The sequence below is a fragment of the Hyperoodon ampullatus genome, assembly GCF_949752795.1.
Source record: "Hyperoodon ampullatus genome assembly, chromosome: 4".
Taxonomy (NCBI): Eukaryota; Metazoa; Chordata; class Mammalia; order Artiodactyla; family Ziphiidae; genus Hyperoodon; species Hyperoodon ampullatus.
In genome coordinates this window covers 32294344-32431453 of record NC_136917.1, presented here as the reverse complement: position 1 = coordinate 32431453, position 137110 = coordinate 32294344, and the positions used below count along the sequence as shown (strand labels likewise).

The window sequence follows — 137110 nt, the reverse complement described above, 5'->3', positions numbered from 1 at the left end:
GATTAAAATATACACACTACTTTACATAAAATAGATAACTAACAAGGACCTACTGTATAGCACAGGAAACTATATTCAATGTCTTGTAATAACCTATAATGAAAAGGAATCTAATAGATAAAGTATAGATAGATATAGATATAGCTATATAACTGAATCACTTTGCTGTACACCTTAAACTAACACAACATTGTAAATCAACTATATTTCAATAAATTTTTTTTTGGCCGCACTGCATGGCATGTGGGATCTTATTTCCCCGACCAGGGATCTAACCCTCATCCCCTGCATTGGGAGCACAGAGTCTTAACAACTGGACCACCAGGGAAGTCCCTCAATAAAAATTTTAAAAACTAAAAATAAAAAGTAAAAACAATACTACTAAACACCTAACAAACAAACCAACAAAAAAAACCCACAAATTTATCCTGAGCATTTACTGTCTGCCAAGCTCTATGCTGGGCACAGGGCTATAGAAAGAGGACAAATACCATGGGTCTCCTCTTGGGGTCCTGGAGGTAGGATAAAGGAGATACATGTTGAATTCATTACACAAATAATTACATGGTTATGATTGCAATAAGGGTCACATAGGAAAATGCAAGCTTACAATAGCAGGAAGTAACTTAGTTTGGGGGCTGTGATCCAGGAGGACGTCTGAGGAAGCCACATTTAAGTTGGGCTCTGTATTAGTCCAAATAGGTCGTTTCCCTGCAATAGCAAACAAGACCAAAGTCCAATGGTTTAACACAACCAAAGTTTATTCCCCCCTCATGTTACTCATCCTACATGAACTGGCAGAGGCTCAGCTCTACACAGTCATGAAGGGGTCCAAGCTGACCAGGTACATACCATCTTGTGGCTGTACCATCAGGAACTCACTGCCTCAGTTGCCACAAAGGGACAAGAGAGAGACTGGAGAAGCTTGTGTGGGCTTATTTTTTATTTATTTATTTATTTATTTATTTATTTTGGGGCTGCGTTGGGTCTTCGTTGCTATGCATGGGCTTTCTCCAGTTGCGGCGAGTGGGGTCTACTCTTCGTTGCGGTGCGTGGGATTCTCATTGCGGTGGCTGCTCTTGTTGCAGAGCATGGGCTCTAGGCACTGGGGCTTTAGTAGTTGTGGCACACAAGCTCAGTAGTTGTGGCTCTCAGGCTCTAGAGTGCAGGCTCAGTAGTTGTGGTGCACGGGCTTAGTTGCTCTGTGGCATGTAGGAGCTTCCTGGACCAGGGATCAAACCCGTGTCCCCTGCATTGGCAGGCGGATTCTTAACCACTATGCCACCAGGGAAGTCCTTGTGTGGGCTTTTTGATGCCTCCTCAGAATTGACAGACATGCAGAAGTGATGTATGTCATTGCATACATCTCATATTTCAATGGCCAAAATTAGTCAAGAGAGTCACCTAATTGAAGTAGTTTTTCATTCAATAGATAGTGATCCCCAGAAATGTTTATCATAGCATCTAAAGGATGAGTGAGAATTAGTCAGAAAAAGAGAGGAAGGAAGGAAGTGCCTTCCTGGTAGAACAGCACATTCAAAGACATGGGAAACAAAGAGACAATGGGGGCTTCCTCGGTGGTGCAATGGTTAAGAATCTGCTTGCCAGTGTAGGGGACACGGGTTCGATCCCTGGTCCAGGAAGATCTCACATGCCATGGAGCAACTAAGCCCATGCGCCATAACTACTGAGCCTGCGTGCCACAACTGCTGAAGCCCCCGTGCCCAGAGGCCATGCTCTGCAACAAGGGAAGCCACTGCAATGAGAAGCCCGTGCACCACAACGAAGAGCAGCCCCCGCTTGCCACAATGAGAGAAATCCTGCATGCAGCAACGAAGACCCAACGAAGTCAAAAATAAATAAATAAAATAAATAAATCTATTAAAAAAAAAGAGAGAGCCTCCCTGTCCCGCTCCTGCTGAGAACCTGCCTTTGCTTCCTGCCCTCAGGTGTGTGAGAGGAGCATGTTTCTTTCCAATAAATACCAATACATCAAAAAAAAAAAAAAGAGAGAGAGAGAGAGAGAGACAATGCGGATATGGATTCAAAATTCTGACAGAAAAGGATTTTCAATCCAGACCACTATTTCCAGCCAAAATATTGATCAAGTGTGAGGAGCAAGTAAACACATTTCAAAACATGGAAGAACTCAGAAATGTTATCTTTGATGCTCTTACATTCTCAGAAATTTACTGCAGGATGCACTCCACAAAAACAGAGGGGTAAACAGAAAAAAAGAAGACATGAGACTGAGGAAACAGGGATTCCAGCTTAGGAAAGAGATGAAGAGAATTCCTGGGATGGCGGCAGGAGGAATACGCAGGAGGAGAACAGAATGCTACCTATAAATTATCTGATGAATTTTATCATTTGGAAAGTTGAATTGAGATAAATTGCCAGAACTTCTAAGAAAGACAACTAAGGAAAAAAAGAAGGTAATTAACTCCAGGTGCAGAAATTATACATCATAATAATTACATTTCTTAACTGTATCCTTCAAAAGGAAATTAAATTACATTTTCATAAAATCAATAAAAAGAATGTGAGCCACCAAGACACCAGGTGAATGCATGTCTCATATTCAGTTGATGACTCAGTGGCACCACCTGATGGCTGGGAGGCATCTCAAACTCAACTGGCCCTAAACTGAACTCCCTGAATTTAACTTCTGCCCTTTCTGTTGTTCCATGCCCTTCCCATCTCAGATGCATGAAAAGCAACCCACCAAAGTTTGAGGACTCCTAATGGCCCACGTGAAGATGCTCAGACCAATTTTGGGTTGACTCCGCCCACATTCTCCAACCAGACCAATCAGAGCAGTCCACTCCCCAGACCAGGAGATTAGTTTGGTTATGACATGTGATCCTAGCTGGGCCAATGAAATTCAGTACTAGGACTTCTGGTGGAACCCTGGGGTGACTGGATATCTTTTTCCAAGTTGCTACTGAGTGGGAATAATGGATCTGTAGTGCCAGGAAGAATCTCTGCCACCCAAAGGGGAGCTTGATGAGATGAAAGCCCAGCTGAGCCAAGAGACAGAGTTAGATTCCTGGTGACACTGGAGCTTCTTGATCCAGGTATGCCTGAATTTAACCCAACTCCTAGATCCCTAGATTTTCAGCTACGGGAGTCAATTCATTCCTAACAACTGCCCCCACGCCAGTTTGAGTTGTTTTTAAGTTGGACTTAATTTTTTTTTTCTGGAACTTTCAACTAAACAAATCCAGATTAATACAGCCCCTACTCAATGCCAGGCATTGCACTAAACAGTTGACATGACCAGTCTCATTGAACCGTATGAGAGGGGAAGAATTGTGATTCCCATTTAACTGATGAGGAAACTGAGGCTCACAGATGTCAATCCATCTACCCAAGGTCATCAGAGCCAGAATTCCAACCCACGTCTCTCTGACCCCAAATCCTGCTTCTCTGACCATGAGGAAGAGTTGCCAGATTTGGACATTTAGAGACAAGAGGTATGGTATTGTAGGGGGTGGGGAGCAGGGCAAGAGCCAGTGGCAACGGCCTGGGCTGCATGAGCTTTCTTTCTTTTTTTTATTATTTGTTTTAATTGAAGTATAGTTTATTTACAATGTTGTGTTTGTTTCAGATATACAGAAAAGTGATTCAGGTATACATGCATATATATCTTTTCTTTCCAGATTCTTTTCTCTTATAGGTTATTACAAAATATTGAGTATAGTTCCCTGTGCTATATAGTAGGTCCTTGTTGGTTATTTATTCTACATATAGTAGTGTGTATATGTTTATCCCAAACTCCTAATTTATCCCTTCTCCCCTCTGCTTGAGCTTTCTTCAAAGTGCTCCAAGGAGTTACGGGAGGGTCATGAATGGGGAAGGACAGGAGGAAGGATGCACTGCAGTGTGGGCATTGGGATCAATAAAAATAATAACAGGGGCTTCCCTGGTGGCGCAGTGGTTGAGAGTCTGCCTGCCGATGCAGGGGACACGGGTTCGTGCCCTGGTCCGGGAAGATCCCACATGCCGCGGAGCGGCTGGGCCTGTGAGCCATGGCCACTGAGCCTGTGCGTCCGGGGCCTGTGCTCTGCAACGGGAGAAGCCACAACAGTGAGAGGCCCGCGTACCGCAAAAATAATAATAAGAAGAAGAACAAAAAGTAATAACTAGCAAACCACAATGAGATGCCACTTCACACCCACCAGGATGACTGTAATAAAAAAGGACGGAAGGGACTTCACTGGTGGCACAGTGGTTAAGAATCCTCCTGCAGGGGACACGAGTTTGATCCCTGGTCCGGGAAGATCCCACATGCCGCGGAGCAACTAAGCCCGAGCACCACAACTACTGAGCCCGTGCGCCACAACTACTGAAGCCCGCGTGCCTATAGCCTGTGCTGCACAAGAAAAGAAGCCACCGCAATGAGAAGCCTGGGCACAGCAACAAAGAGGAGCTCTCGCTCCCCACAACTAGAGAAAAGCCCGCGCGCAGTAACAAAGACCCAACACAGCCAAAAATAAATAAACAAACAAACAAACAAACAAACAAATAAATAAATAGATAATAAAATAAAATTTAAAAAGGACGGAAAATAACAAGTGTTAGCAGAATGTGGGGAAATCAGAACCCCTATATATTGCTGGTGGGAATGTAAAACAGGGCAATCACTTTGGAAAAGTTTGGCAGTTCCTCAAGATGTTCAGCATAGAATTACCACATGACACCACAATTCCACTCCTAGATATATTCCCAATAGAAATGAAAATATATGTCCACATAAAAAACCTGTACACAGGGACTTCCCTGGTGGTGCTGTGGATAAGACTCCATGCTCCCAGTGCAGGGGGCCCAGGTTCGATCCCTGATCAGGGAACTAGATAGCACATGCATGCCACAACTAAGGAGCCCGCCTGCTGCAACTAAGACCCGGTGCAACCAAAAAACAAAACAACAACAACAACAAACCTGTACACAAATGTTCATAGCATTTTTCAAGGTAGCCAAAAATAAGAGAAGAAGAAGAATAGAAACAAGCCAAGTATCTAAGAATTCCTTGATGGTCCAGTGGTTAGGACTTCGTGCTTTCACTGCAGGGGCCTGGGTTCGAGCCCTGGTCAGGAACTAAGATCCTGCATGCTGCACGGCATGGCCAAAAAAAAAAAAAAAAAAGTCTGATATTTATCAGGTGGTTAGCTCTGGGCCGAGCAATGTGTTAACTCTTTACACCAATGATTGCCTTCATACTCCCAAGATCACTGTGAGAATGAAAAAGACTTTCATGACTTCATTTTACAGATGAGTAGACTGAGGTCAGAGAGGTTAAGTAAGTCACACAGCAAGATGGTGAACAGATACCACAGGCCTGATATTTGAGGTCCACCAGATCTGCCCTTGCCCCACCCCCAGCTTCACCTCCCACTCCTGCTCTTTCCTCCCGCTAAGCCATAACTCTGCCCTACTGACCTGATTTCTGTTTCTTTTACCCACACATTCTTTTCAGCCTCCACACTTTTGCATGTGCTGATTCAATCCCTCTGCCCAGTTGTTCTTTCCCCTCTCCTCCCTACCTAGTCTGTGAAATGAATGTCTAAGTGTGAGGGGGAAGAGAGAGAGAGAGGAAGAGAGAGGAGGATCTGACTCCAAGTTTCCAAACCTCACTTGGAAGTGAGGGATGCAGGGAGGGGGGCATCAAGAGGGCTGCTTGGTGGGAAAGATCAGGGCCTGCCTCCTCTGCCTTCTGAGGACTTGGTCTGCCAACCATGTCTACAGCTTTTGGAGCCCTTGGCCGGGGTTTAACCCAAGCTGTATCTGGGGACATCTGTGCAGGAAGATGAGGTCAGATTTTCCCCTGGGCAGTTCACCAGGCCCGGAGTGAGCAGGGGAGAAAAGCATGGCTCTGCCCAATTTCTGCCCAGCACCTGGGGACAAGGTGATTCCCCCCACCCCCACCAAGCCCCTCACCCTCCCAACTCAAAGCCTCTTCTCAGAGCCTTTTAGAATTTTTAATAAGTACATTAATACAATAGTATTATTCAGTCATAAAAAGAAATGAAGTCCTGCTGCCTGCTACAACGTGGAAGAACCTCAAAACATTATGCTAAGTGAAAGAAGTCTGGTGCAAAAGGCCACATATTGTATGATTCCATTTATATGAAGTATCCAGAATAGAGAAATCCACAGAGACAGAGTGCAGATCAGCGGTTGCCTCGGGCTGGGGGATGGGGATGGGGAACAACTGTTTAATGGGTGTGGGGTTTCCTTTTGGGGTGATGAAAATGTTTTGAAACTAGATAGAGGTGGTGGTTGAATAACATTGTGAATGTCCTCAATGCTACTGAATTGTTCCTTTAAGAGGATTAATTTTATATTACGTGACTATCACCTCCATTTTTTTTTTTTTTGGCTGCACTGCGCAGCCTGCAGGATCTCAGTTCCCTAATCAGGGATTGAACCCAGGCCACTGCAGTGAAAGCGCTGAGTCCGGACTTTCCTGGTGGCATGGTGGTTAAGATCCGCCTACCACTGCAGGGGAAACGGGTTCAAGCCCTAATCCAGGAAGATGCCACATGCCTCGGTGCAACTAAGCCCATGCGCCACAACTACTGAGCCTGCGCTCTAGAGCCCACGAGCCACAACTACTGAGCCCACGTGCCACAACTACAGAAACCCGCGTACCTAGAGCCCGTGCTCTGTGACAAGAGAAGCCACTGCAATGAAGAGTAGCCCCCGCTGGCCGCGACTAGAGAAAGCCCACACACAGCAATGAAGACCCAACGCAGCCAAAAATAAATAAATAAACTTGTTAAAAAAAACAAAAAGAAAGTTCTGAGTCCTAACCACTAGACCACCAGGGAACTCCCTCAATTAAAAAAAAAAAAAAAAAAAGGAAGTACAGTAAGCTAGGCCTTTGCTCATGCTGATTCCTCTTCCAGGAACACCCTTCCCTCTGCCTTCATGTTATTCTGACCTCAGCTCACTTCACCTCCACAAAGAGGCCTTGCCTGCTCTTGGATCTAAAATGGTCCCCAGGACTTCCCTGGTGGCACAGTGGTTAAGAATCCGCCTGCCAATGCAGGGGACACAGGATCGATCCCTGGTCCGGGAAGATCCCACATGCCGTGGAGCAACTAAGCCCATGTGCCACAAATACTGAGCCTGTGCTCTAGGGCCCGTGAGCCACAACTACTGAGCCTGCGTGCTGCAACTACTGAAGCCTGAGCGCCTAGAGCCTGTGTTCTGCAACAAGAGAAGCCACTGCAAGGAGAAGCTCGCACACCACAACGAAGAGTAGCTCCCGCTCGCCGCAACTAGAGAAAGCCCGCGCACAGCAACGAAGACCCAATGCAGCCAAAAATCAATCTATAAATAAATAAAATATTAAAATTAATTAATTAATTAATTAAAACATAAAAAAATAAAAAATAATAAAATGGTCCCCATTCCGGGAATTCCCTGGCGGTCCAGTGCACACTTTCACTGCCAAGGGTGCAGGTTCAATCCCTGGTTGGGGCCCACAAGCTGCGCGGCCAAAAAAAAAAAAAAAATTCCCCATTCACTCCTGTAACACAACATTATATTTTATTTGTTTATAGCACGTCACTATGTGGAATTCTCTTAATAACTTGTGTATGATTTTTTTTGTCCCCCACAAAAATGTGAGCGTCTTATGGCCAGAGGACCATGGTGTTTCCATTTTCAGATGAGGAAATGGAGGCTCAGGGAAGTTTAGAAACTGAAAGTCGCCCTGCCACCTGTCTCCTCTAAAATCCATGCTCCTGGCACTGCAGCCAGGGATTTCAAGCTCAGATACTGTGAGAGGCCAGGCTGGCAATAGAAATGTCCAAAGCCTCCTGGTGGCGTGGCCTGGGAGCATATGTATTCTCGAGGACCTCTCAGGCTGTAAAATTACCTTTTTTAAAAACAATTTAATTTAATTTAATTTAATTAATTTTTTTGGCTGTGTTGGGTCTTCTTGCTGCCTGCAGGCTTTCTGTAGTTGCAGAGAGCAGGGGGCTACTCTTCGTTGTGGTGCGTGGGCTTCTCATTACGGTGACTTCTCTTGTTGCAGAGCACGGGCTCTAGGCACGGGGGCTTCAGTAGTTGTGGTGCACGGGCTTAGTTGCTCCGCGGCATGTGGGATCTTCCTGGACCAGGGAACAAACCTGTGTCCCCTGCATAGGCAGGCGGATTCTTAACCACTGCGCCACCAGGCAAGTCCCTGATTTTTATTTTATATTGGAATATAGTTGGTTTACAATGTGGTGTTAGTTTCAGGTGTACAGCAAAGTGAATCAGTAATACATATACATATATCTACTCTTTTTCAGATTCTTTTCCCATATAGGTTATTACAGAATATTGAGTAGAGTTCCCTGTGCTATACAGTAGGTCCTTGTTGATTATCTATTTTATATAGAGTAGTGTGTTAATCCCAAACTCCTAGTTTATCCCTCCCCCCCTTTTTTTTTGATTAATAAACTCTATTATTATTATTTTTTTTTGCGGTACGCGGGCCTCTCCTGTCGCGGAGCACAGGCTCCGGATGCGCAGGCTCAGCGGCCATGGCTCACGGGCCCAGCCGCTTCGCGGCACGTGGGATCCTCCCGGACCGGGGCACGAACCCGTGTCCCCTGCATCGGCAGGCGGACTCTCAACCACTGCGCCACCAGGGAAACCCTGCTTCCAAGTTTTGACAATTATGGATAAAGCTGCTAGTAACATCCATGTGCAGGTTTTTGTGTGGACAACACTCTTCTTTAGAAGCAAGTCTCAAAGTCCAAGTCTCGAAGTTCCTTCCCTCAAGGAGGGGGGAACTTAGCTCTCCCCCTTAGAGGGAGTTTCCAAGAATTTTTGGACAAAGATTAAGACCACATAGGTGATTAATAAATATTTGGGAGGAGAAACTTTGAGGCTATGTGAATGTCGTCTTTCTCTTTAAAGCTTTACCCATTAATTTTCTCATTAATCAGTGGATTCTACCTGCAACAATTATCACAGTGGTATTCTAACAGTGATTTTCTATTTTCATCATTCATTATACTGTTTTTTTTTTTTTTTTTTTTTGGCTGCATCATGCAGCTTGTGGGATCTTAGTTCCCTGACCAGGGATCGAACTCGTTCCCCCTGCAGTAGAAGTGCAGAGTCCTAACCACTGGACTGCCAGGGAATTCCCTCATTATACTTTTATTAATTGGAATTCTTCTGTCAGGAAGATTTGTTCCTTCTCCCTCATTTTAAAATAGATTCAATCATGTATTTAAATCGGTATGGATTTGTGGACATTTATTTTATTCTTTGGGTTATAATCCAATTCTATCACTATTTATTTTGTTCAAATTGTTCCAGCTTTGGCCAGTGGGAGTTATTTCAGCCTGGCTCTGGTGTCTTTTTGGCTTTTTTTTTTTTTTTAAGCACTCTGTCTAGAAGATGCTCCAGGGTCCTTGTGCAGTTTCTCTGCCTCAGCCCTAGAAGTAGTCATTTCTCCAAGAAGCCCTGGTTCCTCATACTGGAAAATGGTATTTAGAAACCAAGATCTGGGTGCTGAGTGTACTCATTGCTACTGGGGTGCCATTGCTCTGAGCCCTCGGCAGACAGAGCTGGGAACTGTGTGTGTACTAACCCGTGTGTACACTCACATCCATATTTACTTTCATATCTAACTGTTAAAATAAACACTTCATAATGATAACCCCATACGGCACCACACTGCTTATTTGTAACTTCATTCTCCAACAGTATGAAAACTGGTTGTCAGTATCTACAACATATGTACTTATTTGTTCAGTGCTAGTACACAGCAGTTCCAAAATTAACCCATACCCCTGTGAGAAACAAATATACCGACCAGACTAGTGTTTTTGTACAGTTCAGACAGATGTTTGAACGGGAAACCTTTGAGCCAAGCAAACAAATCTTGAGCTTGTGAGCCAGAGTTGGCCCTTCGACCTCCAGTTTGAGACATTCCCCCACCATCCCCCACCCCCACCCCTCCAAAACCATGAATGCTCTGGTCTCTGGCTGTGGGAAAGTTGTCAGTTCACACCTCCCTGCAGCCACATTCATGCCTCAGGACTGGTCAGAGGGAGATGGAGAGGGGGGGAATGGGAAGTCCTGCTGCAGCCCTCTGACTCTGGATGGGTGGAGGTGTGAGGGTACTGTGGGAGGCATTTTGCTCTTTCAGAGATGAGGATACAGCTCAGTGAGAGTGGGCACAGATTGGGTGGGGCAGCCTCTATGGCTGAGGGCCCTGGCAGCAGAACCTGCCAGGCGGGTGTGCCGGCCCAGGCATGCATCAGCTGGAGGGCTGTGGCAGAAGCACAGAGACCAGGGGTGCCCTTCCCCTGGGAAAGAGACCAGGCATGGCTGGGGAGCAGGGGGTGGGGGCAGGTTGGGGTGGTAGTGGTGCCTGGGGTTGATGGGGCCTGAGCTGAACCCCTTCCTAATTCCTCCTCTGGGATACAGTGGTGACCAGTAGCACCTGAGCTAACATTTACTGAACTCTCACCTGTGTCTCACAGCTCTGTTCCACTCCTTCCTCCTCAACAGCATCCCTCGGAGTGGGAACTGTCATTATCCATTTTACAAAAGAGGCCATCAAGGCTCAGAGTGGGTGTCACTTGCCCAGAGTCCTAGATTACAAAGTAGCTGAGCCCAGCTCCACACTCCAAGCTCTTAACCTTTACTCAGTAACTGGGCAGAGGGACAGACAGGGTCCCTGGCTTCCTGGAGCTGGGAGTCTAGGGCAGAGACCCACAGTATGCCAGATGAATAAGTAAACATTCAAGGTAATTTCAGATGGTGCCAACTGCCATGTGAGCTTGGGGAGGAGGGGGACGCAGCAGGGAAGGCCTCTCTGAGGAGGTGACCGGCTGGAAGGGCTGGAGGAAGGATGTTCCAGGCAGGCTGATCCCCAAGTGCCAAGGTCTTGAAGTGTGCGAGGAACGGGGGGGAAGTCAGTGGGGCTGGAAGGGAGTATGACAGAGGAATAGCAGAGATGTAGGGAGGAAAGACTGTGCAAGGCCTTGTGGGTTTTGAAGGTCTTGTAGTTAGGGTTTGGACTTTGAGCCACATATGGAGCCATGGGAGGGTCTAGAGCAGGAGAGGGCTGTGATCTTGTGGGATCTTGTGTACGAGGTGGCATGAGTTGGGGGTGCTGGGCCTGAGACCCATGGCAGGAAGAGCCCCCCTCCACCCTGCGGGGCCTGTGGGAGGTGAGATTGCCGCCTGAGAGGTGAGAAGCAGCCACTTTCCCACCCTGGGGTGTGGCTTCCCCTTTGCAGAAGGGGGTCATTTATGGAGCACATGATGTGTGCCAGGCATGGCCCCGCCACGTCTGGGGAATCTTCAGGGCTCATCCCAGCGGGCTTGGTCGCGGGAGGCTGTGGAGCTCTGGCCCCCTTCGCGGGCCCCACTGGCTGCACTGTCCCTGTGTGTGACCTGTCGGGGCAAGCAGGAGTGGTTGTATTTGGAGCCACAGGGATTCCCTAAGAGGCTACACGGGGATGCGACCCGGCCTGGGTGTCCCACGCGGTCCCTCCCCTGGGGGCACCCCTCCAATCCATCCCCAACCTCTGGCTCATGGTCCCTGGGACGCCCTCACCCCACCCGTGACCGGCAAAGCCTGAGGCAGCCGGTGCAAAGGGCACAGTCCTGGTGAAGGTCGTGGCAGCCAGGCCCAGCCCCCCTTCCCGGCTGTGGCCTCCGGTAGGAGAGAGCTTCCCAGCCTGGAGGCTCCTGGGAACTTGGGGGTGTGGGCTACTGGGCCAGCTGGGACTGGCCCGTCGGAGGAGCGGAGGCCTGGGAGAGACGTGGGAGAGGCACAAATAGAGAAAGGCGGAGAAGCGACTGAGAGAGACACACACAGAGACGGGGAGAAACAGAGACGGAGAGACCCTGAGAGAACAGAAGAGAGACACAGAGAGAAAGTGAGGGAGACAGCCATTCATTCATTCACTCACTCAGCGGCTGCTTACTGGGCACAGGCTGTGTCCAGGCAGTGCCCACGACAGAACGCAAATTCCTACCCCTGTGGGGCTGACTGGTGGGGACACAGTCCAGAAACATGACAACCGAGTAAATCACGTTGTCGGGAGTGATAAGGGTGAGAGAGACGGGGTGGGGGAAGCGGGAGAACCAGGGAGACTTACGAGCCAGATCTCCTTATCTGGGGAGGAAAAGGTTCCCACCAGTATCTTGACCGCGCCTGCCCCTCCCCCACTCGTCCCAGACGGGGGGTGGGAGCGGGGAAATGGGGTGGGGCCTGAGCCCGGAGGCCGACGGGACCTATCTGCTGGGGGGAGGGGATTGAGGCTACCGCTGCCGAAGACCCCTCCTAACCCGGGTTGCCGGGGTCCCTCCGCCGGCGGGACGTCCTTGGGGTGCAGCCCAGGAGGTTCAGTTGGAAGGTAGGTGGAATATAGTGAGGGACCAGTGCCCAGAGGACAGAGAGGGCCCCTTTACTTCGGTGGGGCGTGGGTGGGCGGGGGGAGAGGCTGAAGAACCCTCCCCTTCTCATGTCTCCGGGTCCTCCCACCGCGACGGAGCGTCCCTGGGAGAGCAGCCCAGGCCCGGAGGGGGCAGCTGAGGGCTCTCCTGTGCCAGTCGCCACCAGGGCGCGTTCCGGTGCCTCGGCGGGTGGCACAGGCTGGCAGACACGGGCTGGGAGCCCGGGCCCCAAGGGGAGGGGGCAACTGCTTGCGACCGCCGGCTCTCGGCCTTGCGGGCCCGCCCCCTCGCCTGTCGGCTCCAGCCCCGCCCCCCCGCCTGTCAGCTCCAGCCCCGCCCCCCGAACAGAGGCAGCTCACTCAGCTCCAGGCAGCTCGACTGCTGAGCGCACAACACCTGGGCGCAGGGGTGAGTGTACAGCACTGGGTCCTTGCGCGCGCGGAGCTCGGCCTGGCCCAGAGGGTGTTGCCCTTGTCACTACCCTTGTCCCCTTGCTTGGGTTCCTCGGCCTTTCCCGAAGGCCTCTCGGGAGGGGAAAACCGGCGACTTCAGGACTGGATGCGGGACCCGGGATGGGGATGTGTGTGGGGCGCCCGGAATCCCCTGGCCTCGCTCCCTCCCAGCCACGCCACTGCAAGTTTCACTACCTCACTCCTGCCTCCAGGCAAGACGAGGCGAGGCGGGCGGTGCACAGGGTATGAGCCTCTGTGCAGTGTTCCCAGCAGAGCGAATGTAACCTGTATCTGCGTGTATTTGATGCCCCCTTCCCCCCCGCGTGGCTGAGTCCGTGACTCCCTGTGAATCTGTATTTGCGCCTGGTTCCCTGTGTGCAGCTGAAGCTGTCTGGGGTGCATTTGTTTCTGCCATGTCCAACTAAGTCCGTTCCCCTCCCTAGGCCTTGGTTTTCTCATCTGTTAAGTGGGACTCCCGTGATTGTGTAACTGTTTCTGCGTAGATGTGTTTGTGTGGGAGCGTGAAAACCTTTGTGCCTGCTTCTATGCGAGGTACTTTGTTTGAGCCTCAGCTTCCGCGTCTGTAAATTGGGGACGAGGGGATTATAGCGTGCAGTCACAGCTGGGAGGTATTATTATACTTTAATGACATATATGCCCTTCTGCAAGAGTCTGTGAGATGTGGATCCTGTCTGCTGCCCTCAGGCTCTGCCTCTGCAAAATGCGTGGATAGGCTCAGCTTTCTCCCTGGGGTTTTGTGGCAGATGAAGGGGGGGGGGGTTCAGGAAAAAGCCCTGTGTGCAGCGAGGTGTGCAGATTGTGGGGCTCTGGGTTCCAGGCTGGGTGTGGGTGGAGTTTGTGAAATTGTGGCCTGTGAGACTAGGCATAAGATCCCGTCTGCGTGTGGCAGAATTTGTATATCTTTGCCTGTGTCTCTCTGTCCATGTGTGAATGTGCATTCGTGTTTCCCTGTTGGGGTGTAACTGCGCATTTTGCCCTAGTTTGTGACTATCTGTGCATATGTCCTTGTCGGTGTGTCACTGTATTTGTGTGTCCCTTTCTGTGTGTGGCTATTTCTGTCTGTTTATGATTAATATGCCTCTGGACATCCCTGCTTGTGTGTGAATTATTAGTGCACCTTTCCTGTGGGACTTGTGTTACCCTGTCCCCTTGTGATGTTATTTGTGTGTCTTTGTGTCGGCCTGTCTCCATGGACACGCCCCTGCCATCCCAAACTCCCTCTGGGCCCCGGAGTGCCTGTGGGGTAGGGAGTAGGGGGTTAGGGCCCCCTTCGCAGGTGAGGCCCCGCCCCCCCCCGCCTCCGCAGGCCGCGGGGATGGTGCACGCCAGGTCTGACATTGCACCCAACCTCTCTGCAGTCTTGGGGCGGGCAGCCCATGGAGCCGGGGCTGCTGCGGCCAGCGCCAGTGAGCGAGGTTATCGTCCTGCATTACAACTACACCGGGAAGCTCCGCGGTGCGCGCTACCAGCCCGGCGCGGGGCTGCGCGCCGACGCCGTCGTGTGCCTGGCCGTGTGCGCGCTCATCGTACTCGAGAACTTGGCCGTGCTGATCGTGCTCGGACGCCACCCGCGCTTCCATGCGCCCATGTTCCTGCTCCTGGGTAGCCTCACGCTGTCCGACCTGCTGGCGGGAGCCGCCTATGCAGCCAACATCCTGTTGTCGGGGCCTCTCACGCTGCGCCTGTCGCCCGCGCTCTGGTTCGCTCGTGAGGGTGGCGTCTTCGTGGCGCTCGCCGCGTCCGTGCTGAGCCTCTTGGCCATCGCGCTCGAGCGCCTCCTCACCATGGAGCGCCGGGGACCCGCTCCCGCCGCCCGTCGGGGGCGCACGCTGGCGCTGGCGGCCGCGGCCTGGGGCGTGTCGCTGCTCCTCGGGCTACTGCCCGCGCTCGGCTGGAATTGTCTCGGCCGTCTGGACGCCTGCTCCACGGTCCTGCCGCTCTACGCCAAGGCCTACGTGCTCTTCTGCGTGCTCGCCTTTGTTGGCATCCTGGCTGCCATCTGCGCACTCTACGCGCGGATCTACTGCCAAGTGCGCTCCAAAGCGCGGCGCCTGGGGGCCCACCCCGGGGCTGGCGAGGGTGCCTCGACCCGCGCACGCCGCAGGCCGCGCTCGTTGGCGCTGTTGCGCACGCTCAGCGTGGTGCTCCTGGCCTTCGTGGCTTGTTGGGGGCCACTCTTCCTGCTGCTCTTGCTGGACGTGGCGTGCCCGGCGCGCGCCTGCCCTGTGCTCCTGCAGGCGGACCCCTTCCTGGGCCTGGCCATGGCCAACTCGCTTCTGAACCCCATCATCTACACGTTCACCAACCGCGACATGCGCCAAGCGCTCCTGCGCCTCCTCTGCTGCGGCCGCCGCTGGTGCAGCCTAGGCCCGGTTGCCTCCCAGCCGTCGGGGAGCCCCCCTGGGGTTTCGGGTGGCCTGCAGCGCTGGCTGCCTCCTGGCCTGGATGGCAGCTCCAGCCACTCCGAGCGCTCGTCACCCCAGCGGGACGGGCTGGACACCAGCGGCTCGAAAGGGAGCCCTGGCGCGCTCACAGCCGCCTGGACCCTGGTACCCCCTCCAGCCGCAGACTGACGCCCTTTGGTCCGCCACTGGCCTCCCTAAGAGCTCTTTCGCAGACTTTCTTGCTAAATAAAGGAATTTATAGGAAAAGCAGCTGAAGATGGTGGAGGCAGAAAAGACGCAGGAGAATGTATTTTATTGACCCTAAACCCCACGGCAATGAACAAAACAGACAAAAATCCCTTCCCTTGTGGGATTGATGTTCTGGTGGCGGACATAGACAATAACGGAATGAAGAGGTATGGAGATAATTCCAGTGACAATACAGTGATGCGATGGTGGTCAGGGGATGCCTCTCTGCAGAGGTGGTGACATGTGACGTGAGATGGACTGTCCTGGGAACTTCTGAAGGAAGATCATTTCAGGGTGGGGCTGCAAAGGCCCTGAGCCTAGAATATGCCTGTGTGTTCTCTGAAAAGCACACATGTCAATGTGGCTGGAGCGGAGGATGGCGAGGGAGAGTGGGAGGAAACAAAGGCAGGGAAATAATGGGACAGATGGGGCAGGGACTTATGAGCCCAGGAGAGGACTTTCTTTTGCTCTGAGTGAAGTGGGATTCATGGAGGGTTCTAGGCAGAGGAGGGACTTAATCTGGCTCACGTGTTTACAGATGCCTCTGGTCTCTGTGGAGGGTGAAGCTAGGAGAACAAGGTGATGGTGACTGCGCTGGCCTAGGGGAGTGATGATAAGGAATCAGACCGTGTGGATTCTCCATGGATTTGGGAGGTATTGGACAGAATTCTGGAGGAAATTGGGTGTGGGGGAGAAAGGAGTCAAGGACAGCTCTTCACTCTAGAGGAGAGACCAAAGACAGGGCACCCTAAAATTTGACTCTAGGAGACTCAGCCAATTCCTATCTGAAACAAGATTTCTTTGAATGTGGCGTCAGATCCTTCATAAAGAATAAAAATACAATCGAATAATAAAAGTGATTACAGTTTATTGTGCCTGGATAGTCGCCCCATAGTGCTAGGCCCAGGACAGGCCTTTCTCTCATCCTTACTGCAACCTTTCAAGGTAGGTTTCCTCACCCCCATTTGACAGATGAGGAAACTCCAAGAACAAAGTACCTTGTCCCAGTGTCTGAGCCAGGATACAAGACCAGGTGGTCAGGCTCCAAGGTCCGAGAAGGCGCAGGCTTGATGTCTGGCCCCTCTGGAGGGGTCTGTTAAAGCCAAGCAGACACTCCCTCCTTCAAGGGTCTGCATTTTCGGCCAGGGGCGATCCTAGGGCCCCGTTTGTGCCCATAAAAGGCTCCAGGAGCGGAGGCCGCGTCTCCCAGCTGTCCCTGGCCCGCAGGTGTCCCCAGGCGTATTCCTAACCTCTGTGCGGAGGGGCTGGCGGGAGAGGGGCGGGGTGGGTGTGGGGAAAGGACTGGGGGCTTCGGGCTCAGATTGCGGCACGTCACCTGCCGGGAAACAGAGGAACTGCAGGCAGCCGTAAAGATCGCAGTGTGTTTTGGGGCGTGGCGGGGGGGGGCTGACCCCTGCAGACAGTACGCACGGGGAAACAACCTACTTCCTGGAACACAAACACACTCAAACCTGGGGTCGCATCCCAGGGCACTTCGAGAACTGGACCCAATCTCCCACTTGGCCTGGTTCCCCTATCCCCAGGCTCCTGTTATCTTCCGGGGCAACCTGAGACACCCCACCCCATTGTTCAGTTGTGTGATGGTGTGATGGCAGACGAGTTATTCACTTGTTCACATCTTACAAAATTCAAAAAGCACCAGTTACTCCTCCTGGATGCATACACTATTGGGAAACTTCCAGAGATATTCTGTGGATAAATGAGCTGAAATGTAAATACACCTTCTCTCGTTTTACACTTTAGCACCGCTCTCCACCTTGCTTTGATCACTTAATAGTATATCCTGGAAATTGTTGCACATCTAGATTTTGTACTGTGTCAATTGGCTCTGGCTGCCATAACAAATACCATAGTCTAGGTGGCTTAAACAGCCAAAATTTATTTCTCACAGTTCTGGAGGTTGGAAGTCCAAGATCAAGGTGTCAGCATGGTTGGGTTCTGGTGAGAGCTCTCTTCCTGGCTTGTAGACAGCTGCCTTCTGGCCGTGTCCTCACATGGTACAGAAAGAGAGCAAGCTCTCTGGTATCTCCTCTGATAAGGGCACTCATGCCGTCATGAGGGCCCCACCCTCATGTCCTCATCTAAACCTAATTACCTTCCTAAATCCCCATCTCCAAATACCATCACCTTGGGGGTTAGGGCTTCAAAATATGATGATGCGGGGGGGGCACAATGCAGGCCATAGTACTTTTTTCTTTTTTTCCACATTAAGAAAAATCGAGGTAAACATGTCTTGCTTCTTTTCACTGGCTGCATGGTATTTCACAGCATAGACATACCACCACTTATTATACCAGGGCCCTAGGGAGGGACACGTGTTGAGTCCAACACCTTGCCTTTATACACAGTGTGGCAATAAACATCTGTGTACATACATCCTCCTGCACCTGTGCCAGTGTAGCTTGGATAAATTTCTACACGTGGCACTGCTGGGTCACAGGGCTTGTAGATGTTATTTTGAGATACCGGAGGTTTCTTTCGGCCTGTGGAGGAGGGTGCGGGTTTCCCCGCAGTCTCAGTCTCTCCCCGTACAGTATTTGCCGGCTATGCTATTGCGCCCCCTCTGGAGCTACCCAGAACTTTAGCTTCACGCAACTGGAATGGGAGAAGGGGGGGAGGAACCCCACTCCAGCCTCGGACACCGGATTAATCCCAGACCCTGAGCAGGGAGGCTGAATCTTCCAGGTTCACCCCGGACGCGGGTGGAATCCTTTCTTAGACCAACATCTGTTCAGCCTAGTGTTTCATATAGGTGGACTCTTTTTTAAAAACTTAAATACATTTACTTAAAAACTAACTTCATATCACAAACAGCATAAGTGGCAAATCAGTATCACTTGCCATGCAAAATAACAATCCATATTTATTGGGCCCTAGCGTTCTCCTTTAGTTCTCCCGATAACCTAGCAGGTATTAACATTTTACAGGGAGGAAACTGAAGCATGGAGAGGTTAAATTATGAGCCCACCAGCACAGAGCTAGAGAGCGGTAGAGCCGTTGTTCGAATGCCCGCCCGCGAGCTCCACGCGCCTCCAGACTGGAGATAAAAAATAAAGACAATGCAAATCCAAGTAGGTAGACAATTCTGGCTGGATCCTGCGGCCGCCTTAATGTGAGGCCTGCACTGTGTGGAGTTAAAGGGAGGACAGGTCGTGGAGAGCAGACCTGCGCTGACACGACGAAACCCGGCGGATGGAAGGGGCTGCGAAGGAGGGACGGGCCGGGTGTGCGCCCTCGCCCGACGCCCCATTCCTCGCTCAGGGGCACCTGCGGGAAGGGCGGGGAATCGCGACTCCTTCCCCGCTGAGCCCTCTCCCTGCCTCCTTCCCGGGCGTCCCGAGGCTGCCCCCCATTCGATGGCCGCAATCCCGCAGGCCCCGCCGCCCCAAAGCCTAGGCCCCCCATACGGCGGAAGCGCCCGCGGGACCCTGACAGTGAAGGTTAGGCGGGAGCCGTGCCCGACCGGGCCACGGCCCCTCGGGCTTCCCGGAAGCTAGGTGCGCGGGTGGCACCACCGTCCCCGGAGCCACCGCCGCACGCTGGCATCCCCACCCCGCGGCGAGAGTAGCGGAGGCTACGCAGAGACGCAGGTGAGCGCGCCGGCGGCGGCAGCGGCGGGGAGGGGTGCCCACTGATCCCTGGTGGCGGGGAAGCGCTGGGCCTCGAACCTGGGGCTCTGATTCTCCGCGGCTCCGACCCCGCGGCGGGGTGCGCTGCGGTCCTTGGCCCCGCCGCAATGACCTGCGCTGTGGTCGCCGCGCTGGGGCTGCGCAACAGGGCGACAGCTAGCGTGGGCGGGTGAGGGGGGGAGCGGCCCCGCCGCGGGAGGCCTGGGACCGCGGGGACTTTTATTCTGACACGGCCGGCGCCCGGCTCTGCTTAGTCATGGTGACCTGCGCGCGTTCCGCGCCTCCCCCCTGCGCACTGCGATGGAGGCGCCCGGGCCTGGGCGACGGAGGCGGAGCCCGAGCGCGGCCATGGCGGGGTGAGTGGGGCGGCCTGCGCCCGGGCTGAGGGCGCCACGGGCCGTCAGCACCCTGCGGCCGTGTCCGGGGGCCGGAGAACCGGGAGATGCGGGACCGGTCTCGGGGTTCCCGCGGCTCCGCTGAGGGCCAGGAGGGCGCGGCTCGAGTCCTGTCCTTTTGTTGGACGGCGCGACTCGCGGGGTGGCCCGGGAGCGACGCAAGCCGAGCGAGAGGCCCAGGGAGCGCCGCTCGGACGGAGGCCCGGGGACCCCGGGGCGTTGGGGGGCTTGGTCTGCGCCTTGGGGCTGGCAGTGGAGAGGCCGCGGCGGGGTCACTTCCTCCCTTCTCCAGGCCTTGGCGGCTCAGGCGGAACATGCGCAGTCCCCCACTTACCGCTTCTTGGGGGGAAGTGCCCGGTGCCCAGGGGTCACCGTTGACCCATTGGCCAAAGACCGAGAGGCAGGCCTGGGTCTCGGCCGGGGAGAGGCGGCCAAGCGGCATCCAGGGCCCAGTGGAGGAGGGTGCTCTGGCAGGGACAGTGGAGTGGGCAGTCAGCCAGCCACAGCTTACTGAACCCTGCGGGGTGCTAGGCCCCAGGCAGGATGCAGGGTAGGCACATGAGAGGGTGGGCATAACCCTGACCTACACAGGTCTACCTGCCCTCTGAAGCCTGGGGCTCAGGGCCAGAGGGACAGGCCATCCTTCAACAAGCAAGCAAAGGAGCTCCTTTCCATTCCTGACAAGTGCTGTGATGGAAATAAAACAGGGAGGAGGTGACTCTGAGTCGAGCCCAGAGAAAGATAAGATGAAGAACCCAGGGAGCCTCTTGCAGATCCCCTCCCCCACCACTCCCCGCAGGACTTTTCAGAACATAACTCATGCCCTGGCCCTCCAGACTCCACAGGGTTCACCAAAAGCCTCTCTTCACTAGTCAGTCTCTCTCATTACACTCCTCCCTGATTCTCTAGATTGTCTCTCATCATTCTGCATCTGAGCCTTTGCACTTGCTGTTCCCTCTGCCTGGAAAACTAACTCCCACCCCCAGCTTCTTCATACGTTCACCCTTCTGGTCTCAGCTCCAACAGAGGCCTGGACTACTTGACTTAAAAAAAACTGCCCGCATATCACACTGTCCCAATGCTGTTGTCATTTTCTTCATAACCCCAGTTTCTGCTCCAGTCTTGCTTATTTTACTTATGACCCTTCCCTCCCCAGTGTCAGCTCCAGCAGGGCACAGTGCATGTCTGTCTTGGTCACTGCTGTGTCCCCGGTGCCTAGAACAGTGCCTGGCACACAATAGGTGGTCAATAAATGTTGGTGAGGTGAATGAAGGAATGAGTTGGACATGTCCTAGGAAGGGAGGGGCCACCAGAGAGCTGGAACAGAATGAGCAAAGGGAAGAGGTGGACAGGAGCTGACTCTGAAGGGCTTTGCAAGCCATTGAAGAGTTTGGTTTTATTCTTCATGCCACAGGGAGTTGTAGGGGGATTCTGAGCAGGGGAGGGACACCATCTGACCTATGATTTAGGATGGACCCTTGGGCTGGTGAGGCCATGGGGCAGGTAGGGAGTGCAAATGCACACTGCTTCACCTGTGCTTAGGAAGGAAAACTGGTCTAGGAGTTACTTTATCTTAGAAAAGAAGGCCTGGCCCCAGGCCCTCCCCCCAGCCCTGTGCTCTCCCTCCTCCAGGCCCCTGAGTGCCAGTGGTGGTGTTGTCCCTTGTCACCTGGAACCCCATGCAGCTGGAACCCGGGCCTAGTGGGGCTGGGGCCCACACCCAATTCCTGCCCCTGAGGTCACAGCGCCCTGAGGGGGCAGGGGACACGGTGATGTACGCCTCCACCGAGTGCAAGGCCGAGGTGACGCCCTCCCAGCACGGCAACCGCACCTTTAGCTACACCCTGGAGGATCACACCAAGCAGGCCTTCGGCATCATGAACGAACTGCGGCTCAGCCAGCAGCTGTGTGATGTCACACTGCAGGTCAAGTACCAGGACGCACCAGCCGCCCAGTTCATGGCCCACAAGGTGGTGCTGGCCTCATCCAGCCCCGTCTTCAAGGCCATGTTCACCAATGGGCTGCGGGAGCAGGGCATGGAGGTGGTGTCCATTGAGGGCATCCACCCCAAGGTCATGGAGCGCCTCATTGAGTTCGCCTACACGGCCTCCATCTCCATGGGCGAGAAGTGTGTGCTCCATGTCATGAATGGTGCCGTCATGTACCAGATTGACAGCGTGGTCCGCGCCTGCAGCGACTTCCTGGTGCAGCAGCTGGATCCCAGCAACGCCATTGGCATCGCCAACTTCGCCGAGCAGATCGGCTGTACCGAGCTGCACCAGCGTGCCCGAGAGTACATCTACATGCACTTTGGGGAGGTGAGCAAGGGGCGGGGACATGGAGCCAGGGCTTGGGAGCAGCATCAGAAGGACCAGGGAACAGACAGGTGGTCATCACTGTCTCCCCTTAATATGTGAAGGGTCAAGGCAAGGAGCTGGAGAAAAATGGGGTTCTGGTTTCCTAGTCTACATATTTGGGGCAACTCTGGGAAACAGCGAGGAAAGTGAGGTCTTCATGGGTTTCTGGGCCCCCTGGTCTCTCTGGGGTCAAAGGTGGGGATAGGGTGCAGTGAATATGTTGGCAGTTCCACCCTGGTGTGCTGAGCAGGGCCTGACCTTTCAGTCAGTCAGCCAGTATTTTGAACACCCATGACATGCTGTTGACTGCAAGTATGACCCTTACACATGTTTTCTTTCATCCACGGAGTGTTGTCCTTGCACTATTCTTTGTTTCATTTTCATTTTTAAGTGGAGGAAGTTGTGAATAGAGAAAATAAGTGCTTGTTGAGCACTTGCTGTGGGCCAGCCCCTGTTCTGAGTGATTTTCATCCTTTAAATCACTGAATCTTCCCAGCTCTCCTAGGAGGAGGTATGCTTTGGAGTGCCTTCTTGGAAGTTTTCAAAGCCATCCTCCAGTGGCTGGGACCAGCTGGGGTGGACACTACCCTGATCCCCACTCCTCTTCTTCTCTACCACCTTGGGGGTTGTCCACATGCTCCAAGAAGCTCTGGCATTAGTCCTAAGGCCTGTGGCTTCCAGGAGGGCGGTCCAAAAGCAAGGCTCTCCCACTGACCTGCACAGCATTGGTTTCAAGGGATTGCATGGGCTTGGGGGTACCAGAAAATTGGGAACCCGCTTATGTGGGGTGACTGAAATTATTTATATAGACCAGTGCCTGGCAAGAAGTATTTACCCTAGGAGTAGCCCTGCTATGAGATAGCTACTAATTTAATCCCCTTTTTATGGAGGAAGGAAACCAAGACCAGGAATGTTTCAGGTCTTTGCCCAAAGTCACACAGTTAGAAAGTAGTGGGGCGAAGTTGCAACTCAGGCTGTTTTCTTCAAGCCTGAGCTTTTTTTTCTTTCTAGAATATCCTATTGCTATTGCCTTTGTAGTCTGTCTGTTATTTTGAAAAGTAATTTCCTTAAAAGAAAAGGGTAACGTTCTTATAGTTCAAATACAAAATCATACAGAAACGTACATGGTACATTGTGTCCTTGCCCATTTACCTGAGTACTTATGTACTACACGCTTGGCTCATGTAATGTAACTCATTTGATCCTCACAAACTGTGAGGTTCATACTATTCAAAGCCCCATTTCACACCTGAGGAAGCTGAGGTCGTCAGAGGCAGGTTGAGTGACTTGTCCAAGGTCATAGCACTGTTGAAGGGCGGGCTGTGGGGGTGGGGAGGTGGAGAGAGACATGTAAGTCAGCCCATCACACAAATGCCCTCTGCAGGTGGCCAAGCAAGAGGAGTTCTTCAACCTGTCCCACTGCCAGCTGGTGACCCTCATCAGCCGGGACGATCTGAACGTGCGCTGCGAGTCCGAGGTCTTCCACGCCTGCATCAACTGGGTCAAGTACGACTGCGAGCAGCGGCGCTTCTACGTGCAGGCGCTGCTGCGGGCTGTGCGCTGCCACTCGCTCACACCCCACTTCCTGCAGATGCAGCTGCAGAAGTGCGAGATCCTGCAGTCGGACTCCCGCTGCAAGGACTACCTGGTGAAGATTTTCCAGGAGCTCACCCTGCACAAGCCCACACAGGTGATGCCCTGCCGGGCGCCCAAGGTGGGCCGGCTCATCTACACGGCTGGCGGTTACTTCCGCCAGTCACTCAGCTACTTGGAGGCCTACAACCCCAGTGACGGCTCCTGGCTCCGGTTGGCGGACCTGCAGGTGCCAAGGAGCGGGCTGGCGGGCTGTGTGGTAGGCGGGCTGCTGTATGCCGTGGGTGGCCGGAACAACTCCCCCGACGGCAACACCGACTCCAGCGCCCTGGACTGCTACAACCCCATGACCAACCAGTGGTCGCCCTGCGCCTCCATGAGCGTACCTCGAAACCGAATCGGGGTTGGGGTCATCGATGGGCACATCTATGCTGTCGGTGGCTCCCATGGCTGTATCCACCACAACAGTGTGGAGAGGTGAGTGGCAGCGTCTGGAGGGTGGGCTCCAAGGGTTCCACTGCTGACACGTCCCAAGCCATTGGGATCTGGGGGTGCCCCCTGTTGTTGAGTGGTTTTCTCTGTGCCTTGCCTCCAGGGAGTGGAAGCCTCAAGGTGAAGCTAAACTCCTGGGAGATTTATGGTCGTGACCTTGGATGATGTGTCTGGGCCTGGTAACTGTTTACAGGGCCACCACAAATGCACACAGCAACTTTATGCAGCTTTGGAAAAAGTTCCATCAGTTTGAAATTGTTGTAATGTGCTAATTTTGTTAAAACATGACACCTCACTGCCATCTGTCCACAGATTGTTGTAATAAACATATGTATGAGGCCTGTTACATGGTAGGTCCCCCCTAAGATGTGGTGCCCTTGTGCAATACACAGTCTGCACAACTATGCGTGGTGACCCTGTGTTTAGAGGCCAAGTATTTTGGGCTTTTGACTCTCCTATAGCCTAGTCCTCTGCCTTCTTGTTTTCCAGAGGTGTGAGCCAGAATACAGTTCTCACCTGGAACTTGTTAAAACAAGACTCCCCGGCCCACGACAGGGGATGCTGGAGATCTGGCATTGGTGGATTTGGAGTGAGGCTGGGGAGTAGGAATTTTAAACAAACACCCCAGAGGCTTCTAATGTACACGGTCTGTGAATAGGGTGATGAGATGATGCATCACCCTCAGCAGGCCACTTTCGAGAAAAAAAGGAGCCCTATGAATTATTCCAGGAGCACAGGCCTGAACTGGAAGTGCCTGGGCCAACTGGGACATATGGTTACTCCATCTTTGAGCATCATACTTTGAGAAGAACCATGCCAGAGGGTAGCCTAGTTGTTAGGACTGGGGTTCTGGGTGTCCAAGAGAGCTGGATCAAACCCCAGGTCTGCCACTTCCTGGGTGACCCTGGGTATGCCGTCTCACCTCTCTGTGCCTCTGTCTTGTCATCTGTGAGGTGGGGGACGATAGCGAGGACTCCTTTCCCCACCAGGCTGTGTGGGGCTTTGGTGAGATAACACATAACACTCAGCACAGGCAGTATGATGGAGCCATTGGGGTCCAACAGATGTGCATGTGACCTTGAGCAGATGGTGGCTGTGAACCTCAGTTTCCTCATCTGGAAAATGGACCTACTGATAACTTGTGTTTTGGGGAATCCTTGTGAGAATTAAAGAGTTCAAGTGCCTAAAGACGTAGCAGAATATCAGTGGGGGTTAGTGTTCCAGGTCAGCTGTGGTTGCTGTTGTCATTGTTATTATGTCGTTGCAGGTATGAGCCAGAGCGGGATGAGTGGCACTTGGTGGCCCCAATGCTGACACGAAGGATCGGGGTGGGAGTGGCTGTCCTCAACCGTCTACTCTACGCGGTCGGGGGCTTTGACGGGACGAACCGTCTTAACTCAGCCGAGTGTTACTACCCAGAGAGAAACGAGTGGCGAATGATCACACCCATGAACACCATCCGAAGTGGGGCAGGTGCGCAGGGGCTGCGGGGAGGGGAGCGAAGAACACCCTCCCACCCCTGGGCGTGAAACTCGGCCAGGCCTCCTGTTTCAGCCTTAAACCCCGTGGCACACACCGGAGAGCTAGATTCTGATAGAGTCCATGCTCTTCTCTCCCGGCTTTGTTTCTAAAGGGTTACTCGGGAAAGGGGAGAAGGGGGAGGAGAGGGTCCCCCCGCCCAAGAAGGTGGTGGCTGGGGCCCGCAAGGCCAGGCCCCAGAGTCACCCTCTCTGCGTGGTACCACTTAGGAGTTTGCGTCCTGCACAACTGCATCTATGCTGCGGGGGGCTACGATGGTCAGGACCAGCTGAACAGCGTGGAACGCTACGACGTGGAGACAGAAACGTGGACTTTTGTAGCCCCCATGAAGCATCGGCGAAGCGCTCTGGGAATTACTGTGCACCAGGGAAGAATCTATGTTCTCGGTGAGGCCCTGGGGGTGGGGGCCTGGGTGGAGAAGCCTACCTAACCCCATCTTTTAGGGGCAGGCTCCAATCCTGGCAGGAAGGCATCTTGTGGTTTCTCCTCCTCTTTTTCCCCCTGCCCTCGGAGGGAGCAACCATCCCTTCTGCTCTCCCTGCAGGAGGCTACGACGGCCACACGTTCTTGGACAGCGTGGAGTGTTACGACCCAGACACGGACACCTGGAGCGAGGTGACCTGCATGACATCTGGCCGGAGTGGAGTTGGTGTCGCTGTCACCATGGAACCCTGCCGGAAGCAGATTGACCAGCAGAACTGTACCTGTTGAGCCACTTTTGTTTCTTGGGCAAAAAAATGTTCCAATCCAGAGTACTGTCGTCTTTGTACAAAAACAGGGACAAAAGAAAAGGCTACAGGGCTTCCCTGGTGGCGCAGTGGTTGAGAGTCCGCCTGCCGATGCAGGGGAGACGGGTTCGTGCCCCGGTCTGGGAGGATCCCACATGCCGCGGAGCGGCTGGGCCCGTGAGCCATGGCCGCTGGGCCTGTGCGTCCGGAGCCTGTGCTCCGCAGCGGGAGAGGCCACAGCAGTGAGAGGCCCACATACCACAAAAAAAAAAAAAAAAAAAAAAAAAAAAAAAAAAAAAAAGAAAAGGCTACAGAGCAAATGCTTGTCCTCCAGGATGGGAGGCTGGGATGCCTCAGTGTTAAAATGACAACTCGAAAGAAAAGGCCAGAATGGGAACCCCTGAGCCCATCAGAGTAGTCCCAGGAATGTCCAAGAGAGCCTGCCCGGGAGGTGGGTGGGGGAAGGGCGGGCCCCCCGGGGAGAGGCCCCTACACCTGCTACCCCGAGACCAGGCCTGGGTCCCACACCAGCAGCCACCACCTCCCTTTGGGATGAAAGCAGGTGCCGAGGACAGGCTGGTTTTTGTTCCCTGCATCTTCATGATTGGTTCTTGGAGGCCTGGGAAGAAGCCAACTGAGGCCTCAGGGGCTGAGGCCCCTCCAGAGGTGTGGACCCCGGGGATGGGCCTGTACATAGAAACCATTGGGTATCGCTGCCCTGGACAGTCATTTTGTTGATAAGTAACCCTGTAACTTTCCATTGAAAATAAAGAACAAACTAACTAGTGTCTTCCACCCGGGCTCTCAGCTGGAGGTCTTGAACCAGTGGGACAGGAAGGACTCTTCTCCTGAAATGCACTCAAGTCTTTGATTTAGGGCTTGGATTTGAAACCAGTTTGTTATCTCGGCCCGTTGAATTTTGATACGTAGGTTATCTTTCTCCCCATGGGCAAGCCACACAGGGCTCACTTTGTCTGTCACTTTTAGCTGCTTTGCAGACAGTGACCCAACTCCTTGACTCATCTCCTAGGGCTCCCTGAGGTTAACTGCACATGCGAACAGTTTATATTTTAAGGCAGACTATCCCCAGCACACCTTCCAAATTCCGTGAAAGTTCATCCGTCATCTTTATACACTTCAATAATGTAGACTGAGCCTTTTATTGTATTTAGGTGCCTGGGACAAAGGGGTTCTTGAGAATTTTCTTAGGCAAAGGGTTCAACAGCCGGGTTCCTTCTGAACTATATGTGTGCATGGAGTATGTGGTCTGGATCTTTTCTTCTGCGAGTCAACTCTGTTCGTGCTGGGGGTGTGGAGAAAAGAAGAATGAAGTATGGTCTCAACTATTGGGGATTTCACAGGTACTTCCAAACAGCTTAGAGGAAACATTTGATTCCTTCCCTGCCACGAGCAACAAGAGAAGCCACCACAATGAGAAGCCCGCGCACCGCAATGAAGAGTAGCCCCCGCTCGCAGCAGCTAGAGAGAGCCCGCACGCAGCAATGAAGACCTAACACAGCCAAAAATAAATTTATTAAAAAATACTAATATCAATAAAAATAATATATTTTTTAAAAAGTATCCAGTTGGGGAGAAAACAATTTTTATATTAGGTCTCTCTGTTCATGAACTTGGTATATCTATTTAGTGAAGACTTTGCTGTCCTTCAGGAAAGCTTTATAATTTCTCCACAAAGGGCTTGCAGTGGGTTTTACGGGAGTTTTATAGGCCTTGCTGCTCTTGTCAATGAGATCTTTACTCACTGATCCTTTTAAATTGATATTTCTGTTATGGGGAAGTTGTTGATATAGATGTATTGATCTTCTGCCAGCTGCTTTCTAGTATCTTTTTTTTTTAGCAGATAGTCATCTACAAATACTGATATTTATTTGTCATCTTTCCAATAGTTCTACAACTCATTTCTTTTCCTTGTCTTACAGCATTAGCTAAGACATTCTATACAATTTTGATTAGTAATGGTAATAGTGGGCATAGTTGTCTTCTAACTCTAAGGTGACTGCTTCTAATGTTCCACCATTAATTCTGATACTTGCCAAAACATTTTCTGTAATCTGTGCCTTAAGTTTTGCTGGAAACTTTATCGAGTTCAGGAAGCTCCCTCCTATACCTAGTTTGCTACATCTTTTTTTTTTTTTTTTGCGGTACGTGGGCCTCTCCCTGTTGTGGCCTCTCCCATTGCGGAGCACAGGCTCCGGACGCGCAGGCTCAGCAGCCATGGCTCACGGGCCCAGCCGCTTCGCGCACATGTGGGATCCTTCCGGACCGGGGTACGAACCCGTGTCCCCTGCATCGGCAGGCAGACTCTCAACCACTGCGCCAACAGGGAAGCCCTGCTACATCTTTTTTAAAATCATAAATGGGTGTTGAATTTTCTAGATGTCTCTCATTCAATAGGTGGGTGCCAAGAAACTGCATTTCTAACAAGTTCCCAGTTGATGCTGAAGCTGCTCGTCCAGGGACCACATTTGGAGACATTGGCATAGAACAAGAATAATGGGTTAAAGGCAAATTCTGAGAAACAACATTTAAGGAGAAGAAGGAAGTAAGAGAAGGCCCGATAGAAGCACAACAGCAGTAGAAAATTATGAGAAAAACTAAGAAATGTACAGTGTCACAGAAGCCAAGTGGTGAAAAATTTGAGCACAAAAAGTTTAAAAGAATCACACTATTAAATACAAAGTGGTTCAGAAAGAGACCTTCAAATGCTCACTGGATTTGGCGATTGGAAAGTAAGCTTACTAAGAACGATTTCGGTAGAATTGTGAGGGTAAAGCAATAGATTCTGCAAATGTTTATTGAGTGCCTCTTTAGAACAGGCACTGTTGCCGAGGATTTAACACTGAATCAGTGAAGGATGCTGAAAGAAGGAATATCTCTTTTGAGACATTTGGGTGAGAAGAGGCAAAGAAAGTACGCATGACAGCTAGAGAGGAACGAAGGGTTCAGGGAGGGTTTGGGGTTTTGCTTTTAAGATTCAGAAGACAAAGCATGTTTATAAGCTAAGAGGAAGTTCCCGTATAGAAAGAGAAAACAAGGGGCCTCCCTGGTGGCGCAGTGGTTGAGAGTCCGCCTGCCGATGCAGGGGATACGGGTTCGTGCCCCGGTCTGGGAGGATCCCATATGCCGCGGAGCGGCTGGGCCCGTGAGCCATGGCTGCTGAGCCTGCGCGTCCGGAGCCTGTGCTCCGCAACGGGAGAGGCCACAACAGTGAGAGGCCCGCGTACCACAAAAAAAAAAAAAAAAAAAAAAAAGAAAGAGAAAACAAGGATGAAGGTGAAAGGATGAACTCATAGTGATGATGAGCAAGTAACTTCCCACTCTTAATTAACTGGACAAGTCTAAGGTAACTTTCAGCTCTGTGAAGGCCACTGTAGTTCTGGATGCTAGAGTATCTTGCTTTGTGCAATACAAAATACCTTCAATTCAAGGACTATCTTCTCCCTTGGGAGTGTATTTTTTTTTTTTTTTGCGGTACGCGGGCCTCTCACTGCTGTGGCCTCTCCCGTTGCGGAGCACAGGCTCCGGACGTGCAGGCTCAGCGGCCACGGCTCACGGGTCCAGCCGCTCCGTGGCATGTGGGATCTTCCCGGACCGGGGCACGAACCCGTGTCCCCTGCATCGGCAGGCAGACTCTCAACCACTGCGCCACCAGGGAAGCCCGGGATCCTGGTTTTAAAATATAAATGTTAGTGGGAATATACAGTATTGCAGAAAATAGAATTTAAGAAAATTAAATTTAAAAGAAAAAAGAATAGGGAAAAAAGACTAGTTTTGAGATCCATATCTGTCACTTACTAGGTGCAAATCCTCTCTGGGCCTCATTTTCCTCCTCTGTAAAGTGGGGAATAGTAACAGTATCTAGCACCTGGCACACAGTAAGAATACAATAAATGTAGTATTATTGACTAGGAACGAGATAAGTACTAGAAACCTGAAATGCTAACATTAATTTGAATTATTGAGGTTTTCAAAGTCAGAATGATAATGATAACATTTTATTACCTCAGAGCACTAAACCTGCATTACTTAAAATTCCTCACTGGCTCTCATTACCTGTGAAAAAATCAGTGGTTTCACCAACCCACCTGTCTTATTTTATGATGGTTTTGTAGCTCCCCAAGACCCTCAGGGTTGATGCAGGAAGTGTGGCCTAAAAGGAGTGCAGCACCCTCTTGTGGGCCTTTGGGTAAAAAACGGAACTATTTCCAGAGAAGAAAAGGAGCAAGATTGGAGAAGCCCCAGAATGTAGAATGCCCTGGTTTTGGCTTGTTCCTATTTTTTAAAAAATCAGCATTCTTCAAAACTTCTGGAAAAATTATATTTTTATAAATAAACAAGGACTCTCCCTCCTGTGAGCACCAGCACCAAATCCACACCTCAGCATTGTAACTTTGATTTTATTACACCAAATTTTAAGCCGGACACCCAGGAACACTTTTCAGACTACACATCCCAGGATCCCCTGGGATTTATTCAGTTGATTTAGACAACATTTGTGGGAAATTCGAAACTGCAGCCCGATGCTGACGTCAGCTACCTCTTTGCCTTCACTTGCCCTCAGCTTCAGGGTCAGGAAAGATTAATAGCATTAGCCAAGGAGTTGGTGTTTCTTTCTTAAGTCTCAGCTATCGCAGGTGGATTCTCTTTCATTTCTAGCCCATGTCTCTCCCTTACTGATCATATATAACCGTCTCTGACCATCTCCCAGTTCCTCAGGATTCACCAAGTCAAGAGATGAGGCGGGAACAACAAATATTTCAGTGCCTACCATATTCCAGACCCTGTGTAGATACAACTGGGAGCAGGAGACATGGTTTCTGCCCTCCTGTAGCCTATGGTCAAGGGCGGTGAGGGGTGGACAGTTATTTGTATTTTAATAATGTACAACCAGAAACCCTGAGAAGTGCTCTAGGAAAAAGTAGCTTGCAGAAGTCATAAACAATGTATTTTTTGCCTTGTATTCATAATTATTCTTCTATTCTTCGTCTTGTTCACCATTTTATTTACTGGCACACAACAGGAGCTTCACCCATATTTGAATGTTGAGTAGATGAATTCTTGGTCACAATGGATGTATGATAAACATTTGTGAGATTAAATGGAATTGGTGAGGGCATGCAGATGCTTCTCCAACGGTGTGGATTTTGCCAGCTCTGTGCAAGAGTAGAGCTACTTAGCCTGTTACGATTTTAGTTCAACCCAAGAAGCCCTTTTGACCTTTCTTTACCTGTTATCATCAGATACCTTGGAACGTCATGGAACAGAGTAATCCCTCTTTCAGGTAACAGCCTGCATATATCCTGTTGCTGAATAAGTACCTACTGGTGATGTCAGGAGCTGTGAGAAGCACTTGATAAATATTTTAAGGCAGCTTTAGATCCTTCCTCCAGCTCCCATTTTAGGAGAAACAGCCCCAGTTCCTTAAACAATTTCTCATGTGACATGGTGAGTTCCTTTATCAGCTAGTTTCACTCCCCCGCCCCCAAACATTTTGAGGGTGATTTGAGTCTTGCCTTCTCCCTCTCCCCAGCTGGGGATAGAAAAGCGCAGGAGGGGGGCTTTGGGACTTCTCATGTACGGGGACCACCGAAGCCCTTGCCGGGGTCCTTCTCGAATTGCAAGGCAGGAAGAGATTACCCTCAGAGAGAAGGGGGATGATGGGTCCTTTCAGGGTGTGGGGATGGCAATGACGACAAACCCTCAGAAAGGGAGGGGACAATGCCAGACCCCTTCTCGGGAAGGAGGAGCAATACGGGGACCCTTGAGGAAGGGGGGGAGTATGACCCTGGGGGTCCCCTTCGGAAAGGATGACATAGGAGGGGACCCCTCAAGAAGAGGGGGTGACGCCAGGGTCGGTCTCCCTCAGGAAGGATAATGCTGGGGCCCCATCAGCAAGGGGCCTGACACCAGGTTCCCTAAAGAAGTGGGAACGACTCTGGCGTCGCTCTCAGAAAGAAGAGACGCTACTAGGGCTCACTTTAGGAGGGCGAGAGGATGCTGGAGTCCCCCTCAGTACGGCAGGAATGACGCTAGGGTACTCTCAGGAAAGGGGGATGACGCCGGGGTCTCCCTAAGAAAATGGGAACAGCGCTGGGGTCTCTCTCAGGAAGGGAGTGACGCCAGGTACCCTCACCCGCCTCAGGGTTCGTCGCACCTGCCTCGGTCCAAGCTCCTCGGCTCCCTCGGTCATCCGGTTCGAAAAGCGAAGCGGCCGCGCCTCTCATTGGCTGCTTTATTGGCTAATGACAGCTACGACAGCCAGTCGTAGCTCGGGGAAGAAAATCTCCCGCGCGACTTTGGCACGCCTTCTTCCCAGTCTACGCGCCGCGCACCTTCCTGTCTGCTGTAGTTCCTCAGATCCACTCTGGGGGGTGCACGGGGGTTCGAACGCCTAGTCCTAACTCCTTCCTCGCCTGTGACCCATTTTATAGAACAGTACCTACTTAGCAGGGCTGTTACGAGAGCTAAGTGCAATAATTTATGTAAAAGAGTGCCTGGCACATGGTAATCGCCTGGCAAACCTGAACTGTTATTATTTGCATTTTACAGCGATGGAAACTGAAGCACAGCATGAGTAAGTAATCTACTCAAACTAACTCAGTCATTAACTGGCAGAGTCCCGACCAGAATACAGAGTCTGTGTGCTTATCTACTATGCTTCTGTGGCTCCCAGATAACAAATACTGGCTATGTCTTTCCTCTGATTATGAAATAACTTCCCCGTGATTATGAAAGTAATACATGTTCATTGCAAAAATTCAGAAAACATCCAAGACTACAGAACAGAAAACACCAGTGTCTTTTAATCCATTCACTGGAGACTGTAAATATTTTGATGAACAAGCTGCTTTTTCTATGCAGATATGTAGGATGGTATAAAGCAGAACATTTTTAAAAATTTTATTTTTATTTATTTATTTATTTTTGGCTGCATTGGGTCTTAATTTCTGCGCAGGGCCTTTCTCTAGTTGCTGTGAGTGGGGGCTTGTTGCAGAGCATGGGCTCTAGGCGCGTGGGCTTCAGTAGTTGTGGCCAGTGGGCTCTAGAGTGCAGGCTCAGTAGTTGTGGCGCTTGAGCTTAGTTGCTCCTTGGCATGTGGGAAATTCCCCGACCAGGGCTTGAACCTGTGTCCCCTGCATTGGCAGATGGATTCTTAACCACTGCGCCACCAGGGAAGCCCATGCAAAACATTTTGAAGCCTGCTCTTCTCATTGTGAACATCTTGTCATTTCAATAAATACAGACCCACCTCATTGTTTTTATTTTTATTTATTTATATTTATTATATTTTATTTTTAAATTATTATTTATTTTATCTATTTATTTTGGACTGTGTTGGGTCTTTGTTGCTGCACACGGGCTTTCTCTAGTTGCAGCGAGTGGGGGCTACTCTTCGTTGTGGTGCGCAGGCTTCTCATTGCGGTGGCTTCTCTTCTTGTGGAGCATGGGCTCTAGGCGTGTAGGCTTCAGTAGTTGTGGCACAAGGGCTCAGTAGTTGTGGCTCACGGGCTCTAGAGCGCAGGCTCAGTAGTTGTGGCACATGGGCTTAGTTGCTCTGCGGCATGTGGGATCTTCCCGGGCCAGGGATCGAACCTGTGTCCCATGCGTTGGTAAGCAGATTCTTAACCACTGTGCCACCAGGGAAGTCCCACCTCATTGTTTTTAATAAGTGCATATTACTCCATCATACAGGAAGCATAATTTCATGACTACCTAGTGTTGGACATCTGGGTTCTTAACAATTCTTCACTATTCCGACCAGCACTAGAATGGGCATTTGGTACCTGCAACTTTAGGTTTTCATCCAACTGGTTCTTCTTTCTTTGCAAACTTTTTTATTGGAGTAAAATTGCTTTACAATGTTGTGTTAGTTTCTGCTGTACAATGAAGCGAATCAGCTGTGTATATATCTATATCCCCTCCCTCTTGGATCTCCCTCCCTCCCCCCATCCCATTCATCTAGGTCATCACAGAGCACTAAGCTGAGCTCCCTGTGCTATACAGCAGGTTCCTACTAGCTATTTTACTCCTGGTAGTGTATTTATGTCAAACCTAATCTCCCAATTCGTCCCACCCTTCCCTTCCCCCAATGTGTCCACATGTCAGTTCTCTATGTCTATGTTGCTATTCCTGCCCTACAAATAGGTTCATCTGTACCATTTTTCTAGATGCCATATATATGCGTTAAAATACAATATTTTTCTCTTTCTGGCTTACTTCAGTCAGTATGACAGACTCTAAGTCCATCCACATCTCTACAAATGACCCAATTTCGTTCCTTTCTATGGCTGAGTAATATTCCATTGTATATACGTACCACATCTTCTTTATTCATCTATCGTTGGACTTTTAAAAAAAATTTATTTAATTAATTTATTTTTGGCTGTGTTGGGTCTTCATTGTGGTGCACTGGCTTCTCATTGCAGTGGCTTCTCTTGTTGTGGAGCACGGGCTCTAGGCGTGTGGGCTTCAGTAGTTGTGGCACGCAAGCTCAGTAATTGTGGCACACAGGCTTAGTTGCTCCACGGCATGTGGGATCTTCCCGGACTAGGGCTCGAACCCATGTCGCCTGCATTGGCAGGCGGATTCTTAACACCTGGGCCACCAGGGAAGTCCCTGGATATTTAAAAAATAAATTTATTTATTTGTTTTTATTTTTGGCTGTGTTGGGTCTTCGTTGTGGTGCACGGGCTCCTCATTGTTGTGGCTTCTCTTGTTGCAGAGCACGGGCTCTAGGCCCGCAGGCTTCAGTAGTTGTGGTGCGCGGGCTCTAAAGCGCAGGCTCAGTAGTTGTGGTGCATGGGCTTCATTGCTCTGCGTCATGTGGGATCTTCCTGGGCCAGGGCTCGAACCTGTGTCCCCTGCATTGGCAGGAGGATTCTTAACCACTGCGCCACCAGGGAAGCCCCGCTGGACATTTAGTTTGTTTCCATGTCCTGGCTATTGTAAACAGTGCTGCAATGAGCATTGGGGTGCACGTGTCTTTTTGAATTATGGTTTTCTCAGGGTATATGCCCAGTATTGGGATTGCTTGGTCATATGGTAGTTCTATTTTTAGTTTTTTAAGGAACCTCCATACTGTTCTCCATAGTGGCTGTATCAATTTACATTCTCACCAACAGTGTAAAAGGGTTCCCTTTTCTCCACACCCTTTCCAGCATATGTTGTTCGCAGATGTTTTGATAATGGCCATTCTGACTGGTGTGAGGCGATACCTCACTGTAGTTTTGATTTGCAAAAATATGGAATGCTTCACGAATTTGCGTGTCATCCTTGTGCAGGGGCCATGCTAATCTTCTCTGTATGGTTCCAATTTTAGCATATGTGCTGCCGAAGTGAGCAACTACTGGTTCTTTAGGATAAATATTTTTAAAAGTGCAACGTCTGTGTCAAAATGCATGCACGGTTATGTTTTTGATAAATATTGCCAGACCACTCCTGGAAAGCTGTATGTGCTCATTTCTACCAGCACTAACGAGCTATGAAAGTGCTTTGCCCACCCTGGATGGTCCATCTTTTCATTATTTGCCAATAGGTGAATAAAAGAAAACTGTCTTCTCTTCATTTTACTTCCATATATTTTTATGCTGAGAAAGAGGGAGAAATATTACCCACATCTCAGGATTTTGTGCATGTGAACTAAAATAGCGATAATAATATAAAAGTACCAGGCAGCTATCATTGTCAAACAGGCATTGGGTGAAGTGAGATCCCTGCCTTATTTCCCTGAATTTTCTCAACACTGTGAGATCACTTCTCAGCCTTAGTTTCCTCATCTGCAAAATGATAGTACATATCTCAAGAACATCTGGAAAGTTGATAAAATAATCTGAGTAATGGGTTTAGCATAGGGCAGAGCCCTCTAAAGGCTGGGCGAGGTGGAGCCATTTGCCCCAGACCCCTGCAGCCTGCAAGTGGCTGATGTCAACTTCAAAGAATGAACTGACTCCACCCCTTCCCAGGGCCCCCTGTCCTGTTCAGATTACAGGGCTTCTCTGCCCCTGGCCACCTTTCCCTGAGGAAAGATGAACTCCCCAACAGGAGAATTTTAAAGAGCCAGCTGACAGTCACATGCCACCTCTATCCTTTGACCCACATTCTCAGACTGTCACCAAGTCCCAACTCAGGAGGCATGTGGGACATCACTCCTACCCTTTTACACTTGGGAAAACTGAGGCCCAGAGCAAGAAGGCTCACCCAGAGCCACCCACCTAACCCCTGCAGGCTGGGATTGATACTGTCGCCTCCTGACCCCCAGCCCGACACCCTTTCCCCGACTCTGCTTCCCTTTGAAACACCCTCGGGAAAACAACTGTGTCTCCTCGTTGCTTCTTGCGCAAAATTCAGATTCCCTGGAAACTTCTACCTAGTTTTTCAGCTTTGCTCCTCCCCCCTGGGTCCAGGCTGGCCCCTGCTCCTCTGGCCCAGGATATCTACTATGAATCTTTAAGCCAAAGTCAAGCAGGAGAAACTTTGTATACATTAAACCCTCTACATTAACTCTCTCGCTTAAGTGCCAATACTGCACAGTCAGATATAGTAGCCATTGGTTAAACGTGGCTACTTAATATAAAGGAAAAGTAAAACTCTAGTTCAATTGCACTAGCCACATTTCAGGTGCTTAATAGCCACGTATGGCTAGTGGCTACCTTATTGGATAGCATAGACATAGAACATCCTCATCATCACAGAAAGTTTCACTGGACACCCCTCTCTAGTCTGGAACTTTTGTTAACCGCATTTTATAAATGAAACAATTGCAGGTCAGAGAGATCACGCCCAAGGTCACACAGCTAGAACTGGGATCCAAACCAGTCCTTGGTCACTAGAGACAAACAGCATCGTAGGTGGGTCGGCCTATCCTCAGATCCAGGGAAGCTGCCATCTTTCTTTTTTTTTTCAGTATTTTTTATTTGGCTTGGTCGGGTCTTAGTTGTGATGTGCAGGTTCTTTGTTGCGGCACGCGGGCTCTCTAGTTATGGCTCTCGGGCCCTAAAGCACGCGGGCTTAGTCGTCTCGTAGCATGTGGGATCTTAGTTCCCCCGACCAGGGATCGAACCCGCATCCCCTGCATTGGAAGGCAGATTCTTAACCACTGGACCACCAGCGAAGTCCCAAGCTGCCATCATTTTGTTTCAGAAGACACATGCTGTGAATATATACTGGTCCCACTGTGCTTAACCACTTAAGGACTGTGTGTGTACAGTGTGTATCTCTGTTTATTACACACCAGAGGCAGCCCGTATTCTAATCTGAAAATCTGCATCACAAACACTTCCTCCATCTTTATCTCTATTCACAAGGGAAGTTTTGCTCATTAGCATAATGAATGGCAGAAAAGTTTTATTGGTGAAATCGGGGCTTGTTAATTAGGCTGATAAAGGTTGGAAAAATGGGCTCCCAGGGGTGGAGTTAACAGTATTCAATTATGTGGATTGGTTAAAATATCTGAGACTCACTAGCTCCCCGATCTTGTATGAACTCGTGGGAAAAACAGAGCTGAAATCCCAAGCTGGTCCTGTGTGAACATGGAGGATTCAGCTTGCCTGATATACATCGTAAGGTTCACAGGCTTTAGGATAGTCAAGTTTGTTTGTTTGTTTGTTTTGGTTTTGTTTTAATGCAGCCTCGAGGGCTGCAACACTCTCTTGGCCAGAATTCATGGAACTTACAGATGTAAATTCTCTTGCGCTAATAAATCAAGTTTAATGTCTGCAGGGCAGAATTTGATCCAAGAGCTTTTATCATGACCTGGCAACCAGATGTTGGAGGCGGGGGCCAGTCAGGTTTCCAAGAATGACTTCGTGGTACCAGGAGAACCCGAGTTGCGTCAGACATGCTCCACGTGAGAGAAACAAGGCTTACCTGGGTCTGCTGGCCTCCAAAAACTGTGTGGTCTGAACCTCCACTTTACAACCTGCAGCCCCTGTGCCTGGACCTGGCCCAGGCCAGGGGGCTGCCTCCCACCAAACTATCTGCACCCCCTTCAAGTTCTATCTGCTTGGGAAGGGTCAGGGACAGAGCCCGCTCATTTTCCCCACCCCTCCCCAGACAGATAGCGAGAGAGACACACACCTTGAGAAACAGGATGGGAAAGGAAGCCACATCAGCCAGGAAGATCGGTGAAAGCCTCGGTTTAATTGGAGACAAGATCGAAGGATTGAGTATCGATCAGCAGACCGACTGACTGATCATCAAAGTGGACAACACTCGAGCAGCTCAAGGGGGTACTGACTCCCCCCCCCGCCCCCCGGGGTCCCTGTCCCCAGTTGCCAATCTCTCCTGGCCCTGGGGCCGGGGGAGGGGCAGGCTCTGCGCAGTCCTCCCTCACCCCCTCTGATGACATGACTCGCCGTTCAACAACAGCGCTGAGTCCACACTTCCGGGGTCTATGGTACAGTTTGTATAATACAGCAGGAATGGAGGCTCCCATCGGGAGACCCCCAACCCCTCCTTCCCCTGGGTCAGCGGGGGAAGGGCAAGTTTATTTTCCCTTTTTGCCTCTGTAGAATAATTTACAAACCAACCTTACAGTATGTACAAAAAAAAAAAGAAAGAAAGAAAGAAAGAAAAGAAACAAAGAAAGAAGGAAAACCAAAAAAAAAAAAAAAAAAAAAAGGCCCACTCCGGTGGCCGGCTGGGACTGAAACTACTTTCGCTACAAAAATGAACCCTGTACAGCATCATGGGGGTGGGAGCGGGTGGTACTCCCCACAGGGAAGGACAGACAGGTGGAAGGCTGGGGGGAGCTGGGGGCTACAGTACCGTGTGCTCCGAACTGGAGGGGAGAGAAATGAGAGAGAGAGGCCGGTCCTGCCCAGCTGCAGAGCCAGGCTGAGGGGCACAGCGGAAGGGGAAGAGGGGGTCTTTCTTTCCAAACAGCCCCCCATGGCTTGGAGAAAAATGGCCTTGCATCTGTCTGTCGTATTGCTTGGGGGAAGAGCTGGGGGTAGAGGGGGAGGCTTGGCAAGGTGCGGGCAAAGGAGAGATGACCTTGGTTGCCAGGGTGGGAAGGGCTGCCCAGAAAGGGGACGTGGGTGTACACCGTTATTGCTTCCTCCTAGGGCAAAGAGTCGGGGAGGGGGGCAGGAGGATGCTGGGGAGGGGGCTGTGCCCACGATGGGGGCTCCAGGCCTGGCCCTGCTCCACCCAAGGTGCAGGTGGGAGCCACTGCAACCCCCCCTCCTATGGCCGTGGGAATCATTAAGGCAGAAACAAGAGGAGAAGCAGCTGGAAGGAGGGGTGCGGCTCCAAGCCATCCTCCGCCCCCGCAAACGGAGAAAATTCAAACGGAAACCAGACTGGAAGGGGAAAGGGGTGGCCGGTGCAGGGGGTAGGTGGATCACACCCTCCTCAAACCTCAGACCCCAGGTGGGTGGTGTGAATGTCCCTCCAACACCCTACCCCTGCCTCCTAAAATCCCCCCATCTCCCCCTGCCCATCCCCCAAGTCAGTATTGCCAGGTTTGTGCAAAATGAGGCTGAAGACTTCTGGGGGGGAGGGCAGAGAGCTCATGGGGTGCCCCCTCCCCGCCCCCAGAGGCCCTGCCCAGAATGGCTATTCCTGGCTGGGTTCTAGAGACCCTCCCAAATTCAGAAGAAAAGTCTGGAGGGAGACCCTACACCAGGTGAAGAGCCCGAAGAGGCCGGAAGACTGAGCCTGGAACCTGGGGCAGGGGGGAAGCGGGGGTGGATCAGAGGAGGGGGTTGGAGCTGGCCGAGAGGAGCTGGGAACAGGAGCATCTACAGTTGCTGTGTTTCATCCTGGGCTTTTTTGTTTTTTTTGTTGTTGTTTTTTTCTAAAAATGTAACAATTAAAATTCCAAAAATAAAATCCCTTCCGGGACCTCAGCCCCTTGTCCCCCAGCCCCCACCTCCAAAAAGAGGCCCCGTGGGAGGGGGTGGGGGGAAAGGGGAAAAAAAGAAAAGAGAAAAAACCCCTCTTTTCTGTTTTCTTTTTTCTCAGGAGGCCCAAGAGTCTTTGAGGCAGTGGAGGAGGTGGGGGGTTGATGGTGGTGGCGGGACGCAGGGAGGCCAACGGGGTGTAGAGGCTGAGGCTGAGGCTCAGGTAGGGCCTCCAGCTGACCCCCACCCTCCAGGAGCTGGGAGTGTGGATGGATCCTCGCCCGATGTTCCTGTGCAGGCGCAGCACGCCCTTTTGGCAGCCTGATCCTCTTTTTGGGCCCCCACCTCGGCCGCCGTGGAGGGGAGGCCCAGAAGGCCCGGGTCCTCCTCTGGAGGGGGCGGGGTCCTCAAGACAGGCAGAGGGAGGCTCTCAGGAGACAGGGCAGGGGGGCTGCTGCAGCCTACAGATGCATCTGGGGGCGTGGACGCGTCCTGACCCTTAGCCACACTATCTGCTGAGTCTGCTTGCTGTGTCAAGTACATTTCCTCTACCTCCACCTCCGTAGACTGGTCCTGGCCAACGACCTCCAACGGTTCCTCAGCTGGGAACACATCCTGGGCGGTGGACAATTCCTGCATTTCAGTTGCACCTGGGGCAATGGACACCTCCTCCTCTTCTTCCTCCTCCAGCGTCAGCTCAAACTGGAACTTATCCGGTGGAGGGGGGTGGCCTGGTCCCCCGGGCTCCTCCTCGGGTGGTGGCGATGGGCTCTGCCGAATGGCGCTGTAGTACCAGTCCCGGTTGTCCTCCAAAGTGTCCAGGATCTCTTGGGCATCTGGGTGAACCAAGTCGGCCCACGTCTCCCACAGCGGGTGTACAATGTAGTCGATGAAACCCACCTGAGGGAGGGAGAAGGAAGAATAAACCAGGGATCTGCTGGTGCAGATGGCACTGCATGCTGCGGGACCTAATAAAAAATTTTTTTAAGTTTTATTGAATTTGTTACAATATTGCCTCTGTTCTATGTCTTGGTTCCTTGGCCACGAGGCATGTGGGATCCTAGCTCCCCGACCAGGGATCGAACCCACACCAACCCCCGCATTGGAAGGTGAAGACCCAACCACTGGGCCACCACAGAAGTCCCAAAGATCCCACATGCTGTGTGGTGTGGCAAAAAAAAAAAAAAAAAAAAGATGTTGATACCCTTGGACCCAGCAATCTTGCTTCTCCAGAGCCACCCTGGAAAAACTCTTGCACAAGTAAGAAAAAAAGAAAAAAATTATGTATGAGATGCAAACAAAAACTGGAAACACCTCCATATCTACATCAGTTGGGAATTAGTTTATATTTTTTAAGTTATTATTATTTTTTTTGGCCACACCATGCGGCATGTGGGATCTTAGTTCCCTGACATTCCAGGGAGGAATGGCTGGAGCTTCAACAGCATCTGTGACCACAAGAGACATCTCTGAGGAGAGAAGCCCCAAGCTTCGCATGACAGAAGAGAAACATTGAAAGTTCTGGGGTGCCTGCCAACTATGTGGAGCCACAGAGAGCCAAATTCCCTTTCTCCAGACTTTCCTTACATAAGAGAAAACAAACAAACAAACCAATAAAGCTTTATCCTGTTTGAGTCACTGAGAATTCCTAACTAATAAACACTTATATGTCCACCAACAGAGCAATCACTACACGAACCATTATCCATCTGTCTCTGTGGGAATACCATACAGTAGTGAAAAAGGGTAAGCTTAATCTATGTGTAATAATGTGGACAGATCTCCAAGCCATTTTTGGAAAGAAAAGGCAAGCTGTATAAAACTAGGTATACATTGGGATTCCCTGGCGGTCCAGTGGTTAGGACTCCGCACTTTCACTGCCAAGGGCCCAGGTTCAATCCCTGGTTGGGGAACTAAGATCCTGCAAGCCATGCAGTGCCACCCCTCCAAAAAAAAAAGGTATATATTGATACAGTTTATATATATATATATATATATATATATTTTTTTTTTTCGGTATGCGGGCCTCTCACTGTTGTGGCCTCTCCTGTTGCGGAGCACAGGCTCCAGACGCACAGGCTCAGCGGCCATGGCTCATGGGCCTAGCCGCTCCACGGCATGTGGGATCTTCCCGGACCAGGGCACGAACCCGTGTCCCCTGCATCGGCAGGCAGACTCTCAACCACTGCTCCAACAGGGAAGCCCCAGTTTATATTTTTTTAAAAAGCTAAACCCACAAACTATTGCTATTAAGTTGCTTGTGAACATAAATACATAATAAAACAAGCAAAACTGGTTTTCATCAGGGGTTTGGGGCTATGCGCATGCCCTGGGAACATTTGGAAGTGTTTGGAGACATTTTTGGTTGTTACCGCAGGAAGGGGAGGGTGTTCCTGGCATCTAGTGAGTGGAGGCCAGGGATGCTGCTCAACACCCTACAATGCACAGGATGGTCCCACCACAAAGAATGATCCAGCGCCAAATGCCAACAGTGTTGAGGATGCATAACCCTGGATGGGAAGGGCATACACATCGAACCGGGAAGAGGAGGTCTCACCAGGGAGGAGGCTGGAAGCAGGGAGAGTGAGAAACTCTCATATTCACACTTCAGTGTTGTCTTTTACGAGACTGTGTTTCTGTCCCTCTCGTTAAATTAAAAAGGCACATGATGAAGACGAGTCATTTAACTTCATTTCAAAATCCACCAAGGGACTTCCCTGGTGGGCCAGTGGTTAAGACTCCACACTTCCACTGCTGGGGGGCACGGGTTCAATCCCTGGTCAGGGAACTAAGATCCCACATGCCACGTGGCGTGGCCAAACAACAACAACAAACTCCACCAAAACTCAGGCACAAAATGAGTGGCCAGGTTATAGGGAAACCGAGAGGCTGAAAGGACATGAAGTCTGTAACTAAGGGCCAGGTAAGTGTTATTACTGATGTTATGGCAGTTGCTACAAATGAGTTACAACTGTCTGGGTGCAAATCTACAACTTATGAGTCCAGAGGCTCAGTTCAATTGTTTTGTGGAGGAGAAAGTGTTGCCTATTTCCCATCAGGATAGAGAAGGAAAAAACAGACAAAGACAAACTTGACACTGTGTACAGGCAGGTTAGGACCTCTTGGGCCTTTGGAGTTCCAGGCCGGTGTGGGGTGAGGAGGCCCGCCCTGCTCTCTTCCAGTGGTGCCGAGACTGTACCTGAGACTTCTCCACCGAGGCCGTGTGCTTGTCGCACATGGGGCTGATCTCCATGCCACGCTCGCGTTCACGGTCGCCCTGCTGGAAGAACTCGGCCATGATGCGGTCGGTCCACTGGCGGTACAGCTCCAGCGGCTTGGTGGGGTTGCTGAGATCTGCACAGTGCACCATGTTCCGTAGGACCTGCATGGGGTGGGGGACCTTCAGAGGCCGTGTCCCTGTCCTAGTCTGAGGCCTCAGGCTTCCTTACTTCCCCTTTGGAAGGAGAGTAGGGGAGAATGGGTAGCGGGGAGATGGAGAAAGGTAGAAGAGGTGAGGGAAGAGGGTCGATGAGTCGGGGAGAGAAGGGGAGATGAGACGAGGTTGATGAGCAAAGGGCAGAGGGAGGGAAGGGAAAAGAGGCGGTGAGGAGACAGGGGTGTGGGGGACACGGAAACGGGTTGATGAGGAAAGGCAAGAGGGAACTGGAGGAGATGGGGGGAGATGGGATGGAGAGGTGGGAGTTGGAAAGGGTTAGATGGAAGAGAAAAACAGACAGGAAGATGGGCAACCTGGGAGCTGGAGCAGAGGGAGGGGCAGCAACCCAGACCTAAGGGGGGAGGGGAGGGTCCAATCTCCCTATACGGTGTGGGGAGGGGGGCACCTGGATGCGGTCGGCATAGTTATCCAGCAAGAGGACCCCCGAGCTGGTCACTTTCTTGGTCTCCACCATGGTCTTCAGGTCAGCCAGGAGGGTCATGTGTTTGGACATGTCCGTGGCCAGCACCTGTGGGCAAGAAGTTGTCACAGGGGCCATCGAAGCCTGGCCGCCCGCTGTACTGAGCTGGGCAGGGCCTCTGAAGTTTTCGCTCCACACAATCAGCCGCCACGACCCACTCCCAAAGGACGCCTCCCCCACTAGGGGCCCTTCTGTCCCAGACTCAGAGCTGGCCCTCCCCAATGCCCCCTTGCTCCAAAGGTGACCTTTCCCGCTCTGTCCCCGCCCCTCGCCCCGCCCACCATGTCGATGACCATCTTGCGCAGGCTTTGCCGCTGGCGCTTGCTGAGGTTCTGGAAAATGTCACAGTTGTCTTCCTGCAGCAGCTTGAAGCCCACGGCCAGGTGGTGATTCTCCAGCACCGACTCGTCATTGTACATGAGCGCCAGTTCAGAATCTGTAGCCCAGGCAGGGTTGGGCAGTCAGGGGAGGGGAGGACCCACCTAGGGCTCCCCCTGCTGGGAGGGGCACCGCAGGCCCCGCCTCCAGCCCAGCAGGCCCTGCCCCCGTGGCGGGCCACTCACTGGTGTTGATGAGGAACTGGTTGGAGACCCCAGGGTGGTCCACATCGTGGATGGAAGCTGCGAAGAGGGCGGCGAGAATCTCCAGGTCCGTGAATACGGCCTGGGGGCAGAGGGAGATGGGTTAGAAAGATGGGGAGGGCTTCCCTGGTGGCGCAGTAGTTAAGAATCCATCTGCCATTGCAGGGGACACAGGTTCGATCCCTGGTCCGGGAAGATCCCACATGCCGTGGAGCAACTAAGCCCTTGCGCCACAACTAGTGAGCCTGTGCTCTAGAGCCCACAAGCCACAACTACTGAAGCCCGCATGCCTAGAGCCCATGCTCCACAACAAGAGAAGCCACCGCAGTGAGAAGCCTGCGCACCGCAACGAAGGGTAGCCCCCACTCGCCGCAACTAGAGAAAGCCCGCACGCAGCAAAGAAGACCCAACGCAGCCAAAAATAAATAAATAAATTTATATATTAAAAAAAAGAAAGATGGGGAGTCAGGAGAGAGAGGAATGGGGTCAGAGAGAGATGGACGTCAGAGACTCAGGGTCAGAGAGATAAACGGAAGATTGGAGATGGATAGTGTGGGGGGCAGCTGGGGAGACATGGGGGCCAGGCGATGCTCACATCCAGTGCAGGTGTGGCCAGCAGCACGTGGGTGGACTGCAGCACGTCAGCCGCGTGCAGGCTGTTGTGGTAGGCCACATCGGGGTGGTAGTGGTCCTCCAGGGTCAGCATGTATGTCACCATCGTGTCCACCGGGATGCGGAACTTCTTCAGCAGGTCCCGCTCCTGAGGGCAAGAGTAGGGGGCGGTGACCCCCACACCGGCCCTCTGCTCCCCGCCCTGCCCCCTCCCTTGCATCCAGCCCCACTCAGCCCGCCCTACCTGGAATATCGTGTACATGATGCAGCTGAGGGAACGGCCCCCCGCATAATCTGACACGCAAAAGATGTTCAGGCCCCACTTGTTCAGATTTTCCAATTCCTGGTGGAGATGGAGGCCAGAGGTCAGGAGCCCCCAAAGGCCCAGGGCCCTCTAGACTCTTTTCTAGGAGTTCAGAACCCTGGTCTGAATAGTGGCACCATTATCACTCACCCAGTGGGTGGCATGCTCAGCAGTATAGAATTTACTGCCCAGGTCCTACTGGGCCAGAAAATAACAAAGCAACCCCAGAGTCTACTGAGTGTGTATTATCCACCAAGCACTGAACTAAGCGCTTGATTTCACTTGGCAGGTGACGGAACCAAAACTCAGAGCAGCGACATGACTTACCCGAGACCTTGCATCTCACAAGTGGCAAAGCTAGGATGTGAACCCAGCATGGCTGACCCCAAAGCACAGCTCAGCCTCAGTTAAACTGCTCATGAGCGCTGAGAGGAAAGGAACATGGGCTAATTTTCCATGTCTCCCCAGAATTCAGAACAGCACCAGCACATAGTAGGTGCTCAATAAACACTGCATGACTGAATATAGCCCTGGCCAGTACTGGCACGCAGAAGGTTACAATAAATGTCAGCTGAGGGAGCCACTGAGCTTGCATCAAGTCCACTGTACAAATCAATGTGGGAGCCCCTTGGCTTAAGATTTCATGGAAAAGCCAGGAGGCGAATCCACGTCTGGTCTGTAGTGGATGCTGTTTGGGTTCTGCCCAGATTCCCTTCACTGGTCAATGCACCCATCACCCAGCTGCTGGGGCTGTTGTTTACAAAGACTCACAGCTGCCCCTTGTCAAAAATCTGCTCTTTCCCCACAGGAGCTCTGTGGAGGGGGTGATGCCATCCGCCCTGGGGACAGCCCCCAGCCAATGACTGACACAAGGGTATAAAATGCCAGCACACTTGCCTCAAGGTGGGCTCAACTCAGTGCTGTTGTTCATACTCCAGAGCCCCCTGTGGACACCAGCTGAGACCACTCCCTCTCTCCTGAGAGTCTCATAAAGCAGGTACACCCGAATCCTCATCTCAGGCTGATCCAAAGCCCAGTCCTTCTTTGGGCCCCAGGAGAACCCTGCCCCTCTCCAGCCCAGCCCCCACTGAGGCCCCACCCACTTGGGCCAGGAGTTCCTCTTGATCGGTCTTCACCCCAAAGCGGGGGATGCTGGAATCGTTCAGGCTGCTGCTATGCATCAGCTTCTTCACCCCGGTGATCTGAGACATGGGCTGGAACTGTGGACCAGGGGGCGGAGGCTGCTGGGAAGGTCTCTGCCGTGGCACTTGCTGTTTTTCTCGATCCTTCATTGCGGGTGATGGGATCTCCACTTCATTCTGCTTGTCTGCAGAAGATAGAGGAGAAGCCAGCATGAGAACCTCACAGAGGCTCCCTCATCTGGCTCTCAGACCCCCCCACCAAGCCCTCAAGCCCTGGGAAGTCTCACCCAGGAGGGCAGACCTATTCTGGGTGTCATGCTGTTGGTTACTTATGGACTGGAAACCAGAGAGGAGGTAGGAACTCTTCTGGGAGGTGGTGGGCTGGAGTGGGGACCCTGGGGCCAGCCCGGAGCTATAGGGTAGCCCCAGTCCAATCACAAGGTTTGGCATGGGGGTGGCATGGGAAGTCAGGAAGCAGCGTGGGGATGCTAGAGAGAGCCACCGCCTGCCTCGGATAGGCAGGGAACCTTCTCCAGCAGGCAGGGAAGACACCCCCATGGTGACCCAGAGGGCGGGTGGAGGTGGACAGCGCTGGGAGGCGGGAGGGAAGGGTGGTCTCTGGCTCCATGGATCCCCACCCCCACCCCCTGGACACCAGGCTTTCTGGGGGCCAGCCCCAGAAGCCCCTTTCCTGAGCTCTTTATGGTTTCCAGAGCCTAGCCAGGGCCACCCATAGTGACCTGGGGACCGCCAGTCAATGACAGGGCCTAAGAGGGCTCATTTGCATGCCGTGCTCTTATTGGCTGGATCTCAGGCACAACACACCCCCATTGGCGGGAGTGTTTGAAACTCTGAAACCTTCTTTCCAGCTTGGTGGGGGGGTACCCTGAATTCGGGGACCTTTGGTGATAAATTCTCAGCTAGGTCTCTTGGGTTCAGGATGAGGTTAGGATGAGTTGGAGATCCCCATGAGCTTGAGGGTTCCAGTGAATTTGGGGTATTCTACTGTCTTCAGGGTTCCACTGAGTTAGGAAATTCTCCTAAGTTTGGGGAATCATTTACAGGTTCTTAAGCGGGAGAATCCTATTAAATTTGGGTATCTAAAGTTTGGGGGCGTCTACTGAATTTGGGGGGTCATACCAAGTTTGGGGATTCTACTGAATTTGGGAGACTTTTCAGCTTGGTGGAAAGGTGTAGGGGTCTTTTATGGGCTCTTAAGGGCAGGGTTTCCCTTGAGTTTGAGAACCCTACTGGGTTCGGGCATCTCTCTTGAGTTTGAGGGGTCTTCTGAATTTGGGGGGGCTGAAATCCAAGTTTGGAGATCCTAGTGAATTTTGGGAGACTTTTCAGCCTGGAGGCATTTTAAAGTTTAGGAATTCTATTTGAGTTTGGGAGTTTCTTGGGGTCTTGAGTTTAAGAGTTCCAATGGGGTTCCCCTGAGTTTGGAGGAGCTTTGCAGCTTGGAGAGATTTTTAAATGTGGGTGTTCTATAGAAGTTGGGGTCCCACTAAATTTGGGGGCATCGTGATATAGTAGCTCTTGAGTGTGGTGACTTTGACCTTTGGGGAGTTGAGTCAGGGTTCCCTGGGCAAATGTGGGCAACAGGACCCAGGGTCTGCGGTGGCCCCCTGCAGTCCAGTTATGCAATGCCTCCCCCCACACACCCACCCACACACAAGTGCCACCCTTCACTCACCTAGGAATGTGGTGGAGATGTACTCAGAGACCTGGTTTCCTGACCTGCTCATCTCTGACAGGTGTGTGAGTTCACGGTTTAGCATCCTCTTGAACTAAGGTGAAGGAGGCAAGAAGGAAGGAATGATGGGGTCATGGCAGGTGTGGGTGGGGGGGGTGAGGCCAGGCCCTCTCAAGAAACTTCTGAAGAACCCGTGAGTCCCTCTCACTTCTCTGCTCAGCCAACAGAGTCCTCAGCAGGCTGCTAGAGGGGAGGGGTCAGTCCTTCCTCTCTTCCCAGCTCTGGATGGGGGTCCCCAGGCTTGGGGAGTCAGGACTCAGCATACTCCTCCCTGTCTGAGGAAGCTGGGCTCCTCTCACCATACTCCCTCCTTCTCCCCCCAAGGAGGAGCCAGAGGGGGCACCTGTGGAAGGGAGGGGCTCCTACCTAACAGGGAGCCAATGGGGTGTCAGGAGAATCCTGTCACCATGGTGATGGGAGTCTCCTTAGCAACTCCCCCTCCAACCAGCTGCTGAGCTGGGGAAAGGGGGGGCAGCCGGCGGGCCCTTTAACCCCTGCCTTCCCAGAGCTACCCCTGGCCCAGGTCGTCCCAGACAGGGACCCCACTCCCTGGGGTCCCCGCCCCCAGCCCCCAGCCTGGTTTGGAAGGAGGAAATGTAGTCCTGAAGTTCTGGGTGGAGAGGTTTGACCGGGGCAGGGAGAATAGTGAGCTGAGGAAACCCTAGTCCAGTCACCCAGGGGAGGGGGTTCCCATCATAGCCCCCTCTCCCCCAGCCTCAGAGTGGTGAACAGATGCACAGATGGACGGAGTATACCCAGAACCAGGCTGGTCCCCCCATAGCACTTCACACAAGCATCTGCTGTGACATTGTACATGAGGAGAAAGGGCATCGGCTCCCCGCCCCCAAGCTCCACCAAAGCACCCCCAAAGCAGGAGCAGACTCTGTCCAGAGAGGCAAGAGGGACACTTGGCAGGAAGGGTGAGCCCGCATGGCCCACATCAGGACGAACGCTCCCTCCTCCCACTGCTGCCAGAGGCCTGGGCACAGATAGAGAGTCTCACACACACACACACACACACACACACACACACACACACACGATGGACCCACAAAGTCACACAACCGCACACAGAGTCACAGACTCCCATATTACACAGTTCTACACAGCCCCAGACACACAAACCAAGGAGCATACACAATAAGGCAGTCACTGACACTCGGGGTCACATGCCCCAGAAAAATCACGCCGCTTTGGGCTCATAAACATGGCCCCAAACACAACACCACAATCAGAGCCACGTGATTTCAGCCAGGGCCACCCCCTGGTCCCTGACCCAGGCAAATAAGCATATAGTCAGGCAGCCCCCCACCACTGCAGACACACACGTCACACCCAGAGAAAGACCCACACCCCCAGCCACCCGCCATCCACGCCCAGCCCTGGGCCACACACAGAGACCCAGTCACAAGGCTTCACGTCCAGGCCGCACACGTGCACAGCTGCACATACAAGCCTAGACCGGGGGCTGGAGGGTCTGAGGTGGAAGGACCAGAGCCGGGTCTCCTGCCCATCCTCCACCCTAAGTTCCCCTACCTGGTCCCACCAGCCCACCAGCCATGGCTTGGAGCAGGTCTCGCAGAAGAAATCCACCAAGGGCATCTTGGAGTCTTAGCCCTGCTCAGGGCTGCCGCACACAGAGGCTGGGCTTGGGGAGTTCCGGGATTAGCAGCTACTGTGCGGGGGGCGGGGGGGCAGGGTGCTGGGCAGGTGGGCAGTGGAAGGGGGAGCCGCGGAGGGGCCCGGGCCGGCCCAGCAGGGCTGGGGGCTCCCTTCCCCTCCGCGCTCCCGGCAGCAGACCTGGTTACATGGTCCGCCAGCCCCTGGCCCCGATGGGCACTCCCACGGCGGTGGCTGGAGGCGGCCAGGGACCCCTGCCCATGGGGGGGGGCACGGTAAGGGTCCCAGGAGGAGGCTTCGGAGGCTCTGGGCTCCGTGTGTTCGCCTGTGTGTGTGCGTGTGCGTGCTCACTGCAGCACTGGCAGGCTGCACTCGATGTCAGGTGGTGCTGGAGGTGGGGGGGGCGTTAAAGGGGCATTGGAGCCCACGGGCCTCAGGCAGGACCCAGCTGGGGCTGCTGGGGAGAGGCAGGGAGGCACACACACCCTGGAGAGGACGTGCCCCCTCCGTGGACACACCCAGAGACAGACACACACCCACATGCTCCACACACAGACACACCCACACTCAGACACACCTTCCACACCGATACAACCAGACACTTGACACACTCATGCACTTGAATACACTCCAACACCCAAATGCTCTCCGTCCTTTGCTGACCACACACACACACACACACACACACACACAGAGTCACACCTCTGTTGTTCAACACATTTATAGGTATATAGTTGACCTCACAGAAATACAAACGCCTTCAGACACACCCCTTCCAAGAACGCAGACTCACACTCAGATGTGGAGACACACACTAAGGGCTAAACACCTAGATACTGGACACACTTACAGACACACTCAACACACCCACAGACACACTTGTAAACAAACACAAATACCCATGTGTCCTTAGACACATATGTGCCCTGACAAATCCATAAGGGGATACTCACACTCATACCCACAGATACACACGCACACACCCCATCGCAGAAATACACCCAGAGACCTACATTCAGAGACACAGTCACATTCTCGGATGCTCAACACACCCTCAGGGACACAAGCGCCCTCAGACTCACATGTTTCCAGACAAACCTCCACCCATGGGTGTATGCACCCCCCAACACAGACATCTCTACCTGCACATTCATTTCCTGAGAGGCATCCTCCCACAAGGGCTGCTACCATGCTGCACAACCCCAGGAAGTGTCATTCACATTGCCTGCTTTCTGAATGGTGTCCCCTGGAGTTGTGCAGTGCACAGTCTGCACAGCTGTACATGGAAGCCTTGCACCCTCTCCCGCAGCCCTGCAAGCGCGCACACATACGCACACACACACAGAGTTACAAACACATGGAGATATACACTCAGATTCACATCTGGACCAACTCACACCTCTAGACATACACACCCCTCTGCCACAGCCCCCCACACTTACAGCCCCGCGCAATCAGCTGTGCACACCCATACACACTCCATAGATACACACGTGCATGCCACTCCTGCCGGATCCTATTGGAACACACCTTCCCACGCTGCAAATGTGTAGCCAACAAATCAACAGCCACATAGACCCATAGCCACAGATACACATTCATAAACCATACAAACATACAACCCACCCCCCAGGAGAGATGGTCGCCTACGGACACACACACTCACAAACACGCACACACATACACACCAGGGCCCCTCAGCCCTGGGAGAAGTCAGAATCTATAGATGCTACCAAGTCCGCCCAGGGATTGGCCCCACCCCATAGGCTCCAGCCACAGGCTGACCCCGCCCACCAGCCACGCCCCACAGTTAACCCCACCCCAGCAGGCGGCCCCACCCCACAGGCCTTGCACACCTTGTGGGATGCCATCTCGCTGACAGAGCGGTAGGTCTGCATGGTCTCCAGCTGCTCCAGACACCAGTCGAGTTCCTCCAGCGTCTCCCGGGCCAGCTGCTGACACGTCTCTTCTGGAGAAAGGGCAGCCGGGGCAGTGACTGAGGAGGTCCACATGCAGACCCCCAGAGGTGATGGGGGCCCACCACGTGAGTAGGGTGCAGGGAGAGGGGGGTGAGGCAGGCTCCCCGGGTGAGGGACCCCCCACTGGGGCAGCAAGAGGGGTCTTTCCCATCCCCCGGGGCTTAGTTACCTGATAGCGTGGCCTTGCAGACGGGGGTTGGGCCACCCAGCGGGGACCGCCTGCAAAGAAATGGGGCTCCAACAACAGCCTGGTCCTCCCCCATCTCTGCTTCCCCCTGTCCATGAAGAGTGCTGATTTTCCTTTTTCTGAGCCCTCTCTGTGTCCCAGGCATGCTGCCATGTACTCTGCCCACAGCCTCTCACATAGCCCCACAAGAACCCATTTTACAGATGAGGAAACTGATGCTCCAGGAGATGAACTGGCTTCCTCAAGACTACACAGCTGGTAGGGTCAGGTCCTGTGTCTCCAGTCCCTGCTTCCCTGACCACCCCTCCCCCCAGCTCCTTGAACTTGAGGATGGCTCTGCCCCCGACTCCCAGAGGGACCAGCAGCTCTCAGCCACACCCCTGCCCCCAAATAATAAGAACTACTTCTATTTAGTGAGCACTTACTATGTGCTGGGCAATATTCAAGCACTTTCTATATATCACCTTCTGAACTCCTCATAGCAGCTCTCTAATGGAGACACTATTAAATTCCCATATTATGGAGGGGAAACAGAGGCACCAGAGGATGCTATTTGCCCAGCAAGTTGGCATCAGGGCCAGGAGTGGCCCATAGGCTGGGGTGGCTGGCCACCTAAGAACTCTGTCCAGACCCCTCCGTCTTTATTTATAAAAGTTTCTGCGTCTTAGGCATTCAAATCACAATGATTTACTGGCTCAGAGGGAGCTGTCACTTGAAAAGAGGCTCAGAGAGGTCAAGTGCCTGCCTGAGGTCACACAGCAGCATGGAGAGTTGAACCCAGGTGTGCTGAGCCTCATGATCATGGGGCATTGGGGCCCAGCCTCCACTTACTTGTTGCTGGGAATGGGCACATTGGTCAGGAGGGAGAAGTTGCTGCGAACGCTCCGGAGACTGGCCAGCACCTGAGTTGGGGAGCCACAGTGAGGAAAGTGGTCCACCCAGAGGGGCAGCGGGGGCTGGGCCCCTGTCCCCAAGTGTGGGGTAAGGTTAGAGCCCCTCCCTCCTTAGGGGAGGGGGTCTTACCTGGGCGAACGGTGTCACGATGAGGTCCTCTGCATGCCTACAAGGACAGGGCCAGGTCAGGGGTCCTCACAGTGGGACCCCCAAGGGCCCGGGGTGGAGAGGGGCTGGGGTGCAGGGAAGCAAGTCTCTGGGGGGGGGTCACTCTGGGGGGAGCTGGGCCTGGGGAGGCTTGTGGGCAAGAAGGGGGCTCTGTGGGTTGGTGGGGGGAGGACACTTACACCTCACAAGGGTGCCCACGCTGTGGGGGGCTGGGCAGGGGGAAGGGCTCAGGGGTGTGGGTGGGGTGGGGGGTGGGTGGGCGGAGAGACAAAAGGTGGGCGATGAACAGACCATAGGGGCTGGGCTTGGGGAGACCAGTGGCGGAGAGGGGGCGGAGGGCCGGAAGGAGCTGTGGGGAGGTGAGATGGATGCCTCGATGGGTAGGGGCAGGGCTGGAGGACTGGGTGAGAGGCAAGGGGGCTGAAGAGATTAGGAGTGCTCACACCTCCACAGGTGGTCATGATAAGGGGGACTGGCTTTGGGAAGCCTGGAGTGGGGGAGGAAGAGGGGGTCAGCCAAGATGGACACACTGGAAGGAAGTGGTGGCCAGGAGGCGCTCCCTTCTTGTTGGAGAGACGGGATGAGGTGGGCCAGGTCCCCAAAAACCAAGGGGTAGGAGTGGGCTTGGGCAGGTTGGGTAGGCGGGGACTATATGGACTTGAGTCCGGGCTGGGCCTGAGGGAGGGGTTCAGCGTGGCTGGGCAGGGGGCAGAGATAGGGTGGGCGCTCATACGCCACCGGGTGGACATGCTACAGAGGGGCTGAGCCCTCGACAGGGGATACGGGTGCTGTTTACTTTTCACTAGGGGTGTGCAGGTGGACGGGGACTTGGGCAGTGTCCCCCTCCTTGCTGGGAAGGGCAGCTTGTGCCGGGGCCAGGCCTGGAAGAGCTGGCGGGTAGGGACCGGGGGTGCTCACGCCTCGCTGGTGACCGACGAGTTCCGGGACATGGTCTTGGGTGACATGTCATAGTCGCTGTCTGAGCGGTAAAGAAAGGATTCTCGGCGCTGGCTGGTGGCCGCCCCAGCGTGTAGCACGAGTCCCGGGCTCGCCTGCGAGTCCAGGGGGCTGCGGCCTGGCGATGGCGTTGGCCCATTCTCCGCCTCCAAGCTGCAAGGGGCGGGCAGGAAGAGGGGTCAGGGGGTGCTGAGATGGCATTGGGGGGGGTGGGTCAAGAGGAATAAGGGGACCAAGGAAATTCCTGGCAGGGAGACAGGTACCCCAAAAGAGATGGGAGACAGGAAATGACAGAGATCAGTGACTGAGTGCCTTTGTGGGCCAGGTCCTGTTGCAGGAGCTGGAGACACAGCAGGGACCAAGACAGACCATGAGCTGCCCTCACAGAGATGACACGGGGAGGGCTAGACTATCAAAAGGTTACCCTAGCAGCAACACACACCCCAAAAGTCGTGGGGTCTTCCTTGGCTCTGTTTTTTCCTTTGCACCTCAAATCAACCAAATTTGTTCAGAATCTGTCCGCTTTGCACCCCTGCCTCGGCCAGCCCCACCTTATCACTTGCCTGGACCAGTACATTCGCCTCTGCCCTGGTCCCCAGCTCCTGTCTTTGCCCCTCAGTCTGCTCTCCTACAGCGGCCAGAGGGAGCCTGTGAACACCTGAGTCAGGTCACATCGCTCCTCTTCTCAGAACCTTCTATGGCTCCCAGCTCACTCAAAGCAAAAGCCAAAGTCCTCGCTGTGCCCACAGACCCTGCCCCACGACCTCCCAGTCTACCCCTCACGTACTCTGCTCCAGCCATAATGGCTGCCTTACTGTTCCTTAACATTCCAGATACATTCCTGCATCAGGGCCTTTGCAACATCCCTTGCCCAGATCTCCACTGGCTCCTCCTTCACTTCCTTCAGGCCCCTTCTCAAATGTTGCCTCCTCAGGAAGGCCTCCCCTGACCAACCCATCTAAAATGTCAACCCCTGCCCTTATATTTCACATTTCCCTTCCTTAAAATAAATACTACTTACCTGACACATTCTATATTTTACTCTTCACTATTTGCCTTCCCTTCTAGAACTAAGCTCTGCAGGGCAAGGACTTTTGTCTGCTTTGTTCACTACTGTATACTTTAGGCCAAGAACATGGCCTGGCACGCACTGGATGCCCAATAGATGTCTATCGCATGAATCAATGTATGAGTGAATGAATGAATATACGGACTGCCATGCAGAGAATTAAAATGAGGTGGGTAGGGCTTCCCTGGTGGCGCAGTGGTTGAGAGTCCGCCTGCCGATGCAGGGGACACGGGTTCGTGCCCCGGTCCGGGAAGATCCCACATGCCACGGAGCGGCTGGGCCCGTGAGCCATGGCCGCTAAGCCTGCGCGTCCGGATCCTGTGCTCCGCAACGGGAGAGGCCGCAACAGCGAGAGGCCCGTGTACCACAAAAAAAAAAAAAAAAAAAAAAAAAAAAAAAATGAGGTGGGTGACTGGAGAGGGGATTTTAGCTGATATGGTTGAGACAGGCCTCTCTGAGGAAGTGATATCTCCAGGATATCTTTCAGGAGCAGGTCCTGAAAGATGAGAAGGTGTAGGCCACAGGTCAGGAGGTAGGAGAAAGTACTCCAGGGTGAGGAAACAGCAAGTGCAAAGGCCCGCTGGAAGGATTTGGTTTTTGTTGGAGGACCAAAAAGGAAACTGGTGTGGCTGGAGCAGAAATACAGACAGATGACATAGAGACAGGACACAGCCTGGTGGCACTGGCAAGACAGACCCTCAGGATGAGTCAGGGAAAAGCTGGCTGTGCCACTTCCCGGCTGTGTAACTTGAGGAAAAGATGGAATTTCAGTTTCCTCATCTACAAAATGGGGACAACCACCATCTGCCTCAGGTCATCCAGGTGACCAGTGTTAATACAGGCAAAACGCTCAGAATGGTGCCTAATAAAGAGCTCAGAAAACATTGGCAACTATAAGTCTATCAGCCCCATATATGTCACTTGGGGAGTTGAACTCAGCAAGGCAATCAGTATGAAGATTTGAGGATGAGAGTGGGGAGCTGTGTGCCTGTGACATGCTGTGTGACTTCAAGAAGGTCACTGCCTTCTCTGGTCTGTTACTCTTAAAGTGAGGGGGTTAGTAGACTGGTCAGCTGACTTCAGGCAATGCTCTGGTGGGTACAAGGGGGTAGGGGGAAGAAATAGAACCCTCCCTCCCTTTCTGGTCCTACTACTGAATGTCAGCCTAAGATTTTATTTGAATGTTCCCTCTGCCAAGAAATAAATCTGAAATCTGCTAGGCCAGGACAGTGATATCAACTTCCGTACATTGAGCCTTTTTTCCGGGCCAGTCCTGGGGTGAGGGAATGGGGAATGACTTCATTGCCTCCATTTTACAGATGAAGAAACTAGGGTTCAGAGAGGAGAATGACTGGCTCTGCGTCACACAGTAAGGTCATGGTGGGGTCAGAATTCAACCAAAGTCTTGTGATTCCTCAGACCAAAATGTTAACTGCTGCCCTCTGCTGACTTGACCCCCATCAGAGCACATTCCTCCCATTAGAGCAAATGTTTCCAGGGGTCAGGTGGCCAACATAAAAAGCAGAGTGGAGCTGGGGACCCTGACCAACCAGATGTTCCAATTTTAGTAAAGAAATGAGAAATTTTAAATAGTCAAAAATTCCAACTTCTTTTAAAAACAAACTTCAAAAAACGTTTTAAAAACATTGAAAACTGCTCTGCAAAAGACACTGTCATGAGAATAAAAAGACAAGCTATAGACTGGGAGAAAATATCTGACAAAGGACTTGTAGCCAGCGTACATGATGAACTCTGAAAACTCAATAATAAGAAGACAAATAACTCAGTGAAAAAATGAGCAGAAGTATGGTCAGTTCACTAAAGAAGATATACAGATGGCAAATCAGCACAGGAAACATCATTCCTCCTTAGGGAAATGCAATTTAAAACCATGAACTATCACTTCACACCTACTAGGATGCTAAAAAAACAAAAACTGACAAGATATCAAGTGGTGATAAGGATTCAGAGCAACTGGAACTCCCATTCATTGCTGATGGGAATGCAAAGTGGTACAGCCACTCTGGAAGACAGCTGGTCAGTTTCTTATGAAATTAAACACACGCTTATTTTACAAGCCAACAAATCCACTCCTATATATTTATCCAAGATAAAGAAAAACATACTTCTACTCAAAAACCTGCTGACTGATGTTTATAGCAGTTCTGTTCATAGTCACCAAAAACTACAAACAACCAAATCAAGTGTGCGTCAACTGGTGAATGGATAAACTGTAGCAGATCCATGCCATGGAATACTATTCAGCAATTTCAAAAACACAAACATGAACTACAGATCTTCCTTGACTTATGACAGGGTTATGTCCTGATAAACCCACCATAAATTGAAAATATCGATAGCCGAAAACGCATTTAATACACCTAAACTACCTACATCACAGTGTAGCCTAGCCTATCTGAAACGTGCTCAGAACACTTACATTAGCCTACGGTTGGGCAAAATAATCTAACACAAAGCGTATTTTATAATAAAGTGCCGAATATCTCATGTAATTTATGGAGTACTGTACTGAAACTGAAAAACAGAGTGGTTGTATGGGTCTAGAACGGTTGTAAGTGTATCAATTGTTTACCCTCATGATTGAGTGGCTGGCTGGGAGCTGCAGCTTGCTGCCGCTGCCCAGGATCACAAGAGAGAATCAGACCACATGTTACTAACCCAGGAAAATATCAAAATTTGAGGTACGGTTTCTACTGAATCCGTATTGCTTTCACATCATTATGAAGTTGAAAAATCATAAGTTGAACTATCATAAGTCGGGGACCATAAGTACTGTGAAAGAATAAATATATATATTTGGTCTCAGCCTTGGTTTCCTGGCACACAGTTCCTAAAACCCTGGAAATCTCCACAGTAATAGGTATCTTTTTGTAAGCTAACGAGATGACTGACTGCTAGGGACTCCTAGACAGCCTCCGGATGGGGGCTGGTTGCCAGGAGAGCCAACCATGTGATTAGAGAGGCTGGACCAGTTCAGGGACCAGGACTGGAGGTTGAGTTAATCACCAGTGGAATGGCCAATGGTTTAGTCAATCGTGACTACATAATGAAGCCACCATCAAAATCCCTGAATGACACGGTTTGGAGAGCTGCTGGGTTGCTGAACATATCAAGGTGCTGGGAAGGTGGCGCACCTGGGGAAGCTCCAAGTCCCTCCCCCAATTCCTTTTTCTATGTATCGCTTCCGTCTGGCTGTTCCTGAGTTGTATCTTTTAAAATAAACCAGGAGGGGAATACAAAAAATGAATTTTAAAAAATTAAAAAAAAAACAACAACGCAGCAATCTAGTAAGTAAACTGGTTTCCTGAGTTCTGTGAACCGTTCTAACAAATTATCAAACCAGAGGAGGGGGTTGTAGGTACCTCTGATTTATAGCTGGTCGCCCAAAAGCACAGGTGACACACAGGTGGGGGAGGTCTTGTGGGACTGAGCCTTTAACCTGTGGGATCTGCACGAACTCCAGTTAGTGTCAGAATTGAATTAAACTGTAGTTCACCCAGTTAATGTCCATAGAGTATTGGAGAATGGCTTGGTGTGGGGAAAAAACCAAACACATTTTGTGTCAGAAGTTTTCTGCAAAAGTAGAAAGAAACAGTTTCCTTTTTAACTACTCAAACACAAAATAATTTGGATGACTCTCAAATGAATTTTGCTAAGAGAAAGAAGCTAGTGGTGGGGATTACATGTGTCAAAACTCATACAACTAATAAATGAATTTAGCCAAGTTGCAGGATATAAAATCAACACACAAAAGTCAGTTGCTTTTCTATGCCCTTAACAATGAACAAACCAAAAAGGATATTAAGAAAACAATTCCACTTACCATAGCATCAGAATGATTAAGATACTTAGGAATAAACTTAACCAAGGAGGCAAAACCTCTGTATACTGAAAACTACAAAATGTTGCTGAAAGAAATTAAAAACATGAATAAATGGAAAGACATACCATATTCATGGACTGGAAGACTTAATAAAGTCAAGATGTCCATACTACCCAAAGCAATCTACAGATTCAATGCCATCCCTATCAAAATCCCAACAATGTTCAGGACTTCCCGGGTGATGCAGTGGTTAGGAATCCACCTGCCAATGCAGGGGACACAGGTTCGATCTCTGGTCCGGGAAGATCCCACATGCCGCAGAGCAACTAAGGCCATGTGCCACAACTACTGAGCCCGAGCGCCACAACTACTGAAGCCCATCCACCTAGAGCCCGTGCTCCACAAAGAGAAGCCACCGCAATAAGAAGCCCGCATACCACAATGAAGAGTAGCCCCCACTCGCTGCAACTAAAGAAAGCCCGCATACAGCAACGAAGACCCAATGCAGCCAAAAAATAAATAAATAAATGAAAAAAAATAATAAAAAACCCCAACAATGTTCCTTGTAGAAAAAAAAAAATCCATCCTAGCATTCATATGGAATCTCAAGGAAGCTGAAGAGCCAGAACAACCTTGGAAAAGAAGAACAACGTTGGGGGACTCACACTTCCTGATTTCAAAACTTATTACAAAGCACAGTAATCAAAACAGTGCGGTACTGTATAAGACAGATGTATAGTCCAATGGAATAGAATAGAGAGCCCAGAAATAAACCCGCACATACATGGGGTCAAATGATTTTCAACAAGGGAGCCAAAACCATTCAATGGAGAAAGGACAGTCTTTTCAACAAATGGTGCTGGGAAAACTGGTTATCCACTTACAAAAGAATGAAGTTGGAACCTTACCTTAAGCCATATACAAAAATTAACCCCAACTAGATCAAAGACCTAAGCATAAGGGCTAAAACTATAAAACTCTTAGAAGCTTCATGACATTGGATTTGGCAGTGATTTCTTGGATATGACATCAAAAGTACAGGCAACAGAAGAATAAATTGGAGTTCATCAAAGTTAAAAACCTTTGTGCGTCAAAAGACACTACTCAGGGGCTTCCCTAGCGGTGCAGTGGTTAAGAATCTGCCTGCCAATGCAGGGGACACGGGTTAGAGCCCTGGTCTGGGAAGATCCCACATGCCTCGGAGCAACTAAGCCCGTGCGCCACAACTACTGAGCCCGCGTGCCACAACTACTGAAGCCCGCACACCAAAAGCCTGTGCTCCGCAACGAGAAGCCACCGCAATGAGAAGCCCTTGTGCCGCAACGAAGAGTAGCCCCTGCTCACCGCAACTAGAGAAAGCTGGCGTGCAGCAACAAAGACCCAACGCAGCCAAAAAAAAAAAAAAAAGAATAAATAAAAATAAATTTTAAAAAAGACACTGTTCAGGGAGTGAAAAGGCAATCCACAGAATGGGAGAACATTTTTTAAAATAGTTTGTTTGTTTGCTTGTTTTTGCCTGCACCACGGGGCATGCAGGATCTTAGTTCCCCGACCAGGGATTGAACCTGTGCACCCTGCAGTGGAAGCATGGAATCTTAACCACTGGACCACCAGGGAAGTCCCGGGAGAACATTTTTGCAAATCTCATATTTGACAAGGGATTAATGTTCTAGACTATGTAAAGAACTCCTAAAACTCAACAACAACAAAACAAACAACCCAATTAAAAAGTGGGAGGGGGGCTTCCCTGGTGGCGCAGTGGTTGAGAGTCCTCCTGCCGATGCAGGGGACACGGGTTCGTGCCCCGGTCCGGGAAGATCCCACATGCCGCGGAGCGGCTGGGCCCGTGAGCCATGGCTGCTGAGCCTGCACGTCCGGAGCCTGTACTCCACAACGGGAGAGGCCACAACAGTGAGAGGCCCCCGTACCGCAAAAAAAGAAGAAAAAGTGGGAGAGAATTCCCTGGTGGTCCAGTGGTTAGAACTCCATGCTCTCACTGTTGAGGGCCCGGGTTTGATCCCTCGTTGGGGAACTAAGATCCCACAAGCCACGTGCGTGGCAAAAAAAAAAAAAAAGTGGGAAAAGCACTTAAATAAACATTTCTTCACAGAAGATATACAGATGGACAATAAACATGAGAAGATGCTCAACACCATTGGTCATTAGGGAAATGCAAATCAAAACCAATGAGAGGGACTTCCCTGATGGCATAGTGGTTAAGAATCCGCCTGCCAGTGCAGGGGACACGGGCTCAATCCCTGGTCCAGGAAGGTCCCACATGCCATGGAGCAACTAAGCCCATGTGCCACAACTACTGAGCCTGCGCTCTAGAGCCCGCGAGCCACAACTAGTGAGCCCGCATGCCAGAACTACTGAAGTTTACGCACCTAGAACCCATGCTGCACAATAAGAGAAGCCACCGCAATGAGAAGCCCGCGCACTGCAATGAAGAGTAGCCCCCGATCACCACAACTAGAGAAAGCCCGCGCACAGCAACGAAGACCCAACGCAGCCAAATATAACTAAATTTATATTTTTAAAAATCCCAATGAGATACCACTGCATACCCATCAGGATAGCTATTATTTAAAAAAAAAAAAGGAAAATAACAAGTGTTGGGGAGCACGTGGAGGAATTGGAATACTTGTGCGCTACTGGTGGGAATATAAAATGGTGAAGCCAGTGCGGAAAAGAGTTTGGCAGCTCCTCAAAAACTTGAGTACAGAATTACCATGTGATCCAGCAAAGCTACTCCTAAATATATACACCCCAAAGAATTGAATGGCAGGACTCAAACAGATACTTGTACACCAATGTTCATAGCGGCATTATTTACAACAGCCAAAAGGTAGAAACAACTCAAATGCCCATTAATGGGTGAATAAAGAAAATGTGGTATATATATACAATGAAATATTACTCAGCCTTAAAAAGAAAGGAAATTCTGATGCATGTTTCAACATGAATGAACCTTGAAAACATTACGCTAGATGAAATACGCCAGACACAAAAGGACAAATATTGTACAATTTCACTTACATGAGGTCCCTAGAGGAGTCAAATTCATAGAAACAGAAAGTAGAATAGTGGGTGCCAGGGGCTGAGGGAGTGGGAATGGGGAGTTAGTGTTTAATGGGGACAGAGTTTCAGCTTAGGAAGATGAAAAAATCCTGGAGATGGATGGTGGTGATGGTTGCACAACACTGTGGTTGTACTTAATGACTGAATTGTACACTCAAGTTAAAATGGTAAATTTTATTATGCACATTTTACCACAATTAAAAAAAAAACCCTTATGCAATATATACTAAAAAGGCTGAATTTTGGGAATTCCCTGGCAGTCCAGTGGTTAGGACTCTGCGCTTACACTGCCAGGGCCCTGGTTCGATCCCTGGTCACAGAACTAAGATCCCACAAGCTGCTCAGCGCAGCCAAAAACAAGGTGAATTTTACTTTAGGTTAATTTTTTAAATTAAATTAAAAACAAAAACAAAAACACACTCAGGGACTTCCCTGGTGGCGCAGTGGTTAAGAATCCGCCTGCCAATGCAGGGAACATGGGTCGAGCCCTGGTCCGGGAAGATACCACATGCCATGGAGCAACTGAGCCCACGCACCACAACTACTGAGCCTGCGCGCCTAGAGCTTGTGCTCTGCAACAAGAGAAGCCACCACAGTGAGAAGCCCCTGCACTGCAACAAAGAGTAGCCCCCGCTCGCCGCAAGTAGAGGGAAAGCCCGCACGCAGCAACGAGGACCAAATGCAGCCCCCCCCCAAAAAAAACAACACACACTCAGGAATGAAAATACTCTTAGATCATGAGCTTGGGCCTTTGATGATAATGCCCATTTATTAAGCACCTGCTGTGTACTGGGTGCCAGGTTAGATCCTTTAAGTTTATAGTAATAATAATAAGATACTTATTCAGTATCTGCTGTGTGCCTGGCACTATCAAAGTGCTTCGTACACGTGAACCCAATGAGGTCTCCCACTAACTCTGTGAGTTGGGTTCTGTTAACGTCCTGGGTCAATGAGGAGGCTGAGGTGCAGAAAGGCAGTGAGGGGTTGGTGGCCTTGCTGCCTGCGAACCATGTCCTGTCTCTCAAGGCCCAGCCTGGACGTTCTGGCTCTGCTGAGTGCCCCTGTGGAGGGGAGAGGAACATAGCTCCATACTGAGGGCCTCAACCCCGCCCCAGGAACTGAAGCCACAGTTCGTTGGGGGAAGGTGAGACCCAAGTCCAGAGGGCGCCCGACTAGCCTTGCGGGCAGATCCTGCAGCCCCAGGGGACTCAGCTCACGTAAGCAGGAGCCCAGAGGCCGGGATGGGAAGAAGAGGCTCCCTGGGGCCCTGCTGTTTGTGCTTCCAGGAGCGAATGTCCCCTGGGCTGTGGAAGGGCAGAGGAGAGAATCGGGCCTGTTGAACTGCAGCCTGAGTGTGTGTGTTTGTGTGTGTGTGTGTGTGTGTGTATGGGGGCGTGGTCTCAGCTACCCCTCAGAACCAAACCCCAGAGCTGTGGGGACTCACCCCTCCCTGACCTGCCACTGCTCAGGGTGGCCAAAATCAGGCTGGAGGCTGTTCCAGCAATGTCCCAATAGGACCTGAAGCCACAAATCAGAGTCAAGGGCAGCCGACAGGCCCTGACATCACAGCCACACACCCAGACACTTCATCACAAAGGAAACGACTTGCCCAAGACTCCCCTTTGGACAGGCTGACTGCTTAATGGCATTCTCATTTGAAACTGCTACCTGCCTCCACCCCTCTGGGGCCCCGAGGGCTGCCCACCTGGGCTCCCAGAGCATCAGATTGGGCCTCTGCAGGACTGTGCAGCCTAGGGGCAGATCCAGGCTTCAGAGAGTTCTGCTGCAGGGGCCGATGGGAAAGAAGCAAGCAGGGGAGGGGGGTGGCCAGGAAAGGGGACACATCCCAGTTGGTAAAGATCATAACAATGAAAGTAGCCAACTGCTACTGAATGTCACATGCTAGGCACTCTGCTATGCCTGAATGTGTACTAATGCCCCATTTTCCAGAGAAAGAAACTGAGGTACAAACAGGATGAGTAACTTTGCTAGTGGTAAAGCAAGGATTTGAACCAGGGCAGCCGGGCTACAAGGCTGCCCAGTAAATCACTGGGTGTCTGTCTCCCCCAGGCAGGCCTGGCATCTCCCTGGGCTCCCTGCCCCACTCCACCTGACTGCCTTGTAGGAGGTGCCAGGCAGGCTTCATGGAAAGGCCTGGCATTTGCTTTGTGAAGGTCACACGGAGGTTGGGGGCGGGCGCTGGTGTGTGTCTGCCAGGAGGGCGCGTGGTGCCAGGTGACACGGCAGTTTGTAGGTCTGGGTTGCAAGAAGGGTCGGTGTATGTGTGAGTCAGGGTGTGTGTGCACGCTCAGGAGCCCTTGTGTGCATATAGTTGTCTGTGTGTATTTGTACATGTGTGTGTGTGAGTGGGGTCTGGGTGTTGGTGGTGCCTGTGTGAATCTGTGTATCTATGTCTGTGTCTGTGGTCTGTATGACCTTGGGAGAGGGTACCTGTGTGCTGCACACGGGCCCTGACTCCTCAGTGGGTATGAGGTATGAAAGCTCCCGTGTGTGGCCATGTGCAGGTGGGAATCGGGCCTGGGTGTGTGTTGCAGTGACAGTGTGTTCCTGGGGTCAGTGCAGTGTATGTGAGGCTGTGTGAGACCAGGGTTTCTGTGGTGTTTGTCACCATGGCCATGGGTCACCTGTGGGGTTCTCTTTTTGGCCCTGTCAGCCAGAAGACCCATGCCTAGCACAGTACACACCAGGTGACCTCGATTACCCTGCGTGTGGGTGTGTCTGTGTTTGTGTCCTGTGTAGCTGCACATGTGGAGTGTGTGTATCCATGTGGGAGAGCATGTGCATGTCTGGGTGTCTGAAGGGGTTGGTGCAGGGGAGCAGGTACAAGGCTGGAGCACCCTGAGAACTCTGAGAACCTAAAGACCACTTCTCTGCCTCAGCGCTGTCCAGCTGATTCTAAATACCCACCAGGAGTTCCAGCAGGAACCTCCTCCCCACCCCCACCCCAGCTTGGTTTTCATCCTGGCAGCCCCAGCAAGGAAGAAGGGAGGGTAAGGCTGGAGGCACTGAGCAGAGCAGGGCCGGAGGGACATGGCTTGAGGCCAGTAGCCCGGGAGTGGAGCCCGGGTGATGCGGGACACCCATATTTGCTGTTACGGTGAATGCCAGAAGCCCAGATTTGGGGCACGAAGAGGGTTAAGGGATCCCATCTTGGGTAAGCAGGAAGGGGGCAGGACCCAGCACCCATTCTGGGGGTCACCACCTGCAGGAAGCCCTCAGCAGCATCCAGACAGTTTAGGGCCAGGGAAGGGGGTGAGGCTCCAGACCAGACAGACCCTGTAAACCACTTTGGGGGCTCCCCGCAAGGCAGATTGCTCCCCTACCCCCACCCCCCCACACACACAGCAGCAAGAGCCCTCCGGTGGCAAAGGAGGGGACTGGCCAGGGGCCACCCACCTGACAGATCTGCCTGGAGGGTACCAACAGGTGTCCTCGTCGCTGAAGGAGAAGTGGACCAGGGACTCAGGGCCCGCGGGCGTCAGTGCCAGAGCAGGGGGCCGGGGTCGGGCCCGGGGTGCTGCACTGGAGCGCATGAGTGCCAAGCACCGTCGGGGCGCGCATGGGGACGGCTGCACGGTGGTGTGGCGCGCACTGCTCTCCAGGCCCTAGGTGTCTGCGGCCGCCGCCGGCGCCGCCTCCACACCCGCCCTCCCGGTGACCACCCCCCCAGGGACGGCCCGGGGCGTTCGGGCGTCCCCCCGTCCGCAGCGCCTGGGCGGGCTCCGCGCCTGCCTCCTCCTGCGGGGGCCCTGCGGAACTCTGCGCATACTTCCCGCCTGCCTCCCTTCCCCCGGGCCTCGGAGGGTGCCCCGGGCTCCGGTTTCCCGGGTTCCGAGCCCTCCCCTGGCCCCGCCTTTTCCACCCCTTCCCTGACGTCGAGCTGGGCCCCCTGGAGGTCTCCGGACGCTGTGCGTCCTGGGGGGGGAAAGACTTGCCCGCGGGCGCAGTGCGGGGTCCGATGTCAAAAACCCGGGGGAGGGATGATGGATGCGGGGGAGGTGGAGTTGGGGGATTGGGGGCAGCGTAACAGAGACAGGAGAGGCAGAGGTGAAGACAGAGACACAGAGAGAAACCGAAGACAGGCACTGATTTCCCCACACACACACCCTTCCCGACCCCACGCGGGCCTCCCAGGGGCCTCGACCCCTCCTCCTTATCTCTTCCCGCCCCAATCTCGTCCCCAAATCCGGACGCGGGCCCGCGTACTGTCCCTGCAGTGCCCTCTCTCAGCCTGTGTCTCCGGAGTCAGGTTCTAAACAAGTGCACGCGGAGAGTATTGAGGAGAAGGGCAACCAGAGGACCTCTCCGGGCTCCGGAGAAGCCCCCGAAGCCAGCCCGCGCCTACCTCCGGGCCGCCAACCTCCGTTTCCAAGATAAACGGACACTGGAAAGCCAGACCGGATGTGGCCTCCAGGCTCCTCACCCCCAAGCTGCCCGCCCCCGCGGCCCACCCCGGGTCTGGCCAGGAAGGGAACTTCCATTTGCCCTCCTTGCTCGGTGCACGCGGTAATATTCTAGTGCCTCCTGGCAAGGCAACCCCCAGAGGGCAGCGCTGGCCCCATTTCACAGGCCTGTGGACTAAGGATAACACAACTGAACACACGTCCCCACATCACCCTGGATGGCAGGTTGGCTTCACTCCCCCAAAGCCTGACCGCAGCTTCAGGTCTGCACAGGAAGTGGGAGGAACATAGCGTTTATTGAGCGACTACTGCATGCCTTATCAGATGTCTCCACGGCAACCCTGGCGAGCAGACTTGATTTTTATCGCTGCCCTGTGACGGAAGAAAAAAAATGAGGCTGACAGAGCCAGCTACGAACCCCAGACCCTGGCGCGCGCCTGATGGCCAGGGGGGACTCGAACCCACAGTCACCGGCGCGCACTTACCCGGCCCACGCCTGGCGACCGAAATCCTGAAAGCCGCGGAGAAGCCGAAGGCGCCTGCGGAAAGTTGGGGACGGGATGGCAAAGAAGACAGGAGAGGAAGGTGGCGAACGTGGGCGGCGGGGCGCGCGCGGGGCCGGGGGCTCGGGCAGGAATGCCTCGTCCTCGGTGGCCGCCGCTGCCGCCGCCGGGAAGACCTCCAGATGCAGTTCGGGTATGCGGCCCAGGCCGTGCGGCCGTGCCATGGCTTCGGAGCGGGGGTGGGGGGGTGGGGGCCGCAGGGCGGCCCGGCCTCGGCGGGCGCTGAGGAACAGCGCCGCCCGCCCCGCGCGGCCCACGCAGGCCGGCCGCCCTACCCGCGGGCCCACGGGCCCCACCCCTCCTGGCCGCCTCGGCCCTTCCGGCTACGCGCTGGGGCCGCCCCTGGGGCGGGGCGGGCCAGCGGCCCCCACGTGGCCGCGGCGGGGACACCCCACAGTCGCCAGGGGTCCCCCGCAGTCCCTCTGACGTCCTCACAATCGCCGGAAGCATCTCTACAAACACCTGGAATGCCCCCAGATCTCTGGGGTGCTGTCACACACACACACACAGCCTCCACGATGTTGAGAGGTACTACAGACCTCAGGGGCATCCCCAGAGTCCCTCAGACTTAGATCTCCACAATCCCAAGGAGTGCCCCTACTATCCCTGAGCTGTCCCCGCACAACCCAGAGGTACCCCCCAAATCCCTGGGTTCCCCCACAAAACCCAAAGGTGCTCTGAGAGGCTCCCATAGACACCGGACACTCTCACAGCTCCCCAGATGTCCCCTCTTTGTTACTGAAACATGCCCACAGACTCCAGGGGCACCCCAACAATCCCAGGATGCACCCACAAATGCCAGAGGTGCTCTGAGAGTCCACGAGAAACCCCTTCAGATCCCAGGACAACCACTATGCTTCCTCAGATGTCCCCCAAATCCCCTGGGGCAGTCCCACCATCTCTGAGTCAGGCAGAGACCCTCCAAACACCCCAAGAATCCCCCACAGCCACAGAGCATTCCCACAGATCTCCGTGAGGGCCCCCCCAAATCCTAGGGTCCCTTACAGACCTCGGGAAGGCTTCCACAACCCTCAGATCCCCTCCCCTAGTAGCTCCACAGCATTCCTGAGATGCCCCCAGAAGTGCAGAGAACCCAACATTACCTCAGGGGTGCCTCAGGACTCAGAGGATATTCCCATAACCATGGGGATGCCACCAAAATCCTGGGGTGCCCCCCACAGATCCCAGAGGCACAACTAGACTCCTCCACAGCTCTTAAGACAGGCCTACAACCCTAGGCTACCCCCAGGATCCAAGATGTACTCACAATGCTTGGGGCATCCCCAGAATGCACCCCCTACAGGCTCTGAGACATGCCTTATAAGTCTTAGACACCCCTAGAAGCCTGGAGTGTGCTCACAGCCCCTAGACACTCCTAAGAATCCCCCAGTTCTCCCACTCCTTAGCATCTCTGAGGCACCTCTTAGAACTGGGGGCCCCACAGCTCATGAGGTGGCTCCAAGAACCCAGCCTCCCCTCGGCACTGACTTCTGTGGAGTCCAGTGGTGGTGACTCTGCATGCCCAGCCACTGTGACTTTCTGGGGGGCATATTATCCCCTCTCACAGATGGGGAAACTGAGACTCAGAGAGATGATTCTTGAATAAAGTCAGCTAGCTAGTTATAATTCCAGAGCCTATCCCTCCTGTCTACAGTTCTTTGGGGTTAGGGAAGGGGGAGAAACTTGTTTAAAATAAGAAAATGGGGCAAATCTCTACTTTAAATCTAAATTGCCTCTGTGAATATCTTTCCCTCTCTACCTGTTGGCTCCCATGTCAAGGGGCCCAAAGTTGGATGACCTAGGCTTGAGTCCAGCCTCCGGCGCTTCTTTTTTTTTTTTTTTTTTTTTTTTTTTTGCATTACGTGGGCTTCTCACTGCTGTGGCCTCTCCCGTTGCGGAGCACAGGCTCTGGACGCGCAGGCCCAGTAGCCATGGCTCACGGGCCTAGCCGCTCCGCGGCATGTGGGATCCTCCCAGACCGGGGCACGAACCCGCGTCCCCTGCATCGGCAGGCGGACTCTCAACCACTGCGCCACCAGGGAAGCCCCGGCGCTTCTTATTCATTTGACCTTGACCCAGTCACTTCATTTCACTGAGCCTCAGTTTTCCTACCTGTAAAATGGGTAAAATAACACTACATACCTCATGGATGGACATGTAAAAGGCTCAGAAAAGTGTCTGTACATAGTAAGCGCTCACTGAATGTTAGTTATGTTGTTTTTTTTTTTAAATTTGCTCCAACCACCAAGCGCTGGGGCAGCTGGTGCTGCTTTGAGGAATTTTGAAGGACTAATTATCAGGACAAGTGGTCCTAGCAGCTGCTAGGGCCTTACCTGAAAACTCCCCAACAACAGCAGCAAGGCTCCTGGCTGGCTGCACCAAAATTTGTTACCAAGTCCAAACTTGTACTGCTTGCCACACGACAGGCCAATAAATTGAGTGCTAAGTTGTTGGGGCAAGGAATAGTGACTTTATTCGGAAAGCCAGTAGACCAAGAAGATGGTGGACTCATGCCCCAAAGAACTATCTGGTTACGATTATTATTATTGGACAAAATATTTATGGAGAGCTTATAATGTGCAAGCTATGCACTAGACAGAGGATACAGATGATGGTGATGATGATAATGATGATATAGCAGCTAACCTTCAGAATGCTTCCTGTGCATTTACCGCCTCTAGCTATGATCTCATTTAATTCTCACAAAATGCCCATCAAGTGACATTATTGTCCCATTTTACAGATGGGAAAACTGAGTCTTGGAGAGAAACAATCTGCTCAAGGTCACAGAGCCAATGAGTGGCTGAGCCAGGCTCCAGACCAGTGGTTGTCTCCCTTTATTTCACGATAATCCCCCCGAGTGCCTTTTTAGACGCTCCCTTCCCCACCCACCCCCAAGTTGCCTCCTCCATGAAATGTTAATGCCATAGATATGCTGTATATCTATTTATGTACTGGGTGTTTATCTGGGCTTTATACATAAAAGTAAGCTTTTTTTCACACCTCCATCCCAAGAACCAAATTTCACCCCGTTGGAGGTGATGTCGCCTTGCTGGGAATGCAGGGCTTCCCAACCTTGGCACCACTGACATTTAGCACCAGATGATCCTTTGTCCTGGGGGGCAGTCCTGTGAGATAGTAGCAGTGGCAGAATCCCTGGCTCCTCCCCACTAGATGCCAGTAGCACCCCCTCAGTCACGATGACTAAAATGTCTCCAGCCATTGCCACATGTTTCCTGGGGGGCAGAATTGCCCCTGGTTGAGAACTGTTGCTCTAAACCCACTAAGACCCACGCCCTGGCCACCGGTACCCCTCAGTCTAGGTACAAACAGAAAGGAAGGGCATTTGTATTTACCTGCCCTCAGGGTTCCCTGCATTGTTTTGCTGATTCCTTACATCAGACTTTGGGAATAGGGTTCATACTAGACCCATTTCAGAGATGGGGAAGCTGAGGCCCAGAGAGGGAAGTGACTTGGTCAGGGTCACTCAGCCTGGAAGGAGCACAGCTCGATTATGAGTTGATTTTTTTTTTTTCCGTGACACGTGGCTTGCAGGATCTTAATTCCCCAACCAGGGATTGAACCCCGGCAGTGAGAGCGCCGAGTCCTAACCACTGGACCACCAGGGAATTCTCTCGATTACGAGTTGAGTTGTCTGACTTCAGAGACTGGAATTCTGGCCAAAAGGGCCTTCATGGTTCAGTTTCCTTCTGGCCCCCTGAAGTCAGATATAAACTGAGGTCTAAAGCCAGCCCTGACCATGATCTACAAGGCCCTACATGAGCTGCCCCATCACCTCCATGCCCCATTTCCCTGAAGTCAGATATAAACTGAGGTCTAAAGCCAGCCCTGACCATGATCTACAAGGCCCTACATGAGCTGCCCCATCACCTCCATGCCCCATTTCCCTGAAGTCAGATATAAACTGAGGTCTAAAGCCAGCCCTGACCATGATCTACAAGGCCCTACATGAGCTGCCCCATCACTTCCACGCCCCATTTCCTTCCAGCACCCCTTGCTCACTCTGTCCCAGTCACACTTGCCTCCCTGCTCTTCCTCCAACATATGAGACAGGTTCCCACCTCAGAACCTCCACACCTGCTATTCCCTCTGCTTGTCAACCTCATCCTTCAGACACCCACATAGCATCTTCTCTCGCTTCATTTAGGTCTCTCTTCAAATGTCACCTCCTCAGAGAGGCATTCCCTGACCTCAAAGTCTCTCTTTTCTTCACATCCCATGCGTCACCATCTAGAATTATTGAATGCTTTTCCTTATTTCTTCCTCACTCTCTAGTCTGAGAACTCCAGGACGGCGGGAACTGGGTCCATTTCAGTCTTCACCACAGCTCGAAGATGCTCAATGTTTTTTGTTTTGTTTTTTATTTTTGGATTTTTTTGGCCACGATGTAGGGCATGCAGGATCTTAGTTCCCCGACCAGGGATCGAACCCACGTCCCCTGCAGTGGAAACGCCGAGTCTTAACCACTGGACTGCCAGGGAAGTCCCACTTAATCAATGTTTTTGGAATGAATGGCCCTGTTGCAGATGAGGAAACTGAGGCTCAGACAGGTGAATTCCTTTCCCAAGGTCACACAGCAAGTCAAGGGCAAAGGCTGGATTTGGGCTCTTAGGAGTGAAAACAGTGGGCTCAGATGCCCCCCAAAACTCTGCCCTAACCCTGCCGATCTGCAGTTCTCCCAGGCCCAAAGCCCTAGTTTCCTGAAACTCAGAGGAGCTTGCAGTCCATCTGTTAACTGCTGAAAGAGGGGGCACCCTGGCAGCCAGAACCCGGGTTTGTGGTTTGGGGGACGCCCCCTTTCGCTCTGCCGAGGAAGTGCATTTTGAGGAAGTGCAGTTCTCAAAACAACAGCTCCTCGCTGCCCAGTCCCAATGTCGGCTATCTCAGCCTTACCGCAGCCCGGGGGGTGGGAAGATCTTATTCAGCCCGGCTTTACTGATCAGGAAACTGAGACCCAGAGAGGCATGATGCTGGCCCCAGGTCACACAGCGAGTCAGCGGACGGGGCTACAATCTGAATCTCACCCACTGGTCTGGAGTCGAGGAGACCTGGTTTTTAACCCCAATTCTGCCCTTCCTTCCTCGCTGTGTGCCTTAGGCAAATCACTTGTGTCTCGGTTTCCTGGGCAGGAATGGGAAGCTAAAGATGCCGGGAGTTAAAACGCAGGTTGGTGTTGGGAGGCCCTGGCATGGGCATTGGCTTGGGCAAGCGCGCGCGGAGGCGAGACGGGAACTCCGCGTCCTCAACTTTTCCGCCAAGTTCCTCTCCATCCGCCAGGCGGCCGTCTCCACCACGCTCGGCTGAAGGTGGAGGATGGAGGTAGCGGCCTGGTACCAACCCCGGGTGGGCGAGGACCTCACCCGCAGCCTGCGGTCGGCCGGCCTGGCGCCCGCTGTCCGGGACGCTCAATAAACGTGAAGTAATAATACGGGGCGCCGTGGCAGTGACGGCGGTGGCGACTTTGCTCGGGGACGAGAGTTCCGGAGGCAGGTCCGGACTCCGAGCGCACAGTCAGCCTGTGCCTTTCTTGTCACCCGGCAGAGGGCGTGCGGAGGGAGGGGCGCGAGGAGAGACCTACTCCCGATACACACGCAGGGATGTGGGAGCGCCAGGGACTGGGGGAGGCGAAGACCCCAGTGGAGACCACGGGTCAGAGAGAGACCCCAGTCCGGCTGAATCCACCTCCTCCTGGGGCCAGGCAGAGCCTCCCTCGGTGGGGAGGGTCTGGGGGTTCAAAAGGGGTCGGTACGTTGGCCTCGCCCCCCAGTTCAGGCAAGTCTCCCCACCTCACCACCAGAGTCCTTCTCTTCCTCCCGTTCCATCTGCCTTTTGACAGATCGTGGCGGTGCCGTGACTCAGCCCCACAGGGAGCCGGGAGCGCAGGCTCTCACATCTCCAGGTCTGGAGGGGGGTTCAGATGCCATCTCAGATGGGGGGGCAGTGCCCTCTCTTTGGAGGTTCCTGTGATTCAAGTCTGGAGGGCTCTCTGGATCCCCTTTCTGGTGGCTGCATGAACTCTAACGTGGAGCACTGGAACCCCGTGTGTGCACCCTTTCTGGAGAACTGGGCTGGCAGAATGCTCATTCCTAAGGAGTGAGTTCCCATGAGAGGCCTTTCGGTTTCTCCTTCCTCCTTCTGCCTGGGGGTGGGGGGAGGATGCTGGCACCAGTACCCTCCCTCCGGCCACAGCCACTGGAGGCTACACAGGCCCACAGTGAAACAGAAACCTGAGCCCCTGCGGGGATGTGGTTGAGGTTCCTGTTTTTCCTTCCCACCCTACAGGAGCAGGGTCTACGGAGGCCCCACCTCCTCTCCCAAATTCGGGTCCCGGAGTGACTACCAAGCACTCGCTGTGTGAAGTCCTTTACACACATCCCCAATCTCACAGAACTCTCGAAATGACCCCCACAGGGCAGTGACAACAACAGCCTCACTTTACGGATGGGAAAACTGGGGCTCAGAGAGGGCAAGACACTTGTGCCAGGACACACAGGCATCAGATGGGACCTGTGTCGGAATCTCAGCTCTGCCATTTCCTGGTTGTGTGAACTTGGGTAAGAAGGAGAAGGGGGGGACATCACTGGCGGTCCAGTGGTTAAGACACCGCACTTCCACTGCAGGGAGCGCGGTTCAATCCTTGGTTAAGGGGAACTAAGATCCTGCATGCCATGTGGCGCGGCCAAAAAAACAAAAGGAGAAGGGGCTTTGCCCCTCTGGGCCTCAGTTTACCTCACAGATCACTAGGGATGAAGATGTGTGGAAAAGTCCCTGGCATGGAGCCCAAGAGTGAGCCATTATGAGATGGATCTCACTAAGATAATGATGATGATTGTCACTCAGCCACTGTCCCCAGAGAGTCAGCACCACAGAGACCAGGGTAGGGGGAGTCCCTGGGGCCTAAAAAGGGACTAATGCCCAGTTCCTATTGGACCCCGCACCCCATTGGGTCTCTCAGGACAGTGACCTGCGCCAGTTTGGCGCACTGCCCCTGGTCTTGGCATTTCCTGTTGATTCCAGCTTTGTTTTCCTTCAGCCTCTCTCCAGTTCCCTGTGGGAAACAGCAGGCTGTGAGTGCTGGATCCATGACACTTGCTTCCTGGGGGTGGGCAGGGGTGCTGGAGTGCCCCGAATGGAGGTGGGTGGGTGACCTGGAGGCTGTGGTGCCTGCTGGAGATCCCCAGAGAGAGTTAAAATAGTAGGGTCCCAGCCTAGAAGGGCCTCCCTCAGGAACTCCAGGAGAGGCCTGACTCTGACTGTCCCAGTGGTGTTCCAAGTAGAGGGGCACCCACGGGAGTCAGGCAAAGCACTCAGTCAAAGCCATCAGTCACACATGTCACCAGGACACAAAGTCAGACCCCATCGGAACACTAGGTGGTTAGAGGACAGCATGCCAGGGAGTTGGGTGCACGCCCCAAAAGTGAGAGCACCAACTCTCAGACACGGGGCACACAAGCAGCCGAGAACATTTCACAGGGTCTCAATCACAGTGTCCCCAGGAATATACACATCACAGTGCCACCATCACTGCATCCCAGAAATACATGCTGTCACAACCTAGGAGCACACAGAGTCACTGTCACAATCACTGTCCTAGGAGCACACAGAGTCACTGTCACAATCACTGTCCTAGGAGCACACAGAGTCACTGTCACAATCACTGTCCTAGGAGCATGCACAGTCACTCTGTCACAATCACTGTCCTGGGAGCAGACACAGTCACTCTGTGACAATCACCACATCCTACAGTCAGGGACACAATCACAATGTCCTGGGAACACATACAGCCACGCTGTCACAATCATAGTATTCCAGTAGCACACACAGTCATCCCATCACAATCACAGCACCCCAGGGGCACACTCAGTCACCCAGCAAAGTCACTGTGTCCCAGGACCACTCGATGTCACTGTCACAACCTCTGTCCCAGAAGCACACAGTCACTTAGTCACAGTCCTGGGAGCACAGTCGTACAGTCACAATCACCATGTCCCTGAAGCACACAAGTCACACTGGCACAATCACTGTCCTGGGAGCACACAGTCAACATGTCACAAACTATACTATCCTGGACACACACACAGTTATGCTGTCACAATCATAGGACCCCAGAACCCCAGGCAGAGCATGCAGCCAAGGCAGCCACAGCTGGCCATCCCCAACAGCTGGAGCAAACTCAGCTCAATGAGAGGGTACCCAACTCACACTTCATCACTAACACTGTTACCTAGGGAGCCAGGGACTCCCTCACCCTGTGGTGGGACTGTGCACCCCATGAACACTGTTCCCTCCCTCTGGGCAGCTACTGAACCCTAACACTCCTGCCCTGAGCGGGGGCTCTGACATAGCACACAGGCCCCCAACACAGGGCTCCCCAAGAGGCCCCCTTTAGATTACTGACCCCAGCTGCAGGGCAAGTCCATGAATCCCGCTCCCAGTACAGTCCTCTCCACTCTAGAAGGACCCTGGGAGCACCCCAGCCTGCAGAAAGCATTGGGGTTCTAGCAGGCACCCCCTACAGACTGACCCCTAGGCCATCCCCAAACAGTGAATCTAGACCCGTCAAGTGGCACCCAGCCTAGTCACTGTCCTGCACTGTCACCGACGAAGGCTACAGACCCCTAAAGCTGCAACCCTCAACCAAGACCCCGTTAATAGCACACGCAGCATGGCGCCCCCATAAATCGATCTCAGGATCATCTTCAGTAAGAAGTCTCGGGTACAGTGCACCACCGGGGGTCAGGTCCCAGACGCCCCCGCAGTAGAACTCCTCCCCCCAGCCCCGTCAGTCACACTGATCCCACCCGCGTCGCAGCGCCCCCGCGCGGTCAGCGGGGCGAGTTGCGTCCTCTCTGCGCGCCTATCCGCTCCGCGCGCGTCCGCCGCGGAGTCTTACCGCCTGCAGCTGCCTCCGCCCGCGCTGCCGCTGCCGGTGCCGGTGCCGGTGCCGTGAAAGGACGAGGGCCAGGACATGCGGGACGTGCGCAGGCCAGGCCGGTCGCCAGTGTCCACGGCGTCGGCGCGCTCTATGGGCCGGTGTGGCGGCCGCTCGGGCTCGGCGCGCTCCGCGCTGTCCGAGTAGCCGCGCTGCTGGATACGGATGGGGGTCCGCGGCTGCCGCCACAGGTGCTGGGGGGGCGGCTTCAGGGTGGCCTGGCCATCCCGGGGCCCTGGCAGAGACAGAGATAGGCTCCTCTCTGAGGGGACGGCCGGGGGCTCCATGGCTCCGGCCCCCACCTGCACCCCAGGGGGCCCCGGCCTCTCCAAGCTGCACCCCGTTCAGCTGCGCGCGAGCTGACGCGCCCGGGGCCCCGCAAGTGCCCCTGGCCTCGGTGGGGCCATGGCGCCCCGGGGAGAGACCCGGGGGCGCTACGGGCCGATCGCCCCCGGGCCGGGCGCGGACGCTTCCTGTCAGCGCCTGGCTCTCTGCTAGATGCGGGGCAGCGCTCTCCGCGCTCGGCGTCCCGCTCTGAGGCAGCCCCGGCTCCCCCGCCCCGTCCCGCCTCTCCCCGCCCCACGCCCGCCGCGGCTGTCAGCGCCGCCCCCCTCCTCCTCCGTCCGGGCCAGTGGGGGGCAGCCACCCGAGGGGGGGCCCTTCCCGCCCACGCAGAGCCCCGCTCTCGGTGGGGAGGGGGCGCCGGAACTCAGCTCTCTCCAGAGCACCCTGCCTTAGCCGCGGCGCACACGGCCACGAAGGAGTTAAACGGTTAATCCGATCGCGAAGGAGACACCCGACTGGTTGCCGGTGTGTCAGTCAGTCCGTCCATCATGGTGGGGGCGGAGCCCAGTGCTGGCTTGTCCTCTTCGCTACCCCTGGCCAGGGGGAGCTTGTGGGAAGTGGTCCCGGAAACACGGATGCGGTCCCTGCAGCGGGCGGCGACGGTGTTCGGGGAATCTCCTGTTGGTGGGTCGGAGGACGGTGATGGTGTGTGCCCGGGGCGGGATGTGCGCGCACGTGGCCTCTTCCGAGGGATGTCTGTGTTTTCGGTGTCTGCTCGAAGTGTGTGTGCGCACGTGGTTGGCTGCTGCGGTCTGCCTGTTTACCTGGATTTCGCTGTGCGTGTATCTGCGTGTCTGTGGCTGAAGGAAGTGTGTGCACGTGTGCTGCCTGTTTGGAGGTTGTGTGCCTCTTACAGGGTCTGTTCTGATGGCCTGGGGTCTGTGCTTGTGTTCCCCCGCGACTGGGTGTGTACTGTGGTGGGTCCGCGCTCGCGGAGCTGTGCACTCGATTCAGCCTCTGTTGTTTGACTGTGGTGTCTGAGGGAGTCCGTGTGTGTTGGTGTGTGTTTGTGTGGCCGGCCTGGGGCCACTCTGAGGTGTTACTGGGGTGTGTCCCTTTGGCTCCTGTGTGGCTCCAGGAGGACACCCCGGCTCTGATAACCCGACTGCCCGCCCACCGCTCTGTGTATCGCTGCTCCTTCTAAAGTGCTTCTGCAGCAGGTAAACTGAAGCAGGTCCCGGGCAGCCGCGGGACGCATCCCCGTGCCCTTTTCAGGCGAGTAAACAGCCGCGCCTCCTCCCCGCTGCCCCCGCCGGCAGAGCCCCCCTTCCGGCACCTAAATCGGGAGTCGCCGTGACTCACGCTCCCGCCTCCCCCAGCGCCGCGCTGAGCGCGAGCGAGCAGAGAGCTAGCGGGATCCGAGCGCCCTCCCTTTTCCCCCGCCCCGGCCCGGGCCGAGCCCTGGTGTCGGTGGCTGCCGGGCAGGGGGAGAGCACACACACTAGTGGCCCGCCCCCGGCCGTTGAGCGCTCGGATTAACCAGCTTGGGTGCAAGTACGCGCAACCAGGCCCCGTCCCCGCGCGCCCCCGCCAAGGGCTCCCCCCGGGCAAGCCTTGCCGTCTGCCACCGCCCTCCCTCCGCACTGTTCTTATTGGAAAAAAAAAAACAAAAAAAACAAAGCCCGTCTCCAACCCTCACAGCCGCTTTTCTCCCCGCCAGAGGGGGCTCCAGGCGTGGGCGAACGCAGAGCCAGAAACGCCCTCCTATTAGCAGCGGCTGGATGTCCCAGAGGCCAGAGCTGTGTCCCCCAACTTCTCTCAGGGACCCTCCCCACAAGTGCATACTCAAAAAAGCTTCTAGGGGATCAGTAAGGGCTGGAAGTCCTCCCCAGATCACTTGAGGGTCTTGGGCTGGACCAAATTATTGGCGGGGGGCGGGGGGTTGCTGTTGTCTTGTCAAAGCTCTGGGTGGGGTAACACAGGGTGGGGTTGAGGGTGGGGTCAGGTCACAGCGGGGGCTGCACAAAAAGGAAAGCCCAAGGCAGTGGGCCAGAGCTGGTAGTTGGATCTGTGGCCTGAACCAGGTAGAGGCTAGAGGAATTTTCTTTCTTTTTTTTTTTTTGGTGGGGGCTACATTAGACCACTGGAGAGGGGTATGACAGTCACTTCCTCCCCCATTTGGAAATGAACCATTGTACCATGACCCAAGCAGAGTCCCTGGAGCCCTCCGATTGAGTAGACAAAGGGGTGGATGGGGAGATTGAGGCTGCAGAGAACAGTGGCAGCTGTCTGGCTTTCAAATTCATCCTTGGGCCAAGATGGGGGTTGAAGTGCCCTCCGAGAACCCCAGATGAGGAAGAGCAAGGAAGTGCAGTGTGAAGCTGAGCTCAGAAGAAAGAAAAATGCCAGTCCAGACCTCCTCCAGGGTCCCACCATCTCCTTTTAAGGCCTTGAAGAAACTGCATCCTCTCAGAAAGGGAAAGAGAGGTGCACAGCGGATTGGTGGGAGGCTCACTCCCTAGCCTGTCCCAGCTCTCTGATTATGGGAGCATCGTTGGGGACTGGAGGGTTGAAACCCTTTCCGAAATCCTGCCCCTTGCTTACTCAGGCAGCAGCAAAATGGAAGAAGGGGTTCCTAGGGGCTGCAAGAGGTGCCTCTTGCAGGGGCGGGGTTATGTCACAACCTGACCCACCAGGCTCCAGGAGAAGTTTCAGCTGCTTTTGCAAAACACAGGGAGCCAGGAGCCTAGAGCACGGGAAAGGGTTGGTGGCTGGACTTAGCCCAGGTGGCCCTGTTCCTCCACCCCACCTCCCAGCCTGGTCCACCTCCTGCCTACCTGTCAGCTTTGGTGATGGAAATCCGCGGGGGGATCAGCAGTGGCAGTGTGGTGGGCCGTGGTGGCAGAGGGACCCCAGTTTCCAAGGGCTCAGGCTCAGCCCAGCCCAGGCCTGGACCCATGGAGAGGCGTCGGCGAGGGCGTCGGAGGGCAGCCCCGAGCATGTTGGCTCGGCCCGGTTCGGGGGTCTCTCGCGGCCTCTGAGGTGTGACAAGGGCGGGATAGGGGTGCAGCCTGGTCAGGCAGCTCTGAGCCCCTCTCTGCAGTAACGTCCCTCCCTAACCATCTGAGATAGTGGCCGATGGGGATATAGGCTCCTGTGCCCCTCTCACATCTTAGCCACTCACTAATCCCTCCCACAGAGGGTCCCTTCTCAGCTCTTACATCTGAAGGGTGCCCGTTCTCAGCCATAATTTTTGTGGGACTCCCTTTTTTCTCTCTCTCTTTTTTTTTTGGTGTGTGTGTGGGCACACCACGCGGCATGCTGGATCTTATTTCCCTGACCAGGGATCGAACCCGTGCCTCCTGCAGTGGAAGCACAGATTCTTAACCACTGGATGCCCAGGGCTCTGGGCCCTCATGCCTGTACTCTGCCCTTCACTGTGAAACCCCTCTAACACATCACCACCCTCCACGTCCAGGAAGCCCCCTCTTGGCCTAAACGTCTGTGGCCCCCTCTCCTCATATCTGAGACCCTCAAGGCCTCACCCCCAGCACCCTCCCCTCCACCCTACAATCCTCTCCCTATTTGGAAAGACCCTTGGAAGATCCTGCCTTCTACCCCTGGGCTGAGAGCCCTTAATTTGGGCAGCAGGAGAATAATGAAGTCAAGGGAGTAAACTGAGGCACAAGGGGACAGGACTCCTTGCTGCCTGGGGGGAAGTGAAGCCAGGCTTAGTGAGCAGTCAGTCTTGGTCTCTAGAGGGCTCCCTACTCCTCCTCGCAGCCCAAGCCCCGCCCCCATCCCGGGCCCCGCCCCTCGCACCTCGTCACCGGTTCGGGCCACCGGCAGGACACTGCGACTCCTCTTCATCCTGCCAGACTAGCGCGCCTTGGGGGCTTCAGGGACCATGTCGGCCCCGGCCAGCGCCTCCTGCAGGACCGGGCCGAAGGCATCCTCCATTAGCTCCCGGGGGCTCCCCCTGCCGGCTGAGCATGGAATCCGCCCCCGCCCCTCGGCAACTGCCTCTCCTGGGGCGTGACGTCAGCAGGTGGCTGACGCACTGCCTGTCGGTGACGTCGCCCGTCTGTTGCCAGAGCGACAGCTGATGCACGACTGGGCTCTGAACAGCGTCAATGCCTGGATTGGCCACTGGGGGGCCGAGAGCCTCCGGCCCGGGTCGCCCCAGCCCCCACTTGTCCTCTTGCGGGGGCTTCTCCAGCCTGGGGATCCCTCAGAGAAGACAGGGAGCTCCCAGAGCCGGCCGCGTGTGGCGCGTGGTCCGAGTCGGGGGCAGGAGGAAGCGTCTTCTCCGAGCTGTTGGGCTTTTATGCCTAAACCCGAAATAGCTCCGATGTGCGGGGGCCGAGCGCAGCGAGACGGCGGCTTGGGCACAGATGGGGGACGCGCAGGCAGAGGCGCGCAGAGAGAGACAGGGACGCGTGGAAATAGAAACAGACAGGGACACAGACGCAACTCCCGATTATGAGTGCGCTCTGCTGCCGGCAATCCCTATCTAAAAGCTTGCGGGAGGGAAAGGCTGGCTCGCTCGCTGCACCATCACACCCAGGCGCTGCAAATTATTGCTGTGTGGCCGTAGGTCAGTGACTTAAACTGTCTAAGCCTCAGTTTCACCTCTGTGAAATGGGATGATAATCCTTGCAGGGTCTATACGAGAATGAAATGAGATCAGACCATATTGAATTCTCGAAGAACAGCGTCTGGCACGCAGTAAGTGCTTAATAAATACTATTACCATCTGAGCCTGTGGGAGTCTCTTAGAACCCAAGTCAGATCATGTCCCTCTTCTGCTCAGAGCCCTCCATGGCTTTCACCTCCCTCAGAGGAGACGTCAAAGTCCTCAACAAGAGGCTCACACACTCCTGCTGTCCTCATCTCCTCCCACCCTCCCCCAGGCTCACTCTGCTCCATCTACACTGGCCTCTTGGCTGTTTCTGGACACACCAGGCAAACTCTAGCCTCAGGGCTTTTGCACTTTCTGTTCCCCCTGCCTGGAACTTTCCCCCCTTAAACATCAGCAGGTCCCTCACATCCTTCAGGTCTTTAATCACATCTCACCTTTTCAGCATTTCTCCTGGTGTTTCTCTCCACCCCACCCCTGTTTAAAGTTGCTAGCCCCTCAGGATTCTTAAACTCCCTTATCCTGCTCTATTTTTTCACAGCATTTATCACCTCATAACATACTATGTAATTTACTTATTACCTGTATTGTCTGTCTTATCCCATACTAGAATATCAGCTGCAGGAGGACAAAAATATTTTATCTATTTTATTAATATATCCCCAGTGCCTAGAACTGAATCTGGAACATCGTAGGCTCTTAATAATTTGTTAAATGTCTAGTTACTGTTTTGAGGACTCAAGAGCATATTAATAATGTTCCTAGAAGGTCTCCTATGGACTAGCTCTTATTTCTTTTTCTTGCCGTATAGCTCTAACTAGCACTTCAGTTCAATATGAACTAGTAGAAGTGAATGTAAACGTCATCTCACCCACGTAGTGCTTAGCACCAGGCAAGTCTATGACAGACAATCGTTGAACAAATGGATGAATGTATAAAGATAGCTTAAAGGTCACCTCCACTTCTGAGCCGGACAGAGCCAGTCCATGTTCTGGGCTCCCACTGCTGTTTGTTCTGCCCCTATTAAAGCACTCATCATCTGGGGTTGTAATTATTTGTATTCCCCACTAGAGCTCTGTGAGGGCAAGAAATGGTACCCATTCATCATGGTCCCCCACACATAGTCTCAATGAATGCTGAGTGAATAAATGAAGGAATGAGTTAGACATACAGAGAAAGAGGCACCCTCTCCTCTGTATGCAGACAGACACATATGCTCAGACAGGCAGAGAAAGGGCCACGTAGTAAGGACCATGCTTAGGCTCCAGTATTACACGGACAGACATGCATTCAAATCCTGACTGTGCCACTTATTAGCTGTATATTTGGGGGCAAGTTGCCCAGCCTCTTTGAGCTTCAGTTTCCTTATCTGTAAAATGGGGATAATATTCATACCTATCTGAGGAGGTTGTTGTGAGGATGAAATGAAATAATGCACATAAGGTTCTGAGGACAGTGCCTGGTTCATAGTAGGTGCTCATGAAACAGTAGCCACTATCTTAATAATACTAACAATTATCACTGTTGTTGACTCAGTGGAGCTATGGACATACATGGGAGACAGCTACACATTCACGGAGACCTCAGTTCCTCCCGTCCTCCCCCCTCATCCCGCTGGCCTCCTCGCTGTTCCTCAAACACTTCAAGCATATTTAGACCTCAGGGACTTTGCACTTGCTTTTCCCTCCCCTGGAAAACCAGTCTCAGATATCCTGCGCTCCTCCCACCCCCGATCTCCCTTGGCTCTGCTTTCATTTTGTTTGTTTTAGACTTACAACGTTCTAACAAGATATATAATTTACCTATTTTATTATTGCCTGTCCTTTGATTAGGACATGAGGTCAGGACGTTGGTCAGTTTTGTCCCCTGCTGGATCTCCAGGACCTAGGACAACGCTGGTATACAGTAGGTGCTCAACAAATGTCTCTTGAGTGAGTGAATAAATCCACTTGACTCCCTCACCTCCTTCACCTCTCTGCTCAAAGTCACCCCTTTTAGAGGCCTTCCCTGGCATGGATGCCTCCCCCCACCCCATCACCTTCTGTCTCTCACTCATCTTTACTTTCTGTTCTCAGTACTCATTACCCCTGAGGTATCATATGTTTATGTTTCTGCTTGCCCCCACCCCTTAGTTCCATGAGGGCAGGGGATTTTTCTGTCTTGTTCTAGGGCCAACTTCATGGACACGTGACCTGAGCAGTCCCAATGGGCCCCATGCTTAGAAGGTTTAATGCACTGCTGTTGTGGTCTTGAAATTCTTAATAATTTTAAATAGGGGCCTTGCATTTTCATCTGGCCCTGGGCTCTGCAGAATTCTTTAGCCGGTCCTGGCTGTATCCTCAGTGCCCAGAACAGCTCACTGTAGGTGCTCAAGGTTTTGTGGAATGAAGGAAGGAAGGGAGGAGGCCAGGGGAGAGAGGTGGAGACACACATGCCACCACTGTCTGGACACCTGTGCACATTTGCAGAAATCATCTCTGGCAGAAACCTGGGCATGGGACACAGGGCTTCAGAAACTGACCTGAGTGCCCAGGTGGACGGGAGCCACTAAGCCTGCCTTCCCCTCCCCTGCGCAGCAGCCGGCTGGCGAGGGGGGTCCAGATGGCAGAGCAGGCACCAGGCTTAGGCTGAGAAGAGGCCTCTTCCCTCATCCAGCTTGTCAGCGTCCCTGGCCTGGCCTGACAGAGGAGCACTGGCTTCACCCAACCTCCACTGTCTTCAGAAGGACAGGGTGATGGGCAGCTAAAGAGGGATGGAAATGAGGATGAATACCCTTGTCCACAGCTTGCCCCAGATCATTCAGGCCTGAGGCGGGACAATGACTACCCAAGCTCCATGACCTGGAGCTGGGAAGGACTCTCAGCCCCCCACCCCACGGGGCATGCGTGTGTGTGTGTGCGCGTGCACATGTGCGAACGTGAGACTGTGTACACAGCTGTCCACATGCAACTGGACAGGTAGAACTCTCTGGGAGTCTGAGTGTTGTATAGTTGAGACTGGACCATACCTACAGGAGTGTGTGTATGTGACAAAGTGACACCATATCAGTCTATGTGGGCACGAGGCTGGCTGTGTCTCTGTGTGACTCTGAGTATGTGTGTGTGTGGAGGCGGGGAGGGTACATGCATGTGGGTGCAGCGGGAAGTACACTGGTTAGAAATGTGGATTCTGTGTTCAAATCTCTGCGTGGCCACCCAGTAGCTATGGGGCCTCAGGCACACTATTAAGCTTCTCAGGCTCCAGCCTGTATGTGGTGATTGTATGATTATGTTTGTCTGGATCAAAGTGTGTGCATGTGTGTGTGTGTGTGTGTGTGTGTTTGAAGAGTAATGCAACTCCTCTGGGAGGTCCTCCTGGATACCCAACCCACAGTAGACCCCTCCATTTTTCTCTCTTGTCACAAGCTATTTCTATCACTGTCCTAATCACAGTTTGTTGTTATATATTTATTCGTTTGTTTATGCTGTCTCTTCTCTGTTTTCTCTACTAAATGTCAGCTCCATGGGCGTAGGGGGTTTTCTTCTGTTTGCTGTTGTGTCCTGAGCACCTGGCACATAGTAGGCACTGAGTAAATACTTGTTGAATGGATGAATGCAGGGCTGTGTCTGTGTGGTATGGGGAGAGAGTTGGGCACTGGCTGGGTGTCATGGGTTCCTGGAGGGACCTGTGCTTAAGTCTGGTCTCTACTCTCTTCCATTCCCCGCTGTTCAAAACCATTCCTTCAGCCACCCTCACTTGTGTGGGAATGATGACACCCCATCAACTCCCTTATTGCCTTTGACGACATCTTTCCCTTTTCTGCGTCTTAGGGACTCACTCGCCTCATCCGTAAAATAGGAGAGACGATGGATTGGTTCATGATAAGCCTCTTACCTGATCTAAAGTGCTATGAAAATAGTCTTAATCTAATCCCCTCTTTAACTCATTCAACATTTACTGAGCACCTATTGTGTACCAGCCACTCTTCTAGACCTGGCCCTCCCCTCATGGAGCTGAAAGTGAATGAGGAAGGCAGATACAAACCGTAAATCTCATTTAATCTTGAACATCCTTCCCTGCGGTCACTCTCTATGCCTCATGAAATTTTAGTCTTCACAGTCTGAAATCACCGTGGATATTTCTCTGTTTACACACTGATCTTGCTCCCTCACCAGTGTCCAGGGTCAGCAGAGCAGGGACTCAGCTGGTCTTGTTGGTTGATGTAGCCTGACAGCCTGGTCACAGTGTCCTGCACATAGTAGGCTCTTGGGAAATATGTGTGAAATGAGCTGTAAAACAAATGATGGCGTAACGGCAGACTCGCATGCATGACCTCCCCGAATCCTGGGTGTGTCATTACCCACTTTGCAGATGAGGAAATTGAGGCTCAGGAAGGCAAAACCGTTTGCCCAGTCCCACAGCCGCAGCTAAGCAGTGTGTGGCTATGGGATGCAGCAGAGGAAGCTTGGGAGCCTAGAGGAGCATTCCCAGCCCCCCACCCCCAGCCCACAGGTACAAGACGCCCAGCAGGGGGTGCGCTGATGGGGGGAGGGCGGTTGGGAGTCCGAGGGACAGTGCAAAGCAACTCAGGGGTCTCTGTTTCAGTCCCCCAGGCTGGAGATGCTGTGTTGTCAGGAGATTAGTAAATGCTTGGCGCTGATCGGGGAGCTTCCGGCGCCCTGTCCCCAATTCTGGGAGCTGGGGCTCCTGGGACCCTGTTTCCCTGGGGCCAGGCAGCTCCGGTCTCCGAAGCCAGGTAGAGACCCCCGCGCCTACCCGGGAATCCGGCATCCGGGGTCCTCCCTACACACCCTCAGCCTGGAGGCCGGCCCGAAGCTCTCAAAGGGCGTACAGGGGGCTCCTGACTTTCTTGGGGGGCGAGGGAAGTACCCCCCCCCCGTCCAGACCCCCTCCCTCCCGGCGCCTGGTCCCCCTCCCCACCGCAGCTTGTGGTCCAAAGCTTACCTTGCAGTGGGGCTGGGCAGGGGATGCCCCGCCCTCTCCGGCCTGAGGGGCGGGAGGGGACGGGGGTGTCCAGACCCTTTGTTGCTGGTGTGTGTGTGTGTGTGTGTGTGTGTGTGTGTGTGTGTGCGAGAGAGAGAGAGAGAGAGAGAGAGAGAGACAGAGAGAGAGAGAGACAGAGAGAGGGAGAGGGAGAGAGGGAGAGATTGTGAGACTCGCCGAGGTGTGGGTTCTTGCGCGCGCGTGCCCGGGACTTGACTGCCGCTGTGATGCTGGACTGCCGGGGCTGGAGGGGCAGGAGGAGGAGAGGGGGACTCCCCGCCCCCGCCCGCCTACTCGCGGGTTTGAATGGAGCGCGAGGAGGAGGGGCGGCAGCAGGCGGGCACTTTTGTCCGGATGGCCCCTCCCCTTCCGTGGGCAGGGGAATCCCCCACACCCCCACCCTTTTAGAGACCTTTACTCCAGTCGCTCCAGCCCCTCCCTCCAACGCCCGCTCTGGGGGAGTCTGGAAGAGGCTCCCTTCACCAGAGTGGCTGAAGCTCCTCCCGTCCACCCCGTCCCCCCAGCGCCCTTTAATCTGAGATAATCCTTGCCCTAGGCTGCAACGAAGCCTTTTATCCCGTGTCACAGCGTGGATAGGGATGTATGAAAATGTGTGGCTGGGTCGCCCAAGCTCAGTGTAATGGAGTCCTTAGCGCCCGGGACGAGGAAGGGGGCAGGCGCTGCGAGCAGTCCTAGAGTACATCAACGGGTCAAGACCCCCCGCCGTGCTCACTGCCAAGATTCCCCCCCCACCCCCACCCCCACCCGGCGCGAGGCCAAGAGCACGGGCCGCTAGTTAGACACTAGCGACACCCAGCGGCTGCACGGGGGGGCGCAGTGGACAGGCTTCCAAGGCCCGTTAGTGTGGTCCGGGTGATTCCAGAGGGGGCGTGTATGCGCGAATCCCCGCTAAAGAGGCAGAAGATGCGGGCGCGAGGGGTAGGCTGTGGTCCTAGCCGGGGAAACACCAGCCCTTAAGGCAGGGCTACATCGCCCCCACCTCCGACTCCTCAAGGGCAGGGCCATATCCTTCCTTTACTTAGACCCTCCCAGGGCAGGGCCCTGTACCCCTCGGACTGGGAATGTTCTTTCCTATCAGGCACAAAGTTAAGTTCCTCTTCACAAGGGGCGGGAGCGAGGTCTTCTCGCCGAGACCCGGCCCCAGCAGTGGGCTCGGGCTGACGTCACTGCGGCGTGGCTAAGGGGACAATCCTCTCCTTCAGTCTCGCCAACTCCCCCCCTCACGGCCGCCGTAAACGCCCACCGTGGGGCAGCGGGAGATACAGGGAGCTCGAGGATGGAGAATCCACCCGTATACCCCTAGGAGGTGCCTAGCGGAGGCCCCGAGCCCGATGGGGTGAGGTCTCGGCGAAGACTCCCGGGAGCCGGAACACGTGCGCAGGGGTCTTTAAGACCTAGGTCGCCAGTGCCGCTGCCGCGGTTACTAGGGATGTGACGTTAGCGAGGGCGGGGGCGTCCGCGTCCGGGCGGAAACGGAAGGGGCGGGGCTCTGCGGGCAGATCTTGTGTGCTGCTGCCGCCGTAGCCCCTGCTGCTGCCGCCGCCGCCGCCGCCGCCGCCGCTGCTGCTGCCGCCAGAGCCGGAGCGGGCTGGGCCGCGGAGGCAAGATGGTGGACTACAGCGTGTGGGACCACATCGAGGTGTCTGACGATGAAGACGAGACGCATCCCAACATTGACACAGCCAGCCTCTTCCGCTGGCGGCACCAGGTAGAGCGCGCGCGCCCAGCGCCTTCCCCCACTCCCGGGACTCCGCTTCAGAGTTTTGACCCCTGATACTGCCGGGGGCCCAGCCATTGACACCTGGGTTTCCCACCCTACAGTCTGGACTTTCAGGATCTCCCGGGGTTCCTTGATTCAACTCCGGGGCAACAGAACTGCCGAGACCCTTGGGTTCCTTGCCCGTGATCCCGGGCCCTCCCCCCTCCCCTTCCAATTTCTTCTTGGAACTCCCAGTTGACCCCTAAGGCACCTTCTTCACAGTTTAGACTACCAAGACAAGCTTTGGACGTGCCCCCCCCAATCCATTTGGGACCTTCCACTTACACCCAGAATTCTGCCTCAGAATCTGCACCCTGAACCTTTTCGGGTACCCACTTATGATCTTGGATGTCCCACTGGCCCCTCCCAACCCCTAGAGTTCCCAATACTTTAAGTCTAGTCTGTGACCTGCCTTTCGGAATCTTGACGGTGATTCCCATTTAGATCTAGAGGTTCTGCTCCTTCAATAGAGCAAGGAGTTCTATCCTCCCTTGAGATTTCTGTTCCTGGCCTGGGACTCCAACCCACACCCAGGACCCCTTCCCTAGAACGTAGACCGGTGCCCCACCAGGGCCCTCAGTCCCATCTAGGACTGGAATTTTGAAACCTGGTTCCCCATCAGACTGAACCACCAGCTCCGCCCTGATGGAGCCTCCAATTCCGGCCGCTCTCCTTCAGCCTCATGTACTGTAGACCCAATTTCCCATTGCATCAGGAAACCCTACCCACGTGGCGTCCTGCCCAGCCACAGCCCCTGCCCCTACTTGGTACTGCAGGCCCAGTCACCGCCCACCCCCAAGACAGGCTTCCTGTAGGAACCTCCGCCAGCACTGGAATGCCTCATTCAAACCCAAGTCCAGGACCTAAACCCACCCCAGCTTCCTTCTGACCCCAGTTTGGTCTGCTGTCCTCAGACACCCACACTGACCCTGCTTTTACCAGGGACCCTCCCAGTCTGATTCCAAATTCCCTGCACCTTCTTTTATTTATTTTCCCCCAAATCCAGACCCCAGAATCCCAAGTCTGTGTGTTCTCTCACCCCTCTCCCTGACCAGCAGCGCTCTCAGGCCAACAGAATGGCTCTCATGAGACCTAATGTTCTAATCTGCTCCACCAAATCAGAGCTCCTGCACCCACATTCCTATGCTTGTTATACTCTCAGACTGAGGGCATATATCTCTCAGAATCTTCCAGTTAGGAATTCCTCACCCCACCTTCCCATATATCAGCTCCCGGTCGTTTATCTAGAAGCTTCTAGAAGGGCCCTTCCCCACCCTGCTAAGACCCAGCATTAGTCCCTACATCTGGTTCCCAGTCCCAGTTCCAACCCATTCCTTAAAGCAGCAGCCTCCTGGGTAGTGTACCTGCCGGGTGGGCCCCTGGAGTGTAAGGAGAAAGTTCTAGCACTTCTCTTGCCATGTGTAACATTTTATTATGAAATATTGAAGATCTCTGCAAGCTCTCAAGGCGATTCTTGGGAACACCTATTTCTGTCACATAGTTAGTCTATATCACCGTGGGGAGGACGGTTTGGTCCTGCTGAGTTTGGAGGCCGATGCCCCCTCTCCTGCAGTATTCTCCTCCCACCACACCCTTCTCCCTCTTGGCACAAAACCTTTTCCTGGGCTGCTGCTGGGAGCCCCAGGGCTGGAGTGGAGGCGGGGAGCCTGGTGTCTCCAGCACCCAGTTCAGCGGCCACCAAGCCTGGGTTCTCATCCCAGCCCTGCCACAGGGCCATTGCTGCTTTAGGGGGAGTGAGACCCCGCCTCCATGAGACCATCATAAGGAAGACATGAAATGAGATCTGAAAAGAACTTGGCTCAGGGCCTGGGAGGGAGTAAGCAGGACCAGAGGGGAAAGGGGGATTAGAGAAAAGGTAGCCTGGTGTGCTTCTGAGCACAGGCCTGCCCACCCGGGTTCAGATGCTGGTTCCTGCTGAATCACTGACCTGCTGCATTGCCCCCAGTGAGTTTTGATCTCTCTGTGCCTCAATTTCTCCAGCTGGGGATCTTATTAGTATCTACCTCATAGGGTTGTTGTGAGGGTTGCCTTATGTATTTAATGTGTGTAATGCTCTCAGGACAGCACCTGGCATGTAATAAACTGTGTAGAAACTTTAGCCACTATCATTATTATTACTCATGTAATTCACGGTCATGGTAAAAAAATAATCCAAAGGTTCCAGAAGGGGACCAGCGAGTCTTCCTGGCTCCAGCTCCAGCTCCCTGGCTCCCTTGCCCAGAAACAGCCACCAGCACTAGTTTCTTGTGGCTCCTCCCAGCGAGCTGTGTGGCATCCAGGTTCTGTGAGCCTCGGGTCCCCTGTCTGTAAGGAGGGCAGTTATACCTGTGGCCCCTTCTCACTGCCAAGGCTTCTGCCCTGCCCAGGCTGCTACAGCCCCTCCCGGAGGCGTAAAGCTCAGGCTGGGCAGGCTGCCACCCCCAGCAGCTCCAGGAGGCCTTTATTTAGCTTTGGCCTCCCTGGCGGCTGCTCAGAGGATGCCGGGAAGATTTTGATGGCCGTCCAGCAGAAACCAGCAGTGTGGTAGATTCCTGCTGCCACTCAAGGCCAGCTATAATGCCAACCATAACCCTCATAAGGCAGCAGGAAGGCTCCAGGTGACACAGGCCCGTCATGGAAAAAGAGAGGTGGCAGAGGCCACAAGGTGTCCTCTGCAAGGCGAGGGCCTGATCCGAGTGGGAGAAGTGAGGCTCAGGGTTGGCCATGTCAGTCCTATGGGGCGTTAGAGAAGGATTCAGGTCTCCCGATTCTCACCCGCCGTCTTCCTGGCCCTGTGCTAGAACCTGGAGATACGGCCTCTAGTAAAGCGCAGAGCTAGTTAGCAGACCATTCTGGTGGCCGTGGCCGTGGCCATGATGACGGTGATGACAGTTGAGGACACGTATACTGAGTGCTGTGTTGCAAGCAGTTTCCTGGGAGTAACTCATTTAGTCCTCACAACAACTCTGTGAGGCCCCATTTCATAGAGGGGGACACCAAGGCAGGGAGAGATATGAGACTTGGCCAAGGTCACATCACCAGTAAGTGGTGGAGCTGGGCTGCTCTGATGATACAGTAACAACTGCTCCCAGTTACCAGTTACAAGCATTTACTGGATATCGAGCTAAGCACTTGAAGTACATTTTCTTGTTTGAGCCCCAGTACAGTCCCCAGAGAGAGACAGATTGTCCCCTTGGACAGACAGTAATGACAGTAGCCAACGTGGGAATGGTGCTGACTGAGCACCCAGCACGGCTCTGGACTGTCTAATTTTATAACCTTTTTTGCTTTTCCCAGTGCAACCTTGGCACTGTTGTCTGCATCTGACAGATGAGGAAACTGAAGTTAGGGGATTGGCCCAGGGACACCCGGCCATTACATGGTGGCTGTGAGATATGACCCCAGGTCTGGTGCCCCAAGGCCTTCCACTAGCATCTCATCACATCATCTGATGATCACAGAGGGGCCTTTGGGGCTCAGTGACTCCAGGGGTCGGGCACTTGGGGAAGGCTCTGTCGAAGCTGAGACTTGGGGACAAAGCAGATGGAGTAAGGGGAAGAGAGTTCCAGGTGCGAGGAACAGCATGTGCAGAGGCTAAGAGTCAGGAGAGAGCTGGTCCATTCAGGGCTAGCATCAACCACAGGGGCCGGCATCAGCCTGGGACCCAGCCCCCCAAGGAGCCTTGGCCATCTGGCCAGCGTGGGGCAGGGGTCTGGGGTCCCCTCTGAACCCAGACACTCCAGTCTGAGGTAGCAGGGAGGGCTGTGGTCAGACAGGTACATTTCAGAGACTCCTGTGGCAGCTTCCGAGCCTGGATTGGGGTGACAGCGATGGAAGATGGTGGCACCTCTCAGGGTTCAGTCATTGGCTCTGGGTTGAGCAGACACTGCTGGGAGCCAAGCAGGGTTGGAGAGTGACAGGGCCCAGTGATCTGATAGGGGTCGGGATGGGGGACTGAGGAGATGGGGTGCAGTGGAAGAGGAGGTCTGAGGAGTGGCGTCTGGGGTAGGGGGGGACAGGAGGCTGGTGGACACTAGGCTGGGCTCAGGAGGGCATGCTGACCTGGAGACAGAGCTGAGCGGGCCTCTGCAGACCCAGGTGCAGCCCTTGGGGTGGAGCAAATTGGAGAAACAACTGGAAATGAAAAGTGTCAGGGGAGTTTCCTGGTAGCCTAGTGGTTACGATTCTAGGCTTTCACTGCCATGCCCCGGGTTCAATCCCTGGTCGGGGAACTGTGATCCCACAAGCCACGCAGCGTGGCCAAAAGAAAAAAGAAAAAAATAGTGTCAGGATTTGGTGGCAGAGCGGGAGGGACAGGGCTCACAACAGGCCTCAGCTTGGGACAGGAGGCGGGGGCAGGCTCTTTGCTGAGGGAGGACACAGCAGAAAAACAGGTCTGGGGGCTCCGGTGGGAAGTTCAGTTTTGGGCACAGAATTGGAGGTGCCTGTGGGACACCCAAGCAGCGGTGGCTTGAGGGGCATGGTGGGCACAGGAGGGTGCTCGAGTGTTACTGAGGGTGGCTCCAGGGAGGAGGGGGAACTTGAGACCCTGGGGAGAGGTGAGGCCTCTATCCAGTATCTTATTACTTTATTACATCCAACAAGGCTTTCCTGAGTCCATACTATGTGTCAGGCCCAGTTCCTGGCTCTGGAGGCACAACAGTGAACAGATCCCCACCTTCGTGGAGCCAGTATCCTTGGAGGAGGACAGTGCCCGAAACATGATAAATAATTGTCACAGGCTGTTGTCAGGTGACAAGTGCTGAGGAGGAAGATCAAGAGGAGCAGAGTAGGGGGAAGTTGAGACCTTCAGCCGGGTGGTCAAGGAAGGCCTCATCTGTAAGGGACTTTTTTTTTTTTTTTGGCTGCACTGCGCAGCTTGTGGGATCTTAGTTCCCCAACCGGGGATTGAACCCGGGCCCTCGGCAGTGAAAGCACGAAGTCTTAACCACTGGACCACCAGGGAATTCCCTGTAAGGGACATTTGAAGATGATAAGGGGGACTTCCTTGGTGGTCCAGTGGTTAAGACTCTACACTCCCAGTGCAGTGGGCACAGGTTCAACCCCTGATGAGGGAACCGCGATCTCGCATGCTGCAGGGTGTGGCCAGTGAATAAATAAATAAATAAATAATATATTTTTTAAAAAAAAGAAGATGTTAAGGATGCTGGGGTGGGGGGTATCTGGGGAGAGAACATTCCAGGCCAAGGGAACAGCCAGTGCAAAGGCCCTGAGGTTTGAAGTGGGTCCGAGAAAAGGTGAGGCAGCCAGTGTGGCTGGAGGGAGGGGGTGAGCAGGAAGAGGTGAGGCCGTGGAGGGCACGGGACAGACTGCGCATGGCCCTGTGGGTCACAGGGAGGATTTAGGTTTTTGCTCCAAGTGAGGTGGCAGCCGTAGAGGGTTCTGAGCAAAGAGGGACCGCCCTGGCTCAGGTGCACCTGTAGGGGCGAGAGCGGGAGCTGGGAGTCCGGCACACGGAGGTTGGTGCTGACGTTCTCTGGGGTCATCCCAGGTGCAGCTCTTGGGGTCCTGGGGCTGGGGCTGAGGTCAAGGGACAAGCCGTTCCACAGAGTGATGGGCCGTGCCTGTCCCACAGGCCCGGGTGGAGCGCATGGAGCAGTTCCAGAAAGAGAAGGAGGAGCTGGACAGGGGCTGTCGCGAGTGCAAGCGCAAGGTGGCTGAGTGCCAGCGGAAGCTGAAGGATCTGGAGGTGGCCGAGGGCGAGGGCAGCAGGGCCGAACTGGAGCGGCTGCAGGCCGAGGCACAGCAGCTGCGCAAGGAGGAGCGGAGCTGGGAGCAGAAGCTGGAGGAGATGCGCAAGAAGGAGAAGAGCATGCCCTGGAACGTGGACACGCTCAGCAAGGACGGCTTCAGCAAGGTGTGCGAGGGCCGGGCGCGCTCGGCAGGCGGCGGCAGGTGTGGCGGAGGGGACCGCTCAGGTCCAGGGACCGGTGGGTGGGGGTGGCGGGTGAGGGGATCAGGTGTGGGGGCCCAGGCAGGTGCGGCTCCCCACCGGTACCCCCCCGCTCTGATCTGCCCGAAGGCCCTAGTCCGAGGCCACACCTGCCACGCCCACGCTCCCGCCACACTGATGTTCATGGCGCCGTCGCCACCTCCACCCTGGATGGGATGGGCGCTGCGGCCGCGGCCCACCCGGCCACGCTTGAGGCGCCGCACAGCCTCGCCCCAGCCCACTCCCCTTCTCGCCCCACCACAGAGCATGGTCAATACCAAGCCTGAGCGGGCGGAGGAGGAGTCGGAGGAGGTGAGGGAACAGAAACACAAAACCTTCGTGGAGAAGTATGAGAAACAGATCAAGCACTTCGGTGAGTTGGGCCCAGGTCGGGGCCCGGTGGGCGGTGCACGTGACAAGGGGCTGGCCTCCGCCTCCAGGGCCCTTCCAACACCTCGCCAACACCTTCCCGCAGGCATGCTCCGCCGCTGGGACGACAGCCAGAAGTACCTGTCGGACAACGTCCACCTGGTGTGCGAGGAGACCGCCAACTACCTGGTCATCTGGTGCATTGACCTAGAGGTGGAGGAGGTATGTGGAGCCCGCCCCCGGGGCTGGGGAAAGGCTCTGCCCTCGGTCCTCCACTTGGTGACGCCGTGCTTGTTTTCCCTTGGCAGAAATGTGCGCTGATGGAGCAGGTGGCCCACCAGACCATCGTCATGCAGTTCATCCTGGAGCTGGCCAAGAGCCTGAAGGTGGACCCCCGTGCCTGCTTCCGGCAGTTCTTCACCAAGATCAAGGTAGGGAGGGCCCGGAGCGGCCAGGGCAGAGTGGAGGGCAGTGCTCCTCAGAGAACCGGCCTGCGGTCTGCTGGAGGAGACAGACACGGGTTTACTCGGACTCAGGCCCCTGTGATCAGTCCTCTCCTCAGTCAGGAGAGGGCTGGGCCACGGAGGAGCTGCCAAGTGGTCGGCTCCTGGCACATGTAGAAAGCCGAGCTGGCACGATGTGCTGGAAGTCCTAACCTGGGGTGAGGGCCAGAGTCAAGGATGCCTGTGGGTTTCTTACCTGAGCACCTGAAGAGCAGAGCTATCCCTGCTGAGCTGGGGGAGATGCAGGACAGACTGAGGGGTGTGACCTGGAGCTCCGGGGTGGCTGTGTTGCATTTGAGATGCCCGCTAAACTCCACAGGAGGACCCGGAGGAGGTGGGTGTCCCGAGTCTGAGGTTCAGGGGGATGTGCGGGCAGGTGGTTGTGAGCACAGAGGTATAAAGTCGAGCTCGGAGGAGGCGGAGGAGAGCCCTGGGGCCCAGGGTGCCCGTCTGTCAGTTCAGGACCAGATGTGGGGAGCCCTGCGGCATCTCTGAGCACCTGCAGTGGGGCGGTCTTGGCTCCCCCAGTTGAGCCCTGTGCACACCCCTGCCCCCCGCAGACTGCTGACCGTCAGTACATGGAGGGCTTCAACGACGAGCTGGAGGCCTTCAAAGACCGCGTGCGGGGCCGGGCCAAGCTGCGCATCGAGAAAGCCATGAAGGAGTACGAGGAGGAGGAGCGCAGGAAGCGGCTCGGTCCCGGCGGCCTGGACCCCGTTGAGGTCTATGAGTCCCTCCCTGAGGTGCGGCTCCCTGGGCCCTGGCGGGCAGCAGGCAGGCAGCCAGTGGGGTCCCCAGGCTCCCTGGGATCCAGGCCCTGACCCCACCCCTCTGCACCCACAGGAACTCCAGAAATGCTTTGACGTGAAGGATGTGCAGATGCTCCAAGATGCCATCAGCAAGATGGACCCCACCGTGAGTAGCTGCGCCCAAGCCCACCTGGGCGAGCGATGTGTCTCCCCGGCCCCCTCCAGCTCTGTGGCCCACATCATTGGTAGAAGTGTCCCTCCTGGGCTTCTCAAAGGAACAAGGGACGTTTTGTCACTGTGTGGCCAGCACACGAGGCAGCCAGGCTTTGTGCCACCTGCTCACTTACATTTATTGAGCACCTACTGTGTGCCCAGCGTCCAGATTGAGTGTCCCTGTCCCTGTGGGCTGTTGATGAGCACACCAACTGACCCCACCTTTGCCAGCAGCTCAGAGTGGCCCAAGGAGGGGTCCCTTTCCAGCCTCAGTTACCTCATCAAACCACTTTCTCTTGATATTAACTCATGAAATCCATGGGGAGGGCTGAGCACATAGTTGGTGCTGGTAAAAACATCAGCTGTTTGGAGCAGTAACCGCGCTGGTAGATAAATACTTTGAGTCTTGATAGACCTCGGTTTGACCCCATTCCTGCTGCCTGTCTCACTGGTTGGCCACACTGCTTTCCTCATCTGTAAAATGAGTCTAGTCGCAAGACCTGGCCCAGGGTTTCTAGACGCTTCTGTGGGAATGAACATCTAGACCAAGGGTCTTCCGCCTATGGCTTGCAGGCTCATTGCCTGTCTCTACATAAAACTTGATTGGAATGCAGCAGCCAGGCTGGTTTATTTTCATCTTGTCTGTGGCTGATTTTGTGCTACAACCATAAAGTTGAGGAATGATGGGTTGAGAGGTTTTGACAGAGACCCGAGGGCCCGCAAGCCAACAATATTTACTGTCTGGCCCTTGACAAAAAAGTTTGCTGACCCTTGTTCTAGACTACACTGTTTAAACTTGAATTAAAGTTAAGTGAGATTTAAAGTTCCCCTGCACCAGCCACATTTGAAGTACTTGGTAGCCACACGTGGCTGGTGGCTACCATATTGTACGGCACAGATTACAGGCCATTTCCATCATTGCGGGCAGTTCTTTTGCAAAGCTGTGATCTAGAAAGAGCAGGAAGCAGGCTCAAGGATGTGCAGGGGACAGGCGGGCCACCAGAAGGTGGCAGCCCAGCCTCACCAACCCACCCTTCTCCCTGCAGGACGCAAAGTACCACATGCAGCGCTGCATCGACTCCGGCCTCTGGGTCCCCAACTCCAAGTCCAGTGAGGCCAAAGAAGAGGCGGAGGCGGGTCCCGGGGACCCCTTGCTGGAAGCCTCCAACCCGGGCGACGAGAAAGACGTCAGCGCATGACCCACCTCAGCTGCTGCCCGACTGCCTGCAGGCCCCTGTGCGCCCCTTTTCAGAAAACAAAAATAGACACCATCTCCCCAGCTCCCGGCTTCCTCCACTTTTGCTGCTCCCACACCTAGCCCGGAGGGGCCTGCCCACCCCCCCTCCACTGACCCCACTCCCCGAGCGCTCATCCAAGTCTGCTTTGAGTCAAGGGGCTTCACTGCCTGCAGCTCCCCCACTTCAGCATTATGCCAAAGGCTCGGGGGTCCAGGGAGGGGTAGAGGTTGCCAGGCTGGTCCACGGGGTATGGGTGGGGTCCCCAGCCGAGGGCCCCGCCCCAGTCACTGTGGGCTCCGTTTTCACTGTTCATCTGCTGTTGAGTCTCCTATATAGTAAACAGCAATTATCTTCCAATAAAGGATTTCAGATGCTCCGCGAGACCTCAGGAGGGCTGGCACAGCTCTTCTCTTGCGGGGTGGGAGGGAACCCTGGTCAATGTTGGCGGCTGGGCCTGTGAGGCCCCCAGCTTTGCCCTCCAGCAAATGGGCAAAATGTCCTCCATTCTCACTCCAGGCTCTCCAGGAATGTGTCGTTCCGCCGCCTGGAACACTTCCTCAGGACACCTTTGTGTCGAGTTCTCACTCCCCCCCCACCCCTGTAAGTCTTGGGATTATCTCATCCCTCTGAGACCCCCACCACCGTCCGTTCAGGAGCATCAACTTGCACCATGTCTCACCTTCCACGTGGCCAGCTCTGCCTCCAAAACAAATCTTGAGTCTGTCCACTGCCCTTCGTCCTCCACCCCGGTTCAGGTCCCTATCACCTCTGGCCTGCATGCCCACTCCAGCCTCTTCCCTGTCTCCCCTGCCCTCACTGGACCCCAGCAGGCAGCCGCCAGTGGGCACCTGTGAACACCTGAGTCAGGGCACATCCCTCAGAGCAGAAGCCTAAGACCTCCCTGCAGTTCACCAGGCCCTGCACCATCTGCCTGGTCACCTCCCTGCCCTCGTCTCACGTCCTCCCCTTCTCATCAACTCCCTCCTTGCTGATCCTTAAGCACTTTCAAGTTTTTCTATCAGTGTGACCTTGGGCAACTTCCTCAGCCTCAGTGTCCCCCTCTGTACAATGAGTAAAATATTCATGCCTTCCTCCCAGGGTTGCAATGAGTAGGTGAGATAATGTACAGGCAAGCATGGCGCCTGGTACTCATGCTCAAAATCTGGGCCTCAACACATGCCCACCCCTCTGCTTGAACACCCTTCCCTTTAAAAAGTAATCTTTTTAAAGCAGTCTTCCTTTTAAAGGTAATGGAATATTCGGGCCACAGGAAAGGCTTAAAGAATACTATAATAAACAAGGACCATCAGCTTTTAAGACATGAAATACCAAGGGTCCAGTGAAGCCCACTGCCCACCTCTTCTGGGGGGCACCACCCCCTGGCAGCTGCTTCTCCAATCAGAGCTCTGCCACCTCCTCCCAGAGGTCCTCCTTGACCCGCCTTTTGAGTCACCCATCACGTCTGGCCACGCAGCTTCTTCACCTGCCTGGCTTTGCTGATGTGTGTTTTGCTGTCTCCTTTATGCTGTGAGCACCACCACGGCACAAACTGAGTCTTTCTTGGTCCTAAAATATTCCCAGCGCCCCGAAGGGGTCCTGGCCCTCAGTAAATGCCTTTGTGTCCAAGCTGGTCACCACCAGGGGGCAACAGTAAGCTGCAAACCTGAGTGGCGTTGCCTAATGCTTTTCATATAGATGAGAATGGCTGGTGGGAGGGGGGGGATGGGGAGGCCCTCCTAAGGCCCTGGATAAACCCCACCCATCCAGGATCCACTCAGGATCATCAACTTGTTAATTCTTTACTAAAAAAACTTTCAAAGATAGAATCCATATTCCTGATATTTCGTTTGACCTCAGGCTTCAATAGAATTGAGCACTGTTACTGATTTTTTTTAAAATTAATTTATTTTTGGCTGAATTGGGTCTTCGTTGCTGTGCCCGGGCTTTCTCTAGTTGCAGCGAGCGGGAGCTACTCTTCGTTGCGGTGCGTGGGCTTCTCATTGCGTTGGCTTTTCTTGTGGAGCACGGGCTCTATCTAGGTGCATGGGCTTCCGTAGTTGTGGCGCACGGGCTTTGTTGTTCCGCGGCATGTGGGATCTTCCCGTACCGGGGCTCGAACCCGTGTTCCCTGCGTTGGGAGGCGGATTCTTAACCACTGAGCCACCAGGGAAGCCCTGATACTGATTTTTGACTTAAAATTTCAGTGTTTTGTTCATCATGTTTTTTTTTTTCACATTAATGGTGTTTTTAGAAAATGTTACATTAAAATATTTATCTCGATTACTGAGTTGGCGCCCTCTTTGCTTTCATGCCTCGCCTCCCTCACCCTAGCGCCGGCTAGGATTTAAAACATCAGCTATTAAGAGAGACACATAGAGTAGGTTCTCTCTCTACTCACCCTCCACCCACTCTGTTCCCTGCCCCCAACCATGGGAGCCCACTGTCTACGGTGTCTCGTGACTCCTTCCAGGGTTTCTTTTTGTAAGTTCAAATGTAATCTTACCCCTTCCGTTCCTTTTTTACACAAAGCTAACACACTGAGTCAGCGACGCGTCTTTCACTGAACCTTGTGGCCCTGTAGATTTTTCCTTATCAGTTCATCAGCACTTTCTCATTCTTTCTACTCTGGTAGAAAGCTCCAGTATGTGCACATCTCAGCATTTATTTCACCAGCGTTTTTTGTTTTTCTTTTAACACTTGCAGGTTTTTCCATCTCTACTTTTACAAGCAATGCTGCGAAAAATACTTTTGTGCACCATTTTCCACGAAGACAGGCCTCCCACCTATAGAGTAAGCTCCCAGAAGCAGGATTGGCTGGGTCTTAGCGGCAAACAGAATTCCACTCAAAAGGGTTTCACTGAACAAAATGTAATGATGTGAGTGGGACAGGAGAACCAACAGATGTGTGTTGAGTGGATTCATTTCCTATGGCTGCTGTAACAAATCACCACAAACTTAGTGGCTTCAACACAAATGCATTACCTTACACTTCCGCAGGTCAGAAGTCTAACAGGGGTCTCGCTGTGCTAAAATCAAGACATTGGCAGGGCTGTGATCCTTTTGGAGGCTCTGGGTAAGATCCATTTCCTTGCTGTTTCCAGCTTCTAGGGGCTGCCTGTGTTCCTTGGCTCACGGCCCCCTTCCTCCATCTTCAAAGATGGCAAAGATGAATCAAGTTCTGTCACATCACTCTGACCTCTTTTTCTGCCTCCCCGTTCCACTTTTTTAAAAAATAAAATAAATTTATTTATTTATTTATTTATTTATTTTTGGCTGCATTGGGTCTTTGTTGCTGCACGTGGCTTTCTCTAGTTGGGGCGAGCGGGGCCTACTCTTCGTTACAGTGCGCGGGTCTCTCACTGCGGTGGTTTCTCTTGTTGCGGAGCACGGTCTCTAGGTGTGCGGGCTTCAGTAGTTGTGGCTTGCAGGCTCTAGAGCACAGGCTCAGTTATTGTGGCGCACGGGCTTTGTTGCTCCGTGGCATGTGGTATCTTCCCGGACCAGGGCTCGAACCTGTGTCCCCTACATTCTTAACCACTGCGCCACAAGGGAAGTCCCCTCCCCGTTCCACTTTTAAGGACCTTTGTGGTTACACTGAGTCCGCCAAGATAATCTCTCTATCATTTTTTTTAATATGGAATGATCCACGTATTTGTGTGTCATCCTTGCACAGGGGACATGCTAATCTCTGTATCCTTCCAATTTTAATATACGTGCCGCTGAAGCAAGTGCTAATCTCCCTACCTTAAAGTCAGCTGAGTAGCATTCTTAATTCCTGATTCTCACTGGGGATTAGGACATGGACATCTTTGGGGCGTTGTAATTTCATAAGGCACCCGGAACTAGCAACAGTGGGAAGATTTTGACAGGACTAAAGAGGATGGGAAGGGAGCAGAACTTGCTGACATCTGGAGCTGTGAAGAAGGGGCTCCTTGCAGGTTATGTGGCCACAGAGAAACCACCACTGCCCAACTGTGGTTGGGCAGGGAGGGAATAGGGACACTCGTCTGTCTCCCACCTCTGATCTCCTGCCAGCCTTCCCCATCGGCAGAACCCACCAGAAGCCAAGGACATGGAAGCTGAGTGAAGCAATGTGCTCTTTTTTTGTGGCTATAGGTGGAAACCCTGAATACACAGCTGCTCATAGGCAGCGCATATCCTGCCGGGGACCTGGAATTACACTGGGTGCTGAGGACAGAGCCTAAAACAAGTTACTCCTGCACCCTATACCCTTTATCTGCTCCACTATTTTTTTTTTTAATTTTTTTTTCACTCTTTTTTTTTTTAAATAAGATGTTGGGGGTAGGAGTTTATTAACTAACTAATTAATTTTTTTGCTGTGTTGGGTCTTCGTTTCTGTGCGAGGGCTTTCTCCAGTTGTGGCAAGCAGGCGCCACTCTTCATCGCGGTGCGCGGGCCTCTCCCTATCACGGTCTCTCTTGTTGTGGAGCACAGGCTCCAGACGCGCAGGCTCAGCAGTGGTGGCTCACAGGCCTAGTTGCTCCGCGGCATGCGGGATCCTCCCAGACCAGGGCTCGAACCCGTGTCCCCTGCCTTAGCAGGCAGATTCTCAACCACTGCGTCACCAGGGAAGCCTTGCTCCACTCTTCTCCGCCCACCACTTCCACCTTCCAACAAAACTCACAAAACCCACTTACTAGTATTTATCTGATTTATGTAAGCTTCCTGAAGGCAGGGATTCCTGTGTTTTGTTCATGGCTAAATCCCCACGGCTGAGAACACAGCACAGAGTAAGCATTCTGTAAGTGCACGCGCACACGTGCACGCGCGTGTGTGTGTGTTTAATTGTGGTAAAAAGTACATAACATAAAACTGCTCACTTAACCATTTTGGGTTGTTCTGTTTTGTTTTTTGCCACGCCATGCAGTATGCCGGATCTCAGTTCCCTGACCAGGGATCAAACCCACGGCCCCCTGCAGTGGGATCGGGAAGTCACAACCACTGGACCGCCAGGAAAGTCCCCATTTTAACAATTTTGAAGGGTACGATTCAGTGGTATTAAGTATAAGACTTTATTTTTTGTAAAAAGACTTTATTTTTTTAAATTGAATTGTATACTTTATATTTTTAAAATTTATTATTATTATTATTATTTTTGGCTGCCTTGGGTCTTTGTTGCTGTGCGCGGGCTTTCTCTAGTTGCAGTGAGCAGGGGCTACTCTTCGATGCGGTGCAGGGGCTTCTCATTGTGGTGGCTTCTCTTGCTGCGGAGCAAGGGTTCTAGGCGCTAGGGCTTCAGTAGTTGTGGCACGTGGGCTCAGTAGTTGTAGCTGTGGCACACGGGCTTAGTTGCTCCGCGGCATGTGGGATCTTTCTGGACCAGGGCTCGAACCTGTGTCCCCTGCATTTGCAGGTGGATTCTTAACCACTGCGCCACCAGGGAAGTCCAAGTATGAGAATTTCTGTATGCATTAAACAATTAAGTCCCCACTTATAAAATATCTGTAATTTTGTTCCTGGCTTATTTCACTCAGTATAGTGTTTTCAAGGTTCATCCATGGTGTAGCATGTGCCAGAATGTCCTTCTTTTTTTTTTTTCTTTATGGCTGAATAATATTCCATTGTAGAATACACCACATTTTGTTTATCCATTCATCCATCGATGGACACTTGGGTTGCTTCCCACCTCTTGGCTATTGTGAATAATGATGCTATGAACACGGATGTACAGATATCTCTCTGAGTCCGTGCTTTCTTTGTGTATATACCCAGAAAGGCAATTGGTGGATCATATGGTAATTCTTTTTGAGGAACCATTAAACCATAGCATGTTTTGAATTCAGTAATGAGATGGGTGTCAGGGGGCTGGAAGCAGAGTGGGGACTTGTCCTCAAAACCATTTTGTGCCTTTTCGATTTGGAACTATGTGAATTAATTACTTATTTTTTTAAAAATCCAAAAAAAATTAAAGAGTGGGAAAAGTTTGTTTCCTGGAGACATTGAGACCACAAAATTGGAATTCACATAACTGTCCATTCATGGGGGAAGGGACAAATAAATTATAGCCTATTAATGTGTACAGTGCTGCATGACAGAGCAGTGAAACCAGGGAGAGTAACTCACATCAATATGGATGAAATTCATGAACAAAAATGCGGTGAACAACAAGAGAAGCCACCGCAATGAGAAGCCTGTGCGCTGCAGCGAAGAGTAGACCCCGCTCGCCACAACTAGAGAAAAGCCCATGCACAGCAACGAAGACACAACACAGCCAAGAATAAATAAATAAATAATTAAAAAGAAATAATGAAATGAGAAGAAAAAAAAGAAATGCAGTGAAGCAAGTTACGGGGCCCAGCAGATAGATAGGAATTACATCAAGTTCAAGGGCAGCCTTCTCCTCCAGACCTTTGCCTCAGCTGTTCCCCCTGCCTGGTACACCCTGCCCCTGACATCCTTGTGTCTCCACCTCAGCCCCTGCAGATCAGAAAGATGGTCCCAGGCCACCCAATCTCCAGTGACATCATCTCCCTGCTTTGCTTTTTCTATATCGTGTCACTATCTGTCACACTATATATTTTTACTTGTTTATCCTTGTTCTTGGCTGTCGTCCCATCTAGAATGTCACGCCACAAGTGCAGGGAATTTTATCTGTTCTCTTCCCTGCTGTGTTGCCAGGACCTAGAACAAGGTCGAGCATAAAGTAGGTGCTCAAGAGATATGTATTGACTAAATGAAAAGTGGCCCTTACTCATTGCTTAGGGGGTGGAAGGGACAACATCCACTTCCCTCCAGGGATGAAAGTGGAGAGTGGAACTCTGAGATCCTCCACGGTATCTATGCTGGTTTTGTTTTGTTTTGTTTTTTACCTCAGTGGATGGCACACAGACAATTTTTTTAGATTTTTTAGAAAATTGAGAGGGAATTCCCTGGCACTCCAGTGGTTAGGACTCCGTGCTTTCACTGACAAGGGCACGGGTTCAATCCCTGGTCAGGGAAGATCCCGCAAGCCCTGCGGCGCGGCCCCCCCCCAAAAAAAGAGAATTGAGGTATAATTGACATATAACATTATGTTAGTTTCAGGAACAACATAATGATTTGATGTTTGTATACACTGTGAAATGATCACCACAATAAGTCCAATTCACATCCATCACCATACATAGTTACAAAAACTTTTTTCTTGTGATGAGAACTTTTAAGATCTACCATCTTAGCAGCTTTCAGTTATACAATACCGTATTATTAGTCACCATGCTGTACATTACATCCCCAGGACTTATTTATTTTATAACTGAAAACTTATACGTTTTGACCACCTTTGTCCATTTCACTAACCTCACTTCCCCCTGATTTTTTAAACATTGTGGTTAAAATACACATAACATAAAATTTCATATTTAAATCATTTTTAAGTTTCTAGTTCAGGGGCACTAAGTACATTCACATTGTTGCGCAACCCTCACCACCATCCATCTTCAGAACTTTCTCATCTCCCCAAACTGAAACTCTGTTCCTGTTAAACACTGACTCCCCCTTCCCCTCCCGCAGCCCCTGGCCCCCACCATTCTACTTCCTATCTCCTCTAGGAACCACCTATAAAGTGGAATCATACAATATTTGTCTTCTTGTATCTGGCTTCTTGCACTTAATATGTTTTCTTTTCTTTAATATTTATTTATTTATTTGGCTGCGCCAGGTCTTAGCTGCGGCCCGCAGGATCTTCATTAGTGGCATGCGGGATCTTCAGTTGCGCATGCGGGATCTATTTCCCTGACCAGGGATCGAACTCGGGCCCCCGGCATTGGGAGTGCAGAGTCTTTTTTTTTTTTTTTTTTTTTTTTTTGCAGTACGCGGGTCTCTCACTATTGTGGCCTCTCCCGTTGCAGAGCATGGGCTCCGGACGCGCAGGCTCAGCGGCCATGTCTCATGGTCCCAGCCGCTCCGCGGCATGTGGGATCTTCCCGGACCGGGGCACAAACCCATGTCCCCTGCATCGGCAGGCGGACTCTCAACCACTGCGCCACCAGGGAAGCCGGGAGTGCAGAGTCTTAACCACTGAACCACCAGGGAAGTCCCAGTACTTGACAGGTTTTCAAGTTTCATGCCCACTGTAGCATGTGTCAGAACTTCATTCCTTGTTATGGGTAAATAATACAATCGTCCCTCGGTATCCATGAGTATTCATTCCAGGACCCCCCATGGATACCGAAATCTGCAGATGCTCAAGTCCCTTATATAAAATGGCATAGTATTTGCATATATCCTCCTGTACACTTTAAATCATCTCTAGATTACTTACAACACCTAATACAATGTAAATAATTGCCAGCGTATGGCAAATTCAAGCCTTTGCTTTTTTGTGGAATTTCCTTTTCTTTTGATTATTCTCCATCCATGGTTGGTTAAATCCAGGATTCAGAACCCGTGAATACAAAGGGTTGAATGTATTCCATTGTATGGCCATATTACATTTTGTTTGTTCATTCATCTGTTGATGGACACTGGGTTTTTTTCCGTCTGGTGCCTAGGTGATGTTTTTATTTATCTCTACACCTTTTTGGATGCCTGAAATATTTCATATTAAAACAATTCCGGGACAACATTGTAAAGCAACCATACTCCAATAAAAATTAATTAAAAACAAAACAAAACAATTCTGGGGAATTCCCTGGTGGTCCAGTGGTTAGGACTCCAAGCTTTCACTGCCGAAGGATGGGTTTGATCCTTGGTCAGGGAACTAAGATCCCACAAGCCACGAGGCACAGCAAAACAAACAAACAAACAAATAAAATATCCACCAAATAGATCTATACACAGTGGAAAAGAAAGATATCTAAGAAATATTGTGAAATAAAAAAGATAATACCAGTTGCTCTGCGCCTGGCTCTTTATGTATATTAATTCATTTGATGATCCTGACACACACCTCTGAGTTTGGGACTCCAATTAGCCCCATTTTGCAGAAGAAGAAACTGAGGCACGGTGAGGTTGAGGGATGGCTTGGGATCACACTGGCCTTCTGGCTCCAGCCTTCGTGTGTGTAACTCCTCTGTTTCCTCTGGAGTTCAGCACAGAATGTGCTTGTCTGTGGCTACTTATGAGAATGTTCTAGAGGCCATGTGTTCACACATATACAAGGGAAGGATTCCCAACCGACCTCATAGCTATTTTGGGGAGAGGGCTGACTGTTTCCTGAACCCTCCCATTCAAAAGGACACAAAGAGATTTTTGTTTTAATTTAGCAGCCCTTGACTTTTCCCTGGTTTGGCGGGAGCTCTAGGGAGGCCCCAGCAGGCCTCTCGAGTCTGGGGAATTCCCCAATTCTAGTTTCCTCCTAAAAAAACCAGTGGGGCAGGGTGACCAGTAGTAGTCTCAGTGTGCCCAGGACTGTCCCAATTTTAACCTGGAAAGTCCCTTGCCTGGGAACCCCCCTTGGTCCTAGGCAAACCCCCACAGTTGGTGGGGTAACCCCAAGCCTCCCTGCTGGGGCTAGACCCCCAGCTGAGATGTAGGAGTTCAGGAAAGAGGACTCAGGCCTGGGGGGCAGCACATGAGCCTTCCCAGTGGCCTCCATGTCCTCTTTTTTCTTCAGCTGTCAAGTGGGGTACTTGTTCCACTTTAAAAGAACCTGAGAGGGCTCAGAGAATTCTCAACTCAAGAATGAGTTGAATTCTCAACTCAAGAGAATTCTCTCTCAAGAATGCCTGGGGGCTTCCCGGGGGCTTCCCTGGTGGCGCAGTGGTTGAGAGTCCGTCTGCCAGTGCAAGGGACACGGGTTCGTGCCCCGGTCCGGGAAGATCCCACATGCCGTGGAGCGGCTGGGCCTGTGAGCCATGGCTGCTGAGCCTGCGCGTCTGGAGCCTGTGCTCCGCAAAGGGAGAGGCCACAACAGTGAGAGGCCCGCGTACCGCAAAAAAAAAAAAAAAAAAAAAAAGCCTGGCCCCCAGACAGCATGCAGCCTAGAAAAATGTGAACTATTATTAGAGTTTATTATTATGACTGGGTTTATTACCATTATTGTTATTATTAATCACCCTATCTGACACTTCCTGTCGGTCCCCCCTCGGGTGGTAGACAGCAGGTCTCAGGCCCAGCCCGCCCTCTGTAGTCCGGCCTCCAGGCCCAGCGAGGCCAACCGACCTCACCCAGGGCTGGCTGTTGAAGAATCTGGCACACTTGGTTTCCTGCTGCTGTGGTCCTAGTGGCAAAGAGGAAGCTGAGGCCGGAAGGCCATGGCCAGCCCTTCCGCAGCGGAGCAGGACAGCAGCCCCGGCCTAGACATCTCCGTAGATCATTCACTCCGCCAGCTTCTTGGAACCTACTGGGTGCCAGGCACAATTCCAGGCACTGAGGACACCGTGGAGAACCCTTGTGGAGCTGACATTCTAGAATGGAAGCCAGGCATTAAAACCAGTGCTCAAAGAGACTTCCAGTGGAATGTCAGACTGTCATAAAGGCTGCTAAGAAAAATATAGCAGGTGAAGGGGACAGGAAGATGGGCTTGTTGATTCAGAATCAGGAGCTTCTGGGGAGTGGTGAGGGTTTATTTCTTGGCCTAGGTATTTGGTTTGTTTTACTATTGTTCTTTCTTTAAAACTGTGCCCACGGGTGAAGCTCATGAGAGTTTTGTTTTTTCTTTTTATATTTTAAAATATTTATTTACTTATTTGGCAGCACCGGGTCTTTGTTGCCACCTTCGGGATCTTCGTTGAGGCATGCAGGATCTTTAGTTGCAGCATGTGAACTCTTAGTTGCAGCATGTGGGATCTAGTTCCCTGACCAGGGATTGAACCCGGGCCCCCTGCGTATAAGTGTATCTATTCTTTTCCAAATTCTCTTCCTATTTAGGTTATTACAGAGTATTGAGCAGAGTTCCCTGTGCTATACAGTAGGTCCTTGTTGGTTATCTACTTTAAATATAACAGTGTGTGCATGTCATTCCCAAACTCCCAGTCTATCCCTCCCCCCAACCCTTCCCCCCCATAACCATAAGTTCGTTCTCTAAGTCTGTGAGTCTGTTTCTGTTTTGTAAATAAGTTTATTTGTATCATTTTTTTTAGATTCCTCATATAAGTGATATCATATGGTATTTGTCTTTTTCTATCTGACTTACTTCACTTAGTTTGACAATCTCTAGGTCCAACCATGAGTCACCTCATTAGCATAAACTCGGGTATGGTTGCTCAGGCTTATTACGAAAAACAAAAGATGTTTTTCTCACCTCTCACCTCTGTCACTCAGGAAATTCCAAGAGTTTTAGGAGCTCTGAGCCAGGAACCAGGGACTAAACGCAAATACTCTAACAAAACATGATGCTATCAGATCTTTCACTCAAGAAGTTTCAAGAGTTTTCGAAGTTCTGTGCCAGGAATCAGGGATGAAGACCAAATATATATTTCTTGTTATATCACAATATCACACGTAGAAGGGCCAACTCCTTCAGACAAGTGTATCGATGGGGTCAAAGTTCTCAGGGTCATCTGTGTCTGCCCAATATTTCCATTCCAAACCTCTCAAGTCAGTGCCCTTACCTTAGCATAAGAGACCCTGAGCATTTAAATGGTTTTACAATTCTGTAACCCACACAATCAGGCTCTGGGCCTGATCACCCATATCTATAAAGGATAGGAGATTGTGCTCAGATGCTCACAGATGCCCTGTGGGTGATGCAGGGAGTATAGACAAGGAGGTGGGGGTGGCGAGGGACAAGGGGAGGAGACTCAGACCAGGACAGAAGCAACTGCATTGGTCCAGGCAAGTGATGATGGGGGCTGGACCAGGAGGGGTGAGATTTTGCTGATGAACCAAAGGTTGGTGTGAGACAAATGTGAGATTTTTTTTCCTGAGATTCTCTGAAGTTTTTTCCTTGAGCTAACCAATATTTCTATATTTCTCTTGAGTCTTCCCATAGGTAGGCTGAGCAGGCACAGGGAAATACAACACATTCTCTTTATTCTATATATTTCATTCTCTGTTATGAAATATACAGACACTCTGGAGATGTCTCCATATCAGTACAGAGTCCCTCTTTTTTTTTCCCCCCCAGTTGCAAATTATTCCCTTGTCAGGATGCATCACTGTTGATTCCCCAGCTGCCAAGTTCCTAGCACTCACTACCCTCCAGGTGCTAGGCTAAGTCTCTATCTACAACTTCACATCAAATCTCCATAGCTGCCCTGTGAAGAAGAGTCTGTTTTTCCCCACATTTTCTCAGACTGAGATGAGTAGCCACATGCCCTTGGTCACAGCAGTTATGGCTCCAACTTCAGAAATAAACCTGGTTCTGCTCTTTTGTGCTGGGAAACTAACTAACCTGGGAAAGTTACTCAGCCTCTGTTAAAGAAAAAAATTACTCTGACACTTGTTAAAAACTGTCGACTGAAAAAAAAAAAAAGCATGACCTAAAAGTTGAGAGTTATATTTTATTCAGCAGACAAAACTGAGGATTAAGTCTGGGACACAGCATCTCAGATAACTCTGAGAGATTGCTCTGAAGAGGCAAGTGGGGATCCAGGATATACAGGAGTTTTTGCATCAAAGACCAGGTAGTCGGAACATCAAAAGATTATTGTTAATTAAAGAAAGCCAGCTATCTCAAGTTAAGGAATTTAGTACTTTTCTATGTATGGGAAGATGCAAGAGTCTGGGCTCACTGAAGTCGTTCCTTTGATCTGCACCTCAGCTACCTAGGGCCAGTATCCTGGGATTTCTCATCCTGAGTCTCCTCAGGGTGCATCATTGCAGGGGGTGTGGGGTGTGGTGTGCTGTGGCTGATGGCTTGATGGTGGGCATCCTGTTTCTATCCTGAGTTCCCTCCAGGGTCACCATCTGGGGGGCTGTAATGTGATGGCTTGATGGCTACAACATCCTTTGTTTATTGATATGGCAGGCAATATTTTTCATTCACAGAACAGTAAGGAAGATTTAATTCAGGACTATTGCAATAGGCGGATTGCAAAAGGGGAGAGCATTGGGCTCAACTCTGAATGCAGCAAGGACAGCTGGGGATTGACAGACAGAGCAGAGTGAGGATGTCCATGGAGACATCGAGGGTAGGGGCGTTCTTGCTAAAGAGAGGCCAAGGATGTATACATCAATGGTGGGGAATGAGAAACTTGATCAGATATCTAGGGTTGGGGGATGACTTAGAAGGATTCTTTGCTTAGACTGTACTGTGCAGGCCAAAGAGAGGACTGTGACCAAGGTTGAGGAGTAGTCGAGAAGAAGGTTCAGAAGACTACAGTTTGGTCAAGGAGAGAGTCTGTCACCTCTCTGGACCTCAGTTTCTTTCTCTGAGAAATGGGGATAATAGTCCCCAGAGGAACTACTGCTAGCATCAAATGAGATAACGCGTGGAAAACGCTCAGCGCATAGCCTTTTCTGTAAAATGGCAGCGACCTGCTGTGTAGGCCTCAGAACTCGGATCAGGTGGGACGTCCAAGCTGCTACCTTGAGAGCAATGGGCCCTCAGAGGACAGGGCTACAGGTGATCAGAAAAGGGATGTGAGCTGGTGGGCCGGAAATGCCTCCCGTAGAGGAAGGGGTTCTCAGGCCGCGAAGCAGGGCTGGTCAGGCAGACAGGGACGAAAGGCAGGACAGATGTAGGGCCATATGGCAGGGGATTTGGAGGACTGAAAGACTGCCGAGCTGAGGACCTGGGCTTGCACCAAGGTCAAGTACGGAAGCCTGACTTAGGCCCACCGCCTTCGTGGGTAACGGAAGCCGCCTTGCCCCGGCAAGGCCTCACACGCCCGCCCGCTGCTGAGCAAAACATGAAGCCGGCACCAATGGGAGCGCCGCCGTAGCAGCGAGGGGGCGGAGCAGAGCGGCCGCCAATGAATGTGCCCGTTTCAGGCAGCCAATGGGAGGCGGTGTCCCAGCGGCGATCAAGTGGCGGCTGCCCCTGGCTGCTGGGCGGGGCGGGGTCCCAGGTTCGAGCCGCAGTTCCCCGGAAAGGGTGAGTCTGGAGGGGGGCGGGAGGGGGCGCGCCCGGGATGTCATCAAGAAGGATGCGGCCGGTGGGACTGCCCTTTACAGGAGGTGGGTAGAAGCCCCCACACTGCCTTGGGACTGATTGATGCCCGATGGGTACACGTCGCTGTTCCCGCCCCTGCCAGCAGGGTTTGGAGATTTCTGTTGGGGGGCGGGGGCTGCGGACCTCACCCAGACCTTATCTTCAAAGCTGGGTCTGGGCCCAATGGGGACGAGGAAGGAGGAGATGGGCACCTGCAAAACCCCATCCCCACGATCTTATCTCGAACGTTAATAAGATAATAATAGCGAACATTTATCAAGCTCTTATTGCACACCAGGCCCGGTGCGGAGCCCTTTCCCTGTCTCACCTCACTGAATCCTCCCAACAACCCTTTGAGAGAGAGACTGTTTTATGCCCATTTTCTAAATGAGGAAATAGGTTCAGAGAGGAGTTGATTCTTGACGACTCCGACATTGTGCTATTACAACCTTCTCTTTTCCCCCATCACTGTCTTAAATCAGTAACATCGGTCGAATCGCTGATAGCCCCTCCCTGCAAATACTGGAGACCCTAGGAGGCCTGAGCCCTGGGCCTGGCTCTCGAAAAGTTCCAGATTGTTGGGGAAAGAGCTGAACACAGACCCTTCTCCGCTCAGGGAGCCAGCAGGGACTGGGGTCGCTGGTGGGTGTAGATGTGGTATGCAGGAATCTCGGCTTGAAAGAGAAAAAGGATTATGATGATAAAACCAATAATGACTTTATTCTTGTTTTTATCATATTTGTTATTTTTTCATGCCTGTATCAAGGTACTGAACATGTGACGTGCAGAATTGTGTTGAAACGTCACAACCTAATTGATCTACAACTCTAGTTTAAAAAAAAAAAAGGATGTAGAAGAAATAACCGTAATACAATCATCTGTTTTAGTTACACAATATAAAAAACATGTAAAGTGTAGCAGCAGTAATCAAAATATGAGGTGGAGGAGAATGAAAAGTATAATGTTTACCAGTCCTATTGAAGTGAAGCTGTTATTAGCTTAAAATAGGGTGTTACAAGTGTGAGGTATGTTATGTAAGGCTCATAAAATGTCTTAAACTTATAACGTTAAACTTAGGGTAACCACAAAGGAAAAATCTTATAGTAATTACATCCAAACACAAAGAAAGACAGCAGGATAAGAAACAAGGAACAATGGATCTACAAAACAACCAGAAAACAACAAAATGGCAATAGTAAGTCCTTACCTATCTGTAATATGGTGACAGTGGTGTGTAATTCACTTACAACTCTAGTTTAAAAGTTAAAAAAAAAGAATGTAGAAACTTCACAACCATCTCTTCATGGCAACACTCTCAGCATCTCCATTTTCCAGATGGGGAAACTGAGGCCCAGCATGGCTAAGTGACTCATCTGAGTCGACACAGGATTCACCCCCAGGTGTGTCTGGCCACCCCTGTCTGCCTGGTTATTTTGGAAAGGTGGGTTCAGAGCAGATTAAAAAAAAATTTATTGGACAGAGCAGATTTTTATATTGGTGAATTTGTCCAATAAAGGGGTTTGGTGGTGTTATTGTTCATGACTGATCTGGTAGGTGGGGACATATACCCCAACTCCATCAAACGGTTGTGGAAACTGGGGCTCAGGAAGGGGAATTGGGTGCCTAAGTTTGCACAGCTAGCAGGGGTCCAGAATCCTCCCCCCAAGCCTCAGTCTGGATGGTTGGAAGGTTGAGGTGCTCAAAGGGGCCTCCAGGCTGAGGCCTGGGGCTGACAGGATGTTCCTTCCCAGGCAAGCCAGCTGTCAAGAGCATGCCTCTGTGCCATTGGGGGGCCACCACCAGGGGCAGAAAGCCCGATGGGGATGGAGCTCAGCCCATGGCCACCAGAGGAGGCCTGAAGGTGTTTCTGCACTGGGCCGGCCCCGGTGGCGGGGAGCCCTGGGTCACCTTCAGCGAGGCCACACTGACTGCGGAGGAGGTCTGCCTCCACATTGCACACAAAGTCGGTGAGTCCCGGGCATCAGCCCCATGGCGGGGTGGAGGTGCTGGCAGCTGCTGGGCCTCATCCATCCAATCGTCTGCCCATTCATTCAGAGGACATTGAGTGAGCACCTAGTGTGTGCCAGCCCCCAGTTACTACATTTGTAGAGCTGATATTCTAATAGGGATCAACAAGAAACACAGTAAATAAGAAAACTGTATAGGAGGCCAGAGATCATGGTAAAAGATTTAAAACTTGAGGAGATAAGGGACTGAGCCACAGGTATATCTTGGGGAAGATGGCGCCAGACAGCGGGAACAGCAAGTGCAAAGGCCCTGAGGTGGGAACTTGCCAGCAACAGCGAGGAGGCCGGTGTGGCTGTAGACGAGTGAGTGAAGGGGAGACAGGAATAGGTGAGGGCAAGCAGGTGATGGCACAGGTTGTACAGGGCCTCTTGGGCCTCAGGGAGGACTTTGGATTTTACTCCAAGTGACAGAGGACTGTGAGTGAAGAAGGAACGTAATTGGACACAAGTGTCACAGATGATCTCTGGCTGCTGTAGGGGGAGCAGACTGTGGTGGGTGAGAGCGGGAGTAAGGACCTCCAAGTAGGAGGTGATGGGGCAGAAGTCAACCAGTGTTTTAAACCCCAGAGGGAGGAGTTTAGGGCTTAAAGTTTTCCCCAGGAACAGTAGTGAAGCATGGAATGGTTGAGAGAGCCTGCAGCACATGTGCTTGAAAGTTAATTTCTCCTGCCGGAGGAGGAGAAGGTCTCTCCAAGGGGACTTTGCTTACATGCCCTTTCCTCCAGGGCGTCCTCTCAAACCCCCTGTCCCACAGCTGGATGGGGGCCTTCTGGTAGATTTCTATAACACCTTGTACTTTCCCATCAATGGCAGATTCTTAAGGAAGTACTGGTTTTCTGGGTGGTGTGAAACATGCCTGGCCAAGGACCCAGAGAACCTGATCTTTTTGAGGAAGCAAAAGATCTTAAGAGTAACTGGAGCATAGTTTTCAAGAATTTGGAAGAGGAAGTAGGAATTGAAAGCAGAGCATAATTGTCTGGGTCCAGGTCATGGTTATTCAGTGCTGAGGGGGTTGGGCTTTCTCAGGGGGCAAAGGGGAGCAATGGAAGTTTAAGCCAGAGAGTGAAACAGATTGGTTCTTTAGGAAGTTGTCTCATAGAGAGGCATGCTCCTTCTTTGGGGGGCAGTGCACTTGGATGCAATGATTCTTTTCTTTTTTTTTTTTTTTTTTGGCCGCGCCATGCGGCTTGTGGAATCTTAGTTCCCTGACTAGGGAACTAAGCAGTGCCCTCGGCAGTGAAAGCACCAAGTACTAACCACTGGACCACCAGGGAATTCCAGGATGCAATGATTTTGGAGAGCAATTTGGCATTGTCTAACATGGTTGAAATGTACATTCCCTGAAGGCACACAGTTCCACTCCTAGATATGCACTCTACAGATACTCAGCTCATGTGTTCCAGGAGATGTGCACAGGAATGTTCAGATTGGCTTCATTTATCTTAGTGAAAATAGGAGACCATCTCAAAGTCTGTGTATAGGAGAATGCACAAATCAGTTGCAGTATGGTTGAACACTGGAATACTATACATCCAGGAAAAAGGAATTTAACCAATGTTACATATATCACGTGTGAAGCTTAAAACCTATCATAGCATGAAAAAGCAAATTGCAGGACACCTATGGTATACTACCGCATTTGAATTTATAACATTCAAAGCTAGGTGATAGAGAATATAAAAATGATAAACTCTAGTTCAGGAGAATGGTTACCTCTTTGTGGGAGGGGAGAGGAGGTGGATATAGGTGGGGGCTTCAGTTGTACTTGCCAGTTTTTATTCTTCTTCTCGTGGCTGGTACTTAGGTGATTATAAATTATTCTGAAGGACTTCCTTGGTGGTCCAGTGAGTAAGACTCTGTGCTCCCAATGCAGGGGGCCTGGGTTTGATCCCTGGTCGGGGAACTAGATCCTGCATGCATGCTGCAACTAAGGAGTCTGCATGCCACAACTAAAGAGCCCTCATGCCGCAACTAAGACCCGGCACAGCCAAAACAAAGAAAGAAAGAAAGAAAGAAAGAAAGAAATTTTTAATTAAAAATAAATAAATAAAAATAAATAAATAATTCTGAACTATTTTAGATACAATTTTTAAGTGATGTGTATAAAAAATAGATGCTTGCGCATCCAGTGTGGGGAGTGACAATAAGTTTGGAGGCTGAACTAGGGCTGAGTTTTGGATTTGAAGGAAGTAAGTAGATCCCAGAGAGATGGAGGATGCAGAAAGTACAGGACTTGTGACCAATCTGATGTGGAGGGGGTGGGACGAGTTGAGGACAAGGATGAAGTCCGGCAGAGAGGGGGCAGGTTTGGGGACCTCAGATGAGATCTATTTGGAACAAGGCACATCTCAGGGGGCCCGAGATGTCTAGAGGAAGACAGCCAAGGGGTAGTTGGATATTTCTCTGGGTCTGGAGTTCAGAGAGAGACCAGGCAAAGTGCCAGCAGTCTGTACAGCTGTGTTAGTCAGTCTATGATAGGTTTTGCTGTAGTAACAAGCAGCCCCCCCAATTCTACTGGGTTAAGACAATGAAAATTTACCTAAAATCTAATGCAGGTCAGATGGTTCCCCTCTATCTTATAGCTTCACCACTAGGCATAAGGGGTTTCCAACATCCCTGGGGCAGCAAAGATGGCAGGAAAGTTTATTTCTAGGCCTGGAAAAATGTACATCCCTTATGCCCACATCCCACTGGCCAAAAACCAGCCCAATGCCTCCATCCTAGCTGCAAGGGAGGCTGGGAAATGTAGTTTTCCTGTGAGGCCACAGGATGGTTTACATATTGCATTGTCCTCTGTTGGCAAGGCAGGAGGCCCAGGGAGGGATTGTGAAGGGAGACGGTGGGTCTGGGGGTCCACAGGGCTAACAGCAGCAGGCACTGACTCCTGACTCATTTCTCCCCTGTCCAGGCATCACTCCACCCTGCTTCAATCTTTTTGCCCTCTTCGATGTCCAGGCCCAGGTCTGGCTGCCTCCAAACCACGTCCTGGATATGTCCAGAGACTCGAGCCTGATGCTGCACTTCCGCATGAGGTGGGTGAAGTCCCCTTGGAAGGCTTTCGTTCTGTCCCCTCCCTCCCTCCCCTGTCCCCACCTTCCTGGACCTGGTCTGAATCTGTGCTAAACCCCAGCTGCGCCCCCTCCCTTCCTGCAGGTTTTATTTCCGGAACTGGCATGGCATGCATCCCCAGGAGCCGGCTGTGTACCGCTGCGGTCCCCCAGGGTCCGAGCCTTCCTCAGAACAGGCAGAGCAGGGGGTGCAACTCCTGGACCCTGCCTCCTTTGAGTACCTCTTTGAGCAGGTGTGAGCAGGGCTGGGGAGGTGAGACTGTTTGTGAGGGAGGTTGCAAATTAGGAGTCCTCACTTCCCTCCCAATTTGCTATAGCTAGTAGGTTTCAACTCATGCCATCTGGGATCCTTTGGCTGCCTGAACCAAAGGGTTTTGAGACTCTTAGGGTTGTAGGGGTAAGAGTGCTGTGATCGATTAGTGATGTCTGTCACAGGCATAGGGTTGGGCAGAGGAGGCATACATGTGGGGTCCTTCCCTTCCCCAAAGTGACCAGAAGCTGGGGAGTGAACAGGTTCTCATGCCTCCCTTTCTGCCTGATTCCCCATCCCCAGGGCAAGCATGAGTTTGTAAATGACGTGGCATCGCTGTGGGAGTTGTCAAGCGAGGAGGAGATCCATCACTTTCAGAACGAGAGCCTAGGCATGGCCTTTTTGCACCTCTGCCACCTCGCTCTCTGCCATGGTGTCCCCCTTGAGAAGGTGGCCAAGAAGATCAGGTATCTGAGAATGGGGTGGGAACACTGCATAGGTGGGTGGACATGCCCAGGCATCTGGTGGCCAGGGTAGACCTTGCATACTGTCATGCCTTCATTCATTCAACAAACATTTATCGAGCGCCTACGGTATGCTTATACTAGTTTTTTTTTCTTGCGGCTGTGCTGAGCGTCTTGTAGGATCTTAGTTTCCTGACCAGGGATTGAACCCAGGGCCCTGACAGTGAAAGCACTGAGTCCTAACCACTGGACTGCCAGGGAAGTCCCTGGTACTAGTTTTGGGTGTTGGGGACACAACAGTCAACAGGACAGACAAAAATCCCTGCCCTCCTGGAGGTCACATCTGATGAAGGAGACAGGCAATAAACAAAATACAAAAATAAAATGTATAGTGTTTTAGACGATGATAAGTGCAATGGGGAAAATTAAGCAGGAAAAGAGGAAGAAGGGGTGTGTCAGGGAATGAGGGGCATACAATTTAAAACTGGGTCATCATAAGAACCTGCTGTATAAAAAAAATAAATTAAAACAAACAAACTGGGTCATCAGGGAATTCCTCACTGAGAAGGTGACATTCAAATTAAAAAATCTGAAGGAAGTGAAGGTGGGAACCAGGTGGGTATTTGGGAGATGAGAATTCTCCACAGAGGGGTCAGCCAGTGCAAAGGCCCTAAGATTGTACCATGCTTGATATATGGTGGAGGAAGTGTGACTGGAGCAGGGTGAGCTTGGAGGACTCCCTAGAATTCAAGGGAAAAAAGGAGGCAGGAGTCTGGAGAGCTGCTAGCCTCCACTGCAGTGAGGGCTGGGGCAATCAGGGCACACTGCCTGGAGGAGACAGCAAGAGAAATGGGTCTTTCAGGACCTGCAGTTCTTTTTTGGCCAGGCCACACAGCTTATGGGATCTTAGTTCCCCAACCAGGGATTGAACCCACGCCGAGTCCTAACCACTGGACCGCCAGGGAACTTCCCAGGACTTGCAGTTCTTAAAGCACATATTTTTCAATCCCTGTCGTGTTATCACTGGAGGACTAGGGCTATGACAGTGAAGCCCAGGACGCTGGGAAGCCCAGAGGAGGGACCCTATCCAGCCTGGAGATCAGAGGATGCTCCTGGGGGGAGGTGATTTCTGCTAAGACCTGAAGGTTGAGTTGGCTTTATCCAGATGTAGATTGTTTTGGCCAAGCATTCGAGGGAGAGGGAACAGCACATACAAAGGCCCAGAGGCAGGAGGTGACAAAGGCCCAGTTTCCAGAGGAACTGAACTCGGAATGTGATTGTCCAAGTGCAGGAGACGGCCAGGCACTAGTCAGGGAACCTTTTTCCCTGAGGGCACTAGGGAGCCCTGGAAAGCTTGGAAGTGGGGGCAGAAGGCAGCTAGAACCTTGACCTTTAGGATCTTTGTATTCAAAGGTTGGAAGAGGGGCTTCCCTGGTGGCGCAGTGGTTGAGAGTCCGCCTGCCGATGCAGGGGACACGGGTTCGTGCCCCGGTTTGGGAGGATCCCACATGCCGCGGAGCGGCTGGGCCCGTGAGCCATGGCCGCTGAGCCTGCGCGTCCAGAGCCTGTGCTCCGCAACGGGAGAGGCCACAATAGTGAGAGGCCTAGTACCGCAAAAAAAAAAACAAATCAAAGGTTGGAAGAGGTGGCTTGGGACATGGAGGATGAGGCTTGGAAATCTGTCATCTAAGTGGGCTATGCTGGTGCGCAGGTGCAGGGCAGGAGAAGGGGTGAAGGGTATGGCTTTGTGAAGAGCAGAGGGGCTTCCCAGAGCTGTGCCTTTTATTGATAATCATATTAATGATCAAAACAATAGTGACTTCTCCAATAATAATAATAGCCAACGCTCACATAGTCCTTATTTTATGCCAATCAATAGTCCTGATTCTCTCATCAGCCCTAGAAGTGGGCAGTTTGATCCCATTTTACAGATGAAAAGACAGAGCCCTTTAGAGCTTAAGGAAGTTGCCCAAGAGCTGGGATTTCCGACCCATAGTCTCCTTCAAAGTCCTGGGCCCTGGGCCCAGACACCACCTGGCCTCCCTGTGCTGGCCCTTTATAGCATTCTCTTTCCACCTTCATGACAGCCTGCCTGTTTTTTTTAATTGTTTTTGGTTTTTTTTCAGTTTTAATATTTTTTATTTTTATGTTTTAAATTTTTGGCCGCGCTGGGTCTTCATTGCTGCGTGCGGGCTTTCGCTCTAGTTGTGGCAAGCGGGGGCTACTCTTTGGTGAGGTGTGCGGGCTTCTCATTGTGGTGGCTTCTCTTGTTGCAGAGCACAGGCTCTAGGTGCCTGCGCTTCAGTACTTGTGGCGCATGGGCTCAGTCGTTGTGGCTTGCGGGCTCTAGAGCACAGGCTCAGTAGTTGTGGCACAAAGGCTTAGTTGCTCTGAGGCATGTGGAATCTTCCCGGACCAGGGCTCGAACCCATGTCCCCTGCATTGGCAGGCGGATTCTTAACCACTATGATACCAGGGAAGCCCCTCCTAATATTTTTAAAATTGAAATATAGCTGATTTACAATGCTGTGTTAATTTCTGCTATACAGCAAAGTGATTCAGTTATACATATGTATACATTCTTGTTTTTTTCATCCTCTTTTCCATTATGGTTTATCATAGGACATTGAATATAGTTCTCTGTGCTATACAGTAGGACCTTGTTGTTTATCCGTTCTATGCATAAAAGCTTACATCTGCTAACCCCAGCTTCCTACTCCATCTGTCCCCCAACCTCCTCCCCCTTGGCAGCCGCCAGTCTATTCTCTATGTCTGTGATTCTGTTTCCGTTTCGTAGATAGGTTCATTTGTGTCATATTTTAGATTCCACATATAAGTGCTATCATATGGTATTTGTCTTTCTCCTCCTGACTTACTCCACTCAGTATGACAATCTCTAGTTGCATCCATGTTGCTGCAGATGGCATTATTTCATTCCTTTTTATGGTTGAGTAGTATTCCATTGTATATATATACCACATCTTTATCCATTCATCTGTCGATGGACATGTAGGTTGCAGCCTGTCTGTTTTCTAGACGAGGCAGCTGATGTTCAGAGAGATGAAGCCACTTGCCCCACGTCACCCAGCTAGGCCTGCAATCCCGGCCCCTGACTGCCCCCTCCTGGTTGTCCCCACAGCTTCAAGGACTGCATCCCACACTCCTTCCGGCTGCAGATCCAGCAGCACAATGCTCTGACGCGGCTGCGACTGCGGAGCATCTTCCGCAAGTTCCTGCGGGCCTTCCAGCCGGGCTGCCTCTCCCAGCAGGTTGTCATGGTGAAGTACCTGGCCACACTCGAGCGGCTGGCGCCCCGCTTCGGCACAGAGCGCGTGCCCGTGTGCCACCTGGAGCTACTGGTCCAGGCCGAGGGGGAGCCCTGCTACATCCGGGATGGCGGACAGGCCCCTCCCGACCCCGGGCCCGAGTCTGCCGCCAGACCCCCCACCCACGAGGTGCTGGTGTCGGGCACCGATGGCATCCAGTGGCGGCTGGTACAGGCAGTGGTGAGTGGGGCGCCTCTTCCATCTGGCAGTTCAGGGCAGCTGGGGGTGGCGCGCTCTTGCTCAGCCTTGGCCTTGGCCTCCGAAGGTGGTTCTCCCCCACGTGCCTCTGGGGTGTGTCAGTCTGTGCCTGGGAGTCTGTTCCTTTTTCTGTTTTGGTTTGGTTTTTTGTTTTGTTTTTTTTGGTCACGCGGCGTGGCATGTGGGATCTTAGTTCCCCGACCAGGGATCGAACCTGTGCCCCTTGCATTGGAAGAGTGGAGTCTTGACCACTGGACCGCCAGAGAAGTCCCTGGGGGTCTGTTTCTTGGGGAGTGTCCTCTGTCTGCCTGCCCCCCTGGGGACCTGATTTCTGGGGTCTGGCATCTGGGGCCGAGAGGGTGAGGAACCTCCATTCTACTCTCCCTGAAGTTCCAGTTTCTGGCATGTGTATCTCTCTGGGTGGGTCTCCTGTCCAGCCTGTGACACTGGGGTTCTTGCGGGGGGATGCCTGGTCCCTCCAGCTTCCGCCTCTTCCCCGGGGAAAGGTGCAGTGGGACTAAACAGGCACCGCCCTGCTCCATTCACCTGCCCCACGTGCTGGTTTCCAGACTCCCAGTGCTGGTGGTGGTGGTGGCGGCAGAAGGATGCCCCATGCTGGCCCATCTGGGAAGAAAGCCAAGGCCCGGGAGGTGGGCAACCAGCCAGTGCACAGACCTCAGGAGGCCCCATGGGCCTACTTCTGCGACTTCCAGGACATCACCCACGTGGTGCTGAAAGAATGCCGCGTCAGCATTCATTGTCAGGACAACAAGTGCCTGGTGGGGCCCGGGACGGGGGGCCGGGCTGGCCGTGGGGGGAGGGTTGGGGGGTGGTGGGAGCCTCTAGCCTGTGACATCTGCCTGATGTTGTCCTCCCCACCACCGCCCCCCGGCCTGCAGGAGTTGACCCTGCCTTCCCGGGCTGCGGCCCTGTCCTTGGTGTCACTGGTGGATGGCTACTTCCGCCTGACGGCCGACTCGAGCCACTACCTATGCCATGAGGTGGCTCCCCCACGGCTGGTGATGAGTATCCAGGACGGTATCCACGGACCCCTGCTGTGAGTGCCGGGAAGGGCGGGTGGGCTGCGTGGTGGTGACTGAACTGGGCAGTGAGCTCTAGGGACTGTGGGGTTTGAATGAGGTGTGTGCATGTCGGTGTCTTAGTGTGTGCATGTATGTCTTAGGGTGTGAAGGCCTGTGTGTTCACCCATGTGTATGAGTGCACATGTGTGTGCAAGCATCCATGTCTCAGTGTGTGCATGTCAGTGTGTGTGTGCCTGTGTGTGCCTGTGAGTGTGGGTGGGTGTGCATGCACGTGTGTGGGAGCATTCGTGTCTAGTGTGCACACGTGTCTGTGTGTGCATGCGTGTACATGTGCAAGGATTTGCTCATACTGCATTGTTCATGCATTCACGTCAGTGGGTGCTCATGTGGGTGCCTGTGCGACGCGTGCATGTGTGCAACCAGGGGTTGGGGGGGAGAAAGGGCACCTGTAACGGCATGGACGGTGTGTCATGCTGAGTGCGCCTGGGTTTGGGACTGTCACCATGCATGTCTGGATGTTTAACGGCCCATTTGGCATGCAGCTGTGTCACTACTCTGGTGAGTGCGTTTTGTTTGGTTTTGTTGGTGGTGGTGGTTTGGCCACGCCACGGGGCATGCGGGATCTTAGTTCCCCGGCCAGTGATGGAACCCGTGCCCCCTGCAGTGGAATCTCGGAGTCTAACCACTGGACCACCAGGGAAGTCCTCCAACTGCGTTTTAAATTGTCAGTGTGTGTTTTTGCACGTGAGAGGGCTGGTGAGTTTTGCTGGGCTATGCGTTGTCCAAATGCTGGTGGCTGTTCAGATATACGTGTGGGTGTTTACACCCCTGCAGGCATGTGTCTGTCCTGGTACTTGTGGATCACTGTCTGAGCACTCCTGCTTGGATGTGTGGGGCTGAGAATGTGAAGTGTCAGGGTTTATGTGGTCATCAGGTGTGTGTGGCCATCCTGTATCATGCCGGGTTGGGGTTTGTGACTATCAGCTCATCTGGTCATTGGCCCTGTGCCTGGGTATCCCCTGTCCTATCTGTGACACTTGGACTGGCCCCTGGGTCAGTCTAAGAGGTCTCACCCTTCCAAGCCTAGTCTCTACACCAGAGGAGGGTGAAGCGGTCGTTTCACCTCTCAAGGGCTGTGACCGTACGGGGTCTATGGGCCATGTCAGCATGTGTCTTAGTCCATTCGGGCTGCTGTAACAGAATGCCAATGACTGGGTGGCTTAGAAACCACAGACACTTATTTCTCACAGTTCTGCAGGCTAGAAGTCCAAGTTCAAGGTGCTGGCAGATCCAGTGTCTGGTGAGAGCCCCACCTCCTGTTACATAATCAAAATTCAGTCTTCTGGCTGTGTCCTCATATGGTGGAAGGGGTGAGCGAGATCTCTGGGGTCCATTTTATTTTTGTATTTATTTATTTAAATTAATATATTTATTTAATTTATTTTTTGGCTGCGTTGGGTCTTCGTTGCAGTGCCCTGGCTTCTCACTGCAGTGGCTTCTCTTGTTGCGGAGCATGGGCTCTAGGCACACGGGCTTCAGTAGTTGTGGCGCTCAGGCTTCAGTAGTTGTGATTCATGGGCTCTAGAGCACAGGCTCAGTAGTTGTGGCACACGGGCTTCGTTGTTCCATGGCATGTGGGATCTTCCTGGACCAGGGCTCGAACCGGTGTCTGCTGCATTGGCCGGCGGATTCTTAGCCACTGCGCCACCAGGGGAGTCCCTGGGGTCCATTTGATAAGTCACTAATCCCATTCGTGAGGGCTCCATCCTCATGACTTAATCACCTCCCCAAGACCCACCTCCTAATGCCATCGCCTTGGTCAGGGGTTAGGGCTTCAACATAGGAATTTTGGGGGGACACAGACATTCAGTCTACGGCACCACAGATGTAACTGTCAGTCTGTGTGGCTGTGTCACCTTGTAGTACCTGACTGTGCTTATGACAGTCGTCACCTCTGGGTCTGGGATGCCAGTGCCCCTGTGCTGTTATGTTTCACAGCGGCTGTGTCTGTGATCTTTCATACTTTTTTTTTTTTTTTTTTTTCGCGGTACGCAGGCTTCTCACTGTTGTGGCCTCTCCCGTTGCAGAGCACAGCCTCCGGACCCGCAGGCTCAGCGGCCATGGCTCACAGGCCTAGCCGCTCTGCGGCATGTGGGATCTTCCCGGACTGGGGCACGAACCCGAGTCCCCTGCATCGGCAGGCGGACTCTCAACCACTGCGCCACCAGGGAAGCCCTTTCATACATTTTTTTTCTTTTTTTTGTTCGGCTGCACTGCATGGCATGCGAGATCTTAGTTCCCCGACCAGGGATTGAACCTTCGCCCCCTGCAGTGGAAGCGTGGAGTCTTAACCACTGGACCACCAGGGAAGTCCTCTGTCTGTGATCTTTTCCTTTCGGTGTGTGACAGACTGTGCATTGTGCGTCACCCTGGGAGTGGCAGTGTCTATGGCTGGGTGTGTGCCCATTTGGCATCTGATGGCTGTTTCCTCTGTGTGTGTGTGTGTGTGTGTGTGTGTGTGTGATCTTGTCGGCCACGGTGTCCACAGTTGTTATGCACGAGCGTGTGCCTGTTCCGGTACCTGTGTCTGTGTGTGAGTTTTCATGCATGGGACAGGGTTACCTGCATGTGTGTGTTCAGACACAGTGTCACCACATAAGCTGTGTCTGACATTTATCCCAGCTGTGAGTGTGCCCCGCTGGGCAGGTTTTGTGTGTCCTTGTTGTCAGGTGTGGGTCCAGCAGTGCCCCCAGGTGCCCTGACGGTGCCCCTTTGTGCCCCCACCCGCCCAGGGAGCCATTTGTGCTAGCCAGGCTGCAGCCCGAGGACGGCCTCTACCTCATCCACTGGAGCACCAGCCACCTCCACCGCCTTATCCTCACGGTGGCCCAGCGCAACCAGGTGGGCCTGGGGCGGGGGTCCTGGGCTGGGGCTGGGCGTGCTCCCTGCCTGGACCCCTGCTCACCGCCCTCACCCCTGCTGCCACCCGCTCCAGGCACCCGGCGTGAAGGGCTTGCACCTACGGAAGTTCCCCATCGAGCTGCAGGCTGGGACTGTCTCACTGGAGGGCTGGGACCGGTCCTTCTCCAGCGTGCGTGAGCTGCGGGTTGCCCTGCAGGGCTGCTCCTTGCGGGCCGGCGATGACTGCTTTACCCTGCGCCGCTGCTGCCTGCCACGGCCGGGAGGTACCAAGATGGGGGTGCCATGGGGCTCGGTGGGGGGGGCCTCTTCCCTCCGTGCCAACCTTCAGGGACTGCTTCCATCCCCAGAGATCTCCAACCTCATCGTCACGCGGGGACCTCGGGCCAGCAGCAGGCCGCTCAACCTCAGCCATCTCAGCTTCCACCGGGTCCGCCAGGAAGACATCACCCAGGTGCGTGGTGCAGGGGTGGCCCCTGCGGGCGTGGGGCACCAGGGAGGCAGCCTGGAGCCATTATCATGGAGATCTTCCACACCATGTCCCCCCAGCTGTCCCACTTGGGCCAGGGCACAAGGACCAACGTGTATGAGGGCCTCTTGCGAGTGGGGGGCGGAGGCCCCGAGGAGGACAAGGTGGATGGCGGGGACCCCCCCATGCCTGGGGCGGGCTGTGAACAGGAGCTGCGAGTGGTACTCAAGGTGCTAGATCCCAGTCACCATGACATCGCCCTGGTGAGTGAGCATGGCCAGGGGATGGGGGGCAGGGTGAAGAGGGCCAGGGTCAGGGCCTGCAGCCCCCTAACCTGCCCTGTCCCCACAGGCCTTCTACGAGACAGCCAGCCTCATGAGCCAGGTCTCCCACGTGCACCTGGTCTTCGTGCACGGCATCTACGTGCACGGCTCCGAGAGTGAGTGGGCCCTGCCCCACCCCCAACACACGCACACACCCCACCCCACTCTGCCCCATTTACAGCCCGACCCCACTTATACTCTTGACCTGCATCCTTATCGCTGACTACACACTGACCTTTGACCTACACCCCGACCCCTGAACGCACCCCAGCTTGTGCCCATCGACTCTCACATCCAGCCTAAACCCTGTCCACACCATGACCCTCTGCAGCTCCCTGATCCCTGGCTACACCCCAACCATCTACCTACACCCCGACTCCAGACTGCATCCCTAGCTCCATCTACCACCCAAACACCTTTACAATCCAGCCCCTGTGTATCCTCTGACCCCCTCAATACCGTGACAGCATGCAGACCCCAGCCTTGTTGGCCACCCCGATCCTCCCCCCGACTCCCGCTACTCTGTGTGTACCTCCTTGTACAGGGCGCCCATGGCCAGCCCCAGACCCGCTGACCTCAGCGCCACGTGTCCAGCCACGTGTCCATCTCTCCTGCTTTCCCCGCAACGCTGGCCTACGTGCCGACCCTGCACACCTCTCACTGCACAGGCACCCCCAGCCCTGTGGGATCCCAACCTCCAGCTCCACTCCCTCCATTCGTCTGCACCCTCCCCCCGGTTCCCCAGTCCCGTCCTGACCTTTGTCACTCACTCGCAGCCTCCTCTCTACCCCAGCCCCACCCTGGACCCACATGCCAGCATTCATGCCAGCATTCAGCTCGGCCTCACCCTGCACCCACCTCCGCCGGCCCTCTGTACTGCATTCCTCCTCTCCCCAGAGTTGCTCCCGAGCTTCCCCCACACCCTTGCCTGACACCTTCCCCACCTACAATCCCAGCCCCGCCCCGCCCCCCCACCCACCCACCCCGCGTCCTGCCCCCTAGCACCCTGGAGGGTAAGCCGGTGGGCAGCACTTGCAGTGGCTGGGCCTTTGCAGACATCATGGTGACGGAGTACGTGGAACACGGGCCCCTGGACGTGTGGCTGCGGCGGGAGAGGGGCCATGTGACCCTGGCCTGGAAGTTGGCAGTGGCCCAGCAGTTGGCCAGTGCCCTCAGCTACCTGGTGTGTGGTCTGCGGGCGGGGCCTGCGTGGGTGGGGAGGGCCAGGGCAGCCCCCACGTTGCGTATGGAGGCCTGAATGCATCCATCCACGTTCTGGATCTTCCCATGAACCTCCTCTGCTCACGCACCCCTGTGGCTCCCATCTCTTCCCACCTCCTCCACTTGGTGTCCAAGGCCCTGTGGCAGTCGCCTCTGTCACTCTTGCCATTTGTTCCCCAGCCCTTCCTGGTCCAGTCACCCCAGTTTCCAGAACACCCCCTGTGTGCCGGGCTCTGTCCTAGGCCCTGGGGACCCAACAGAGAACAAAACAGACAGAAGCTTCTGTCCTTGGGGAGCTGGCATTTTAGTTGGGAGGGACAAACGAGAAATAATAATTAGTACATTACATTACATAATATGCCAGAAAGTAGCAAGAACTGTGGGGAAAAAAGCAGAGGTGGAGATGAGGATTTGACACAGTTTGGGGAAGAGGTGACGTCTTAAACAGGTGGGTTGGGGAAGGCCTCACTAAGGTGACCTGGAGGTGACATGGGGTGGGGGGAGAGGCAGGTAGTTGTGAGTGTATCTGGGAGAAGTCCATTCCAGGCAGAGGGGACAGCCAGTGCAAAGGCCCTGGGGAAGGAGCATGCCTTTCATGGTTTGAGGACCTCTGGCCTTTTGTCCCTGGCTGAGAGCCTTGGCCACCAGCACTGGGAAAACAGGAAGGACCCACTGGAGACCCAGTGCTGCCTTGTCAGTATGACAATGGACTGGCATCTCCATAATGACCATGATTGTCTTTTTCACTTGGGCTGTCCCTGGGGGGACCATGTGGGATGGGGTAGGGGTGGGGTCTACAGCCCCCAGTGGCCACGCCCCCTTTCCCCCCTACCCCAGGAAGACAAGAGCCTGGTTCACAGCAACGTGTGTGGCCGGAACATCCTCCTGGCACGGCTGGGGCTGGCGGAGGGCACCAGCCCCTTCATCAAGCTGAGTGACCCCGGTGTGGGCCTGAGCGCCCTCTCCAGGGAGGGTGAGGACGCAGGCAGGGCTGGGCACAGGGGCGGGCTTCCCCCACTCCTTTTACCTTGCTGACCTCTGACTCTGGCCCCCAGAACGGGTAGAGAGGATCCCCTGGACAGCCCCTGAGTGCCTGTCCGGTGGAGCCAACAGCCTAAGCACTGCAGCCGACAAGTGGGGCTTTGGTGCCACCCTCCTGGAGATCTGCTTCGATGGGGAGGCCCCCCTGCAGGGCCGCAGCCCCTCCGAGGTATGTCCAAGGGGACCCCTGGACCCTTCCCACAAAGAGGGCTGGCACTGCCAAGGAGTCCAGAGGGTACATTCAGGGTCCAGAGCTGCCTCCCCTCTGGCTGTGCAGCCTCATCTCTCTGGGGCTCCATCAGGTCATCTGTCAGTTGCAGTGAACTGCAGTCCCAACCTCATAAGGTCGTTATGGCACAAAGCAAATAGATCACATGCTTTAGGCAGAGTGACCAGGGCATCAAGGGGGAGGCACAGGCTGTCGGGAGGAAGGGGACCCAGAGGATGCCCCTGACCCAGCTGAGGGATGGGGCAGGGCTTCCCAGAGGAGGTTTTAATCTAAGTGCAGAAATATCAGTGTCCCAGGCTAGGAAGAGCAGCCTCGGTGGTGGACACAGCCTATGCAAAGGCCAGGAGGCTTTGGGGCATTCAGGGAGCTGCAGTATGCAAAAGTGTCCTGGGAGCAGAGGTGGGTGGAAGGCAGGGCAGGAAGGGCCAAGTGTGAGATGCTCCAGCACAGCACAGTCTGCTCTACTTGGGTTCCAATCCTGACTCTGCGGTGGTGGGCAAGTCTGCATCCCATTGCCGAGGCTCAGTGGCCTCATCTGTAAAATGGGAATGACAAGAACGAGGACCTGGCTGGTCTAGCCCTGCTCTGAAGACTTGACTCTGCCTCTTGGGGAAGGGGACTGAGGGTGTACACTGACTCCTTCCGGTCCCCTCTCCAACAGAAAGAGCGCTTCTACCAGAAGCAGCACAAGCTGCCTGAGCCCTCGTGCCCAGAGCTGGCCATACTCACCAGCCAGTGCCTGACCTATGAGCCAGCCCAGCGGCCATCCTTCCGCACCATCCTGCGTGACCTCACTCAGCTGCAGCCCCAAAGTGAGCATCACTCCAGGACGGGGACCCTGGAGAGGGGGAGGGGCTGGGATCCCTGCTGACTCAGGCATGGTGCACCCAAGTCTCTGTACTTAGGGTGGCTTAGGGTGTGTACTGGTTTCTAATTCACTTGAGTAAGGGGGAGGGGAAGCCCCAAGCTCTCCTTTACGTTTTGCTTGGGGAGAGCCACAGCTTCTTTGGATGAATTAGACCCTGGCAAATTTTTTGGTTATTAATGAAAAGTTTGTGCCCTTTACCCTATCTCAGAACGTCCCAGGTGTTGGTTATGGTGCAGCCAACTCTGTGTTTTGGACAAGAAGTGGCATTTTCCAGCCCTTGCAACAACAACAACAACAAAAAAGTTTCCTTATCTCTGGGATCGGATGCTGGGGATAGCAGTAGCTGGCTTTCTGTGTCCCCAAGTGTGGACCCTTTTGGGGAAAGGGCTGTGTTCCAGACTCACCCACTGTAGCTCTTCCAGATCTCGTTGATGTCTTGTCTGTGAACCCGGACTCACCGGCGTCAGATCCTACGGTTTTCCACAAGCGCTATTTGAAAAAGATCCGGGATCTGGGTGAGGTAAGCGCGAGGCCTGGAGGACCGGGGGCAGGGCATGGGCTGCTCGAAGGCCCTGGCCTTAGAGACTCTCAGCTTCAAGGGAGGCCCCGGGGAATTGAAAGGGAGGCCTCGGCCCCAAGGGGACCCATCCACATGGAGTAGGTGGGGCCTTGGATTTTCCAAACAAACCTGCCTGGAGGTGGGGCCTGGGGAGCTGGGGGTGGGGCTGACGCTCCCACACGCTCCGGCCAGGGTCACTTCGGAAAGGTCAGTCTGTACTGCTACGATCCAACCAATGACGGCACTGGTGAGATGGTGGCCGTGAAGGCCCTCAAGGCAGGCTGCGGTCCCCAGCTCCGTACAGGCTGGAGGCGAGAGATCGAAATCTTGCGCACACTCTACCACGAGCACATTGTCAAGTACAAGGGCTGCTGCGAGGACCAAGGTGGGCGGGGCCTAGAGATGTAACAGGGCGGGGCTGTGTCTTGGGTGTGGCTTGGTGAGCGGGGCCAGAAGGACCTGGCCAATTAGAGCCTCTCAGTCCCAGGCTGGAGGATGCAGTTTGCAGACACCAAGGTGGGCGAGGCCTGGCTGCCTCCTTTCCATCCTTAGGCGCTCTGCTGGGGCCAGGATGTGTGGGAGCCACCGTCAGCTCCCTTGCCTATGGACGGGTTCAGGATGGGTCCGCCCCACCTGAGGACTGGTCCTAGTGTGGATGGATCTTGGTTTTCCCTCCCCCCCTTGGGATAGGGGGTGCAGGGTGGGCAGCCTGTGGTCCAGGTCTCTACCACCCTTACGGGCCGCTCCTCTCCGGTGTCAGGCGAGAAGTCGTTACAGCTGGTCATGGAGTACGTGCCCCTGGGCAGCCTCCGAGACTACTTGCCCCGGCACAGTGTCGGGCTGGCCCAGCTGCTGCTCTTCTCCCAGCAGATCTGCGAGGTGGGCCTGCTTGCCCCTGCTCCCAGAACCTGCCCCCTTCTTTGGCTTGGCCTGAGCTTCCTATCTCCCCTGCCAACCCCCCTGGGCCTGCTCTCCTCCATCCTTGTCCATTCAGCAGATCACCTGACCACACCCCCACTGGCCCAGGCCCCACCCCCTCCCAATTCTCCCGCCCCCTGCCCCGAGGGCGCCCCCCATGTGGCTCCACCTCTGCTGTCCCGCTCTGCTCCTTTTTGCTCTAGCCCCAGCTGCCATCCTGCCCGTTCTCGCGCCTGGTCCCCGCCAACTTGACTGTCCCCCAGCCATCCTGGTCACTGCTTCTCAGGCCCGGTCCTGCCCCCGCGCTGATCCTGACTTGCCCCACCCCCAGGGTATGGCCTACCTGCACGCGCAGCACTACGTGCACCGAGACCTGGCCGCACGCAACGTGCTGCTGGACAACAACAGGCTGGTCAAGATTGGGGACTTCGGCCTCGCCAAGGCCGTGCCCGAAGGCCATGAGTACTACTGTGTGCGCGAGGATGGGGACAGTCCTGTGTTCTGGTAACCAGCGGGACCCAGCCGGAGGGAGGGGTGCCAGGGTCACCTGGAGCAGACAGGGTGGAGGAGGTGGATGCTGGGGTCTCAGACGACAGGGCCTGGGTCAAGTGACACTGCCCCCCCCTTAAGGGTGGGGCCCTAACTGGGACCACAGGGCTCCTAGGCCTCAGGTAAGGACTCCAGCTTGGTCTGGCCCAAGGCCTGAGTGCCCTCTCTCCCCAGGTATGCCCCGGAGTGCCTGAAGGAGTGTAAGTTCTACTATGCATCCGACGTGTGGTCCTTTGGGGTCACCATGTATGAGCTGCTGACCTACTGTGACTCCACCCAGAGCCCCCCCTCGGTGAGAGCCAGGCCCGCACCCCGACCCCATACTAGAGGAGTTAGCGAGGCATGCATTCACTTCCCAGCTCCCCCACCCTAGCAAGAGCTTAACCCACCTGAGCCTCACAGTCGCATTCTGTCAAGTGGGCCAGTTACACTGCAGAGGGCTTGGATTGTGACCGAAACCCACTCAAATAGGAACGGCCTATTCTGCCATTTGCAAACCCCAAGGGGACCGTGGGAACATGGCTTGATCTAGACCTTCAAATGCCATCAGGAATCGCATTTTCTCCATCTCTCAGCTCTGCTGTTTTCCGTGGTAGCATTTTGTTTTTTTTCGCCGTGCCACGCGGCATGTGGGATCCTACTTCCCTGATCAGAGATCAAACCTGTGCCCCCTGCAGTGGAAGCTCTGAGTCTTAACCACTGGTAGCATTTCTCAAGCAAGCCTTCCCTTTGTTGTGGCAACAGTGGACCCAGCTGAGGGGAGGAGGGTCTTTCTCTTTCCAACATAATTCAGGACTCTCTGATTGGCCCAGCTTGGCTCACGTGCCCTCCAGGGAGCCACTCACTGTGTAGTCCTTGGCTGAGGGGAGGAGCCTAGAGTATGTTAGGGGTTTATTCCCAAAGCCGATCAGAGTGCCTTTATAGGAAAATTTTTAAAAAAGGTTTCTGAACAGGCAAAAGCAACTTGCTGAGGCTTAATAATAATAGCAAGCACCTAATTCAGACTTACTCTATGAATATTAGTTTATCTAAGTTTCACAATAACCCCAGGTGGTAGATGTTATCACCCATTTTACAGATGAGAGAACTGAGGCCCAGAGAGGCGAAGTCATAAGACCAATGTTGTGCAGCTAAGAAGTGGTAGAGATGGCATTAGAACTCCTGCCGTCCAGCTTCAGACTCTTGACCTCTATCTAGGCAGCCCCGCCTCTTAAAAAGAGCTTGTCCTGTTTCTTCTGTAGAAATTCATCGAGCTCATAGGCCTCACCCAGGGGCAGATGACAGTGCTGAGGCTCACTGAGCTGCTGGAACGAGGGGAGAGGCTGCCACAGCCAGAGAAATGTCCCTGTGAGGTGAGACCCTCCCTTTTCCCCCTGCCCCCACCATCGGACCAGGGAGAGAGCAGAGATCACAGCCTCAGTTTTTCCTTCCCCAGATCTATTGCCTCATGAAGAACTGCTGGAAAGCAGAGGCCTCATTCCGCCCGACCTTCCAGAACCTCATACCCATCCTCAAAACGGTCCACGAGAAATACCAAGGCCAGGCACCCTCAGTGTTCAGTGTCTGCTGAAGCCCGCCAGCAGCTCTGCTTGGGGGGATTGGAGCAGACGGTACCCACAGAGAGGGCCTCCTGCTCCCCACCCTAAGAGGAGCCCAAGAGGGGGTGGTCAGCCTCACTGACTCCCTGTGCCTTACCCCTGTCTGGAGGCCCCACCCCTCTGAACTGACTTTCCTTGTCTTAGTCTGTTTGGGCTGCTATAACAAAACGCCACAGACTGGGTGACTTATAAACAACAGAAATTTATTTGTCACAGTTCTGGAGGCTGGGAAGTCAAGATCAAGGCACCAGCATGGTTGAATTTTGGCAAAAGCCCTCGTACTGGTTCATAGCCTATGCCTTCTTACTATGTCCTCACAAGGTCCAATGAGGCAAGGTATCTTTCTGGAGCCTCTTTTATAAGGGCACTAATCACATTCATGAGGGCTTCACCCTCATGACCTATGCACCTCCTAATAGCATCACGTTGGGTGTTAGGATTTCAACATAGTGATTTTGAAGGGACAGAAACATTCAAACCATAGAACCGTCCAAGATCATGAGCCTGACACAGGCTCCTGAGGGACCCAGCACAAGCAAGGAGCTAACCAGGCCCTTGAATCTGATCTTTTTATCTTCCCCCAGCTCCTGCCCTTGGAGCCCACTATCTCCCCTAACTGGTTAAAAACTCATATTTCCTCTGCTAGAGGCATGGTCCTTGGGCCCTTCTTCAGCAAGTGTCCACTCTCCTGGGGACTACAGCTAGAGCAAGACACTCATTGCAGAAGTCAGATTCAACTATTGAACCTTTGCTCACCTCTAAATCACCAGCCAGCAATTAGACCAATGCCTGGAACACAGAAGGCCCTCAAGATATATGTTAAATATATCAACAAAGGACCTGGAGGACCACATGCCATGTAAATAAGATTGCCAGTTTCACCTTTTTCTCGCTGTGTGACCTCAGGCAAGTGGCTTCCCCTCTCTGGGCCTTAGCTCTCAACTATGAACTTGGGATGGTCATGCTTGCTGCCTTGTAGGACTAATGTCAAGAGCTAATGAGGGCTTCCCTGGTGGCGCAGTGGTTAAGAACTGCATGCCAATGCAGGGGACACAGGTTTGATCCCTGGCCCGGGAAGATCACACATGCTGCAGAGCAACTAAGCCCATGCATCACAGCTACTGAGCCTGCACTCTAGAGCCTGTATGCCACAACTACTGAAGCCTGCTCACCTAGAGCCCATGCCCTGCAACAAGAGAAGCCACGACAATGACAAGGCCACGCATTGCAACAAAGAGTAGCCCCCACTCGCTGCAACTAGAGAAAGCCTGTGCACAGCACCGAAGACCCAACACAGCCAAAAATAAAAACAAATAAATAATTAAAAAGTAAAAGAGCTATTGAGGTCGTATCTTTCAAATGCTTAGCAGAGAGATATGCAAACAACTGCTCAATAAACATTTGATATTATTGTTAATCTGGTGTTTGCCAACGTGTTTCTGCTTAACAGGTATACTTGAGATGGGTCTGCCACATTGTGAAAAGCAGTTAGATTTCTTTCCCATGGGATTTCCTAAGACCCTGTGCATTGCAGCCCTCCTGACTGGTCAGTTTCACACTATTCTAGTGATATTCGCTTTTTATAACAGTTTTTAAAATTAAATATTCATTATAATTGTAAATCTTCCCTTTTTTTTTTTGATAGATATTGCCATAGGCAGTGAAATGTTTCCCTCCTCTGTCCATCAGCCACCACTGTCACCTCCCCTGGAGACAACTAATGTTATCTGGTTTCCTGTTTTGGCTTCTAGAGACATTTTATCCAGATACAAGGAAATCTGTGCACATATTACATTTCCCCATCTTTCGCAAAAATAATAGTATGTGCTGCTATATAGAGCTCTAGCCTGTATCTTTTCTATTTTTTCCCACATAATAGGCCTTGGAGGCAAACTGTTTTCTCTTTCTATTTTATGGTTGTGTTGTAGCTCATCATTCAAATGTCATCGGCATTTGTTCATGTAATCATTTCTAATCCTTTGCCATACCCTGGGCTGCTGCAGTGAGTAACCATTCCCAATGGGAATAGCTGCACGATCTAACCTGGTAATTTGGAAAGTCATTGCCACTAGAATATATTTTGATAGTTGATAGGGCAAGTCTCTCCTCATTCTTTTCTCAAAATTATCTTGGCTTGTTCTTGGGAAGTTACTCGTTTTTTGCATTCTTTTTAAAAAAAAAATTATTTTCCGGGGCTTCCCTGGTGGCACAGTGGTTAAGACTCCATGCTCCCAGTGCAGGGGTCCCAGGTTCGATCCCTGGTCGGGGAACTAGATCCCACACACATTGCCACAACTGAGAGTTTGCATGACACAACTAAGGAGCCAGCGAGCCACAACTAAGGAGCCCTCCTGCTCCAACTGAGACCCAGTGCGACTAAATAAATAAATAAATATTTTTAAAAAATTATTTTCCGTTATGGTTTATCACAGGATGTTGAATGTAGTTCCCTGTGCTATGCAGTAGGACCTTGTTCTCTCTCTCTGTTTTATTCTTTTTCTTTTTTCTTTTGTCCTACCCAGTTACATGGAGATTTTCTTGCCCGTTTGGAAGTCTGGTATCTTCTGCCAGAGTTCAGTAGATGTTCTGTGAGAATCCTTGCACATGTCAATTTTTTTTTTTTTTTTTTGGCCGTGCGGCATGTGGGATCTTAGTTCCCCAACCAGGGATGGAACCCATGCCCCCTGCAGTGGAAGCGCGGAGTCTTAACCACTGGACCACAAGGGAAGTCCCTGTAGATGTATTTTTGATGTATCTGTGGGAGAAGGTAAACTCCACGTCCTACTCCTCTGCCATCTTGATCCAATCTCAGGACCTTGTTGTTTATCCTTGTTGTAAAGTATGTGTAATAGTTTGCATCGGGCAGCTATCTTTTTAAAACTTTTATTATGACCAATTTAAAGCATATTCATAACTAAGGAGAATAATGTAATGAACCTACACTTAACCAACAGCCAGCGTCAATGGTTGCTAACACCCATGGCCAGTCTCTTTTTTAAAAAAAAATAAATTTATTTATTTATTTTTGGCTGCGTTGGGTCTTTGTTGCTGTGCGTGGGCTTCCTCTAGTTGCATTGAGCGGGGTTACTCTTCGTTGCAGTGCACGGGCTTCTCATTGCAGTGGCTTCTCTTGTTGCGGGACACGGTCTCTAGGCGCACGGGCTCAGTAGTTGTGACTCGAGGGCTCTAGAGCACAGGATCAGTAGTTGTGGCGCACAGGCTTAATGGCTCCATGGCATGTGGGATCTTCCCGGACCAGGGCTTGAACCCATGTCCCCTGCATTGGCAGGCGGATTCTTAACCACTGCGCCACCAGGGAAGCCCCATGGCCAGTCTTGTTTCAACTTGACCCATGCTACTGGCTCATTTGGAAGCAAGTCTCAGAAGGCATAGCATTTCATCTGTAAAAACTTTGATATCTATCTTGAAAGATATTACCACAAACAAAACTACAATGTCATTATCACAACTGGAAAGTTTAATTCCTCAATATCACTGTATAGTTTAGAGTGTTTTGATTTCCCCAATTGTCTCTTCAATATTTGGTGTTTGTTTGTTTACAGTTTGTTCAAATAAAACTCCAAACAAGGTCCATGCATTGACTTTGGTTGGGGGCAGGTTCCTTTAAGTTCTGGATTCCTCTTCTTCTTTTTCCCCACTTGCAACATATTTGTTGAAGAAACGAGGCTGTTTGTCTTGTAGAGTTTACCAGTCTGATGTCATCCTTGTGGCATAGTTTAACACATTCCTCCATCCTCAACTTGACCAACCGAGGGTCAGATTCTGTGTCCAGTTTTGGACAAGTCTCTATCACAGAGGGCAATGTGTCCCCTTGGTGGGAAGCCGTCCGCGTCTGCTTGTCCCTTCTTTTGTGACACAAGCCGCCACCCAGATCCACCAAAAGGCAGTTTTTCTTTTCCAACATTTTATTCTGAACAATTACAAACATTCAGAAAAGTTGGAAGAAGAGTACAGTGAATACCCATAGGTTCCACAATTACCATGGTGCTAAATTTACTTTATCATGATGTATCTATCCATCTATCCATTCCTCTGTCCATCCATCAATTCATCTCACGTATTGGATACAAATCGAAATAGGTGGGACTTCCCTGGTAGCACAGTGGTTAAGAATCCGCCTGCCAATGCAGGGGACACGGGTTCAATCCCTGGTCCAGGAAGATCCCACATGCCACAGAGCACCTAAGCCTGTGTGCCACAACTACTGGGCCCGTGTGCTGCCACTACTGAAGCCTGCACGCCGAGAGTCTGTGCTCCACACCAAGAGAAGCCACTGCAATGAGAAGCCTGCGCACCACAACGAAGAGTAGCCCCTGCTTGCCACAACTAGAGAAAGACAACGCGCAGCGACAAAGACCCAACACAGCCAAAAATAAATAAAACAAAATAAATAAAATTTAAAAAATAGATAAAATAAAATTAAAAAAAAACCACAATAGGTGGATGTCACTTTATTTTATTATCATGAAATATACATAATATTAATGTTACCATTTTAACCATTTTTCAATGGTTTAAGTGTATGATTCAGTGGCATTAAGTACATTCACAATGTTCTATAGTCAACATCACGATCTATTTACAGCACTTTTTCATCTTCCAAAAAAACTGTCCCCATTAAATACTAACTTTCCTCCTCCCACTAGCCCCTGGTACCCATCCTTCTAATTTCTCTATGAATTTGCCTATTCTAGAGACCTCATATAAGTGGAATATTTGTTCTTTTGTGTCTGGCTTATTTCACTTAATGTTTTCAAGGTTCATCCATGTAGCACGTGTCAGAATTTCACTTCTTTTGTTTGTTTGTTTAATATTTATTTATTTATTTATTTGGCTGCTCTGGGACTTAGTTGTAGCATAAGGGATCTTTAGTTTCGGCATGCGAACTCTTTTTTTTTTTAAATATAAGTTTATTTATTTATTTATTTACTTTTTGGCTGCATTGGGTCTTCGTTGCTGCGCACAGGCTTTCTCTAGTTGCGGTGAGCGGGGGCTACTCTTCGTGCGGTGCGCGGGCTTCTCATTGCGGTGGCTTCTCTTTGTTGCGGAGCACGGGCTCTAGGCGTGTGGGCTTCAGTAGTTGTGGCTCACGTGCTCTAGAGCACAGGCTCAGTAGTTGTCACGCACAGG

General features: G+C 52.8%; 5 protein-coding genes across 16 annotated transcripts; 4 read left to right on the top strand and 1 right to left on the bottom strand.

Annotated features, from left to right (window-relative positions):
- Positions 1-14233: 14233 nt before the first annotated feature.
- S1PR5 (sphingosine-1-phosphate receptor 5) lies at positions 14234-16374 on the top strand. The gene has a single exon (XM_079703846.1). It carries the CDS (start codon positions 14273-14275, stop codon positions 15467-15469), a length of 1197 nt encoding a protein of 398 aa, XP_079559972.1. The 5' UTR covers positions 14234-14272; the 3' UTR covers positions 15470-16374.
- A 4832-nt stretch (positions 16375-21206) lies between these two features.
- Positions 21207-26307, top strand: KEAP1 (kelch like ECH associated protein 1). The gene is made up of 5 exons (XM_079703461.1): positions 21207-21892; positions 23316-24001; positions 25284-25489; positions 25765-25941; positions 26100-26307. The coding sequence occupies exons 1-5, from the start codon at positions 21254-21256 to the stop codon at positions 26264-26266; spliced, it is 1875 nt and encodes a 624-aa protein (XP_079559587.1). The 5' UTR covers positions 21207-21253; the 3' UTR covers positions 26267-26307.
- Positions 26308-40313: 14006 nt separating this feature from the next.
- On the bottom strand, positions 40314-76486 carry PDE4A (phosphodiesterase 4A; the record flags this gene model as incomplete). 2 transcript variants are annotated; one of them, XM_079703417.1, is made up of 16 exons in its annotated part: positions 40314-41048; positions 43348-43530; positions 43991-44113; positions 44347-44501; positions 44629-44728; positions 45242-45406; positions 45503-45601; positions 46666-46889; positions 48401-48494; positions 51937-52049; positions 52229-52278; positions 53078-53148; positions 53270-53306; positions 54227-54418; positions 67169-67222; positions 76161-76486. In XM_079703417.1, the coding sequence occupies 16 exons, from the start codon at positions 76484-76486 to the stop codon at positions 40368-40370; spliced, it is 2667 nt and encodes an 888-aa protein (XP_079559543.1). In that variant the 3' UTR covers positions 40314-40367. The 2 variants fall into 2 exon arrangements, with proteins under 2 accessions (XP_079559543.1, XP_079559544.1); XM_079703418.1 differs by lacking the exon at positions 67169-67222.
- An 11199-nt stretch (positions 76487-87685) lies between these two features.
- Positions 87686-97287, top strand: CDC37 (cell division cycle 37, HSP90 cochaperone). Of its 2 annotated transcripts, none has more exons than XM_079703641.1 (8): positions 87686-87835; positions 93483-93764; positions 94104-94212; positions 94315-94430; positions 94517-94639; positions 95272-95454; positions 95555-95626; positions 96720-97287. In XM_079703641.1, exons 1-8 carry the CDS (start codon positions 87734-87736, stop codon positions 96870-96872), a joined length of 1140 nt encoding a protein of 379 aa, XP_079559767.1. In that variant the 5' UTR covers positions 87686-87733; the 3' UTR covers positions 96873-97287. The 2 variants fall into 2 exon arrangements, with proteins under 2 accessions (XP_079559767.1, XP_079559766.1); XM_079703640.1 differs by having other exon boundaries at positions 93930-94212.
- A 15358-nt stretch (positions 97288-112645) lies between these two features.
- On the top strand, positions 112646-131931 carry TYK2 (tyrosine kinase 2; the record flags this gene model as incomplete). Of its 10 annotated transcripts, none has more annotated exons than XM_079702337.1 (23): positions 112646-112856; positions 115825-115948; positions 116070-116217; positions 116538-116701; positions 119838-120201; positions 120792-121001; positions 121122-121279; positions 124058-124166; positions 124261-124450; positions 124535-124638; positions 124734-124916; positions 125005-125092; positions 126032-126159; positions 127035-127170; positions 127253-127407; positions 128129-128279; positions 128758-128855; positions 129087-129279; positions 129655-129773; positions 130144-130316; positions 130536-130653; positions 131603-131713; positions 131797-131931. In XM_079702337.1, 23 exons carry the CDS (start codon positions 112661-112663, stop codon positions 131929-131931), a joined length of 3555 nt encoding a protein of 1184 aa, XP_079558463.1. The 10 variants fall into 10 exon arrangements, with proteins under 10 accessions (XP_079558463.1, XP_079558468.1, XP_079558470.1 ...); XM_079702342.1 differs by having other exon boundaries at positions 112661-112856; positions 119916-120204; XM_079702344.1 differs by having other exon boundaries at positions 112661-112856; positions 119838-120204; positions 124384-124450.
- Positions 131932-137110: the final 5179 nt, after the last annotated feature.

Excerpts from the sequence above, each read along its gene's own strand:
- KEAP1 (XM_079703461.1), top strand. The coding sequence starts at position 21,254 with ATGCAGCTGGAACCCGGGCCTAGTGGGGCTGGGGCCCACACCCAATTC. Across the intron at positions 21,893-23,315 it reads TCTACATGCACTTTGGGGAG|GTGGCCAAGCAAGAGGAGTT; the intron begins GTGAGCAAGGGG and ends TGCCCTCTGCAG. Across the intron at positions 24,002-25,283 it reads CACCACAACAGTGTGGAGAG|GTATGAGCCAGAGCGGGATG; the intron begins GTGAGTGGCAGC and ends ATGTCGTTGCAG.
- CDC37 (XM_079703640.1), top strand. The coding sequence starts at position 87,734 with ATGGTGGACTACAGCGTGTGGGACCACATCGAGGTGTCTGACGATGAA. Across the intron at positions 94,213-94,314 it reads GAAACAGATCAAGCACTTCG|GCATGCTCCGCCGCTGGGAC; the intron begins GTGAGTTGGGCC and ends ACCTTCCCGCAG. Across the intron at positions 95,627-96,719 it reads TCAGCAAGATGGACCCCACC|GACGCAAAGTACCACATGCA; the intron begins GTGAGTAGCTGC and ends TTCTCCCTGCAG.
- S1PR5 (XM_079703846.1), top strand. The coding sequence starts at position 14,273 with ATGGAGCCGGGGCTGCTGCGGCCAGCGCCAGTGAGCGAGGTTATCGTC.